Below are 144179 nucleotides of genomic sequence, written 5' to 3'. Positions count from 1 at the left end.
ATTTGGGATGCTAGACGTTTTGCTCCCGTCACATGGAGAATCCATTTACACTGTCTGAGGTTTCCAGAATCGGTGATGATGAGTCCCTGATGAGGTTGGGAACCTGCCAGAAATAGAAATGTATAGAAATGTACTGTATACGGCAGGGGCGGACTGACAACTCATGGGGCCCCCGGGCAATAAGGGATCATGGGGCCCCTGTGTCCTTGCCCAAACTCAAAAAAGCCTATGAAAAAGGTACCAGGGGTATCTCATGGGGCCCCCTACTGACCCCGGGCCCTGAGTTTCCAAACGGTCAGTCCACCCCTGGTAGACGGTAATGTCGCTATTCCTGCCTAATACTAAGTAGCCTTAAAAATGTTCTGGCCAACCTATGTAACAAATGTACATACTGTACTTACGTATTTTCAGCCCATTCCAGTCATGTGATCTGACTCCCCTGTGTCAGCTAGCAGCAGCTGCGGGGGAGAGGAGGAAGTGCTCTACAGCGGCTGGTAAGGCCTGAAGCGGTGACATCACCCATAGGATCCTATAGTCCATCTGTTGCCGGTGCTCCCTCTTCTCCCCAAATCTGACACATTCCACGCAAAACCAGAAAAAAATAGACTGGACAAAATTATTGGCACTCTCAATGTAATATTTCGTAGCACACCCCTTGGAGGAATACCTGAAATCAATGGTTTCCTGTCTCCATCAATGAGTTTCTTCCACCTCCCTACTGGAATTTTGGAGCGCTCTTCATCCTCCAACTGCTCCGAGTCTCTCAGATTGGAAGGTTCTTTTTCCCAACTGCTGGTCTGAGATCTCTCCACAGGAGCTCTATGGGATGGAGATTTGGACTCATTGCTGACCAGTTCAGTCCTCTCCTTTTCTGAAACCATTTCTGGGGTCTTTGTGACGTGTGCTTTGGGTCATTATCCTGCTGGAAGACCCATGACCTCTAACGGAGACTCAACTTTCTGACACCGGGTAGTCTTCAGATTTCATAATGCCATGCACACGGTCAAGACATCCAGTGCCTGAAACAGCAAAGCAACCCCGAAACATCAGTACCCCCCCACCATGTGTGACTGGGGGGACCGGGTTCTTTTCTTTAAAGGCCTCATTGCTTTTTCTGAAATCAGGAGAATGATGGGCTTTACCAAAAAGCTGCCATTTTGTTCCGTCTGTCCCCAGCACATTCTCCCAAAAGGATTTTGGCTTCCTCAGGTAAGTTTTGGCACTCCAATCTGGCTTCCAATATGTTCCTGTGTCAGAAGTGGGGTCCTCCTGGGTCTCCTACCATATTTCTGTGTCAGCAGTGGGGTCCTCCTGGGTCTCCTACCATATTTCTGTGTCAGCAGTGGGGTCCTCCTGGGTCTCCTACCATATTTCTGTGTCAGCGGTGGGGTTCTCCTGGGTCTCCTACCTTATTTCTGTTTCAGTGGTGGGCTCCTCCTGGGTCTCCTCCCATATTTCTGTGTCAGCAGTGGGGTCCTCCTGGGTCTCCTCCCATATTTCTGTGTCAGCAGTAGGGTCCTCCTGGGTCTCCCACCATATTTCTGTGTCAGCAATGGGGTCCTCCTGGGTCTCCTCCCATATTTCTGTGTCAGCAGTGGGGTCGTCTTGGGTCTCCTACCATGTTTCTGTGTCAGCAGTGGGGTCCTCCTGGGTCTCCTCCCATATTTCTGTGTCAGCAGTGGGGTCCTCCTGGGTCTGTCACCATATTTCTGTGTCAGCAGTGGGGTCCTCCTGGGTCTCCTCCCATATTTCTGTGTCAGCAGTGGGGTCCTCCTGGGTCTCCTACCATATTTCTGTGTCAGCGGTGGGGTCCTCCTTGGTCTCCTCCCATATTTCTGTGTCAGCAGTGGGGTCCTCCTTGGTCTCCTCCCATATTTCTGTGTCAGCAGTGGGTCCTCCTGGGTCTCCTCCCATATTTCTGTGTCAGCAGTGGGTCCTCCTGGGTCTCCTTTCATATTTCTGTGTCAGCAGTGGGTCCTCCTGGGTCTCCTCCCATATTTCTGTGTCAGCAGTAGGGTCCTCCTGGGTCTCCTCCCATATTTCTGTGTCAGCAGTGGGGTCCTCCTGGGTCTCCCACCATATTTCTGTGTCAGCAATGGGGTCCTCCTGGGTCTCCTCCCATATTTCTGTGTCTGCAGGGGGGTGCTCCTGGGTCTCCTACTATAGCGTCCATTTTCATTCAGATGGCAATGTATATAGCGGACACAGCTGTACCCTGTGCCTGACCGTCCACTTGAATTTGTCTGGAAGCTGATCGTTGTTCTTTATCCACCATTCGAACAATCCTTTGTTGCAATATTTGATCAATTTTTCTCTTTCGTCCTCGTCCAGGGAGATTAGCTACAGTGCCATGGGCTGGAAATATCTTGACAATGTTGCGCACAGTGGACACAGGAACATTGAGATCTCTGGAGATGGACTTGTAACCTTGAGATTGTCTATGCTTTTCCACCATTTTTGTTCTCCAATCCGCAGACAGTTCTTTGCTGCTCTTTCTCTCCTCCATGCTCTATGTGGCACACAGAGACACCCAACACAAAGGTGGAGGCCATTTGTCACCATTGTCCCTGGTTGTCGGTGTGATATCTATATTGTCAGCGCCTGGTCATGGATATGGAGGAGTTTAATGACAAATTACAGGAGCGTCACAAACCTGGAATGAAATTATCACTTACCATTTTGAGAAGGTGCCAATAATTGTCTGTAGTGTATTTTTGGGGTTTTGGGTGGAATGGGTCAGATTTGGCTTTTTCTTCCTCTGCTTTTTTGTGTCATCAATACAAACAAAAGAGATACACATGAGAACGCTGAAACATTTGTCATTGCAACAATGTTCTGGGTGAAGTGGTGCGTTATCGGGCAGAAAAGCAGGGGGACAATGTTTTTGGACATGACTGTATATATAAAAGGACACCAAAAATAAGACATACTGTTCCAAAGACTACCACATAAAAGGCAAACAAATAAAAATGTATTATAATCAAAAATCTAATGGGTTATCAACAAAAATACACACTCACCAGCCACTTTATTAGGTCCACCTGTTCAATTGCTCTGGAACACAAATTGCTAATCAGCCAATCACATGGCAGCAACTCAATACATTTAGGCATCTAGACTTGGTGAAGATGACTTGGTGAAGTTCAAACCGAGCATCAGAATAGGGAAGAAAGAGGATTTACTGTAAGTGACTTTGAACATGGCATGGTTGTTGGTGCCGGACGGGCTGGTCTGAGTATTTCAAAAACTGCTGATCTCCTGGGATTTTCCCGCACAACCATCTCTAGGGTTTACAGAGAATGGTCCGAAAAAGAGAAAATATCCAGTGAGTGGCAGTTGTGTGGAGGAAAGAATCAGAGGAGAATGGGCAGACTCAACCACTCGTTACAACCAAGGTATGCAGAATACCAGCTCTAAACGCGCAATACATCCAACCTTGAAGCAAATAGGCTACAGCAGCAGAAGACCACACCGGGTGCCACTCCTGTTAGCTAAGAACAGGAAACGGAGGTGACAATTCACACAGGCTCCCCAAAATTGGACAATAGAAGATTGGAAAAACGTTGCCTGGTCTCATGAGTTTGGATTTCAGCTGGTAGGGTCAGAATTTGGCATAAACTGAATGAAAGTATGGATCCATTCTCCCTTGAATTAATGGTTCAGGCTGGTGGTGGTGGTGGTGTCATGGTGTGATGGATCCATCCTGCCTAGTATCAACGGTTCAGGCTGGTGGTGGTGGTGTCATGGTGTGGGGGATCCATCCTGCCTTGTATCAATGGTTCTGGCTGGTGGTGTCATGGTGTGGTGGATCCATCCTGCCTTGTATCAACAGTTCAGGCTGGTGGTGGTGGTGTCATGGTGTGATGGATCCATTCTGCCTTGTATCAATGGTTCAGGCTGGTGGTGGTGGTGTCATGGTGTGGGGGATCCAGCCTGCCTTGTATCAGCGGTTCAGGCTGGTGGTGGCGGTGTCATGGTGTGATGAATCCATCCTGCCTTGTATCAACAGTTCAGGCTGGTGGTGGTGGTGTCATGGTGTGGGGGATCCATCCTGCCTTGTATCAATGGTTCAGGCTGGTGGTGGTGGTGTCATGGTGTGGTGGATCCATCCTGCCTTGTATCAATGGTTCCGGCTGGTGGTATTGGTGTCATGGTGTGGTGGATCCATCCTGCCTCGTATCAATGGTTCAGGCTGGTGGTGGTGTCATGGTGTGGGGGGAAATTTTCTTGGCACTAGCAAGGTGGACCTAATAAAGTGGCCGGTGAGTGTACATCCCAAGGATCCTGTGTCTGGCAGCAGAGGAGGCTTATTATACAGTCAGTGATGAGCCCGCCCTCTACACAATAGGAAGGCACACAGGATGTGGACTGCTAGGATTGTGGGAGGTGTAGTTTGGACAGACTGAGCAGGCTTGGTGAGCTGGAAGGAAGAAAATGCAGATCCCAAAATGCACTGGGGCAAAGAGGAGAGGGGGTTCCCTGCTGTTTTCCAGGGCTGAGGAGGAATGTGGAGTCTCCTTGACATTAAGGATAAGAGGATGTTATTAGAACAGGGAGGTTCCACAACTTTCACACCTCCCATCCTGTTCTTGGACAATCAACAACTGCAAATTTCATGGTGATTGGACTATGTCTCTGCTATCTGTGTGGATAGAAATGTTGGGGTATCTTCCTAACAATTCTTTAGAACTGACATAGTGACTTGGAGAAGCTACAAAATATCTTCAAAAGAACAAATCTAGTTGAACGTGGCAAATTATTACCATGACTTGGATAAATGAGAACCTTAACAGACATATGGAAAATGTACACGGCATGGCCTTTACTGGCACCTGGTGAGCGTCCATCAACCCTACTAACCTCAACACCCTTTATATCTTCCCTACGTCTGTCACGTTCTGCTGGTGCCTCATTGTCTATTTCTGTACATCTGCAAAAAATAAAACAACGATGTTCCAGTGCAGAGCTTTACCCTGAGCTGCAGCAGATGATGCAACAGATGGTCCAGCAGCTTCCAGAATCGCTTTCGACACTCCTACAAAATATAAAACGCAATAGGCTGAATTCACAAAGCTTCAAAACAAGGTCAAGTATCCTTATTTACCCATGTGACTCTAATTTTCAAATCTTATTGAACTCAACTGAAAATAACTTTTTTTTATTAAAATAAGTATCCTTTATCCTGGTGTGTTAGGTCTGTGAATTGGGCCCCATGTCAAATCAACGGAGAGCTGAGCTCGCCAAAATTCATATTCCTTCATCTACAAGGCTTTCCATCTATAACTCACATAAAGCCTTTTACCGTTTGGTATCTCTATACATTTCCTCACCAGTTTCCAGATACAACCACACATGACCTCCCCTTCTTCCTCCAGTCACGGCCTCAGACTTCTCCACCCAGAACTCCTTGGACTCCCCTCCCCACCTCTACAGCCTTCAAGTGCGCTCTTCATACGCCTCTCCTCAGACAAGGTCGGAGTTTTTTTTAATGTTATACTCATCATTGGATCATTGTATGCATTGTATCATCTGTACAACCGAACCGGTGTTGTGTCTAGGACTCAGGACAAAGTTTGTAACCCTTCAGAATTGTTTCTGGATTTCTGTAATCTTCACCGGTCAGCCATAACTTTATTACCACTAACAGGCAAAGTGAATAGCACTGATTACTTGTTACAATGGCATCTGAAAGTTGGATATATTGGGCAGCAAGTGAACATGCTGTCCCGGAAGTTGAAGTGTTGAAAGCAGAAAAAAAGGGCGGGCATAAGGATTTAAGCAACTTTGACAAGGCCACATAGTAATGGCCAGACCCACGGTTGACCCGTGTTCACAGCCATAAACGTCACCAATGGACACATCTGAACTGGACCACGGAGCAATGGAAAGGTGGTCTGGTCTGATGAATCACGTTTTCTTTGTCACCATTTGGATGACCGGGTGTGTGTGTCTCTTACCTGGCGAAGAGATGGCACCAGGAGGCACTATGGGAAGTGCGATCCATGAAGGTCCCACCTCACAGCTTACAGGACTTAAAGGATCTGCTACTGATGTCTTGATACCAGATACCACAGCATACTGAGGTCTAGTGGAGTCCATGGTCAGATGGGTCAGGGCTGTTTTGGCGGCAAAAGCGGAACCTACTCCGTATTAGTTGAGTGGTCATGAAGTTATGGCTGACTGTTGTATAATCTGATATTTGGATTTTGGGTGTGAATGATTTCTGATCTATAATCTGATATTAGGATCTCGGGGGATGGGATGAATCACCTGCGCACAGAGTGCAGTCTTCATTGGAAGAATTTACAATGACTTCGGTCTCCTCTTTGGTGATATCACCGGTCTTCACCTGATAAGTGACAGATCCGATCTTCATTTCATAAATCCAGAGTGATGGGTTTGTCACCATCCCAAAGAATGCTGCAAGACAAAAAGGAAAGGGATTCTAAAGCAGAGTAGGTGATAATAGAAAGCCGTATTCCCTCCACCGATCAACTGCAAATAGTAAGTGAGAAAGAGTAATAATATTTTGGTCTGTAAACTGCAGAAAGTTCGGCCTCCAGAATCAAAGACACACCAAGATAACTGATCATCCTGCATAATATTCTCTTCCATCCATTCCCACTGTCCCCATCTCTGTCAACATCTATCTTCTCCTCTTTCAACCTATTCTTCTCCTCTCTGCTATCATCGGAACTCCTCTTCTTCAATTCATCCCCACTCGGAAGTGTAACTAGAATTTTCAGGGCACCCTGTGCAAGAAACCATGAAGGGCCCCCTGACCCCCAGCTGGGACCCTTACAACTAATCCCGGGGCACTTTACTCCCATTGCAGGACCCTTTCATGTGTTCTGCAGCAGGCCCCATTCCTGCCATCTTGGGGCCCCCTCCACAGTGGCAGAACACCAGGACTGGGTCACAAGTGCAACCTTTTCGACCCTAGTAGTTCCACCACTGACCCCACTGTCCTCCCATCTGTCTTAATCCTCCTCCTATTCTATCCTTTATCCCAACTTTTCTCTCCGTTGTCATCATTCTCTTCCATGCATCCCCATTTTCATTTTCCACTATCATCCTTCTGAGCAATCCGCGCTTTCCTGCCCTCTGTCATCAACCTCCTTTTCCTTTTCCATTCCAACAGACTAGATTTCTTAACTTAAAATTACACACCAACAAAATGCACAACAGAAAATGCAAACACTCAAAAATATCGACACACACTAGAATTCTCTATATGGCAAGACATATGTAGATCCCCTTCCCAGTGATGGAGTTCAGGTGTCTCCAGTGAAGGGTCCTCCATCATACAAAGACATTGTAGACCTTGTGGTAACAGTTTGGTCAAGACCCTTTTTCTATTCCACCATGACTGTCACCTGTTTACAAATCCAGCTCCATAAAGACATGGTTTGACCAGTTTGGTGTGGAGGAACACGAGTGCCCTGACCTTCACCCTACTGATCACCTTTGGGATGAATAGGTACACCATTGATAAGGCAAGCCTTTCCATCCAACATCAGTACCTGACAAATTGGCACAAATTCCCGCAGACACCCTTCAAAATCTCATGGAAAGCCCTCTCAGAGGAATGGAGACTGCAAGGGGAAGGGGGGTGGGCATTCCATTTTAATGGCCATGATTTTGGAATGGAATGTTCAATGAAATCACATAGGTGTGATGGTCAGGGGTTTTGCAGAATTTTGGTCATACTGTATATATTCAATTCGAATCTGATATGAAGCATTCTTTGTATATTATGAAATATGTGGAATAGTTCCACTCCCTATAGCAGACACAGGTTCATATTATATGAACATACTTGGTCCCGATTCAGCTGATTGTCTGTCGGTGACCCCACTAGTGGCAGCATCAGTGAGATTTTTCAGTTGACTTGTGAATGCCTGTAAATGCATAAGAGAAGAAAATGCCCGTTATACAGCAAGAAAAACATATCTGAGATACAACATATGAATTTGAAATTGAGGTGAGGGTTTAATGGGATGAGGGCGAGGCTTTCTATATTCCTGTGCACTACAGGGACACCATCTATAAAAAGTCTCTAGTAACCCATGTGTTTGTTTGTAGCCATCTTGCATATTGTCCTGTCTGTGTATCCTGTCCAAGCCTGAACTATCATCTCCCTCATTACTTGCCTGACACTGCTGCAGGATGCAAGTCTGCAATTCTTAACCTCTTTATTGTTATTCAGATGGAACTCTTCCCAACAGGTCCTACACAGCTCCAGAACCATCTCCATGCACCTAATGATGGCTCTGTGCCAGCTAAGGACAAGGAACTGGGAATCTCAGAACCCCGATGGCCATGTAGTCATATTCAACCTCTAGACTAAGAGTATCACAATAAACATGAGATCTCAGTTACCTTGATGGTGTCCTTGTCACCGGGATGAAGGACCAAGTGGACTTCTTGAAGACTCTGTACTTTGTTTTTGCATCTAAATTGGAAGATCTCTTCAAACATCACAAGTGCCACCAAATCCTTTGGAAAACCAAGATTGCCGGTTCCAATAGCTGGGAAAGATATTGTTGTTCGCTGGTTCTGCTCTGCCAGCGCCAAACAGTCTTTAATAATTGTGCGAAGAATCTGAAATAGAGAGTCCAAGATTGAAGTGACATAAACATAAAGAATGACATATATTTGATATGTAATTTGATCGTGTTTGTCTCCCTGGGGACTAAAAAGGGCTTAGAAGATGAGGCAGACATCTTGGGTACACTCAGGTGAGCCAACTGACCTACCAGCATGTCTTTGGAGTGAGGAATAAATCCGGAGTACCTAAAAGAAACCCACAGAAGTACAGGGAGACACTCCATGCAAATAGTGTCCTGGTTGGGATTCGAACTGAGGACCCCAGTGCTGCAAGACATCTTAACACAAAATGGCCCAAATTTGTGTCTATTGTAAGTATTGAAAATGTACTTCTTAAAACACAAAGAGGAACTCCAGCCATTCTTTTTCTGAATATAGCAGGAAAGGGCTAGAACAGCAATGGGCAAACTACGGCCCGCGGGCCGTATACGGCCAGGCGGACCTTTTAATCCGGCTCGCGGAGCGTGGCAAACATTGGCTGTCAGGATGTAGGCGGGGCAGCGTGACGAACTCCTCTCCTCTCACAGTCCGCCCTGAAGACCGGAACGGCGCGGGAACACGGCGAGAGGAACGCGCGGAGCAAAGGTAAGTGAATTGACACAATATGGGGAATGAATTACTATATGGGGGATGAATTACTATATGAGGGATGAATTACTATGGGGGATGAATTACTATATGGGGGAATGAATTACTATATGGGGGATGAATTACTATGGGGGATGAATTACTATGGGGGATGAATTACTATATGGGGGATGAATTACTATATGGGGGAATGAATTACTATGGGGGATGAATTACTATATGGGGGATGAATTACTATATGGGGGAATGAATTAGTATATGGGGGATGAATTACTATGGGGGATGAATTACTATATAAGGGATGAATTACTATATGGGGGATGAATTACTATAGGGGGGATGAATTACTATATGGGGGATGAATTACTATGGGGGATGAATTACTATATGGGGGATGAATTACTATGTGGGGGATGAATTACTATGGGGGATGAATTACTATATGGGGGATGAATTACTATGGGGGATGAATTACTATATGGGGGATGAATTACTATGGGGGATGAATTACTATATAAGGGATGAATTACTATAGGGGGGATGAATTACTATATGGGGGATGAATTACTATAGGGGGGATGAATTACTATATGGGGGATGAATTACTATGGGGGATGAATTACTATATGGGGGATGAATTACTATGGGGGATGAATTACTGTATGGGGGATGAATTACTATATGGGGGATGAATTACTATGGGGGATGAATTACTATGGGGGATGAATTACTATATAAGGGATGAATTACTATATGGGGGATGAATTACTATATGGGGGATGAATTACTATGGGGGATGAATTACTATATGGGGGATGAATTACTATGGGGGATGAATTACTATAGGGGATGAATTACTGTATGGGGGATGAATTACTATGGGGGATGAATTACTATATGGGGGATGAATTACTATGGGGGATGAATTACTATATGGGGGGATGAATTACTATATGGGGGATGAATTACTATATGGGGGATGAATTACTATATGGAGGATGAATTACTATGGGGGATGAATTACTATATGGGGGATGAATTACTATGGGGGATTAATTACTATATGGGGGATGAATTACTATATGGGGATGAATTACTATATGGGGGATGAATTACTATATGGGGGATGAATTACTATGGGGGATGAATTACTATATGGGGGATGAATTACTATGGGGGATGAATTACTATATGGGGGATGAATTACTATATGGGGGATGAAATACTATATGGGGGATTAATTACTATGGGGGATGAATTACTATATGGGGGATGAATTACTATATGGGGGATGAATTACTATATGGGGGATTAATTACTATGGGGGATTAATTACTATATGGGGGATGAATTACTATATGGGGATGAATTACTATATGGGGGATGAATTACTATATGGGGGATGAATTACTATATGGGGGATTAATTACTATATGGGGGATGAATTACTATGGGGGATGAATTAATAAATGGGGGATTAATTACTATATGGGGGATGAATTACTATATGGGGGATTAATTACTATATGGGGGATGAATTACTATATGGGGGATGAATTACTATGGGGGATGAATTACTATATGGGGGATGAATTACTATGGGGGATGAATTACTATATGGGGGATGAATTACTATGGGGGATGAATTACTATATGGGGGATGAATTACTATAGGGGGGATTAATTACTATGGCGGATGAATTATTATGGGGAATGAATTACTATATGGGGGATGAATTACTATATGGGGGATTAATTACTATATGGGGGATGAATTACTATATGGGGGATGAATTACTATGGGGGATGAATTACTATATGGGGGATGAATTACTATATGGGGGGATGAATTACTATATGGGGGATGAATTACTATATGGGGGATTAATTACTATATGGAGGATGAATTACTATGGGGGATGAATTACTATATGGGGGATGAATTACTATGGGGGATTAATTACTATATGGGGGATGAATTACTATATGGGGATGAATTACTATATGGGGGATGAATTACTATATGGGGGATGAATTACTATGGGGGATGAATTACTATGGGGGATGAATTACTATATGGGGGATGAATTACTATGGGGGATGAATTACTATATGGGGGATGAATTACTATATGGGGGATGAAATACTATATGGGGGATTAATTACTATGGGGGATGAATTACTATATGGGGGATGAATTACTATATGGGGGATGAATTACTATATGGGGGATTAATTACTATGGGGGATTAATTACTATATGGGGGATGAATTACTATATGGGGATGAATTACTATATGGGGGATGAATTACTATATGGGGGATGAATTACTATATGGGGGATTAATTACTATATGGGGGATGAATTACTATGGGGGATGAATTAATAAATGGGGGATTAATTACTATATGGGGGATGAATTACTATATGGGGGATTAATTACTATATGGGGGATGAATTACTATATGGGGGATGAATTACTATGGGGGATGAATTACTATATGGGGGATGAATTACTATGGGGGATGAATTACTATATGGGGGATGAATTACTATGGGGGATGAATTACTATATGGGGGATGAATTACTATAGGGGGGATTAATTACTATGGCGGATGAATTATTATGGGGAATGAATTACTATATGGGGGATGAATTACTATATGGGGGATGAATTACTATATGGGGGATTAATTACTATATGGGGGATGAATTACTATATGGGGGATGAATTACTATGGGGGATGAATTACTATATGGGGGATGAATTACTATGGGGGATGAATTACTATATGGGGGATGAATTACTATGGGGGATGAATTACTATATGGGGGATGAATTACTATGGGGGATGAATTACTATATGGGGGATGAATTACTATAGGGGGGATGAATTACTATATGGGGGATGAATTACTATGGGGGATGAATTACTATATGGGGGATGAATTACTATATGGGGGATAAATTACTATATGGGGGATGAATTACTATGGGGGATGAATTACTATATGGGGGATGAATTACTATAGGGGGGATGAATTACTATATGGAGGATGAATTACTATATGGGGGATGAATTACTATGGGGGATGAATTACTATATGGAGGATGAATTACTATATGGGGGATGAATTACTATATGGGGGATGAATAACTATGGGGGATGAATTACTATGGGGGATGAATTACTATATGGGGGATGAATTACTATGGGGGATGAATTACTATATGGGGGATGAATTACTATATGGGGGATGAATTACTATATGGGGGATGAATAACTATGGGGGATGAATTACTATGGGGGATGAATTACTATGGGGGATGAATTACTATATGGGGGATGAATTACTATGGGGGATGAATTACTATATGGGGGATTAATTACTATAGGGGGGATGAATTACTATATGGAGGATGAATTACTATATGGGGGATGAATTACTATGGGGGATGAATTACTATATGGAGGATGAATTACTATATGGGGGATGAATTACTATATGGGGGATGAATAACTATGGGGGATGAATTACTATGGGGGATGAATTACTATGGGGGATGAATTACTATATGGGGGATGAATTACTATGGGGGATGAATTACTATATGGGGGATGAATTACTATATGGGGGATGAATTACTATATGGGGGATGAATAACTATGGGGGATGAATTACTATGGGGGATGAATTACTATGGGGGATGAATTACTATATGTGGGATGAATTACTATGGGGGATGAATTACTATATGGGGGATTAATTACTATGGGGGATGAATTACTATATGGGGGATTAATTACTATATGGGGGATGAATTACTATGGGGGATGAATTACTATGGGGGATGAATTACTATATGTGGGATGAATTACTATGGGGGATGAATTACTATATGGGGGATTAATTACTATAGGGGGGATGAATTACTATATGGGGGATTAATTACTATGCTTACTATGAGGGAATATTACTATACTTACTATGGATGGCATGGTAGTGGCTGGGCCGGCCAGCATCTAGTCCGGCCCCCGGGTCCAATATATGAACCCATTGCGGCCCTCAAGTCAAAAAGTTTGCCCACCCCTGGGCTAGAACCTCTGAGGTTTGACTTGACTTCCTCATAAAGATCCACATGAAACAAATATTCCTTCATTTCAATGAATTTTCACTTTCCAAGGACATTTTCACTTAGCTTCATGAATGAGGTGAAATTGTGTTGACTTTAATCATCCAATCATGTGCAAGCTCAAAATCCAGTTTTTTTTGATGATCTTTCATGTGGTTGGGCAGTCTTTGCTAAGTAAAATTTCACCGCATTCACTAAGCTAAGTGAAAATTCCCTTCTCAACGTGAACAGGCTTTATTCCTAGAGTAAATCAGCCCCAGTGAATTTCCAACCACACGCCTGAAGGTACCGTTTCCGATATTCCTTGTCCACTGGCCCAGTGAGGGGCCACAACATGAAAAACCTCTTGACAGGTGAGATTGCAGCTGCCGGTGCTGAACACGAATCCTCGCTGAGTGCGACTTGCATCGTTCAGGAGTTGCTGCATATTGGATCCTGCCCGACTCAGCAAGGCTTTGGATATGGCACCAATATTCATGTCCAGAGTAGCTGCAACACTGTTCACAATGACATCCGTCTGCCATGGAAAGAGACAACAAGCATTACCAAGTGATATTCGTTAAAAAATGAATTTCCTAAGAGTTAAATGGTTTGCAATTTAAGAATCTAAATGACAATCTTTGTAATTCTAATTTGTTCCAGGTTCAGACAGAGAGAAGCAAAATGTGAGAAACTATAGGAACTATTTATTATAACGAATATGTAATTATGAATGGCATCCTTCTACTGTTATATTTCCTAATTAGGGCATGAATGTACACCAGATCAGTCCTTCTCAGCCTTTTTACCGTGGAGGAACCCTTGAAATAAGTGTGAGGTCTCAGGGAACCCCAGCTAATAACTACATATGAACCTTACATTGGTGATCGGTGGGAGGAATGCTCCTTACATTGGGAAGAATGCTCCTAAAAAGGTCATTGGTGTTCGGGGTTACTTATCTAAGAGGCAGAAATTGCTCATCAGCCAAAGAACTCCTAGTGACCTCCAGTAGAACCCTGGGGATCCGCTTTAATCCTGGGTGAGAAAGGCTGATATGGAGCTTTTAACCACAGAAGTGTATTTTATATTGCCTTAATGTATGGAAATAGTAACATTTCTGTCAGGTTTCATAAGTTGTCTGGGTCCAGCTATGGAGATCCCCGTGAAGTTCAGGTTGGAGAAAAAAATCTCCAAAAGAAGAATGTAAACAGATGTGGAAAGAGTGAGAACCTCTGTTATATTTTTTTGCTGCCTTTATTCCTGTTGGGCAGATTCCTTTCACTTCCTACCATCAAAATCAGACAGGAAGTAAGAATCAACAGAGGTTCTAACCCTTCCTACCTTTATCTGAATCATTAAACTCTTTGGTGGAGTCCCACTTTAGCAGGAAATGCTGGTGAATCTACATACCGAACAGTCCTCTATGTTCTTCTGAAGCAGCTTGATCTTCAGTCCTTCCTTGGTCACCACAGTGTTGTCATTACCTCTATTCACTGGCTCTGGTGGGTTCTGTGCCGCTCTTGTGGCCGGCTGGGGTGCCATTGCTGTAGATGGCACAGCGCTCGTTTGGTTATCAAATTTGGCCTTTGTAACCTCAGAGAACATCTTGACGGTTTCATCATTCGTGTCTACAAGATGGATTCTCTGTAAAGTGCTCTGTTGTCCCGGCATCTCTACGTAGTCCCGTATAGCTTCCACTATGTTTTCAACACATATTTTTAGAGGAAATCCAAAAATACCAGAACTGACGGCAGGAATCGCTATTGAACTGTGACTCTTCTCGGAGGCCAGCTGTAAACTGGTGGTAATTGCCCTCCGTAGGAGCCGTTCACATGTGGAGCGTGAATTTGCATCCCATCGGGGACTGACTGTATGTATTATTTGTTTGCACGGCAATTTCCCTGCGTCAGTAATTACTGAATCTCCAGTGGACAATTTTCCATCTTTCCTGATAATCTGATTGCAGTCATCTTGGAGTTTACGTCCTGCTGCATCCAGAATAGCTTTTGCCAAACCCCCAATATGTTTCAGATCTTCATTGGCTGCATTAACAATGACATCTACGTTGTGACGGCACAGGTCATCTTTATATACAGAGAGGGTCAAACCATTCGGAAGAGTTATTTCGAATTGGGATTTACAAAACAGATTACTTTCTACACCAGTCTCCTCTAAACGTATCACACAATGGAAGTTTGTCCTTGCGGTTGTAGCATGCACTTCTTCATTGACCTTACAAAACTTTTTGGCTCCCGGTTTCTCAATACGCAGAGTATCACTGTGAAGTGAGTGCAGAATGTTCTTAATTACATTTTCTGTCTCTTGAACCTTCACCTGCGGACCCGACAGAGATATGCTGTTCTGGTTCTTTCTTACATTTACATTTTTCTTTATCTTTTTCAAAATCTCCTTCTTCTCCTCCAAAATGAACGTCATCTTTGCTGAAGGTTGAACTCCAATTTCTGTCTCCATAGTAGTGTTCTTCTCCAGAAAGTCGCTGACTTGTTGGTAACACTTTAGAACATTTGACGTCAGGCCGGCGATGACCACGTTGTCCTCTGTTCCAGAAGAAGACTCCTCTATCAGGACTGTGATTTTCTCTACATTAAATGACTGAAGCAGATGTGACTGGAGACTTCTCCACTCAGGAGATTTCAACAGACTTTTGTCTTCAACTAAAAGTTGTCTGTGAAGCAGTTTTTCCGTAATTTGCTTCTCAGCTGCAGTCAAGTCTTCCTTTGAATGAGCCATCAGTTTAACAATGTCATCCTCAATTTCCAGCAGTGCGTTTATGTTGTGACGTGCAAAGAGCAGAGAGGACAGCTCCTCGTTATCGGTGGATTTCAGGAACCTGATGAGGTGTGGATTCATCTGGATGGGTTCACTTTTCATTTGTTCTTTGATGTTGAGTATCTTATATTTGGCGGTGAGCACTTCTTCTCTCAGTCCCGATAGACGGGCCTTCTTTGTTGGCACATCATAGTCAATACTCAGCTCTGGAACCTGGTCCTGTATTTTCTTCTTCAGGCCGCTGTTACACATGATCTGATAGAAGGCTGGAGATATGGGTAAGGTCTCAGTCATGGTTTGTTTCTTTCTTTGTACCTGTTCAGTGGTTTCCTCTACCAGTTGTCTGAATATCGGGTCAATTTTTGTAACATCCTTGGACATTCCAGCCAAGAAAACTTTCTTTAAACCAAAGTCAGGTTTGATGAGGACTTCATCATAGGTGGAGCTGCTGACATGTTCTCTAATAGCTTCCCAGACCGACTGATCCATTTTATATTCTATCACTTCAAACTTTGATATGAGAAGTGAAAATTCATTATAAACATCTTCCTTCCATTTCGGTACAATCTTTGCCACAGACCTGAGATAGGTGGACAAGGTAGGAGGGAAGATGAGTTCAAGGACAGGATTCTGGCAGTCTTGATCTGGCCATTTTATCTCACAGTGTTTATTCTTCATCTTCACATCTATGTTGTTCTTTTGTCCTTCATTATTACAGATATGTTGCAGTATGTATGGACTGATATTAAACTCTACAGGCTTTGGTATTTCTATACAAGGTCCATCCTTCCCATACAGTGCAATATCCAACAATGGGTAGTAAGGGTAGAGGGATATCTTTTTCCTGGAAAGCACACGATCCTTCTTCAAAACTCTTTTGACATCTGGAAGAGAAGGAAACCAGTAGAAGGTTCACAGAGATGTTTCACCTACTACTCACATTTAGTTTGTTGAAGTTGTTGACCAAAAATCATTCATTTCTGAATGGTGACACAAATAAATAATGTGGTGGCTTAGTGGCTTTAATTGAGGCTTTGGAGTGGAGAGGTGTGGGGGGCTCATTCTCTACAGGGCTCATTCTGAATAATGTATGTCCTCTCTGTGTTTGCATGGCTTTCAAAACCCAGTTCAATAGCATGTTACCTCAGCAGTTACTAACTGACTATTTCAGTGACCTATGTACTCCAGAATGTGCTGCTGAATACATTGGCCATCAATAAATACATTTCAGCAGTAGTAAGTTTCTTAAGCGAACAAAACAAAAAAGGTTTTTGTAATCTGTTGGTCAACAATGAATATTACATAGTAGATCATTTGACTGATAAAAAAAGCTGATACTGATGTCAAATGAAGGCAGTTCATAGCCAATCCCGTGGCCCAAACCACTCATGATCAAACTGGAGCACTGTTTGAACACTCTGATGTTGTCCACAGATGGTTCTATCCCTCCTTGATCTGCGCTTGGAACAATGCCAAACCATTCAGAGCTGTTCCTAAGTGGCACCAACCAACAAGCACTTCCAACATATGAAGTTCTGCTCTGTGCCCTCTGTGAACTCACCTGCCGTGTCCTGAAATGTGATCAGTGCTGCTCTTTCCTCAGATATCATCAAAATATCCTTTACTCTTCCTCTTCCCTGTTTTGGGTTCTCAAAGAAATCTGCCAGATGCGTCTCAGATATGTTCTCCGGTATATTCTCCACCCTGACACTTCGGGATTCTTCCAGAGACCTTGCCGTCAGCTTGAAGCGAACCACTCTGAGGTTACTGGAGAATGTTGTGATGAATCTCGGAATATCTGGAGAAAAACAACAACAGGACATTTTCCTCCAGGTTAATGGCATACAGTAAGTACAGTTGTGTAATCACGTTACTGAAAATGGGAGCCTCCCTGCTGAATGGCTTATGAGTGAACTTGGTGAACATGAAGCCAGAGTGATTCCAGCATGTAAGCAGGTGCAGTCTGTTTTCTCCACTGTAGGTGGCACTTGACCGGAGCGACACTGCAGCCGGACAGGAAGTCTGGAGAAACCTGGTTTCTCTATGGTTTTCTGGTCCCCAGAGGCAATGTTTAGGTTGGCTATGCTGCATGTGACCTCTGGCAAGCATCTTGGGCAAGTAGAGCCTTTAAAGGTCCTTGCCCGCAGACTTTGGCCACATCCGCAAAGTGGCTAGTGTAGGGAAGGAGCATCCGTCTGTTAGGGAAAGTGATCAGTGGCAAAGAAAGGCTCCGGGCAAGTAAGAACAGGCTGGGGAGCAGACTCCATCACAGGCTTCTAAGCTATGACTGAACTAGCCAGGCTGCATTCCACCCTCAGACAGATGCACTCAGTCCATTCTTACCTGCTGCATTTCCGTACTGCACAGAACATTTTCTTGGTGTGGCATTCTCCCACTGGACTGTCTGTAAGTTGAGCATTCTCTTCAATACACGTTTAGGGATTTCTACAACTGGACTGCATGCTGCACCTAACCACAGACACTGCCCTTTTGCTGTACCCCATTTTTGGACAAACAACGTTCTTACACGGGTCATTGGCTGGAGCTTGTAGACCAATAATAAAAGCTGTGAGCCTCACTCCAAGCTCAGTATCTTAATGAAGGGCAAATCACAAACTGGACCCACCAATATCACATGTGAAGGTGACAACAGCAGATTGGATCTCCGGAATTATCTCCACATAGAAGTCTGTTTCTTCATCCTTCTCACTGATATTCTCCACCAGGAGGTTTAACATCTCAGGAGTGTGGCTGTTCTTGACGTTCTCGATGAGAACCAGAGAGGACGGGGAGGCTTCATCATCTGGTGCGGCTGTAACACAACAAAACATATTCCCAGGAAAGTCTTTTAGAGTGATAATTTTGATATACATCATGATGAACTAAATTACTTAAAGAACATTCTGAGGGTAATCAGCAGAGATTGTGTTACTTTAAGTTGCTGAGTTCATTCACCAGGACAGGATGAAAGTTGGTAACCTCAGCATAGAGCCATGGCTCCTTCTAAATGTAGAGGGCCAAACAGAAAAGAAAGGAGGAATATATACATAGAGACCTTCTGGGAGGATCCAGCCACAGCTGCCCAGGCACATCCAGTTGTGGGAAGATTCTGAGAGACATCTAAATTTTACTGGACACAATGGAGGGAATGTATCTCCATCCCGGGACTGACCCTGAACACACTGGATGGAATATATCTCCATCCCGGGATTGACCCTGAACACACTGGAGGGAATGTATCTCCATCCCGGGACTGACCCTGAACACACCGGAGGGAATATATCTCCATCCCGGGATTGACCCTGAACACACTGGAGGGAATGTATCTCCATCCTGGGACTGACCCTGATCACACTGGAGATAATATATCTCCATCCCGGGACTGACCCTGATCACACTGGAGATAATATATCTCCATCCCGGGACTGATCCTGAACACACTGGAGGGAATATATCTCCATCCCGGGACTGACCCTGAACACACTGGAGGGAATATATCTCCATCCCGGGACTGACCCTGAGCACACTGGAGGGAATATATCTCCATCCCGGGACTGACCCTGAACACAATGGAGGGAATATATCTCCATTTTAGAGCAAATGCTGAACTCATTGGAGGAATTATGTCTCCCTAATGGCATGAAAACTAGGAATTAGGGACAGGGTGGATAAGGGGAAATCTTTCTAATGGAACCCTAGATTGCAGTTAAAATCAAACAGGTTCAAATCCTTTCCCAACGTCCAAAATTAGAAAAACGTTTTTTGACTTGGCACTTGAACTAATGTTGCTTTGCAGGAATTCTCTGTAAATGTGAAATCTGTAATCCCGAATGGAAGCACCTTGGCAGTTAATGGCAGAGCGATCTCAGACATCTTATCCTCTCCCCCTCCCCAATTCCCACCAATATCACCTAAAGAACAAATGTTACTGGGAAGTCCAATAAATGATCTCTTACGTTTGTCCTCGGCACGGCTGGACTGTGAACCCTGAAAATAGAAGATAAACCGCTAAGATTAATTTCAGGAAATTCTGTTCGGTTCATTATAACAATTCGATATTTCCAGCAGAGACAAACAATGAGAATGAGAATAAAAAATTTGTTACTGCAAATAACACATGTATCATAGATTAGTGAATTGGGTCTATTATTTAAAGAGGACCTTCCATGGAAAATGGAAGATCCACTTCCCTCCCCAACAGAGACAGATTTAAAAAGCAATCTGTAAACAAACCTGTAGGCAGGCGCAGTCTGTTTTCTCCACTGTAGGTGGCACTCAACATGAGTGGTACCCAGGGGCGGACTGACAACTCATGGGGCCCCCGGGCAATAGGAGATCATGGGGCCCCTGTGTCCTTGACCAAATTCAAAAAAGCCTATGAAAAAGGTACTAGGGGCAACTCATGGGGCCCCCTACTGGCCCTGGGCCCTCGGGTAGTGCCCGAGTTTCCAAATGGTCAGTCCGCCCCTGGTGGTACCGCAGACTGAGGAAGTCCAAGGGAGACATAGTTTCTCTATGGTTTCCTGGGTCAGTTGAGCAAGGTTCCTGTAGCCTATGCTGCGGCCATATGACCCTTAGCTGCCATCTTGGGTCAGCAAGGTCTATTTAAGTAGCTAGCGGTAGGGAAAGGTTCCTGATGAGGAGGGAAAGGGTAGGGTCTCACTAACCTGGAAAGAAGCTTTCCCTCTTGGAACTACACCAGCCAAAGGTCTTCACCCTTTGAGACAGACACTGTCAGCATCCCTTCTCAGCCACATTTGTGAATACATTGAACTGTGAGTTGTTTTCCTAAGAGGCGCTCTCCTCTAGGATGTTTGTAATATTGCCATTCTGCTCAATACAAGTTCCAAGTTTCATTACATCCGGACTCTGTGTGTTTACTGCCCACACCACGCTACACCTCCCCACAAACTATTCACTTACCTTGGCCTGGTCTCTGATGCTTCCTGGGGACAGTGGTGACTTCACTGTGCCTCCCGCCATAGCTGTAAGCTCAAAGTCCCGTGAGAATGCACTCCAGCCTATTGCAAGAGCCCATTCTTGCTGGATTTAGAGCTCCCAGCTGTACCATATTGCATGGTGACATCACACATCCTTCTAGGAAGCATCAGTGGGAGGGGCCAAGGTTTTTTTTTTTTGGGGGGGGGGGGGCGGTATGTTTACAAGTGGCTCTCCAAAGCTACGGTATTTGTATTGGTGGGCAGGGGTTAGCAAAATATCTAATATTTCCCTTTGTGAGACCACTGTAGAGCCCTGTTCCCAACTTTTAGCCCCTCAGACCCCAGCAGTGGGAGTATTGATTTGTAATCTAAATGATCTGTAGCTGTCTATGTACAATTTCCACAGAGTCTGACCTTCTCCTGTAGTCCTGTGAAGCAATAATATATTAAATACTATGTGTAGCGGCCCCCTTAGAGATGTCAGCGGCCCCCTATAGTTAGGAGACCACCACTGAATGCAATGTGTAGCATGCTCTGTACAGCCAGGCAACATGCATTTCCAGCTCTCTCATCCACAGTCAATAAACAGTCCTTCAGCTTGGTTTTGTTGTTTTTATTAGGAGTTAACAACTTGGATGGGGTCTAGGGGTACATGGGATGCCCAAGGAACTGTAAAACTTGAGGACAAACTCTAGCAACTATGTACAAAAATGTGGGTGGCACAGTGGCTAAGTAATTAGCACATCTTCCTGGCAGTACTCGGGTCGCTGGTTCAAATCCCAACCACGGCACCACCTGCCTGGAGTTTGCATGTTCTCCCTGTGCCTGTGTGGGGGTACTCCGGTTTCCTCCCACACTCCAAAGACATGCTGGTAGGTGAATTGGCTCCTGTCTAAATTGGCCCTAGTATGTGTATGTATGAATGTGAGTTAGGGACCTTAGATTGTACGCTCCTCGGGGGCGGGGCCTGATGTGAATGTACAATATATATGTAAAGCGCTGTGTAAATTAATGGCACTATATAAGTACCTGAAATAATAAATGTGAATTAGCAACAGCTTCTTTTCTAAGGAGCACTAAGCACCTTCAGTGCACCTCCTCAGACCCTGGATGATTCCTCCTCTTTACCCAGCTGCACTGAGGTGTCAACTAAGCAATCCCAGATGAGAAGCTAGTTGGGTCTTGCACCTAACTGCCCTCTCCCCATATCTGGCCTAGGGGGTGTAGGAGTACTTACACTGTCCTCTCCTGTTTGCTTAGTGGGTTGGCAGCTGTCTTCAGGCCTTACGTTTGGCTGGCTGCTTCTCTGCTGCATAAACTTCCCTCCCCAGAAGATGTTGAGATCCTCCTCTCCAGCATTCTGCCTGTAGGTAGGCTTCCCTCCCTGGGGCCCCCTCCCAGACTCCACACTCCAGCCTTCCCCACTCTATCTTCCAGCCAACAATGACTCTTGCTCCCCAGGCTCCGTCATATTTAAGGGTTGCCTTGGTCACCATGCCCAGCCTCATGCTGGAGGATTGGCCAAGGTTCCCCAAACATGCAGATCTGGGCCTCCTCCCCTCCTATTTCTGTTCCAGAAAGTTCTCGAGTTTCTGGAAAGTTGGGAGTTCTCCTGAAGCCTTGACCTGTAGCACCTCCCAGCCTGTATTGAGGTGAACTTCTGCCTCACTCCCAGGCTGACTCATCCCAGGATGCTACCCAGCCCGTATCTAAAAAAAACCAAAATAACAAACCTATCCAGCTAAACCTGGAGGGCGTTACAAATGTGCTTCAAAACCCAACAACGATCTTCTCTTCTCTCCTCCCTTTTGGTCTGTTCAATATCCCATTGGAAGTGTCTTGTTATATCTGTTCAGTAATTACAAAAAAATCCCTGTTGATCCTGCCAGAAATCGTGTGAGCCAAAATCAGCAGATATTTTGATGAACAGTCTTCTTTTCCCCAAAACGAAGCAGCAGAAGTGTAGATTATACATTGCATTTATGGCCGACTCTATACCCAGTTTATATTTATTCCTTCATGGCAAAGAGAAGGAAGGATGCTTCCAGTGCCGCTGATCACAGGGGATCAATACTGATTGAACAGGTTATCTTTATGATCAATCATTCCCCCAAGAGCAGGCGGTCTGCTGACACACATGGGATTACTGGTAGAAAATGTTGGAATCAGGTGACTGTGGCCCCCATGTCCAGGGGTCCCTAAAGATGACTGCAGAGAATTCATGGAAAATGTGTTTTATGATAATTTGACACACAATTCTGTACCCCCAATGTAGAGTTCGTCTCCGGTGGATTTACTTACAGTGGCCGATCCCGGTGTATTCCCTGCTGTGTCCTGACTCCCAGTATTCGGCAGTGAGACAGTCAGATGTAGTTCTTCCCCATTGGACAGTTTCAGCAGATGGCGCTCTTTCCAGAGGACTCGATCCCGCGCTGGAAGACAAGGATAACCATGATAAGGATTGTCTATGGGAATGTCAATGGTCAAATGACCACCTATATCCAAAAGGCTCCACAACATGTGGGCAATACCCAAATTAGGATAATAGTCCCACCATAGGACCAAACATCCTAAAGGTGTCGTGGCTCCACCCACTTCATTAAATATTGAAAATGCATCCTGTATGACATCAATGATAACATGTATGTAAAGCTCAAAATTTTCTTTGTAGTGTTGGATGGAGAATAATACAGAGAGAAACTATCACTACCGGCCCTGATCACCATTGTCACCGAGACAGGAAGTGATGAGAAATCAAAATGTTACATTTATCTCGGGAACAGGAAGTGATGAGAGATCAAAATGTTACATTTATCACCACAACAGGAAATCATAAGAAATCAAAATGCTACATTTATCACCAGAACAGGAAATCATAAGAAATCAAAATGTTACATTTATCATCGAGACAGGAAATGATGAGAAATCAAAATGTTACAATTGTCACTGAGACAGGAAGTGATGAGAGATCAAAATGTTACATTTATCACAGAGACAGGAAGTGATTGAAAATCAAAATGTTACATTTATCATTGGAACAGGAAGTGATGAGAAATCAAAATGTTACATTTATCACCAGAACAGGAAGTGATGAGAAATCAAAATGTTACAATTGTCACTGAGACAGGAAGTGATGAGAGATCAAAATGTTACATTTATCACAGAGACAGGAAGTGATTGAAAATCAAAATGTTACATTTATCATTGGAACAGGAAGTGATGAGAAATCAAAATGTTACATTTATCACCAGAACAGGAAGTGATGAGAAATCAAAATGTTACATTTACCACCGAGACAGGAAATCATAAGAAATCAAAATGTTACATTTATCACCAGAACAGGAAATCATAAGAAATCAAAATGTTACATTTATCACCAAAACAGGAAGTGATGAGAAATCAAAATGTCACATTTAACACCGCAACAGGAAGTGATGAGAAATCAAAATGTTACATTTATCACCGGAACAGGAAGTGGTGAGAAATCAAAATGTTACGTTTATCACAGTGACAGGAAGTGATCAGAAATCAAAATGTTACATTTATCACCAGGACAGGAAATTATAAGAAATCAAAATGTTGCATTTATCACCGAGACAGGAAGTGATGAGAAATCAAAATTTCACATTTCTCTTGGGAACAGGAAGTGATGAGAAATCAAAATGTTACATTTACCACCAAGACAGGAAGTGATTGAAAATTAAAAAGTTACATTTATCACCGAGACAGGAAATTATGAAAAATCAAAATGTGACAATTGCCACCGAGACAGGAAGTGATGAGAGATCAAAATGTTACATTTATCACAGAGACACGAAGTGATTGAAAATCAAAATGTTACATTTATTACCTGATCAGGAAGTGATAAGAAATAAAAATGTTACATTTATTACCTGATCAGGAAGTGATAAGAAATAAAAATGTTACATTTATAACCGAGACAGGAAGTGATGAGAAATCAAAATGTTACATTTATCACCGCGACAGGAATTGATGAGAAATCAAAATGTTACATTTATCACCGGATCAGGAAGTGATGAGAAATCAAAATGTTACATTTATCACAGAGACAGGAAATGATGAGAAATCAAAATGTTACATTTATCACCAGAACCGGACTTGATGAGATATCAAAATGTTACATTTATCACCGGAACCGGAAGTGATGAGAAATCAAAATGTTACATTTATCACCGAGACAGGAAGTGATGAGAAATCAAAATGTCACATTTGCAAATATATGTTGCGCTCCTAAATACTTCTCAATAAATAAAAATTTAATTATTAACATTAAATTAATTCAAATTATGATATAAATAACTAATAACAGTGTATACATACCAACGAATATTTAAATAGATAATTTTAGCTAATCAATCTCCTCCAAATAATCACAACCCCCTGATGAAGCCACGTGATTGGAGGCGTAACGCGTAGGGGAGGGGCTACGTCATCACTCGGAGAGGAGCCGCACAACACGATAGACGGCAGGTGTATGACTCAGAGGCCAGCAGAGGATTTCCAATGGGATATTGCGTTACTTAAACCTGTCTAATGTGAGTTTAATACTTGGATGGTGGGAATAAAAAGTTTTAAAAGGTAAAGCACTATGTCCTCTATTTCTTCCTGCATGCGGAGTAACAAAGGAGAGGATATTTAGGAGGTCTGAGATAACAAAAGGAGTGTGTAATCCCTGAGGGGATAATCAGCCACCAGAGGATACATCCATTACTCCTAAAGGAAGGATCTCCCAATTTTACCAGCAAAAGTATATGTCCAGCAGGTTCCAGGGAAAGTGAACGGAAAGCTTGTATAGCCTAATTGCAGTCATCGGGGGAGGTGAGCGCACATCTTCACTATTTGAAGGATTCACAAAAGTCACAAATTGAAGAACAACAACAAGCACCAAGTCACTATATATAAACAATTGTTTATTCAATGGGACTATTATTTTGATGATATTTGGATTCATACTAATCACTATTAATTGTTTATGAGCATTTGGTTATGTTTATATATGGAGGATCATTTAAATGCGTTTTAGTTGAGGGTTACTAGTTGGTTCACTATTTTTATTATATTAAATGAGGGTATTATGAATATAAATGAAATTGAGGGTATTAGTAAGTACATCATGTCACTAATAGATGATTTATGAGCACTTGGCAAAATATTTTTTTAGAGGTGTATTTTATGTGGAATTATTTTGATATTTATTTGGAGGAGATTGATTAGCTAAAATTATCTATTTAAATATTCTTTGGTATGTATACACTTTTATTAGTTATTTATATCATAATTTGAATTAATTTAATGTTAATAATTTAATTTTTATTTATTGAGAAGTATTTAGGAGCGCAACATATATTTGCAGATATTTCCAACACATGTGTGTTTCATGTTTGCGATCCTCTAGTAATTATCACACCTGTGGCTCGCAAGTCACTCTGATTCACCTATACCTGTTTACAAAATGTCACATTTATCACCGGATCAGGAAGTGATAAGAAATCAAAATGTTACATTTATCATTAGAACAGGAAGTGATGAGAAATCAAAATGTTACATTTATCATTGGAACAGGAAGTGATGAGAAATCAAAATGTTACATTTATCACAGAGACAGGAAGTGATTAAAAATCAAAATGTTACATTTATCACCGGATCAGGAAGTGATAAGAAATCAAAATGTTACATTTAACATTGGAAAAGGAAGTGATGAGAAATCAAAATGTTACATTTATCACTGGAACAGGAAGTGATAAGAAATCAAAATGTTACATTTATCACCAAGACAGGAAGTGATGAGAAATCAAAACGTCACATTTATCACTGGATCAGGAAGTGATAAGAAATCAAAATGTTAAATTTATCATTGGAATAGGAAGTGATGAGACATCAAAATGTCACATTTATCACCAGATCAGGAAGTGATAAGAAATCAAAATGTTACATTTATCATTGGAACAGGAAGTGATGAGAAATCAAAATGTTACATTTATCATTGGAACAGGAAGTGATGAGAAATCAAAATGTTACATTTATCATTGGTACAGGAAGTGATAAAAAATCAAAATGTTACATTTATCACCGAGACAGGAAGTGATGAGAAATCAAAATGTCACATTTATCACCGGATCAGGAAGTGATAAGAAATCAAAATGTTACATTTATCATTAGAACAGGAAGTGATGAGAAATCAAAATGTTACATTTATCATTGGAACAGGAAGTGATGAGAAATCAAAATGTTACATTTATCACAGAGACAGGAAGTGATTAAAAATCAAAATGTTACATTTATCACCGGATCAGGAAGTGATAAAAAATCAAAATGTTACATTTAACATTGGAAAAGGAAGTGATGAGAAATCAAAATGTTACATTTATCACTGGAACAGGAAGTGATAAGAAATCAAAATATTACATTTATCACCAAGACAGGAAGTGATGAGAAATCAAAACGTCACATTTATCACTGGATCAGGAAGTGATAAGAAATCAAAATGTTACATTTATCATTGGAATAGGAAGTGATGAGACATCAAAATGTCACATTTATCACCAGATCAGGAAGTGATAAGAAATCAAAATGTTACATTTATCATTGGAACAGGAAGTGATGAGAAATCAAAATGTTACATTTATCATTGGAACAGGAAGTGATGAGAAATCAAAATGTTACATTTATCATTGGTACAGGAAGTGATAAAAAATCAAAATGTTACATTTATCACCGAGACAGGAAGTGATGAGAAATCAAAATGTCACATTTATCACCGGATCAGGAAGTGATAAGAAATCAAAATGTTACATTTATCATTGGAACAGGTAGTGATGAGAATTCAAAATGTTACATTTATCATTGGAACAGGAAGTGATGAGAAATCAAAATGTTACATTTATCACAGAGACAGGAAGTGATTAAAAATCAAAATGTTACATTTATCACCGGATCAGGAAGTGATAAAAAATCAAAATGTTACATTTAACATTGGAAAAGGAAGTGATGAGAAATCAAAATGTTACATTTATCACTGAGACAGGAAGTGATAAAAAATCAAAATGTTACATTTATCACCAGAACAGGAAGTGATAAGAAATCAAAATGTTACATTTATCACCGAGATAGGAAGTGATGAGAAATCAAAACGTCACATTTATCACTGGATCAGGAAGTGATAAGAAATCAAAATGTTACATTTATCATTGGAATAGGAAGTGATGAGAAATCAAAATGTCACATTTATCACGAGATCAGGAAGTGATCAGAAATCAAAATGTTAAATTTATCATTGGAACAGGAAGTGATGAGAAATCAAAATGTTACATTTATCATTGGAACAGGAAGTGATAAGAAATCAAAATGTTTCATTTATCACAGAGACAGGAAGTGATGAGAAATCAAAATGTCACATTAATCACTGGATCAGGAAGTGATTGAAAATCAAAATGCTACATTTATCACCAGAACAGGAAATGATAAGAAAATCAAAATGCTACATTTATCACCAGAACAGGAAATGATAAGAAATCAAAATGTTACATTTATCACAGAGACAAGATGTGATGAGAAATCAAAATGTTACATTTACCGTGGGAATAGGAAGTGATGAGAAATCAAAATGCTACATTTATCACAGAGACAGGAAGTGATTGAAAATCAAAATGTTATATTTATCATTGAGACAGGAAGTGATGAGAAATGAAAATTTACATTTATCACCGAGACAGGAAGTGATAAGAAATCAAAATGTCACATTTATCTTGGGAACAGGAAGTGATAAGAAATCAAAATGTTACATTTATCACCGAGACAGGAAGTGATGAGAATTCAAAATGTTACATTTATCACTGGAATAGGAAGTGACGAGAAATCAAAGCTCAGTAAGCTCTGACATGGCTGTAACGGAACCGGAACCCAGACCGCACTGAGTTTTTCCGTTATAGCACAACTTCCCCTGTCCGAACACCATCCACGGACCACACCCTTGGAATACCTCAGGAAAATAGACAGACAATACCCAGCTCTTACTAAAACAGGAAGCCAACTACCTTTATTTTACACAAAACATGTTTTATACAGAGGGCGGGGAAACACAATCAGGAACAGGAAATACATCATCAGCCCACCCTCTCAGTGGGAAGGGCTACAGTATAGGCAGGAAACACCTCATCACCCCTCCCCATCCAACCAGACACAGAACAATGGGATGCAACCATGTGGCAAAGGACATTGACCAACCCCCACACCAATACACAAACAGTACATCCCATAATAGTTGGCAGGACAGGAAAACCCAGCACCATGGGGGGGGAGCACATGGCAGGGACAAAGGGACACACACTATACACAATACTGGGACATTCACATTCACACCCTGTACCCCTTAACAGGCACAGGGAGGGTTAAACATAATGAGGGGGACATGAGCTGACCAAGCGGTCCCCCCACCCCCAAAAGTCACTCCCGTCACATAGACTCCATATTACTAGCAGCGCACACAGTGAATGAGAAAAGTGAGGCTTCCCACCTGTTAGGTGTCTCATCACACAGTGGAAGCAATATAATGTTACATCACTTCCACTTTCACTGCCAAACATGGCATCACTTTTACACCTGTAAATCATGGCGTATTTCCATATTTTTGTCCAACCCCCTGTATACGCGACATCCACCTGGTATGTGCCTTGTTTGCGTGACGTCACATTTTTGTATGTTATATTACACGTGACATCACAGTTCTGACAACACAGACCTTGTACTGGGGAAGTACGGTGGCTGCCATTGCTGATCTCTCCTTCTGAAAATGCCGGTTCCCTGGCTGTCAAGCTTACCCAATCATTTAATTTCAGACTTTTCTGATTGGAAGGCATGTTCTATGATGAGAGTCTCAGAAAGTATTGATTCCTCAGACATCTGGGCGTTTGGCATGAGCTTTTGAGTCTTTCTTGTTGGGAGGTGTAACGGAACCGGACCCTGACTGCACTAGGGTATTTCCGTTAGACTCCCGCTTTCCCGTCCGAACACAGATCCACGGACACCACCGCTGACCACACAAGACTACAAGACACCAGTCTGTATAAATATGGAACTCTTTATTTGAAACTCGAACTGACTGTTTATACACTCAGGGGACAAATACCCCCTCCCTGCATAATGACACAACAAGCGACACACACCATCAGACAGTTCCATCAGGAGGGCTGCTGGAAACACCCCCCACCAAGCCAATACACAAACACATCGATCCCATAATAGTTTGCTCCCAAGCAAGACACACAATAGAACAATGGGACTATGTTGCAGTAAACAATGAACAACCCCAACACCAGTATTAGAACATTTCACCCTGTACCCCTAACAGGCACAGGGTGACTTACACATAATAGGGATATGGGGAGCTTCATGGGCCCCCCACCCAAAGTGACTCCCATCACAGGAGGTTCAGCAAATAGCTGAACTAAATGAGTGTTCGGCCAAGTTGACTGTCTGGTGAGACATTTAGCAACTATTTTATAGGTTAAGTTGATTCAGAGAATATCCAATTGCCTCTTGGGAGATCAGGAAGGAAGTTTTTTCCCACGCTGGAGGGGATTGGATCACGCTTGATTGGGGGGTTTCTTTGCCTTCCTCTGGATCAATTGTGGGAAACAGATTGTGAACATAGGATTGTATAATTATTTTTCCCTTCTATTGGTTGAACTGGATGGACTTGTGTCTTTTTTCAACCATGTAACCATGTAACTATGTAACAATATGACCTCCGCTGCTTAATGTGAGTTGTTAGAAAGCTGGCCGCCTCCGGCATCCCGCCACCATGACTCACCCCCTCCTGGGACATTCAGCTGTCAGCCGGTCTCCTCCTCCTGAATAATATCAGGCAATGTGCTCCCAGCATGGAGGGGTACAGGATGATTACTTCTGTTCATGGGGGACAGCCACACAAAAATAAATGGGGTGGGGTTCCCCTAAAAGTACCCTTAATCTTGATGAGGGTCTCGAAATGATGTCAAGGAAAAAGAAAATGGTATAAGATTCCCTCCAAATTCATAGGTTGAAGAGAACAAGGGGCTCTTCTTCATGACCCTTGCCTGATAGTTGTGGGGGTCCTGCTGCTAAAATTTAAACAAAGAAGGGGAGGTCTTCAAGGTGACATCATGGGCCATAATATGGACAACGATGTCCCCCAGGAGACCCAACCCCCTTTGTTTACATGTGAGCAGCAGGGAACAGAACTGTCAGTCCTCAGGAGTGAACCGATTGGATCAGATGTGTCGGAGATCAGCAGTTTTCTTTCTTTTGTTGGGTCATCGAACGTCATGATTGAGGTGGATCTGCATTGCTCGATGACCTGATTGTCAATGAATGTACATCACGGGACTTTTCTTCTGGGTTTTTTTTATTAAAGGACCTGCCAAGAACTGCATCTGTTTTTATTCACTACTTATTTTTTTGTGAATGGGTAGGGGTACTATAGGGGGTCTGGTATCTGAACCCACCTTAATATTAAAGCATGATTCCGTATTGTGATAAGCCCCTACCCGCAGACCCTCACAAACACCAGGCCATGGCTGGGGGGAAGAAGCACTTGCTCTCCTGAATGTGGGGACAAGGTACTGATCAGGTAGGACCCCCCCACATGTGTGGCCTGGTATGGCTCAGGAGAAGGGGGAGTGTAACGGAACCGGACCCCAGACCGCACTTGGGTATATTCCATTATACTGCAGCTACCCTGCCCGAACACAAATCCATGGACCACACCCTTGAAATCCCTTAGGAAATAGACAGCACCCGACTCTTCTTAAAACAGGAAGTCAACTCCTTTATTTTACACAAACAACAAGTTATATACACAGGGTGGGGAAACACAACCAGGACCAGGAAACACATCATCAGCCCGCCCCATCAGTGGGAAGGGCTACAGGAAACACATCATCAGCCCGCCCCATCAGTGGGAAGGGCTACAGCACATGGCAAAGGACAATGGACAGCCACATGGCCGAGAACAAAGGACAACACACCAATACACAATAATAGGACATTCACATTCACACCCCGTACCCCCTAACAGGCACAGGGTAATTTAAACATAATGAGGGGAACATGAGCTGACACAGAGGTCCCCCCACCCCCAAAAGTCACTCCCGGCGCAGGGGGGTAAATGCTGATCGCCTCCCTTTCCTGGCTTGCCGGGCTGCATGCTCATATTAAGGCTCCGGTATTGCTTTACTCGTTTATTTCTTGTTTTATTGCATGTGGTTCCCCCTTAAAATCCATATCAGACCCGAAGAGTCTAGTTATGGAATTTGGAGGAACCCCATGCTGTTTTTTATTCTTTTTTTGTGTGGAATCCCTCCTTGACATCCATGCTAGACCCTCACTGTGGTTACGGGTCTGGCAGTTATTTTTAGAGGGAACCCCACATCATTTGTTTTTATTTTGTGGGGTCAGCTGTTTCCATCTATGTTTCATGAGACCCTCATCTAGGATAAGGTTGGGGTATAGATAGGGGGTTCCCCGGCTCTTTGAAGTGGCGGGGAACTGTCATTGTAAATGTCAGTGTTGCTGTAGTCAGTTGTATACCTCATACAGATGTGACACTTCACTGGCCGGGTCATGACAACCCTCAGACATGGTGATTAGAGGAAATTCGTATTTTTACGTTTCACTGTCAGCATACTTAAAATGGGCGATTACCTACAAAGGAAATGAAAATGTTTCTGCTTCAGTACATGTTCCTCTAGGACAGTGCCAAGCCCCTCCCCCCCCATATTAGTCTAGGAAATGTCCTGAAATGATTTTTAACACTTGGCTCCCATTGACTTTAATAGGTTTTCATTCAGCACCAGAACTTCTCTAACAGAACCCGGGTCTGTGCACCTCATCCCTAGCAGGCAACCGCCATTCCCAGAGGGAGCTCAGCTATGGACTCTTCACATTCCTCTCATCCAGGGGCGGACTGATAACTCGCGGGGCCCCCCGGGCAATAGGGGATCATGGGGCCCCTGTGTCCTTGCCCAAACTCAAAAAAGCCTATCAAAAAGGTACCAGGGGTATCTCATGGGGCCCCCTACTGACCCCGGGCCCTCGGGCAGTGCCCGAGTTTCCAAATGGTCAGTCCACCCCTGCTTTCATCTAAGTATCAGCCGGGGATTTACCGGAACGAGAATGCGTCACAGGAGGTAAGTTCATAACTTTCTATTATTCCTGCAGAAGACAACAAGTGACACCCACAGCCTCACCTGACACCTCCGACAGAACAGCCACATGGAGTGTCCTATACACAGGAATACGCCAAACCAGAAATATCAGATACCACTTACCGGCCTCCTCCTTGTAGTGTATGGGGATCCCTCTCCAGTCCTCAGTACTTACCTGCCTCCTCCTTGTAGTGTATGAGGATCCCCTCCAGTCCTCAGTACTTACCTGCCTCCTCCATGTAGTGTATGAGGATCCCCCTCCAGTCCTCAGTACTTACCTGCCCCCTCCTTGTAGTGTATGAGAATCCCTCTCCAGTCCTCAGTACTTACCTGCCCCCTCCTTGTAGTGTATGAGGAGCTCCTCCAGTCCTCAGTACTTACCTGCCCCCTCCTTGTAGTGTATGAGGATCCCCTCCAGTCCTCAGTACTTGCCTGCCTCCTCCTTGTAGTGTATGTGGATCCCCTCCAGTCCTCAGTACTTACCTGCCCCCTCCTTGTAGTGTATGAGGATCCCTCTCCAGTCCTCAGTACTTACCTGCCCCCTCCTTGTAGTGTATGAGGATCCCCTCCAGTCCTCAGTACTTACCTGCCTCCTCCTTGTAGTGTATGAGGATCCCCTCCAGTCCTCAGTACTTACCTGCCCCCTCCTTGTAGTGTATGAGGATCCCCTCCAGTCCTCAGTACTTACCTGCCCCCTCCTTGTAGTGTATGAGGATCCCCTCCAGTCCTCAGTACTTACCTGCCTCCTCCTTGTAGTGTATGAGGATCCCCTCCAGTCCTCAGTACTTACCTGCCCCCTCCTTGTAGTGTATGAGGATCCCCTCCAGTCCTCAGTACTTACCTGCCCCCTCCTTGTAGTGTATGAGGACCCCCTCCAGTCCTCAGTACTTACCTGCCTTCTCCTTGTAGTGTATGAGGATCCCCTCCAGTCCTCAGTACTTGCCTGCCTCCTCCTTGTAGTGTATGTGGATCCCCTCCAGTCCTCAGTACTTACCTGCCCCCTCCTTGTAGTGTATGAGGATCCCTCTCCAGTCCTCAGTACTTACCTGCCTTCTCCTTGTAGTGTATGAGGATCCCTCTCCAGTCCTCAGTACTTACCTGCCCCCTCCTTGTAGTGTATGAGGATCCCCTCCAGTCCTCAGTACTTACCTGCCTCTTCCTTGTAGTGTATGAGGATCCCCCTCCAGTCCTCAGTACCAGGGGCGGACTGACCATTTGGAAACTCGGACACTGCCCGAGGGCCCGGGGTCAGTAGGGGGCCCCATGAGATGCCCCTGGTACCTTTTTCATAGGCTTTTTTAAGTTTGGGCAATGACACAGGGGCCCCATGATCCCCTATTGCCCAGGGGCCCCATGAGTTGTCAGTCCTCCCCTGCTCACTACTTACCTGTCCCCTCCTTGTAGTGTATGAGGATCCCCTCCAGTCCTCAGTACTTACCTGCCTCTTACTTGTAGTGTATGAGGATCCCCCTCCAGTCCTCGATACTTACCTGCCTCCTCCTTGTAGTGTATGAGGATTCCCTCCATTCCTCGGTACTTACCTGCCTCCTCCTTGTAGTGTATGAGGATCTCCTCCAGTCCTCAGTACTTACCTGCCTCCTCCTTGTAGTGATCACCATCCAGTCCTCTTACTTACAGTAGATAGGAACCCCCTATGCCCCCCCCAGTACCTACCTTCCTCCTCCTTGAAGTATATGGTGACGTATCCCCGGCTGCAGTCGGTGTCTCGGATCTCACATTCTCCTCCATTAGATTCGCTCCTCTTCTGGAAATACAGCAGAAGTTTATTTTTCAGTTTCTTCAGCCTCTGGGGGCCGCCATCCCACTGGAGGGAAAGGGGGTGCGGGTACTGGGGGTCCCCCATTCCTCTGGTAGTGTCGGCTCAGATAACCAGAAGAAGGATTGTATAGTGAGACGTACGCTGTGTGTTCTGGGTGTGGAGAGAACGGCTCGGAGAGCTTTACTTTCTGTTTCATTTTTCACTCTCACTGACATTTGTCCTCCTATTTTGGAAAAGTCCCTCCGCACACACAGCTCTCCGCACACACAGCTCTCTGCGCACACAGCTCTCCGCACACACAGCTCTCCGCACACACAGCTCTCCGCGCACACAGCTCTCTGCGCACACAGCTCTCCGCACACACAGCTCTCCGCACACACAGCTCTCCGCACACACAGCTCTCCGCACACACAGCTCTCCGCACACACAGCTCTCCGCACACACACAGCTCTCCGCACACACAGCTCTCCGCACACACAGCTCTCCGCACACACAGCTCTCCGCACACACAGCTCTCCGCACACACACAGCTCTCCGCACACACAGCTCTCCGCACACACACAGCTCTCCGCACACACACAGCTCTCCGCACACACAGCTCTCCGCACACACAGCTCCGCACACACACAGCTCTCCGCACACACAGCTCTCCGCACACACAGCTCTCCGCACACACAGCTCTCCGCACACACAGCTCTCCGCACACACAGCTCTCCGCACACACACAGCTCTCCGCACACACAGCTCTCCGCACACACAGCTCTCCGCACACACAGCTCTCCGCACACACAGCTCTCCGCACACACACAGCTCTCCGCACACACAGCTCTCCGCACACAGCTCTCCGCACACACACAGCTCTCCGCACACACAGCTCTCCACACACACAGCTCTCCGCACACACACAGCTCTCCGCACACACACAGCTCTCCGCACACACACAGCTCTCCGCACACACAGCTCTCCGCACACACAGCTCTCCGCACACACAGCTCTCCGCACACACACAGCTCTCCGCACACACAGCTCTCCGCACACACAGCTCTCCGCACACACAGCTCTCCGCACACACAGCTCTCCGCACACACAGCTCTCCGCACACACACAGCTCTCCGCACACACAGCTCTCCGCACACACAGCTCTCCGCACACACAGCTCTCCGCACACACAGCTCTCCGCACACACACAGCTCTCCGCACACACAGCTCTCCGCACACACACAGCTCTCCGCACACACAGCTCTCCGCACACACAGCTCTCCGCACACACAGCTCCTCACACACACAGCTCTCCGCACACACAGCTCTCCGCACACACAGCTCTCCGCACACACAGCTCTCCGCACACACACAGCTCTCCGCACACACAGCTCTCCGCACACACACAGCTCTCCGCACACACAGCTCTCCGCACACACAGCTCTCCGCACACACAGCTCTCCGCACACACAGCTCCTCACACACACAGCTCTCCACACACACAGCTCTCCGCACACGCACAGCTCTCCGCACACACACAGCTCTCCGCACACGCACAGCTCTCCGCACACGCACAGCTCTCCGCACACGCACAGCTCTTCGCACACACAGCTCTCCGCACACACACAGCTCTCCGCACACACAGCTCTCCGCACACACACAGCTCTCCGCACACACACAGCTCTCCGCACACACACAGCTCTCCGCACACACACAACTCTCCGCACACACACAGCTCTACGCACACACACAGCTCTCCGCACACACAGCTCTCCGCACACACAGCTCTCCGCATAGTCTAGTCTTGTATGGTCAGCGGTGGTGTCAGTGGTCGGTGTTCGGACAGACTGGTGTCGTCTAGTCTTGTATGGTCGGCTGTGGTGTCTGTTGTCGGTGTTTGGACAGGGAAGCGGTATTCTAACAGAAGTACTCAAGTGCAGTCTGAGTTGGTTCCATTACACAGCTCTGGCCTCTTTTGCCTTTAGACACAGTGTCCTCCTCTACAGCCCACCTCTAGCCTATGGATTGGGTTTCTCCTGACACCCTGATAGGAGCCGACCTGACTCCTGGAACTGAGACCTCTGTGTCTTGGCTTCCGGCTGGGCCCTCTGACTCCTCAATGAGACCTTCTGTCTCCTCCACTGGGAGCAATCTCCAAACTAGGAACCCTGAGCTATCCTCAGATCTGAGTACCCTATATTGCCCAAAGTATTGGGCCGCCTACCTTTCCATGCACATGACCTTTAATGGCCACCCAGTCTTAGCCTATAGGGTTCAATATTGAGTTGGCCCCGCCCTTTGCAGCTATAACAGCTTCAACTCTTCTGGGAAGGCCATCCACAAGGTTTAGGAGGGTGTCTATGGGAAGGTTGGACCATTCTTCCAGAAGCACATTTGTCAGGTCAGGCACTGATGTCGGGGGAGGAGGCCTGGCTCGCAGTCTCCGCTCTAATTCATCCCAAAGGTGTTCTATGGGGTTGAGGTCAGGACTCTGTGCAGGACAGTCAAGTTCCTCCACCCCACACTGGCTCCTCCATGTCTTTATGGACCTTGCTTTGTGCACTGGTGATGGAGGGCTTGGATGCAGCTGCTCGGCCATGGAAACCCATTCCATGAAGCTCTCTACGCACTGTTGTTGGGCTCATCTGAAGGCCACACCAAGTTTGGAGGTCTTTAGCTGTTGACTCTGCAGACAGTTGGCGACTTCTGCGCACTGTGCGCTTCAGCATGCGCTGACCCCGCCCTGTCATGTGACGTGGCCTAGCACTTGGTGGCTGAGTGGCTGTTGTTCCCAGTTGCTTCCACTTTGTTATAATCCCACTAACAGTTGAGCGTGGAATATTTAGTAGCCAGGAAATGTCACGGATGGACTTATTGCCCAGGTGGCCACCTATCACGGGACCACGCTTGGAGTCACTGAGCTCCTGAGAGCGACCCATTCTTTCACCAATGTTTGTAGAAGCAGTCTGCATGCCTAGGGGCTTGATTGTATACACCTGTGTCCATGGAGGGGATTGGAACACCTGAATCACATGATATGGAGGGGATTGGGACACCTGAATCACATGATATGGAGGGGAATGGAACACCTGAATCACATGATTGGGAGGGGAATGGAACACCTGAATCACATGATTGGGAGGGGATTGGAGCACCTGAATCACATGATTGGGAGGGGACTGGAGCACCTGAATCACATGATTGGGAGGGGATTGGAACACCTGAATCACATGATTGGGAGGGGATTGGAACACCTGAATCACATGATTGGGAGGGGATTGGAACACCTGAATCACATGATTTGGAGGGCAGGCCCAATACTTGGGGTAATATAGTGTATATAATGACACCTCACATCTGTGTACTCCAGAATGCAGATGTCTAGCAAAACCTGTATACAGGATTGAATGTTCTGATCCAGAACTACAGGATCCAGCGAAATCTAAATCCACAGCTTTCTAGTCTGGAACGTTGCATCCACCCTAAATGTGAATCCTGCGTCACGTTTTCCTATCTTCTCACAGTGACGGGTCTCGTTCTGTCACAATACTTAAGCTGGAACAAATGGGCAGTTTCCTGCATGCATCTAAGTGAGGTGGATGCAGAACCCCCCATGCTGGGACATTGTATTCTGACAGAAGGGACTCTCTGATGGCAGAATACACTGATCAGTGCCATAGCCGATTGGCTGCAAGATTTTCCAGCAGTCCCATTTGACAGAAGCCGATCTAATGATTGGGTTCTGTCTAACAGAATCAGAATTTGGTCCCTGCTAAACTGATCTGTGTGTAACCGGCTTTCCCTTATTCCTCATAGCTTCAGCAGGCTTCCTCCAGCGCTGTGACTGGTTCCCCACAGCTTCTGTGTATGTTGAGGCTTTGAGGTGAAGCTGAGGTTTTAGGTGGAGGAAGAGATCAGTGCAGCTGGCTGGAGCATGGAAACCGGTGCCCGGTCACACCGGTGCGATTTCAGGTACGATCTGGGAATTGAAATGGCATCTAATGAATGTGAATGTCGGTGTCCTAACACGTGCGATTTGCTGCGGCGCCATTTCTAAAGTAGTTCTTGTATGACATTTTCTGCAGTTTTGTTGCAACTTCACACACATAGAATCTAATGGAAATCGCAGTGCAAATAGCAAGAAATAATTAGAAATCTTCACAATTCGCAATAAAGACTTAAATAATCGCACATAAAAATCACGCTGAAGGTGGACTTTTTTTTTTCCTTTCCTGGAGTTGGGCTGTATTGTGGCATTACGACAATTGCTGTAAATGCTCAAATGCTTGAATGTGTTAGGAATTACTATGACTTCTGAGGTTCTACATCAATGTATTCCACAAACACACTTTATCTTTGTAGCACCCTTCTAGGTAGCTAGGGGGAGCTAAGTCACTTCTTTTTTGGGGGGAAATAAAGGAGTCAGATTTGGATCAGGGCTGAGAGGCTCTGCGGATCTGTTCCCTGATACGTCCTCCGATCTAGAGACGTCGAGAAGTCAGTGGACAGCTGGTCTGCACTCTCAAGGAATCCTGGCCAATCTCCAAGTAGGAGGCTTGGCATGGGGTCAGGACTGCCCTTAAGAGTGGATGAGCCTGCTCAGCAGCAGGAAAGTTTGGGTGGAAGGTGGACTGAGCAGAATCCCCCCAATGATTCCAACAATGGGGCACCATTCCTCCCAATGATACCAACAATGGGGCACCATTCCTCTTTCTGATACCAACAATGGGGCACCATTCCTCCCTCTGATACCAACAATGGGGCACCATTCCTCCCTCTGATACCAGCAACGATGCACCATTCCTCTCAATGATACCAACAATGGGGCACCATTCCTCCCACTGATACCAGCAACGATGCACCATTCCTCCCACTGATACGAACAATGGAGCACCATTCCTCTCACTGATACCAACAATGGGGCACCATTCCTCCCTCTGATACCAGCAACGATGCACCATTCCTCTCAATGATACCAACAATGGGGCACCATTCCTCCCACTGATACCAGCAACGATGCACCATTCCTCCCACTGATACGAACAATGGAGCACCATTCCTCTCACTGATACCAACAATGGGGCACCATTCCTCCCACTGATACCAACAATGGGGCACCATTTTTCTCACTGATACCAATGATGGGGCACCATTCCTCCCTCTGATACCAACAACGGGGCACCATTCCTCCCACTGATACGAACAATGGGGCACCATTCCTCCCACTGATACCAACAATGGGGCACCATTCCTCCCACTGATACCAACAATGGGGCACCATTTTTCTCACTGATACCAATGATGGGGCACCATTCCTCCCTCTGATACCAAGAACGGGGCACCATTCCTCCCTCTAATACCAACAACGGGGCACCATTCCTCCCTCTGATATCAACAACGGGGCACCATTCCTCCCTCTGATATCAACAACGGGACACCATTCCTCCCACTGATACCAACAACAGGACACCATTCCTCCCACTGACACCAATGATGGGGCACTATTACTCCCACTGACACCAATGATGGGGCACTATTCCTCCCACTGACACCAATGATGGGGCACTATTCCTCCCACTGACACCAATGATGGGGCACTATTCCTCCCACTGACACCAATGATGGGGCACTATTCCTCCCACTGACACCAATGATGGGGCACTATACCTCCTACTGATACCAATGATGGGGCACTATTCCTCCCACTGATACCAATGATGGGGCACTATTCCTCCCACTGACACCAATGATGGGGCACTATTCCTCCCACTGATACCAATGATGGGGAACTATTCCTCCCACTGACACCAATGATGGGGAACTATTCCTCCCACTAATACCAACAACGGGGCACCATTCCTCCCTCTGATACCAACAACGGGGCACCATTCCTCCCTCTGATACCGACAACGGGGCACCATTCCTCCCTCTGATACCAACAATGGGGCACCATTCCTACCACTGATACCCACAGATGGGGCACCATTCTCTCCTTAATACCAAATGTGGTGATGTTTAATCTCACTGATGCCAGGAAAATTTCCACTCCCTCTGGCCATAGGCCAGCCCCCCACAAAGTCTGTAGGACAATAAACTGGCCATTGCTTTAAAAAGTTTGGAGACCCCTGTAATAGAGGATGGCTACGTTCATGCTGCATTGTCCCACTGTAACTATTGTGAAATTTGGGGGTCCACATCACTAGCCAGCCATATAAAACAAGCAGTCTTTTTTATTTTTAAACAGGCAAACAGGCAAAAAAAGCTTCTTTTCAGCATGAAACAAACAAAATAGTCCATCACTCTGATACACAAAACAAAACTTCAGCTCACCGCCAGTCAGGGTGGATAAAAATCAATGATATTTTTTTAAAAAATCAAAAAAATCGGATTTTTTTTTATTTAAATCGGATTTTTTTGTATAAAATGCTTTTTGAGGAAAATATATTACCATCCAAAGGTTATTCCATCATGAAGTAAAGATGAGTTTTGTAATTATGTAGAATAAGGCTGTATATGTTTGGTAAATAAATCCCATGAATCCATTCACACTGTCAGCCCCTCCCTCCTCGCACTGTCAGCCCCTCCCTCCTCACACTGTCAGCCCCTCCCTCCTCCCTGTTTGGTACATAAATCCCATGACTCCATTCACAATGTCACGCTCTCCAGAGGTTTCTGTAGGATTATTGGGCAGTTTCTCTGCCTACAAGATATGATCACGGATGATTGGTTTACTTTGCAGTTATAAAACTGACTGTGACTCAGCGGAGATCACATGACTCTTCACAGCAACAATGTTATAACATGAAGAGAGATAAGAAAAAGACTTCATCCTAACTTCTACAGACCTATGAATACAGAATCAGCCCCTTCAGTGCCAAGGTGCAAGAAGTTCAGTGAATAGAATAGAAACAATATTTGTCTGATTGTTTGGAGTGGAATAGATCTGCACAAGAAGAAAGTGAAACTAAGTGTGAGGAGGAAGGGGCCGACAGTGCGAGGAGGGAGGGGCCGACAGTGCGAGGAGGGAGGGGCCGACAGTGCGAGGAGGATGGGGCCGACAGTGCGAGGGGGAAGGGGCCGACAGTGCGAGGAGGGAGGGGCCGACAGTGCGAGGAGGGTGGGGCCGACAGTGCGAGGGGGAAGGGGCCGACAGTGCGAGGAGGGAGGGGCCGACAGTGCGAGGAGGGTGGGGCCGACAGTGCGAGGGGGAAGGGGCCGACAGTGCGAGGAGGGAGGGGCCGATAGTGCGAGGAGGGTGGGGCCGACAGTGCGAGGGGGAAGGGGCCGACAGTGCGAGGGGGAAGGGGCCGACAGTGCGAGGAGGGAGGGGCCGACAGTGCGAGGAGGGTGGGGCCGACAGTGCGAGGGGGAAGGGGCCGACAGTGCGAGGAGGGAGGGGCCGACAGTGCGAGGAGGGAGGGGCCGACAGTGCGAGGAGGGTGGGGCCGACAGTGCGAGGGGGAAGGGGCCGACAGTGCGAGGAGGGAGGGGCCGACAGTGCGAGGAGGGTGGGGCCGACAGTGCGAGGGGGAAGGGGCCGACAGTGCGAGGAGGGAGGGGCCGACAGTGCGAGGAGGGAGGGGCCGACAGTGCGAGGGGGAAGGGGCCGACAGTGCGAGGAGGGAGGGGCCGACAGTGCGAGGAGGGTGGGGCCGACAGTGCGAGGAGGAAGGGGCCGACAGTGCGAGGAGGAAGAGGCCGATAGTGTGAGGACAGGGCCGACAGTGTGAGGAGGAAGGGGCCGACAGTGCGAGGAGGAAGGGGCCGACAGTGCGAGGAGGAAGGGGCCGACAGTGCGAGGAGGAAGGGGCCGACAGTGCGAGGAGGAAGAGGCCGATAGTGTGAGGACAGGGCCGACAGTGTGAGGAGGAAGGGGCCGACAGTGCGAGGAGGAAGGGGCCGACAGTGCGAGGAGGAAGGGGCCGACAGTGCGAGGAGGAAGGGGCCGACAGTGCGAGGGGGAAGAGGCCGATAGTGCGAGGGGGAAGGGGCCGACAGTGCGAGGAGGGAGGGGCCGACAGTGCGAGGAGGGAGGGGCCGACAGTGCGAGGAGGGAGGGGCCGACAGTCTAAGTTTCTTAAAATATATATATTTTATTTAGCCAAGTTAGTTACCAAACACGGATGTTTAAGCAAATACCATCTGCTGGAATGTTATTGTTTCAGATGAATAAATCTATTTACATTGTTATTATTAAGGTAATGATTATTTTTCTCCTTCCGAAGTAACAGAAAAGTTGTCCAAATATGAATGATTAACCTACAGTTGTGGCCAAAATTATTCAACCCCCACTGAAATTGAGTGTTTTGGCCAGTTTGACATTGCTTTTGATCATTCAGTCATCTTGCTTACATTTACATTAAAGAGGCACTTGTAGGTCAGACAAATATAACATAACAGTTATAATGAAATAACCACAAATGTCTTTTCTGTGCTCACAGCATTATCAGTTTTATTCAACCCCCAAGTGACATTCAATCTTAGTACTTAGTACAGCATCCTTTTACAGTTATAACAGCTTTTAAACGTGAAGCATAGCTTGACACAAGTGTCTTGCAGCGATCTACGGGTATCTTCGCCCATTCTTCATGGGCAAAGGCCTCCAGTTCAGTCACATTCTTAGGCTTGCGCACTGCAACTGCTTTCTTTAAGTCCCACCAGAGGTTCTCAATCGGATTTAAGTCTGGTGACTGCGATGGCCACTCCAAAATGTTCCAGCCTTTCCTCTGCAACCATGCTCTAGTGGACTTGGAGGTATGCTTGGGATCATTGTCCTGTTGAAAGGTCCAACGTCTCCCAAGCCTCAGGTGTGTGACGGACTGCATCACGTTTCCATCCAATATCTCCTGGTACTGAAGAGAATTCATGGTACCTTGCACACGCTGAAGCTTCCCTGTACCTGCAGAAGCAAAACAGCCCCAAAGCATGATTGACCCTCCACCATGCTTCACAGTAGGCAAGGTGTTCTTTTCATCATAGGCCTTGTTCTTCCTCCTCCAAACATAGCGTTGATCCATGGGCCCAAACAGTTCTAATTTTGTTTCATCAGTCCACAGAACACTATCCCACAACTTTTGTGGTTTGTCCACATGGCTTTTGGCATACTGCAGTCGACTCTTCTTATTCTTTGGAGACAGCAAGGGGGTACGCCTGGGAGTTCTGGCACGGAGGCCTTCATTACGCAGTGTGCGTCTTATTGTCTGGGCTGAAACTTCTGTACCCACATCTGACAAATCTTTTCTCAGTTCCTCAGCAGTCACACGGGGACTTCTCTCCACTCTACGCTTCAGGTAGCGCACAGCAGTCAAAGTCAGCATCTTCTTTCTGCCACGACCAGGTAGCGTTTCAACAGTGCCCTTTGCCTTGAATTTGCGAATGATGCTTCCTAAGGTGTCTCTTGGTATGTTTAACATCTTTGCAATCTTCTTATAGCCATTGCCCTTCCTGTGAAGAGAAATCACCTCTTCTCTTGTCTTCCTGGACCATTCTCTTGCCTTCACCATGTTTGTAACCACACCAGTAAATGTCTAGAAGGAGCTGAGTATCACAGTCATTTTAAAGCTGCCTAATTGGTGCTTATTATGCTTGATTGCTGCTCGGTGACATCCACAGGTGTTTTCAATACCTGATGGAAAGCACCTGTATGAACCTCTGTTCTTCAGAGTGGTAGTCTTTAAGGGGTTGAATAATTGTGGCAATGAAGAAACCACATAAGAACCATTTACTACTGTATTACATAAACAATTGATGTCATTTTAGTTGCATTTGGGTAGTTACAACGTCCTTGTAGGATTTGATTCTGAATACAATTCCAAATGTACACTATAGTCCCTAAACCCCTTTACAGCATTGGGGGTTGAATAATTTTGGCCACAACTGTATTAAACTGGGGAGAAAAAAACTAATATGAAAAGTTGTTATTCTAAAAATCTTCATCTACTTGTATATTAAAGTTATACCAGAAGAATTAGTCTTTATGTAGAAAACGAGGATTTACATCCAGCCTGACTGACTAGTGATTTACATCCAGCCTTACTGACTAGTGATTTACATCCAGCCTGACTGACTAGTGATTTAAATCAAATACACCCTGCTGCCAGTATACAGTTGTCCCACAAAAGGGTTTAAAGTCCCCGCCTGCTTTAGAGGTCCAGAAAAGTCACAAGAGCCCAGCAGCATCTCAGTAGCCAGACAGCTCATAGCCTCTCACAACTGTGTCCTTCTCTACTCAACACCTGATGGACAATAAAGCCGGCCATAGACGGTTCAAACCTCGGACGGTTCTAGATAAGAGCCATGTATGGGCAGACTGAATGTACCAATGATGATCGATTGATCGATCAACTTGGGCACAACCAACCTGTCTGACTTTACCTGCAATTATTGCTAGTGGCTATTATAGTCATTAGCAGCAATCACTGTGATCTCCTGATGGGGACGGCTCCCCCTCACCACCCCCTCCAAGGAAGGGATTCCCCCATCAACACTGATGGTGATGACAGGGAATCGAGTGAATTTCTTTCCTGCAACCCGTGGCTGCAGGAAAGAAAATCTCTCAGTCTATGGTCGTCCCTTAGGATTAATTTGACTCCAAGTTTCTCATACCTTGTGCTGTGTTGTAATAGAAGAATGACCACATCATTTGCATCTCTTATACTTGAAGTATTTGTAACATTTACTCCACTACTATTTCTTTGTATCAATTTTTATTGATGTCTCTTCCTGTCCCACTGCAGTCCTCATTGGTCTTCAGCTGTCAGGAGCGGCTGCTTCTACTTCCTTCACTCCGGCAGCTTGAAAAGGATACGAGAAGCTTCCCTCAGTAGGCTGATGAAAGGGAGAACATCCCCAAAACGCGTCCATACACAGCACTAGACTGGTGTGACATCACTCTGGAGGGCGGAGCCTTGTCTGAAACAGCCGGTGTTGGCTTTCCTCGAGGCATCCGAGTCTCCCTTCGGCTCTGAGGATCTCCCCGCTCTCTCTGGTCAGTCAGTAACAGTGCAATAGAATAAATGGGCGCACAAAAGGGAACCCAAAATAGAAAGACCGGACTTTATAGGCTCAATATGGGAGAATATATATATTTATATATATAAAACAAAGTACACTTTATTATATATGTATCACCCTCCTAGTTTAGCTAGGGGCAGCTAGATCCTAATGGTTAGACAGGGGTTGAGTAGCAGCTCAGGTGTAATAGCCAGAGGGGTCAAATTGTGGTGAGGGCCAGCCCCTCTGGAATTTCTCTTTGCTTTTTTAGAGGAAGGCCCTGGAGGCAATGGGTGGATCTGAGGAGTGGCTGGCTGCTCTCATGAGGGGTCCTAGACAATCCCCAATGGTTGGCAAGGGGCTGGACACCCTTAAAAAGTGCTGGATCCTGCTCAGTGGCAAGAGTGTGCAGTTGGATGGAAAAAAAGATGTAAGGCTGCAGGAGGAAGGCCTAGTGGGATGGGACCTTCCTGCAAGCCTGGAGCTGGATGGGGGGAAAGCTTGGAACTCATTGGCCCCCTGAACAATGACCACTTGTATGGTCGGGAAGACGCATCCCACCTGATAGGCCTGGTAGCAGCAGCCAACCCACCAGCGGTACGGGAGCGAATCTGAGTGAGTAGACTTGCACCCCCTAGGTAGATAAGGGAAGGAGCACTCTGGGGGGAAATCAGATTATCCCTCTGCTAGTGACTGTTCACCTCTCTAAAGGAACAGGAGCCAGATCCCCTTCTCAAGGATACCTCCAGAATGCTGGGTGAAGAGGAGACTTTCATCTGGGGTCTGGGGTGGTACATTGTGGAGACGCTGGTTAGTTCTTCTACTGAGACTGTGCTGCAAAACAGAGGCTTGTAAATAGCTCCAGGGAGGTTGTCCTCACTTGTCGGTACCCTTGGGCATCCAGTACTCCCCCCACCCTATCCCAGTTCAAATCCCATCAATAAACAACAAAACAAAAACTCGAGGACGGATTTTCTGACTCTGGATGCAAGCTTGTGTGGAGAATGCTGATTGCCTGGCCGTGCTGGACTGTAGGGGGTAGTGCTACATGTACATTCAAATGCAGGATGAAATACAAAGATGCCAGCAGGTTTGCTGGACACCTGAACAGTACCCGAGCCAAACTGACCGGAACTCGAATATATGAACTCCATATACATACAACTATTGCAGAGTCTGTAGGCTTCTGGACAAGGACAACGCGTTTCACCAGTTCTAGCTCCTTTAGGACCCAGTGTGTTGGTAGGGCATCACTATATATACAGTGAAGGAAATGCGTATTTGCCCCTCGGCTGATGCTGAATGTTCGCCCCTCACACAGAAATGATCGGTCTAACAATGGAATGTTCGCCCCTCACACAGAAATGATCGGTCTAACAATGGAATGTTCGCCCCTCACACAGAAATGATCGGTCTAACAATGGAATGTTCGCCCCTCACACAGAAATGATCGGTCTAACAATGGAATGTTCGCCCCTAACACAGAAATGATCGGTCTAACAATGGAATGTTCGCCCCTCACACAGAAATGATCGGTCTAACAATGGAATGTTTGGTGTAACACTGAGAGACAGAATACAACAACAAATTCAGCAGAAATGCGTCTAACAAATGATGACGGATCTGCATGTTCATGAGGGAAAGAAGGATTTGATCCCCTATCATTCAGCAGGATTTCTGGCTCCCAGGTGTCTCTCATACAGGTAACAAGCTGAGATTAGAAGCAGTCTCTTAAAGGGAGTGCTGCTAATCTCATTGTGTTACCTGTATAAAAGACACCTGTCCACAGGAGCCATCAAACCATCAGATTCCAAACTCTCCACCATAGCAAAGACCAAAGAGCTGTCCAAGGGTGTCAGGGACAAGATGGTAGACCTACACAAGGCTGGACTGGGCTACCAAACTATGGCCAAGCAGCTTGGTGAGAAGGTGACAACAGTTGGTGCAATCATTCACAAATGGAAGAAACACAAAACAAGTGTCAGTCTCCCTAGGTCTGGTGCACCATGCAAGATCTCACCTCGTGGAGTGTCAATGATCATGAGAACAGTGAGGAATCATCCCAGAACTACACGTGAGGATCTTGTCAATGATCTCCAGGCAGCTGGGACCACAGTCACCAAGAAAACAATTGGTAACACACTACGCCGACAAGGACTGAAATCCTGCAGTGCTGCAAGGTCCCTCTGCTCAAGAAAGCCCATGTCCAGGCCCGTCTGAAGTCTGCCACTGAACATCTGAATGATGCCGAGGAGGACTGGTGGGAAGTGTTGTGGTCAGAGGAGACCAAAATCCAGCTCTTTGGCATCAACTCAACTCACCGTGTTTGGAGGAGGAGGAATGCTGCCTATGACCCCAAGAACACCATCCCAACTGTGATACATGGTGGTGGAAACATTCTGCTTTGGGGGTGTTTTTCTACTAAGGGGACAGGAAAACTGCACCGCATCAAAGGGACGATGGACGGGGCAATGTACCCTTAAATCTTGGGTGAGAACCTTCTTCCCTCAGCCAGGGAATTGAAAATGGGTGGTGGATGGGTGTTCCAGCATGACAATGACCCAAAACACACGGCCAAGGCAACAAAGGAGCGGCTCAAGAAGAAGCACATTAAGGTCCTGGAGTGGCCTAGCCAGTCTCCAGGCCTTCATCTGATTGAAAATCTGTGGAGGAGCTGAAAGTTCGAGTTGCCAAACGTCAGCCACCGAACCTTAATGACTTGGAGAGGATCTGCCGAAAGGAGTGGGCCGTAATCCCTCCTGAGATGTGTGCGAACCTGGGAGCCAACTCCAGGAAACATCTGACCTCTGTGATTGCCAACAAGGGATTGGCCACCAAGTACTAAGTCATGTTTTGTGAAGGGGATCAAATCCTTCTTTCCCTCATGAACATGCAGATCCGTCATCATTTGTTAGACGCATTTCTGCTGAATTTGTTGTTGTATTCTGTCTCTCAGTGTTACACCGAACATTCCATTGTTAGACCGATCGTTTCTGTGTGAGGGGTGAACATTCCATTGTTAGACCGATCATTTCTGTGTGAGGGGCGAACATTCCATTGTTAGACCGATCATTTCTGTGTGAGGGGCAAACATTCCATTGTTAGACCGATCATTTCTGTGTGAGGGGCGAACATTCCATTGTTAGACCGATCATTTCTGTGTGAGGGGCGAACATTCCATTGTTAGAGCGATCATTTCTGTGTGAGGGGCGAACATTCAGCATCAGCCGGGGGAGCAAATACACATTTCCTTCACTGTGTAAACATCGTATATTATTATAAATGACATGCACAATAGCTGCTCATACATCGAATACTTCTTATACATACAAAAGACGTGTTCATGTTGGTGTGATAGAACATAGGACGCCCCACTAAAGGCCTGGGGGTGGACACGGGGGCATCAGGATCAATCCGTACAGAAGAGAGCTGAAAAGGACAGCGTAGGGACACAAGGATCTAGAATGTCAGGACAAGACCACAAAATAGAAGGATACAATTTGCACTCACATAATGTAAATGTGGTACCACTGCAAATAAAAATATCATCTAGTATAGAAATCCCAATGTTGGCTGGTGTGCGTGATGACGTTACATGTCCTTGGCTCTTCCCTACATGTTTCGTCATCAATGACATCAACAGGGACCCTTCTGGTTGTAGCATTTGGATTGGTTGATTTATTCATATTTGAGCATTGCCCGACTTCTCCTGAATGTGAGAACACTTTGGTAAGCTTTGGGATTTCTGCACGGAAGACCTATTCCCCCCCCCCCCCTTTTTTTTATGTATCGCCCCTCCCCCCACAAATCCTAAATAAAGGACAAATTCATAAAAATAAAAAAAGCTGAAAATATTTTATCATAGGAACAGTTCATGTGTGAGCACAGAGGTTCCCCGACAGTTGTGTTTGGGGTGGGATTCCCGCACAGTTGCCCCCCCACACTTACCCCTCCCCCGGTGTTATCCTTCAATATATAGTTGTTCCCTCTGGAGCTCCACGTGAATTCTTCTCGGATTTGGAATTTCCTATAATTTATCATTTGGCATTTTTACTTTGTGAGAAATCACCCTGAGGAAGATCTGCCCCCCCCCTCCCCTCCCCTCCCCCACACCGATCATTAATAATGAATTCATTATATTATATTAAAGATGATGTCATGCGTCCAAATACAGAACAGGATGTGATCGGAAGACGCGATCAGCGCAGCCACACCCGACTCCGCCCACCAATCTCCGATCTTCATTCATCAGGGAGGAGACACACCCGACTCCGGATATTCACTCGATTCCCTTCGCTCTGAGCTCCTCCCGCACACGGCGCAGATAATCCGGATCCGGGTAACCGAACCTACAGGAGGAAAGGAATCAACTGTTCAGTACTGGCCAATCACCTCCTCTGTATATAACACACATACCCCCCACCCTCTGTATATAACACACATACCCCCCCACCCTCTGTATATAACACACATACCCCCCCACCCTCTGTATATAACACACATACCCCCCCACCCCCTGTATATAACACACATGCCCCCCCCACCCCCTGTATATAACACACATATACAGAGGGTGGGGGGGGGGTATGTGTGTTATATACAGGGGGGGTATGTGTGTTATATACAGGGGGTGGGGGGGGTATGTGTGTTATATACAGAGGGTGGGATATGTGTGTTATATACAGAGGGTGGGGGGGGTATAACACGCATACCCCCCCACCCTCTGTATATAACACGCATACCCCCCCACCCTCTGTATATAACACACATACCCCCCCACCCTCTGTATATAACACACATATCCCCCCCTGTATATAACACACATATCCCCCCCTTCTGTATATAACACTCATACCCCCCCCTATATATAACACACATATCCCCCCCCTTCTGTATATAACACACATACCCGCTCCCTCTGTATATAACGTACATATCTTCCCCCCCGTATATAACACACATACCCCCCCTTTTGTATATAACACACATATCCCCCCCCCTTCTGTGTATAACACACATACCCCCCACCCTCTGTATATAACACAAGTATACAGTACATACACCGCCCCCCACATATAACATATACATACCCCCACCCTGTATATAACACACGTATACATACACCCCCCCACACACACATATAACACATACACTATATTGCCCCCAATCTCCCGATCATGTGATTCAGGTGTTCCAATCCCCTCCCAATCATGTGATTCAGGTGTTCCAATCCCCTCCATATCATGTGATTCAGGTGTTCCAATCCCCTCCCAATCATGTGATTCAGGTGTTCCAATCCCCTCCATATCATGTGATTCAGGTGCCCCAATCCCCTCCCAATCATGTGATTCAGGTGTTCCAATCCCCTCCATATCATGTGATTCAGGTGTTCCAATCCCCTCCATGGACACAGGTGTATACAATCATCCCCTAGGCATGCAGACGGCTTCTACAAACATTGGTGAAAGAATGGGTCACTCTCAGGAGCTCAGTGACTCCAAGCGTGGTCCCGTGATAGGTGGCCACCTGGGCAATAAGTCCATCCGTGACATTTCCTGGCTACTAAATATTCCACGCTCAACTGTTAGTGGGATTATAACAAAGTGGAAGCCACTGGGAACAACAGCCACTCAGCCACCAAGTGGTAGGCCACATCACATGACAGGGCGGGGTCAGCGCATGCTGAAGCGCACAGTGCGCAGAAGTCGCCAACTGTCTGCAGAGTCAATAGCTAAAGACCTCCAAACTTGGTGTGGCCCTCAGATGAGCCCAACAACAGAGCGTAGAGAGCTTCATGGAATGGGTTTCCATGGCCGAGCAGCTGCATCCAAGCCTTCCATCACCAAGTGCAATGCAAAGCATCGGATTCCGTGGTGTAAAGCACGCCGCCACTGGACTCTAGAGCATGGAGGCATGTTTACTGGAGTGACCAATCACGCTTCTCTGTCTGGCCATTCGATGGACATGCCTGGGTTTGGCGGTGGCCAGGAGAACGGTACTTGCCTGACTGCATTGTGCCAAGTGTAAAGTTTGGTGGAGGGGGGATCATGATGTGGGGTTGATTTTCAGGGGGTGGGCTTGGCCCCCTAGTTCCAGTGAAGGGAACTCTTAAGGCGACATTTTGGACAATTTAATGCGCCCAACTTTGTTGGAGGAGTTTGGGGATGGCCCCTTCCTGTTCCAACATGACTGCCCCCCAGTGCACAAAGCAAGGTCCATAAAGACATGGAGGAGCCAGTTTGGGGTGGAGGAACCTGACTGTCCTGCACAGAGTCCTGACCTCAACCCCATAGAACACCTTTGGGATGAATTAGAGCGGAGACTGCGAGCCAGGCCTCCTCCCCCGACATCAGTGCCTGACCTGACAAATGTGCTTCTGGAAGAATGGTCCAACCTTCCCATAGACACCCTCCTAAACCTTGTGGACGGCCTTCCCAGAAGAGGCAAAGGGCGGGGCCAACTCAATATTGAACCCTACGGACTAAGACTGGGGGGTCATTAAAGGTCATGTGTGTGGAAAGGGCGGGGCCAACTCAATATTGGACCCTAAGGACTAAGACTGGGAGGCCATTGTGACGGGAGTGACTTTTGGGGGTGGGGGGACCTCTGTATCATCTTCCCAAATTCCCATTATGTTTAAGGCACCCTGTGCCTGTTAAGGGGTACAGGGTGTGTATGTGAATGTCTGAGTCCTGTGTATAGTGTGTGTTCCTTTGTTCTCGGTCACATGGTTGTCCATTGTCTGTTTGCCATGTGCTCCCCCCCATTGTGCTGTGTCTTCCTGTCCAGCCAACTATTATGGGATGTACTGTTTGTGTATTGGTGTGGGGGTTGGTCAATATCCTTTGCCATGTGTTTCATCCCATTGTTCTGTGTCTTGGGTTGGTTGGGGTGGTTCCCTGTAGCCCTTCCCACTGATAGGGCGGGCTGATGATGTATTTCCTGTCCCTGGTTGTGTTTCCCCGCCCTCTGTATATATTCTGTGTTTTGTGTTAAAATAAAGAGTTGTTGGCTTTCTGTTTTAAGAGCTGGGTGCTGTCTATTTTCCTGAGGGATTTCAAGGGTGTGGTCCGTGGATGGTGTTCGGACAGGGGAAGTTGTGCTATAACGGAAAAACTCAGTGCGGTCTGGGTTCCGGTTCCGTTACATTGGTGGCAAGCAGTGGGATTGTGCTTCCAACCTGTAAACACATCCAAACCATCACCGGGATCCAAGAGCAGGAGAGGAGAGACAGATACCACCCGCAGATATGGAAACAGAGGTCTTGTGGCGGATGCAGCAAGTGCTGGCTTATTTAGATGACCCGGTTTCTACATGGGAAGAGCGTGGATGGAGAAATACGTCTGTCCAACAGCTGGATGAGGGTGTGGAAGATGGAGCAGTCGGCGCATCCCTCCAATTACAGATCCCAGGATGTATGGATCTAATGGATTTTTCGCTGGAGGATGTTATGGGTGATGAATCACCTGCAGTCTGGGACATCCAAACCACCACCAGGATCCAAGGTTCAGATAGCAGGAGAGGAGAGATACCACCTGCAGCTATGGAAACAGAGGTCTTATGGCAGATGCAGCAAGTGCTGGCGTATTTAGACGATCCTGTTTCTACATGGGATGAGCTTGGATGGAGGGACACGTCTGTCCAACAACTGGATGAGGGTATGGAAGATGGAGAAGTTGGCTCATCCCTCCAAGTACAGATCCCAGAATGCATGGATCTAATTGATTTTTCAATGGAGGACGTTGTGGGTGATGAGTCACCTGCCAAAGTGCTGGCACTGGACTCAAGGGCCTCCAGCCCGTGCCCTGGACATTTAGCCATTCCAGAGACTGGGGATTGTACTGATTTTTTTTCTGAGGAGGAACCAGCCGGGGAGCTGCCAGCTGAAGCGCTGACAACCGGACAGAGGGTCCAGGACCTCTGCCCCACACCTGTGGTAGTTTCAGAGGCCCAGGGTGAGAAGGGAGAGGAGGTTGTTGTCCTCCCTCCCCCACAGTCAGCCAAAGTGGAGGAAACTCTTTTCCCTCCCAAGCGAGGATCTGTGCATCAGGGGGACAGTGACAGAGGAATGCCATCCCAGCAGCAGATCCACAGTCTGGGAGTGGAGGAAGGCAGCCTCCCTCCCCCACGGTTAGCCGGAGCAGATGTGGGGTCCCCAGCAGAAGCGCTGGCACCAGGGCAGAGTGCCGCTGGCCTCTGCCTAGCAACTACAGTCACCACTTGGATACCCCAGGGATGCTGGGCAGTCGGCCCAGATCCCCCACAGAAGGATGAAGGCGGCCCAGCCACCCTGTCTTCTCCCCAGCGGCTGAGAGGATTTCCGAAAGAAGGACCAGTCCGTACTTCTCCCCAGCGGCGGGTATGTTCTACGGGAGAGGCAGAGGTTGGCTGGGTGAGTAATGCTTGGTGTGGGACAATTTGCATGGGGTACTGTGCGGGTGCCGGCATTGAGAGACTGGAGGTGCAGAGTAACTTCAGAGTACATCCGTTTGGGATCTACTCCTGCGTTACTCTCCTGCCGAAAGGGGAGATATGTGACGGGAGTGACTTTTGGGGGTGGGGGGACCTCTGTATCATCTTCCCAAATTCCCATTATGTTTAACCCACCCTGTGCCTGTTAAGGGGTACAGGGTGTGTATGTGAATGTCTGAGTCCTGTGTATAGTGTGTGTTCCTTTGTTCTCGGTCACATGGTTGTCCATTGTCTGTTTGCCATGTGCTCCCCCCCATTGTGCTGTGTCTTCCTGTCCAGCCAACTATTATGGGATGTACTGTTTGTGTATTGGTGTGGGGGTTGGTCAATATCCTTTGCCATGTGTTTCATCCCATTGTTCTGTGTCTTGGGTTGGTTGGGGTAGTTCCCTGTAGCCCTTCCCACTGATAGGGCGGGCTGATGATGTATTTCCTGTCCCTGGTTGTGTTTCCCCGCCCTCTGTATATATTCTGTGTTTTGTGTTAAAATAAAGAGTTGTTGGCTTTCTGTTTTAAGAGCTGGGTGCTGTCTATTTTCCTGAGGGATTTCAAGGGTGTGGTCCGTGGATGGTGTTCGGACAGGGGAAGTTGTGCTATAACGGAAAAACTCAGTGCGGTCTGGGTTCCGGTTCCGTTACAGCCATTAAAGGTCATGTGCGTGGAAAGGGCGGGGCCAACTCAATATTGAACCCTACGGACTAAGACTGGAGGGCCATTAAAGGTCATGTGTGTGGGAAGGCTGGCTGACCAATATTTGGGGGAATATAGTGTATATACCCCCACCCTGTATATAACACACATATATACATACCCCCCCCCACACATATACCATATATACCCCCTCCCTGTATATAGCACACATATACATACCCCCCCCACATATAACATATATACCCCTACACCCTGTATATAACACATACACACCCCCTCTGTAAAGAACACATATACCCCCTGTAGACAGCTGCAGTCAGCTACCTTGCCACTAGGTGTCTCTGTACCAGAATAGTATCTGGTTACAGCAGACGGTGTCATCAGGTGCTGGGCCCATTTTTGGGTAGAGCCCTTCTGCAGTGATGTCAGGGGGGAGTCACCATGCACACATAAGTCAGGTAGGGAGGAGCACAGACACATTTTGGGGCACCTATGTGGATGTACCCAGCACACATTGACCCTGGACAGGGCAGGAGGCCAGGAGGAGTAGACCTGAACCCAGGAGCAGCCAGCTAGACAGGTGTACTTATGGAGGAGGTGACTATAGAGAGCCCAGTCCTGTGAGTACTAATGACCCCGGGTGTAGGAGAGACTGTAAGGGTGATGGCTGCTGAGGTGCCACACATGCTTTTACTTGTGACTACTGCGAACTGTCCACTAAATGCGATTGGCTGTGTATGTCAGGTGACTCTGGAATGTATGTCCTTGTGATGTGACTGTAATGCCGTAGATTGAGTACCATCAGTAAAGTGCAGCAATTCTCCTATGTGTGGCCACTCCTTCCTCAGGGATATAAAGGTCTATGGCCAGGAATGTTGTGTGGAGGCCTCTGGCATGGAGTGGGGCACAATACGGTGGAGGGTTTAGCCACACCAAGGGGGGACAGTGTTCTAGCAGGACATGAACGGGGGTAGGGACTTGTGCTCCTGGTGCCAAATACAGCCAATCATGAAGCCCCTCTTACAGCCCCCCTTCCTATATATAACACACATACACCCCCTGTATATAATGCACATAACCCCCCCCCCCCACCCCACAATATATATTACATATACACCCCTTCTCTGTATATGATATGTATCTATCTTACCCTTGAGGTCCCCCGGTCACACTGGTTTTATGGTGGACATCATTCCAGGTGACGGTGTCGGTGGTGCCGGTTGTACGAGACTCTCCCACGGTGAAGATCAGTTTCTGATCAAAGGCTTTTCTCAGCAGGCGCAGGATGGCTCTCCCCTCCTTGTTATCCGGTAAATAAGCCGTACGTCTTGTACCCGAGAAATGTCTTCCAGGTCGAGGATGATTCTCCTGGATAATGAGATAATGGGAGTCATGAGAAGGGAGGTGGGAGTCCTGCACACCTCCTGTATTCAGACATCAGCCTGTGTATAGCAGTGACCGACAGCCCCCACAGGGTGTGCTATGGAAGGACCACCATAATACTAAATATACACTATATTGCCAAGAGTATTGGACCCGTCCTCCAAATCATGTGATTCGGGTGTTCCAATCCCCTCCATATCATGTGATTCAGGTGTTACAATCCCCTCCATATCATGTGATTCAGGTGTTACAATCCCCTCCATGGACACAGGTGTATACAATCAAGCCCCTAGGCATGCAGACGGCTTCTACAAACATTGGTGAAAGAATGGGTCGCTCTCAGGAGCTCAGTGACTCCAAGCGTGGTCCCGTGATAGGTGGCCACCTGGGCAATAAGTCCATCCGTGACATTTCCTGGCTACTAAATATTCCACGCTCAACTGTTAGTGGGATTATAACAAAGTGGAAGCCACTGGGAACAACAGCCACTCAGCCACCAAGTGGTAGTCAACGTCACATGACAGGGCGGGGTCAGCGCATGTTGAAGCACACAGTGCGCAGAAGTCACCAACTGTCTGCAGAGTCAATAGCTAAAGACCTCCAAACTTGGTGTGGCCTTCAGATGAGCCCAACAACAGTGCGTAGAGAGCTTCATGGAATGGGTTTCCATGGCCGAGCAGCTGCATCCAAGCCTTCCATCACCAAGTGCAATGCAAAGCGTCGGATGCCGTGGTGTAAAGCACACCGCCACTGGACTCTAGAGAAGTGGAGGCGTGTTCTCTGGAGTGACCAATCACGCTTCTCTGTCTAGCAATCCGATGGACGTGTCTGTTTGGCGGTGGCCAGGAGAACGGTACTTACCTGACTGTACTGTGCCAAGTGTAAAGTTTGGTGGAGGCAGGATTATTCTGTGGGGTTGTTTTTCAGGGGTTGGACTTGGCCCCCTAATTCCAGTGAAGGGAACTCTTAAGGTGACATTTTGGACAATTTTACGCTCCCAACTTTGTGGGAAGAGTTTGGGGATGACCCCTTCCTGTTCCAACATGACTGCATTCCAGTACACAAAGCAAGGTCCATACAGACATGGAGGAGCCAGTTTGGGGTGGAGGAACCCCATAGAACACCTTTGGGATGAATTAGAGCGGAGACTGTGAGCCAGGCCTCCTCCCCCGACATCAGTGCCTGACCTGACAAATGTGCTTCTGGAAGAATGGTCCAACCTTCCCATAGACACCCTCCTAAACCTTGTGGACGGCCTTCCCAGAAGAGTTGAAGCTGTTATAGCTGCAAAGGGCGGGGCCAACTCAATATTGAACCCTACGGACTAAGACTGGGATGCCATTGCAGTTCATGTGCGTGGAAAGGCAAGCGTCTCAAAACTTTTGCCAACATAGTGTATAATCTAAACAATAATGTCCCAGGAAGGGACCAGAACTGGAGATATTCAGGATGTTGGTGGTATAAAAGGCCGCACAGCCAGACAGGAGGATTCTGAATAATGACATCTGATGATAATGATTACAATGTAACAAATAAGTATAAAATATTCTGAGATATCCTGCAGGACGTTCATTATTGCTATACACAGGCTTTACTTTGTAATTATTGGAAAAGAGTGTAAAGTGCCCAGATGGCTCTGAGTGCTGGATGTCTGGGGTATGTCAGAGCTGCTTCTGCCATGTATTCAGCATGGGGCAATAACATAATAAGCTGGTTCTTCATGTCCAGGACCCTGACAGCCATGGAAGATCCAACTCTGTTAGTGCTGAGGACATCTCAAGAGAATATAACCCTGTCACTGCTGAGGACACCTCAAGAGTATCCAATGCTGTCAGTGCTGATTTCATCTCAAGAGAATCCAGCCTTGTCAGTGCTGAGGACATCTCAGGGGAATCCAACCCTGTCAGTGCTGAGGACATCTCAGGGGAATCCAACCCTGTTAGTGCTGAGGACATCAGTGCTGAGAACACCTCAGGAGAATCCAACCCTGTCACTGCTGAGAACACCTCAGGAGAATCCAAACCTGTCACTTCTTAGGGCATCTCAAGAGAATCCATCCCTGTTACTGCTGAGGTCATCTCAGAAAGATCCAACCCTCTCACTGCTGAGGACATCTTAGGAAAATCCAACCCTGTCACTGCTGAGGAAATCTCAGAAGAATCCAAACCTGTCCATGCTCAGGACATCTCGGGAGAATCCAATGCTGTTAATGTGGAGGGCATCTCAAGAGAATTCAACCCTGTCACTGCTGAGGACATCTCAAGAGAATCCAACCCTGTCACTGCTGAGGACATCTCAAGAGAATCCAAACCTGTCACTGCTGAGGACATCTCAAGAGAATCCAAACCTGTCACTGCTGAGGACATGTCAGGAGAATCCAACCCTGTCACTGATGAGGACATCTCAAGAGAATCCAACCCTGTCACTGCTGGGGACATCTCAAGAGAATCCAAACCTGTCACTGCTGAGGACATCTCAAGAGAATCCAAACCTGTCACTGCTGAGGACATCTCAATAGAATCCAAACCTGTCACTGATGAGGACATGTCAGGAGAATCCAACCCTGTCAGTGCTGAGGACAGCTCAAGAGAATCCAACCCTGTCAGTGCTGAGGACAGCTCAAGAGAATCCAACCCTGTCAGTGCTGAGGACAGCTTAGGAGAAGTCTTTCTGTCATTATTCTGAGGTCTGCACTCACCTTCTGGATGCCCCCTGGGATGTTATAGTAAATCTCTATGGTTCCACATCCAGGATATCCCGGTAAGGAGTTTCTGTGTCTTGTCTCACTCATACTTCCATCAGGCTGGCTTCCTCTGACTGTCCCATATGAGACTCCACATATCGCACACACTGGCTTACGGGCCATGAGTTCCCGAAGACAGGCCTTGCAGTACGCATGCTTACACTTCTCTAATATCTCCTTATCTTCTATCTCACACAGGCAGATAGGACACATGTCTGGTTCTTCTTCTTTCTGTGCAGCAGCTGAGGAACTGCTGGTGCCCAATGGATCTCCAGAGATAGCTCTTGTTTGACCTCTTCCTGGATTATGGCTGCCTTTGAGTTTCTCAACAGCAAAAGCAACATGGACTGGATGGCCGATGAGGATCACAGTGCCTCTGGAACATTCCATCACAATGTCTATTCCTGCCATCATCAGCTGTTGTTGCAGTATAGCGATATCTTTCTGGAATTCCGGCCTCAAGCTGATTTCTTTTTTTTCAATATTAAAGAAAGTTTTCTGCAGAAGAGTGATGAAGCTGTGAGAAGCGTGGGGTGAAAGGTCAGGAGGGGCATTCATAGTTCTGAATGTGACAAGTGAGCTGCCATTTTTCCTACGTTCTTCCATTTCCACATTGTACTTCTTCTTGATCTCAGAGATCTCCCTGTGCTTTAATTTCCTCAGGATATCCATGTGTCTGGTGTCTACTGGGATCTCCGTCCTCATGTCCATTCGGGAAATTCTGACAGCCCGGTGCTGCATCTTCAGTCTTTCTTCATTCCTGGACAATTGGCGGATCCTGGCAAGATCTTTTCTTTCAATATCCTGAACTGTCACAGACATGGTGTATTCTATAATATGATTTCCTTTTCCCAGAACTCTTCTCTGATCTGTGTGAAGGAAAGAAAATTGGTGAAGTAGGCAACCAGCTAAGAGTGCACCAATGACAGGAGGTGATCAGGCTGTTCTACCATCCCGTTACTGATCACTTCTCCACTGACCCCCCCTGTATCATCATAATTCTCCAATGACCCCCAGTGTATCATCATAGTTCCCCACTGACCCCCCCTGTATCATCATAATTCTCCAATGACCCCCAATGTATCATCATAGTTCTCCACTGACCCCCAGTGTATCATCATTGTTCCCCACTGACCCCCAATGTATCATCATAGTTCACCACTGACCCCCAATGTATCATCATAGTTCTCCACTGACCCCCAATGTATCATCATAGTTCTCCACTGACCCCCCAATGTATCATCATAATTCTCCACTGACCCCCAATGTATCATCATAGTTCTCCACTGACCCCCCAATGTATCATCATAGTTCTCCACTGACCCCAATGTATCATCATAGTTCTCCACTGACCCCCAATGTATCATCATAGTTCCCCACTGACCCCAATGTATCATCATAGTTCTCCACTGACCCTCAATGTATCATCATAGTTCTCCACTGACCCCCAATGTATCATCATAGTTCCCCACTGACCCCAATGTATCATCATAGTTCCAGACTGACCCCCAGTGTATCATCATAGTTCTCTACTGACCCCAATGTATCATCATAGTTCCAGACTGACCCCAATGTATCATCATAGTTCTCCGCTGACCCCCAATGTATCATCATAGTTCCAGACTGACCCCCAGTGTATCATCATAGTTCTCTACTGACCCCAATGTATCATCATAGTTCCAGACTGACCCCCAGTGTATCATCATAGTTCTCTACTGACCCCAATGTATCATCATAGTTCCAGACTGACCCCCAGTGTATCATCATAGTTCTCTACTGACCCCAATGTATCATCATAGTTCCAGACTGACCCCCAGTGTATCATCATAGTTCCCCACTGACCCCCAATGTATCATCATAGTTCCCCACTGACCCCCAGTGTATCATCATAGTTCCAGACTGACCCCCAGTGTATCATCATAGTTCTCTACTGACCCCAATGTATCATCATAGTTCCAGACTGACCCCCAGTGTATCATCATAGTTCCCCACTGACCCCCAATGTATCATCATAGTTCTCCACTGACCCCCAATGTATCATCATAATTCTCCACTAACCCCCAATGTATCATCATTGTTCCCCACTGACCCCCAATGTATCATCATTGTTCCCCAATGTATCATCATTGTTCCCCGCTGACCCCCAATGTATCATCATAGTTCTCCACTGACCCCCAGTGTATCATCAAAGTTCTCCACTGACCCCCAGTGTATCATCATAGTTCCCCACTGACCCCCAATGTATCATCATAGTTCTCCACTGACCCCAATGTATCATCATATTTCTCCACTGACCCCCAATGTATCATCATAGTTCTCCAAGGACCCCCAATGTATCATCATTGTTTCCCACTGACCCCCAATGTATCATCATAGTTCTCCACTGACCCCTAACGTTTCATCATAGTTCTCCACTGACTCCCAGTGTATCATCATAGTTCTCCACTGACCCCAAATGTATCATTATAGTTCTCCACTGACCCCAAATGTATCATCATTGTTCCCCACTGACCCCCAATGTATCATCATAGTTCTCCAAGGACCCCCAATGTATCATCATAGTTCTCCACTGACCCCCAATGTATCATCATAGTTCTCCACTGACCCCCAATGTATCATCATAGTTCTCCACTGACCCCCAATGTATCATCATAGTTCTCCAAGGACCCCCAATGTATCATCATAGTTCTCCAAGGACCCCCAATGTATCATCATAGTTCTCCAAGGACCCCCAATGTATCATCATAGTTCTCCAAGGACCCCCAATGTATCATCATAGTTCTCCACTGACCCCCAATGTATCATCATAGTTCTCCAAGGACCCCCAATGTATCATCATAGTTCTCCACTGACCCCAAATGTATCATAATAGTTCTCCACTGACCCCAAATGTATCATCATAGTTCCCCAATGTATCATCATAGTTCTCCAAGGACCCCCAATGTATCATCATAGTTTTCCACTGACCCCAAATGTATCATTGTAGTTCCCCACTGACCCCCAATGTATCATCATAGTTCTCCACTGACCCCCAATGTATCATCATAGTTCCCCACTGACCCCCAATGTATCATCATAGTTCTCCACTGACCCCCAATGTATCATCATAGTTCCCCACTGACCCCAATGTATCATCATAGTTCTCCACTGACCCCAAATGTATCATCATAGTTCTCCACTGACCCCCAATGTATCATCATAGTTCTCCACTGACCCCCAATGTATCGTCATAGTTCTCCACTGACCCCCAATGTATCGTCATAGTTCTCCACTGACCCCCAATGTATCATCATAGTTCTCCACTGACCCCCAATGTATCATCATAGTTCCCCACTGACCCCCAATGTATCATCATAGTTCTCCACTGACCCCAAATGTATCATCATAGTTCTCCACTGACCCCAAATGCATCATCATTGTTCCCCACTGACCCCCCATGTATCATCATAGTTCTCCAAGGACCCCCAATGTATCATCATAGTTCTCCAAGGACCCCCAATGTATCATCATATTTCTCCACTGACCGGTGGTTGGTGATCGGTGTGTACAGGAGAGGAGTGTGGAGGTATGACAATGATCGGTATGTACAGGAGAGGAGTGTGGAGGTGTGACAGTGATCGGTATGTACAGGAGAGGAGTGTGGAGGTATGACAGTGATCGGTATGTACAGGAGAGGAGTGTGGGGAGGTGTGACAGTGATCGGTATGTACAGGAGAGGAGTGTGGGGAGGTGTGACAGTGATCGGTATGTACAGGAGAGGAGTGTGGGGGGGTGTGACAGTGATCGGTATGTACAGGAGAGGTGTGTGGGGGGGTGTGACAGTGATTGGTATGTACAGGAGAGGAGTGTGGAGGTATGATAGTGATGGGTATGTACAGGAGAGGAGTGTGGAGGTGTGACAGTGATCGGTATGTACAGGAGAGGAGTGTGGAGGTGTGACAGTGATCGGTATGTACAGGAGAGGAGTGTGGAGGTATGACAGTGATCGGTATGTACAGGAGAGGAGTGTGGGGAGGTGTGACAGTGATCGGTATGTACAGGAGAGGAGTGTGGGGAGGTGTGACAGTGATCGGTATGTACAGGAGAGGAGTGTGGGGAGGTGTGACAGTGATCGGTATGTACAGGAGAGGAGTGTGGAGGTATGACAGTGATCGGTATGTACAGGAGAGGAGTGTGGAGGGTATGACAGTGATCGGTATGTACAGGAGAGGAGTGTGGGGAGGTGTGACAGTGATTGGTATGTACAGGAGAGGAGTGTGGAGGTATGACAGTGATCCGTATGTACAGGAGAGGAGTGTGGAGGGTATGACAGTGATCCGTATGTACAGGAGAGGAGTGTGGAGGGTATGACAGTGATCGGTATGTACAGGAGAGGAGTGCGGGGGGTATGACAGTGATCGGTATGCACAGGAGAGGAGTGTGGGGGGTATGACAGTGATCGGTATGCACAGGAGAGGAGTGCGGGGGGTATGACAGTGATCGGTATGTACAGGAGAGGAGTGCGGGGGGTATGACAGTGATCGGTATGTACAGGAGTGGAGTGTGGGAGCTATGACAGTGATCGGTATGTACAGGAGAGGAGTGTGGAGGTGTGACAGTGATCGGTATGTACAGGAGAGGAGTGCGGGGGGTGTGACAGTGATCGGTATGTACAGGAGAGGAGTGTGGGGGTGTGACAGTGATCGGTATGTACAGGAGAGGAGTGTGGAGGTATGACAGTGATCGGTATGTACAGGAGAGGAGTGTGGGGGGGTGTGACAGTGATCGGTATGTACAGGAGAGGAGTGTGGGGGGTGTGACAGTGATCGGTATGTACAGGAGAGGAGTGTGGAGGGTATGACAGTGATCGGTATGTACAGGAGAGGAGTGTGGAGGTATGACAGTGATCGGTATGTACAGGAGAGGAGTGTGGAGGTATGACAGTGATCGGTATGTACAGGAGAGGAGTCTGGGGGGTATGACAGTGATCAGTATGTACAGGAGAGGAGTGTGGAGGTATGACAGTGAGCACTATGTACAGGAGAGGAGTGTGGAGGGTATGACAGTGATCAGTATGTACAGGAGAGGAGTGTGGAGGTATGACAGTGATCGGTATGTACAGGAGAGGAGTGTGGAGGTATGACAGTGATCGGTATGTACAGGAGAGGAGTGTGGGGGGTATGACAGTGACCGGTATGTACAGGAGAGGAGTGTGGGGGGTATGACAGTGATCGGTATGTACAGGAGAGGAGTGTGGGGAGGTGTGACAAGTATCACTGGCAGCCTGGAACCTGCTAAGGACACTTTCAATTACTGAAATAAGCCCCTAGCTGTACTGAGCCTCACGCCCTCAGAGGCCGCTGAGCTGCTTATGTCTTCCATAGCTGATATGTCAATGAATTAACATAGATAATAAGTAAAATATGTACTTGAAACAAGGCAGCCAAATGCAGCGCTCACAGACTACAACGGAAACAAAGAGGTATAAATAAAAATATAAATATATAAATAAATATAAACAGCGCAAAATATATTATAGTCCAAAAATAGATCCACATCAGAGTGGCTCAGTGGGATCACTACGGAGTGAAACACAAACAATTCCAGCCGTACCTCGCCCAGGATATGGGGAATCCCCAATGTATCATCATAGTTCTCTACTGACCCCAAATGCATCATCATTGTTCCCCACTGACCCCCCATGTATCATCATAGTTCTCCAAGGACCCCCAATGTATCATCATATTTCTCCACTGACCGGTGGTTGGTGATCGGTGTGTACAGGAGAGGAGTGTGGAGGTATGACAGTGATCGGTATGTACAGGAGAGGAGTGTGGAGGTATGACAGTGATCGGTATGTACAGGAGAGGAATGTGGGGGTATGACAGTGATCGGTATGTACAGGAGAGGCGTGTGGGGGGGTGTGACAGTGATCGGTATGTACAGGAGAGGAGTGTGGGGGGGTGTGACAGTGATCGGTATGTACAGGAGAGGCGTGTGGGGGGGTGTGACAGTGATTGGTATGTACAGGAGAGGAGTGTGGGGAGGTGTGACAGTGATTGGTATGTACAGGAGAGGAGTGTGGAGGTATGACAGTGATCGGTATGTACAGGAGAGGAGTGTGGAGGTATGACAGTGATCGGTATGTACAGGAGAGGAGTGTGGGGGGTATGACAGTGATCGGTATGTACAGGAGAGGAGTGTGGGGGGGTGTGACAGTGATTGGTATGTACAGGAGAGGAGTGTGGAGGTATGACAGTGAGCACTATGTACAGGAGAGGAGTGTGGAGGGTATGACAGTGATCAGTATGTACAGGAGAGGAGTGTGGAGGTATGACAGTGATCGGTATGTACAGGAGAGGAGTGTGGAGGTATGACAGTGATCGGTATGTACAGGAGAGGAGTGTGGGGGGTATGACAGTGATCGGTATGTACAGGAGAGGAGTGTGGGGAGTATGACAAGTATCACTGGCAGCCTGGAACCTGCTAAGGACACTTTCAATTACTGAAATAAGCCCCTAGCTGTACTGAGCCTCACGCCCTCAGAGGCCGCTGAGCTGCTTATGTCTTCCATAGCTGATATGTCAATGAATTAACATAGATAATAAGTAAAATATGTACTTGAAACAAGGCAGCCAAATGCAGCGCTCACAGACTACAACGGAAACAAAGAGGTATAAATAAAAATATAAATATATAAATAAATATAAACAGCGCAAAATATATTATAGTCCAAAAATAGATCCACATCAGAGTGGCTCAGTGGGATCACTACGGAGTGAAACACAAACAATTCCAGCCGTACCTCGCCCAGGATATGGGGAATCCCCAATGTATCATCATAGTTCTCTACTGACCCCAAATGTATCATCATAGTTCTCCACTGACCCCAAATGCATCATCATTGTTCCCCACTGACCCCCCATGTATCATCATAGTTCTCCAAGGACCCCCAATGTATCATCATATTTCTCCACTGACCGGTGGTTGGTGATCGGTGTGTACAGGAGAGGAGTGTGGAGGTATGACAGTGATCGGTATGTACAGGAGAGGAGTGTGGAGGTATGACAGTGATCGGTATGTACAGGAGAGGAATGTGGGGGTATGACAGTGATCGGTATGTACAGGAGAGGCGTGTGGGGGGTGTGACAGTGATCGGTATGTACAGGAGAGGAGTGTGGAGGTATGACAGTGATCGGTATGTACAGGAGAGGAGTGTGGGGGGGTGTGACAGTGATCGGTATGTACAGGAGAGGCGTGTGGGGGGGTGTGACAGTGATTGGTATGTACAGGAGAGGAGTGTGGGGAGGTGTGACAGTGATTGGTATGTACAGGAGAGGAGTGTGGAGGTATGACAGTGATCGGTATGTACAGGAGAGGAGTGTGGGGGGGTGTGACAGTGATTGGTATGTACAGGAGAGGAGTGTGGAGGTATGACAGTGATCGGTATGTACAGGAGAGGAGTGTGGAGGTATGACAGTGATGGGTATGTACAGGAGAGGAGTGTGGAGGTGTGACAGTGATCGGTATGTACAGGAAAGGAGTGTGGAGGTGTGACAGTGATCGGTATGTACAGGAGAGGAGTGTGGAGGTGTGACAGTGATTGGTATGTACAGGAGAGGAGTGTGGAGGTATGACAGTGATCGGTATGTACAGGAGAGGAGTGTGGGGAGGTGTGACAGTGATTGGTATGTACAGGAGAGGAGTGTGGGGAGGTGTGACAGTGATCGGTATGTACAGGAGAGGAGTGTGGGGAGGTGTGACAGTGATTGGTATGTACAGGAGAGGAGTGTGGGGGGGTATGACAGTGATCGGTATGTACAGGAGAGGAGTGTGGAGGGTATGACAGTGATCGGTATGTACAGGAGAGGAGTGTGGAGGGTATGACAGTGATCGGTATGTACAGGAGAGGAGTGTGGAGGGTATGACAGTGATCGGTATGTACAGGAGAGGAGTGCGGGGGGTATGACAGTGATCGGTATGCACAGGAGAGGAGTGTGGGGGGTATGACAGTGATCGGTATGTACAGGAGAGGAGTGCGGGGGGTATGACAGTGATCGGTATGTACAGGAGAGGAGTGCGGGGGGTATGACAGTGATCGGTATGTACAGGAGAGGAGTGCGGGGGGTGTGACAGTGATCGGTATGTACAGGAGAGGAGTGTGGGGGTGTGACAGTGATCGGTATGTACAGGAGAGGAGTGTGGAGGTATGACAGTGATCGGTATGTACAGGAGAGGAGTGTGGGGGTGTGTGACAGTGATCGGTATGTACAAAAGAGGAGTGTGGGGGGGTGTGACAGTGATCGGTATGTACAGGAGAGGAGTGTGGGGGGGTATGACAGTGATTGGTATGTACAGGAGAGGAGTGTGGAGGTACGACAGTGATCGGTGTGTACAGGAGAGGAGTGGGGGGGTATGACAGTGATCGGTATGTACAGGAGAGGAGTGTGGAGGTATGACAGTGATCGGTATGTACAGGAGAGGAGTGTGGAGGTATGACAGTGATCGGTATGTACAGGAGAGGAGTGTGGAGGTATGACAGTGATCGGTATGTACAGGAGAGGAGTGTGGAGGTGTGACAGTGATCGGTATGTACAGGAGAGGAGTGTGGGAGATATGACAGTGATCGGTATGTACAGGAGAGGAGTGTGGGGGGTATGACAGTGATCGGTATGTACAGGAGAGGAGTGTGGGGGGTATGACAGTGATCGGTATGTACAGGAGAGGAGTGTGGGGAGTATGACAAGTATCACTGGCAGCCTGGAACCTGCTAAGGACACTTTCAATTACTGAAATAAGCCCCTAGCTGTACTGAGCCTCACGCCCTCAGAGGCCGCTGAGCTGCTTATGTCTTCCATAGCTGATATGTCAATGAATTAACATAGATAATAAGTAAAATATGTACTTGAAACAATAACAAGGCAGCCAAATGCAGCGCTCACAGACTACAACGGAAACAAAGAGGTATAAATAAAAATATAAATATATAAATAAATATAAACAGCGCAAAATATATTATAGTCCAAAAATAGATCCACATCAGAGTGGCTCAGTGGGATCACTACGGAGTGAAACACAAACAATTCAGCCGTAGCTCGCCCAGGATATGGGGAATCCCTCCATGGACATGCAAACGAAAAGAGCATGGCGCCAGATGATGGTGTGATAAAAACAATGCTTTAATGTAGCACACTTAGGCTCCACCCACACAGGGGGGTGTTTTAATAACTCTGGTAACGTTAGCTGTGTAAAGTCACCTTAAAAATGTGAGTTTTTCAGCATTTGTTATTGGTTTTGTATTATCGTTTTGTGGAGTTTTGCCGTTTTTTTGTGTTTTTTTCCGTTCGCGTTTTTTTGTAAAAAAAAAGTCCAAAAACGTTGGTTTGCTGCGTTTTACCACATTTTTTAACGTTAGAGCATTTGTATAGCTAAAACACTCCTCTAGAATCCCGCTAGTTCTGGGGGGTTTTTCCAGCCAAAAAACGTTGATTCCAGTCTCTGTGTGTATGGATACTGAGGAGAACATGCTGGGGGGGTTACTGGCTGTAGAAAAAAACATCAAAAGCCAAAAACAGCCGCTGTAAAAATGTCCCGCGTTCGTGAGGACTTAAGATTTCCAAATAGAAGAAACTCCCATCTGATGGTCAGGAAAGGAGTAGAGAGAAAAGGCAACTTATAGTGTAGAAATAAATATATACTTTTCAAATTTATTTATGTTCCACGTCAGGATATAAGATAACCAGCATTATAACACAAGAACTTCAAACCAACAAGATGGCCGCCGTCCCTCCAGAATATGGTGACTTCACACAGGGCGAGGCTCCCTCCAACGTGCTTCATCATCAAAAAGATGAATAAAAAGACACAGAAAGATAAGTATATGAAAAAACACATATAAACACGTATGTGGTTCTTCATGAGAACCTCTCATACTACCAGTGGGGAGATGTAAAAAGGCATATAACAAAAAAAAAAAATACACGCCTGGCACTTTTTAAAAAACACACTAATAGGTATAATAAGGTGCATTGTATGATAAATAAAAATACAATTATATATTATATGAGGAATTGTACATACAGTATCTCCCAGAAGTGAGTCCCCCCTCCCCCAGACTGTATACAATGGATATATATATACAGTATCTCCCAGAAGTGAGTCCCCCCTCCCCCAGACTGTATACATTGTATATATATATATATATATATCCCCCAGAAGTGAGTCCCCCCTCCCCCAGACTGTATACAATGGATATATATATACAGTATCCCCCGGAAGTGAGCCCCCCCTCCCCCGGACTGTATAGAATGGATATATACAGTGGGGATGGAAAGTTTGGGCACCCCAGCTAAAAATGTGTATTAATGTGCATAAAGAAGCCAAGGAAAGATGGAAAAATCTCCAAAAGGCATCAAATTACAGATTAGACATTCTTATAATATGTCAACAAAAGTTAGATTTTATTTCCATTATTTACACTTTCAAAATAACAGAAAACAAAAAAATGGCGTCTGCAAAAGTTTGGGCACCCTGCAGAATTTATAGCATGCACTGCCCCCTTTTCCAAGCTGAGACCTGCTAGTGTCATGGATTGTTCTCAATCATCGTCTGGGAAGACCAGGTGATGTCAATCTCAAAGGTTTTAAATGCCCCGACTCATCTGACCTTGCCCCAACAATCAGCACCATGGGTTCTTCTAAGCAGTTGTCTAGAAAACTGAAACTGAAAATAGTTGACGCTCACAAAGCTGGAGAAGGCTATAAGAAGATAGCAAAGCGTTTTCAGATGTCAATATCCTCTGTTCGGAATGTCATTAAGAAATGGCAGTCATCAGGAACAGTGGAAGTTAAAGCAAGATCTGGAAGACCAAGAAAAATATCAGACAGAACAGCTCGCAGGATTGTGAGAAAAACAATTGAAAACCCACGTTTGACGGCACGATCCCTCCAGAAAGATCTGGCAGACACTGGAGTTGTGGTCACTATTCCACTATAAAGAGATACTTGTACAAATATGGTCTTCATGGAAGAGTCATCAGAAGAAAACCTCTTCTACGTCCTCACCACAAAAATCATCGTTTGAACTTTGCAAATGAACATATAGACAAGCCTGATGCATTTTGGAAACAAGTTCTGTGGACCGAAGAGGTTAAAATTGAACTTTTTGGCCGGAATGAGCAAAGGTACGTTTGGAGAAGAAGGGGCACAGAATTGAATGAAAAGAACCTCTGTCCAACTGTGAAGCATGGGGTTGGATCAATCATGCTTTGGGGTTGTGTTGCAGCCAGTGGCACAGGGAACATCTCACGAGTAGAAGGAAAAATGGATTCAATAAAATTTCAGCAAATTTGGATGGCAACAGATGCCATCTGTGAAAAAGCTGAAGTTAAAGAGAGGATGGCTTCTACAAATGGATAATGATCCTAAACACACCTGGAAATCCACGGGGGATTACATCAAGAGGCGTAAACTGAAGGTTTTGCCATGGCCTTCACAATCTCCTGACCTCAACATCATTGAAAATCTATGGATAGACCTTAGAAGAGCCGTGCTGACAGACAGCCCAGAAATCTCAAAGAACTGGAAGACTTTTGTAAGGAAGAATGGGCAAAGATACCTGTAACGGAACCGGTACCCGACCGCACTTGGGTATATTCCGTTATCCTGCAGCTTCCCCTGTCCGAACACCATCCACGGACCACACCCTTGGAATCCCTCAGGAAAATAGACAGACAACCAGCTCTTACTAAAACAGGAAGTCAACTCTTTATTTTAACACAAAACACAGAATATATACAGAGGGCGGGGAAAGACAACCAGGGACAAGAAACACCTCATCAGCCCGCCCTATCAGTGGGAAGGGCTACAGTATAGGCAGGAAACACCTCATCACCCCTCCCCATCCAACCAAGACACAGAACAATGGGATGAAGCACATGGCAAAGGACATTGACCAACCCCCACACCAATACACAAACAGTACATCCCATAATAGTTGGCTGGACAGGAAGACACAGCACAGTGGGGGGTAGCACATGGCAAACAGACAATGGACAGCCATGTGGCCGAGAACAAAGGAACACACATTGTACACAAGACTTAGACATTCACATACACACCCTGTACCCCTTAAACAGGCACAGGGTGGGTTAAACATAATGATTTGGGGAGATGATACAGAGGTCCCCCCACCCCCAAAAGTCACTCCCGTCACAATACCTCAAACAAGAATTGAAAGACTCTTGGCTGGCTACAAAAAGTGTTTACAAGCTGTGATACTTGCCAAAGGGGGCAGTACAAGATATTAACTCTGCAGGGGGCCCAAACTTTTGCAGACGCCATTTTTTTGTTTTCTGTTATTTTGAAAGTGTAAATGATGGAAATAAAATCTAACTTTTGTTGACATATTATAAGAAAGTCTAATCTGTAATTTGATGCCTTTTGGAGATTTTTCCATCTTTCCTTGGCTTCTTTATGCACATTAATACACATTTGTAGCTGGGGGGCCCAAACTTTCCATCCCCACTGTATATACAGTATCTCCCAGAAGTGAGTCTCCCCTCCCCCGGACTGTATACAATGTATATATATATACAGGTAAAACTCGAAAAATTTGAAAATGAGAATCTGGTGCATTCATTCATTCAGTCATTGATTTATTTCAGTGCAGCGACTTAAAAGGTGACACTAATATATGAGACTCATTCCATGCAAAGCAAGATAGTTCAAGCCGTGATTTGTCATCATTGTGATGATTATGGCTTACAACTCATGAAAACCCCAAATCCACAATCTCAGAAAATGAGAATATTCCATGCAATCAATAAAACACGGATTGTACATAGAACAATATCGCACCTCTGAAAAGTAGAAGCTGCATATGTACTCAGGACTTGGTTGGGGCCCCTTTTGCAGCAATTACTGCCTCAATGCGGCGTGGCATGGAAGCTATCAGCCTGTGGCACTGCTGAGGTGTTATGGAAGACCAGGATGCTTCAATAGCGGCCTTCAGCTCTTCTGCATTGTTCGGTCTCATGTCTCTCATCTTTCTCTTGGCAATGCCCCATAGATTCTCTATGGGGTTCAGGTCAGGCGAGTTTGCTGGCCAATCAAGCACAGTAATCCCACGGTCATTGAACCAGGTTTTGGTGCTTTTGGCAGTGTGGGCGGAGCCAAGTCCTGCTGGAAAATGAAGTCATCATCCCCATAAAGCTGGTCTGCGGAAGGAAGCATGAAGTGCTCCAAAATCTCCTGGTAGACGGCTGCGGTGACCCTGGACTTAATGAAGCACAGTGCGCCAACACCAGCAGATGACATGGCTCCCCAAATCAACACAGACTGTGGAAACTTCACACTGGACTTCAAGCATCTTGCAGTGTGGGCCTCTCCATTCTTCCTCCATACTCGGGGTCCTTGGGCCTCTCCATTCTTCCTCCATACTCGGGGTCCTTGGGCCTCTCCATTCTTCCTCCATACTCGGGGTCCTTGTGCCTCTCCATTCTTCCTCCATACTCGGGGGTCCTTGGGCCTCTCCATTCTTCCTCCATACTCGGGGTCCTTGGGCCCCTCCATTCTTCCTCCATACTCGGGGTCCTTGTGCCTCTCCATTCTTCCTCCATACTCGGGGTCCTTGGGCCTCTCCATTCTTCCTCCATACTCAGGGTCCTTGTGCCTCTCCATTCTTCCTCCATACTCGGGGGTCCTTGGGCCTCTCCATTCTTCCTCCATACTCGGGGTCCTTGGGCCCCTCCATTCTTCCTCCATACTCGGGGTCCTTGTGCCTCTCCATTCTTCCTCCATACTCGGGGGCCTTGGGCCTCTCCATTCTTCCTCCATACTCGGGGTCCTTTTGCCTCTCCATTCTTCCTCCATACTCGGGGTCCTTGGGCCTCTCCATTCTTCCTCCATACTCGGGGTCCTTGGGCCTCTCCATTCTTCCTCCATACTCGGGGTCCTTGGGCATCTCCATTCTTCCTCCATACTCGGGGTCCTTTGGCCTCTCCATTCTTCCTCCATACTCGGGGTCCTTGGTTTCCAAATGAGATGTAAAAGTTGCTCTCATCAGAAAAGAGGACTTTGGACCACTGAGGACAGACCAAGTCTGTTTTTCTTTAGTCCAGGTAAGACGCTTCTGACGTTGTTTGTTGTTCAGGAGCGGCTTGACAAGAGGAATACGACATTTGAAGCCCATGTCCAGGATCCGTCTGTGTGTGGTGGCTCTTGATGCACTGACTCCAGCCTCAGTCCACTCCTTGTGAATGTCCCCAACACTTTTGAATGGCCTTTTCCTGACAATCCTCTCCAGGCTGCGGTCATCCCTGCTGCTTGGGCACCTTTTTTCTTCCACACTTTTCCCTTCCACATAACTTTCTATTAATGTGCTTTGATACAGCACTTTGGGAACATCCAACTTCTTCTGCAATTCCCTTTTGAGGCTTTCCCTCCTTATGGAGGGTGTCAGTGATGGTGTCAGGTCAGCAGTCTTTCCCATGATTGGGATTCCTACTGAACCAGACTGAGAGACCATTTAAAGGCTCAGGAACCCTTTGCAGGTGTTATGGCTGAATGAGCTGATTAGAGTGGGACACTTTGAGCCGAGATTATTCCACCTTTTCACAATATTCTCATTTTCTGAGATTGTGGATTTGGGGTTTTCATGAGCTGTGAGCCATAATCATCACAATGATGACAAATCACGGCTTGAACTATCTTGCTTTGCATGGAATGAGTCTCATATATTAGTTTCACCTTTTAAGTTGCTGCACTGAAATCAATGAACTTTTGCACAATATTCTAATTTTTTGAGTTTCACCTGTATATATATATATACAGGTGAAACTAACTGAGGAAAGGAAAGATGAGGCTCTGCCAGTGCAATGGAGGCACCATAAGTGAAGAAGCTTCTCATTCAACTTTATCAGGGACAGCTGGGACAGTTCCTCTGAGCCCTTCACCTAGACGCTGGCATGGATGGGTGGATCAATAGGTGGAAAAAGTGTCAGTGCGTTTTAGATACCTGCTATCCTCTGCTAAGAACCAGAAGGCCAATTCTGATAACAATAGATGACCCTTAATTATTGAAAGGGTCCATACTACTGTGGAAAGAGTTCCTTTGCTCCCTCAGGGGATGAAAGCCATTGAAAGACAGAGACTGTGACAGACCTTGATACAGACCTATAATGTGATCATTAACTTGGCCCTCTGGTTGACCTTCACTTGGCTTGTTTTGGTCACATTCCTGCCTTTTGACCTTCAACCTCATCAATCTGCTGTACTCCATGGCCTGTCTGAACTTACAGTCAAGGCTCAGGGACCTTCTGGCTTCAGCCTACCAACCAATCTGCAGACCTGGCTGCCTATAGTCACCATGCTGTGGCACAACCTCCAAGATCTGCTGGAGTGACCCAACTGCTATCTAAGTAGGACAAACTTTCGAAAGGACTGAATAAAACTCCAAGGAAGTGCTGTTGTCCAAACACTTTACATAATCCCAATGTCCTGAGGGCACCATGTTCTTCCTACTTGGCATGGCTGCTGCACTCTGTTTCAACAAGGACTCGACTGGCTGTCGGTATTCAATAAAGTATAGACATTGTCCTCTGTGTACGAGTGTCCAACATTCTGCCGGACCAGTGACACCACAATGTGGAATAGACTCCCTCAAGAGTTGGTTCTTCCCAGCTCAGTGGATTGTTTTAAAAAAAGTCCTGAATTCTTTCTTGGATACACAGAATATAACTGGATATAACATTTATAGGGAACGTTGATCCAGGGAATATCTGATTGCCTCTCGGGGGGTCAGGAAGGATATTTTTCCCCTGCAGGAGGAGATTGAATTGTGCTTTGCTGGGTTTTTTGCCTTCCTCTGGATCAACTGTGGATGTAGAATTATAATATTCATTTATTTATTTCGGTTGAACTGGATGGACTTTTTTCTTTTTTTTCAGCCAGACTATGTAATTATGTAACCACTGCTTTACCTGGATTACAGAACAACCAGTCATATTGAAGCTTTCAATCCTTTTCTCCAGTTGATATGCCATGTCGGGAAGTTTACACTGGTGAGAGATTGTTACACTATAGTGTTGGTGTCATCCAGGGGGCAGATAATGGGACTCACCATCCTGATTCTGGAAGATGGCGTAGTATGTCTGTCCATCCACCCTGGTCACATCGCATTCTCCTCCGCCAGACTTCGATCTGCTTCCAAAATATTTCATCAGCTTTGCCGATAAATCTCTATCTGAAGGTGAAGTTCTCACCAGGATGGGGTGTCCCCTGTCTATCAATAAAACTGTCTGTCCTTCCCTCTGCCTTACCACTGTCTGTTTAACCCTCTGACCACCCACTGACTGTCCAACCTTCTGACCCACCACTGTCTGTCCAACAATCTGACCACCCACTGACTGTCCAACCCTCTGACCCACCACTGTCTGTCCAACAATCTGACCACCCATTGTCTGTCCAACCCTCTGACCCTCCACTGTCTGTCCAACCCTCTGACCACCCACTGACTGTCCAACCCTCTGACCCCCCACTGTCTGTCCAACCCTCTGACCACCCACTGTCTGTTTAATCCTCTGACCCCCCACTGTCTGTCCAACCCTCTGACTACCCACTGTCTGTCCAACCCTCTGACCACCCACTGTCTGTCCAACCCTCTGATTCCCAACTGACTGTCCAACCCTCTGACCCTCCACTGTCTGTCCAACCCTCTGACCACCCACTGTCTGTCCAACCCTCTGATTCCCAACTAACTGTCCAACCCTCTGACCTTCCACTGTCTGTCTAACCCTCTGACCACCCACTGTCTGTCCAACCCTCTGATTCCCAACTGACTGTCCAACCCTCTGACCCTCCACTGTCTGTCCAACCCTCTGACTCCCAACTGTCTGTCCAACCCTCTGACTCCCAACTGTCCGTCCAACCCTATGACCTCCCATTGTCTGTCCAACCCTCTGACTACCCACTGTCTGTCCAACCCTCTGACCACCCACTGTCTGTCCATCCCTCTGCCTCCCCACTGTCTGTCCATCCCTCTGCCTCCCCACTGTCTGTCCATCCCTCTGCCTCCCCACTGTCTGTCCATCCCTCTGACTCCCAACTGTCTGTCCATCCCTCTGACTCCCAACTGTCTGTCCATCCCTCTGACTCCCAACTGTCTGTCCAACCCTATGACCTCCCATTGTCTGTCCAACCCTATGACCTCCCATTGTTAGTCCATCCCTCTGCCACCCCACTGTCTGTCCATCCCTCTGCCTCCCCACTGTCTGTCCAACCCTATGACCTCCCATTGTCTGTCCAACCCTCTGCCTCCCCACTGTCTGTCCATCCCTCTGCCTCCCCACTGTCTGTCCATCCCTCTGCCTCCCCACTGTCTGTCCATCCCTCTGCCTCCCCACTGTCTGTCCATCCCTCTGCCTCCCCACTGTTTGTCCAATACTATGACCCGCCACTGTCTGTCTAACTCTCTCCACAAACGGAGGTGTAAGCATGACCCCAATCTGGGCTGGTCTCAGACCTCTCTTCTAGACATTATATCTGATTAAAAGTACCCCCCCACACACACACACACAAACACAAACACACACAAACACACACACTACTTCTAGAACTGTCTCTTCTGCTACACAAAACACAAAGTATATATCTCCACCTCTGCCAGGCTGCCCTCCTCACTATCCTCTCTGTGCCAGGCTGCCCTCTTCTCTGTGCCAGGCTGTCCTCCTCTCTGTCCTCTCTGTGCCAGGCTGCCCTCCTCTCTGTCCCCTCTGTACCAGGCTGCCCTCCTCTCTATCCTCTCTGTGCCAGGCTGCCCTCCTCTCTGTCCCCTCTGTACCAGGCTGTCCTCCTCTCTGTCCTCTCTGTGCCAGGCTGCCCTCCTCTCTGTCCCCTCTGTACCAGGCTGCCCTCCTCTCTATCCTCTCTGTGCCAGGCTGCCCTCCTCTCTATCCTCTCTGTGCCAGGCTGCCCTCCTCTCTGTCCCCTCTGTACCAGGCTGCCCTACTCTCTATCCTCTCTGTGTCAGGCTTCCCTCCTTCCTCTCCTCTCTGTACCAGGCTGCCCTCCTTCCTCTCCTCTCTGTACCAGGCTGCCCTCCTCTCTATCCTCTCTGTGCCAGGCTGCCCTCCTCTCTATCCTCTCTGTGCCAGGCTGCCCTCCTCTCTATCCTCTCTGTGCCAGGCTGCCCTCCTCTCTATCCTCTCTGTGTCAGGCTGCCCTCCTTCCTCTCCTCTCTGTACCAGGCTGCCCTCCTCTATGTCCTCTCTGTGCCAGGTCGCCCTCCTCTCTGTAACAGGCTGCCCTCCTCTCTATCCTCTCTGTACCAGGCTGCCCTCCTCTCTGTCCTCTCTGTGCCAGACTGCCCCCCTGTCTGTGCCAGGCTGCCCCTCTCTGTGCCAGGCTGCCCCCCTGTCTGTACCAGGCTGCCCCTCTCTGTACCAGGCTTCCCCCCTCTCTGTGCCAGGCTGCCCCTCTCTGTACCAGGCTTCCCCCCTCTTTGTGCCAGGCTGCCCCCCTCTCTGTACCAGGCTTCCCCCCTCTCTGTGCAAGGCTGCCCCCCTCTCTGTACCAGGCTGCCCCCCTCTCTGTGCCAGGCTGCCCCTCTCTGTGCCAGGCTGCCCCCCCTCTCTGTGCCAGGCTGCCCCCCTCTCTGTACCAGGCTGCCCCCCTCTCTGTACCAGGCTGCCCCCCTCTCTGTACCAGGCTGCCCCCCTCTCTGTACCAGGCTGCCCTCCTCTCTGTACCAGGCTGCCCCCCTCTCTGTACCAGGCTGCCCCCCTCTCTGTACCAGGCTGCCCCCCTCTCTGTACCAGGCTGCCCTCCTCTCTGTACCAGGCTGCCCCTCTCTGTACCAGGCTGCCCCCCTCCTCTGTCGGTGTCGCTTTACTTTCTGTTTCCAGTAAAGGGTGGAGCTGGAGGTGGAGAACAGAAACAGAAAGTAAATTCCTCCTTCAAGTCCCGAGTCACCCGAACTTCCTCCACACCCGGATCACCCGCACTGAGCACGGTGAGTGACCCATTTCCCCCCTAATATCCCCGGAGCCCCCCTGATTATTACCCCCCCAGGGTGTACAGACCCCCCAGCTCTCCTCTCCTGCCTGCTGGTCTCTGGGGGTCCCTCTGATACATTGTATCACTTTGTATACAATACAGGGAATGTTGATATTTTGTTTCTAAAAGTTTAATAATATTTCCTGGATTTCCTGTATTATATAAACTCCGCAGAGTACAACTTCTACTATTGTTGTTATGGGGGGGGGGGGAGGGGAGGGGGGGTCTCTGTATTAGGTCTGTATACATTAAAGCTGAAGGCAAAACTTTTCTTTTTCTTTTTTTTTGCCTTTCGTTTTTTGTGCGGGAATGCACAGAGCGCATGTGTTTCCTGCACCGTACGCATGTGTTTCCTGCACCGTACGCAAATGCGCTGCGCTCTGCATTCATTCTTATTGGCATCCCCACACATCTGGTAAACGTGGGTGCGTTGGCGGCCCCCAGAACGCATGGAACTGCGCAGTACCGTGCACTTTGTTCCAGCGCAATTGTAATAATCGTGTTGCCGGGAACACGTAAACCATTCCAGCTCCAACGCACCCCGAAATTCCCACTATCTGAGCCCCATTGGGGACGTCTTTCACTTTCTGCCCCATAGCCAGAGCAGGGAATGAGAGGAAACCCCTCCAAAGGGAGGGAATCACCAGAACTAGTGTCCCCATTGGAAGATTCTGCTCTATTCCTGTCCTGGTGACAACCAATTCTGTTTCACTTTCAGTGATTACAGTAAAGAGGACAAGTAGGGGAATTTCCTCCATGGGGGTGCAGACAGTAATAAAATGTATGGACTCTGCACAGTACCGCTTCTCTTGTCCTTGTACTGGGGGGGAGGGGGTCCAACAATCAGGGAAGATGACAACATTCAGGCATGTTTTCTATCCTCTAATCTACCCGATCGATTGTGCCTCTTAGAGACCTTCACCCAATCCAACCAGAAATGTCCCCGTGCAGCAGTCCTCCTGGCTGCGGGCATCCCAAGGAAGGACACAGAGTGACTAACCTATGTCTGGTATCTAACCCTTGGTGTCCAAGTTACAGCACAAGGGCCACATGTGGATTGGGTACCTCTACTGTGTGAGCCTCAGACCCCAGCAGCCAGCATTGGGAGCCTTGATTGGAAAAGTATGTCTCCAGTTTCCAACCAGTGCAGAGTCTCTGACCATCTCTTGGGAGATGTCTGTAGTCCCTAACCATCTCTTGGGGGGTGTCTGTAGTCTCTGACCAACTCTTCAGGGATGTCTGTAGTCCCTAACCATCTCTTGGGGGGGTGTCTGTAGTCTCTGACCAACTCTTCAGGGATGTCTGTAGTCCCTAACCATCTTTTGGGGGGTTGTCTGTAGTCTCTGACCAACTCTTCAGGGATGTCTGTAGTCTCTGACCATCTCTTGGGGGGTGTATGTAGTCCCTAACCATCTCTTGGGGAGTGTATGTAGTCCCTAACCATCTCTTGGGGGGGTGTATGTAGTCTCTGAATATCTCTTGGGGGGTGTCTGTAGTCTCTGACCAACTCTTCAGGGATGTCTGTAGTCCCTAACCATCTCTTGGGGGGGTGTCTGTAGTCTCTGACCAACTCTTCAGGGATGTCTGTAGTCTCTGACCATCTCTTGGGGGGTGTATGTAGTCCCTAACCATCTCTTGGGGAGTGTATGTAGTCCCTAACCATCTCTTGGGGGGGTGTATGTAGTCTTTGAATATCTCTTGGGGGGTGTCTGTAGTCTCTGACCATCTCTTGGTGGATGTCTGTAGTCCCTAACCATCTCTCGGGGGGGGGGGGTGTCTGTAGTCTCTGACCAACTCTTCAGGGATGTCTGTAGTCTCCGACCATCTCTTGGTGGATGTCTGTAGTCCCTGATCATCTCTCCTGGGGATGTCTGTAGTCCGTGGTCATCTCCTGGGGGGTGTCTGTTGTCTCTGACCATCTTTTCAGGTATGTCTGTAGTCTCTGATATCTCTTGGGGGATTTCTGTAGTCCTTGATCATCTCTTGAGAGATGTCTGTACATTTCTTGGGAGATGTCTGTATTCCCTGATCATCTCTTGGGAGATGTCTGTAGTCCCTGATCATCTCTTGGGAGATGTCTGTAGTCCCTGATCATCTCTTGGGAGATGTCTGTAGTCTCTGTCCATTTCTTGGGGGGATGTCTGTAGTCTCTGACCATCTCTTGGTGGATGTCTCTAGTCCCTGTCATTTCTTGGGGGATGTCTGTTGTCTCTGACCATCTATTGGGGGATGTTTTTCATCCCTGACCATCTCTTGGGGAATGTCTGTAGTCTCTGACCATCTCTTGGGGGATTTCTCTGGTCTCTGCCATTTCTTGGGGGATGTCTCTGCCATATCTTGGGGGATGTCTCTAGTCCCTGCCATTTTTTGGGGGATGTCTGTAGTCTCTGAACATCTCTTGGATGGAAGAATAGAAGAATGGATGGGAGAGAATGGAAGGATGGGATGGAATGGAAGGATGGGATAGAATGGAAGGATGGGATAGACCGGAAGGATGGGATAGACCGGAAGGATGGGATAGACCGGAAGGATGGGATGGAATGGAAGGATGGGATGGAATGGAAGGATGGGATGGAATGGAAGGATGGGATGGAATGGAAGGATGGGATGGAATGGAAGGATGGGATAGAATGGAAGGATGGGATAGAATGGAAGGATGGAATGGAAGGATGGGATAGAATGGAAGGTTGGGATGGAATGGAAGGATGGGATGGAATGGAAGGATGGGATAGAATGGAAGGATGGGATGGAACGGAAGGATGGGATGGAACGGAAGGATGGGATAGAATGGAAGGATGGGATAGAATGGAAGGATGGGAAGGATGGGATAGAATGGAAGGATGGGATAGAATGGAAGGTTGGGATAGAATGGAAGGATGGGAAGGATGGGATAGAATGGAAGGATGGGATAGAATGGAAGGTTGGGATGGAATGGAAGGTTGGGATGGAATGGAAGGATGGGATGGAATGGAAGGATGGGATAGAATGGAAGGTTGGGATGGAATGGAAGGATGGGATAGAATGGAAGGATGGGATAGAATGGAAGGATGGGAAGGATGGGATAGAATGGAAGGATGGGATAGAATGGAAGGTTGGGATGGAATGGAAGGTTGGGATGGAATGGAAGGATGGGATGGAATGGAAGGATGGGATAGAATGGAAGGTTGGGATGGAACGGAAGGATGGGATAGAATGGATGGAGAGGTAGATGGATAAGATGGAGGTTAAAAGTAGTGATGCCCTCACAGTCCAGGCCAGGATCTTACCTTAGAGTTCAGCCCTTCTTACTAGTTCAGGTGGGTCCCAGGTATGGCATCCCTTCCCATCATCCTCCACTCCTGCTCTTAGTGACAGAGGGATGGTCAGTGGGTCTTGGTCACCAGTGGTGGTGGCTCCTGAACGTGGCTTCCCTGTGGTATCCTAGTAACACATTTCTGAGTACCCGCATGTCGTGTTAAGCATTTATGACACCACTAATGTTCTAGCTACTTATTAACCCTTTATCTTCAGCCTCACCCTGACCGGGGCCCCAGATGAGACTATTTGCTGATAAGCACTCCATTCCCATAGCAATATCTGCAGTGTCAATACTCCCCAAAACTGCCAGACGATCAAAGCTTTGGCAGAAAGGTACAATGCACCAAATTATCGTCTCCAACCACACAGCGGGTGTCTGGAGGGTGGTGTTCAGACTCCTACACACACAGATACCCAACCTGAACCTCTGATTGCATTCCTTCCTGAAGAGCTCTCAGGCATTTGGTGGTGGGATGGAGGCTATCCATGGACACCCATTGGCAGCATCGAGTGTGGCGATTGCACAGACCTGGCCTCAGTCATCACTGGGGCATATATGGGAATTCTGTGACATATTTACATCCCTGGGGGCTCCTGGAACTCTGAGCCTGAGTTCCTGTGAAGATGGGGCCACCATTGTTGGGTATTGTGCCAAATAAGATGTTTTCTGAAAATAATCAAGCTGTTAGGGAGTGGTTTGGTAGTGATCGGCCATTTCAAGGCGGCGAAGTTGTCATTTGGTCTCCTATATGGAATTTTGACCTGGTTCTTTGCTCACATAGACAGCACCAGAGTCTGAACTGGGCCAGTACACGGTCAACGAATGGTGGCAACACATTAGGAATTCTGAAAACAAGTTGACATCAAAGACCATTGGTGGCAGCACATGGCAGTGTGATGGGTGGTGCCGGGGGGGGGGGGGCAATTATTGGAACCAATCCCATGTATGGCTCTCTATGCAGCAGCTGAAAGCCAACGGGAGGGAGAGGAGAAGAAGCCAGATTTCAGCTGCTACAGAGGGAGCCATATGGGGGATCAGTTCCAGTGATTGCTTCCCTGCCATGATGATCCCTGCCCATATCTGATTCACCCAACTGCCTGGGCCCCCCTGCTGCCCTGGGCCCTAGAAGGACATGCAGACAGCAGCAGAATGCTGAACTGGACCAGTTTATGGCCAACAAATAGAGGCAACACACCGGGAACTCTGACCATAAATGGGCATCAAAGAGCAATGGTGGCAACACGTGGGCAATACAATAATAGGGTGCAGTCATTGCCCAGTCGGCTTCCCTCCACCTTTCCTCCTGCCGAGGCCCCCAGTCTCCTTTCCTTCACCTTTCCTCCTGCCATGGTACCCAGTCTGCTTTCCTCCACCTTTCCTCCTGCCATGGTCCCCAGTCAGCTTCCCTCCACCTTTCCTCCTGCCATGGCCCCAGTCTGCTTTCCTCCACCTTTCCTCCTGCCATGGTCCCCAGACGGCTTCCCTCCCACCTTTCCTCCTGCCATGGTCCCCAGTCGACTTCCCTCCACCTTTCCTCCTGCAACGGCCTCCAGTCTGCTTTTCCCCACCTTTTCTCCTGCCATGGTCCCCAGTCAGCTTCCCTCCCACCTTTCCTCCTGCCATGGTCCCCAGTCGGCTTCCCTCCACCTTTCCTCCTGCCATGGTCCCCAGTCGGCTTCCCTCCACCTTTGCTCCTGCCATGGTCCCCAGTCGGCTTCCCTCCAGCTTTCCTCCTGCCATGGTCCCCAGTCGGCTTCCCTCCACCTTTCCTCCTGCCATGGTCCCCAGTTGGATTCCCTCCACCTTTCCTCCTGCATGGTCCTCAGTTGGCTTCCCACCACCTTTGCTCCTGCCATGGTCCCCAATCGGCTTCCTTCCACCTTTCCTCCTGCATGGTCCCCAGTTGGATTCCCTCCACCTTTCCTCCTGCATGGTCCCCAGTTGGATTCCCTCCACCTTTCCTCCTGCATGGTCCCCAGTTGGATTCCCTCCACCTTTCCTCCTGCTGTGGCCAGTAGATTTCACCTTCCTCTGACCTCATCCACACACAGGCCCCTCCCCCACCTTTCCCAGCTCTCCTCCCCCCACAAAGTCACTTCTTTTGTTCTGACACACGGGTGATTTCATGACAAAAAGCCCATTACCTGGTTATGTATATATATATCACCTGGAGGTCTCTCCCGTATATTGCCGACTCCGGATGTCTGTTACCTGGAGAGTAACTACAACAAACCTGAACCGTTCCCTTCTACTCCAACCTCAGCATTCCTTCTACCTCGGACGGCCCCGTATACGGATCTCAGACGGCCCCGTATACGGATCTCAGACGGCCCCGTATACGGATCTCAGACGGCCCCGTATACAGATGTCAGACATCCCCGTATACCGATCTCAGACAGCCCCGTATACGGATCTCAGACGGCCCCGTATACAGATCTCAGATGGCCCCGTATACAGATCTCAGACATCCCCGTATACAGATCTCAGACATCCCCGTATACAGATCTCAGACATCCCCGTATACGGATCTCAGACATCCCCGTATACGGATCTCAGACATCCCCGTATACGGATCTCAGACATCCCCGTATACGGATCTCAGACGGCCCCGTATACGGATCTCAGACATCCCCGTATACGGATCTCAGACATCCCCGTATACGGATCTCAGACATCCCCGTATACAGATCTCAGACGGCCCCGTATACAGATCTCAGACATCCCCGTATACAGATCTCAGACCGCCCCGTATAAAGATCTCAGACATCCCCGTATACAGATCTCAGACAGCCCCGTATACGGATCTCAGACGTCCCCGTATACGGATCTCAGACGTCCCCGTATACGGATCTCAGACGGCCCCGTATACGGATCTCAGACGGCCCCGTATACAGATGTCAGACGGCCCCGTATACAGATGTCAGACGGCCCCGTATACAGATGTCAGACGGCCCCGTATACAGATGTCAGACGGCCCCGTATACGGATGTCAGACGGCCCCGTATACGGATCTCAGACGGCCCCGTATACGGATCTCAGACGGCCCCGTGTACAGATCTCAGACGGCCCCGTATACAGATGTCAGACATCCCCGTATACAGATCTCAGACATCCCCGTATACAGATCTCAGACGGCCCCGTATACAGATCTCAGACGGCCCCGTATACAGATCTCAGACATCCCCGTATACAGATCTCAGACATCCCCGTATACAGATCTCAGACATCCCCGTATACAGATCTCAGACGGCCCCGTATACAGATCTCAGACGGCCCCGTATACAGATCTCAGACGGCCCCGTATACAGATCTCAGACGGCCCCGTATACAGATGTCAGACGGCCCCGTATACAGATCTCAGACATCCCCGTACACAGATGTCAGACGGCCCCGTATACAGATCTCAGACATCCCCGTACACAGATCTCAGACGGCCCCGTATACGGATCTCAGACGGCCCCGTATACAGATGTCAGACGGCCCCGTATACAGATCTCAGACGGCCCCGTATACAGATGTCAGACGACCCCGTATACAGATCTCAGACATCCCCGTATACAGATCTCAGACGGCCCCGTATACAGATCTCAGACGGCCCCGTATACAGATCTCAGACGGCCCCGTATACAGATGTCAGACGGCCCCGTATACAGATCTCAGACGGCCCCGTATACAGATCTCAGACGGCCCCGTATACAGATGTCAGACGGCCCCGTATACAGATCTCAGACATCCCCGTACACAGATGTCAGACGGCCCCGTATACAGATGTCAGACGACCCCGTATACAGATCTCAGACGGCTCCGTATACAGATCTCAGACGGCCCCGTATACAGATCTCAGACATCCCCGTATACAGATCTCAGACATCCCCGTATACAGATCTCAGACATCCCCGTATACAGATCTCAGACGTCCCCGTATACAGATGTCAGACGGCCCCGTATACAGATCTCAGACGTCCCCGTATACAGATCTCAGACGTCCCCGTATACAGATCTCAGACATCCCCGTACACAGATCCCAGACGGCCCCGTATACAGATCTCAGACATCCCCGTATACAGATCTCAGACGGCCCCGTATACAGATCTCAGACATCCCTGTATACAGATCTCAGACATCCCCGTATACAGATCTCAGACATCCCCGTATACAGATCTCAGACATCCCCGTATACAGATCTCAGACGGCCCCGTATACAGATCTCAGACGGCCCCGTATACAGATCTCAGACGGCCCCGTATACAGATCTCAGACGGCCCTGTATACAGATCTCAGACATCCCCGTACACAGATCTCACACGGCCCCGTATACAGATCTCAGGCGGCCCCGTATACAGATCTCAGGCGGCCCCGTATACAGATCTCAGACATCCCCGTATACAGATCTCAGACATCCCCGTATACAGATCTCAGACATCCCCGTATACGGATCTCAGACATCCCCGTACACAGATCTCAGACGGCCCCGTATACAGATGTCAGACGGCCCCGTATACAGATGTCAGACGGCCCCGTATACAGATGTCAGACGGCCCCGTATACAGATCTCAGACATCCCCGTATATGGATCTCAGACGGCCCCGTATACAGATCTCAGACGGCCCCGTATACAGATGTCAGACATCCCCGTATACAGATCTCAGACATCCCCGTATACAGATCTCAGACGGCCCCGTATACAGATGTCAGACATCCCCGTATACAGATCTCAGACATCCCCGTATACAGATCTCAGACATCCCCGTATACAGATCTCAGACATCCCCGTATACAGATCTCAGACATCCCCGTATACAGATCTCAGACGGCCCCGTATACAGATCTCAGACGACCCCGTATACAGATCTCAGACATCCCCGTATACAGATCTCAGACATCCCCGTATACAGATCTCACATGGCCCCGTATACAGATCTCAGACGGCCCCGTATATGGATCTCAGACGGCCCCGTATACAGATCTCAGACATTCCTGTATACAGATCTCAGACGGCCCCGTATACAGATCTCAGACGGCCCCGTATACAGATGTCAGACGGCCCCGTATACGGATGTCAGACATCCCCGTATACAGATCTCAGACGGCCCCGTATACAGATGTCAGACATCCCCGTATACAGATCTCAGACGGCCCCGTATACAGATCTCAGACGGCCCCGTATATGGATCTCAGACGGCCCCGTATACAGATCTCAGACAGCCCCGTATACAGATCTCAGACGGCCCCGTATACAGATCTCAGACATCCCCGTATACAGATCTCAGACATCCCCGTATACAGATCTCAGACATCCCCGTATACAGATCTCAGACATCCCCGTATACAGATCTCAGACATCCCCGTATACAGATCTCAGACATCCCCGTATACGGATCTCAGACATTCCTGTATACAGATCTTGCATGGCCCCGTATACAGATCTCAGCACACACTTCTTCCTGCGTGCTTGGGTTAAGGGCAGATGGAGTCCAGGAAGTAAATGCTAAATGAACTGTCTGCCCTTACTTAAGATGGCCACAGCTAGAAATGCTTGGGGGGTTCAAAGGGATTTCTAAATAAAGCATGGAGACATGGATGGATGGATGGAGAGATGGATGAATGGAGGGATGGATGAATGGAGGGGTGGTTGGATGGAGAGATGGGTGAAGACATGGATGGAGAGATGTATGGTTGGATAGACAGATGGTTTGATGGATGGTTGGAGGGATGGATGAATGAGTGGAGAGTTGGATGGAGAGATGGATGACTGGATGGAGAGATAGATGGTTGGATGGAGAGATGGATGGATGGGTGGAGAGATGGATGGATAGTTGGATGGAGAGATAGATGGTTGGATGGAGAGATGGATGGATGGTTGGATGGAGAGATGGATGGATGGTTGGATGGAGAGATGGGTGAAGACATGGATGGATGGATGGATGGATGGATGGATGGAGAGATGGATGGTTGGATGGCGAGATGGATGGGGGGATGGATTGGTGAAGACATGGATGGATGGATAGAGAGATGGATGGTTGGATGGAGAGATGGATGGGGGGATGGATTGGTGAAGACATGGATGGATGGAGAGATGGATGGATGGGTGGAGAGATGGATGGATAGTTGGATGGAGAGATGGATGGATGGGTGGAGAGATGGATGGATAGTTGGATGGAGAGATAGATGGTTGGATGGAGAGATGGATGGATGGTTGGATGGAGAGATGGATGGTTGGATGGAGAGATGGTTGGAAGGAGGGATAAATGAGTGGAGAGATGGATAGTTGGATGAAAAGATGGATGGATGGATGGATGGAGAGATGGATGGTTGGATGGATAGTTGGATAGAGAAATGGATGGGTGAAGACATGGATGGATGGAGACATGGATGGATAGAGAGATGGATGGTTGGAAGGAGGGATGGAAGGAGAAATGGATGGATGGAGGGAGGGATGGATGGGTGAAGACATGGATGGATGGAGAGATGGATGGGTGAAGATATGGATGGATGATTGGTTGGGTGAAGACATGGATGGTTGGGTGCAGACGTGGATGGATGGATGGTTGGGTGCAGACGTGGATGGATGGATGGGGGCATTTGCTATGAATATTAAAACAGAATAAAATAGGTTTTTCGGTTTCTCTCAGATGGCGTGAACTTCCCCTTTAGCCCACCTGCAGGGAGGGGCCCTAAAGGACAGGAGGAGCTCCGGAGAGCAGGTGTGGGGTGGGAGGAGGAGACACACCTGCAGGTGGGAGCGGCTGTGGAATTTGTTGAGCTCTATTAAGGATTGTCTGTAGGGATGTCCCCCCCTCCCCCCCAGGTCTCAGACTGTATATTCGGCTGGCAGGTACAAGCTGGGTCGGTGAGACGCGTTTTCTTTGTCTTGTATTTTGTGCTGAAGAAAATCTGCGTTTGTTTGGAGTGACTTTTTGCTGCTTTTTGAAGAAGAAAGACTTTTTGTTGGTTTAGGACGTCTTTGCGTGTGACCATGGTTGCCAACACCCCCACATGTTCCAGCGTGAGCTCGGGTGCAGATTGCATGGCACAAAAGCCGTTTTAAGGGCCGGTTTACAATACAGAAACGCAGTTCAGATGTGTTCCAGTGCATCTTTTTACCTGCGCCTTTTATTCAATTTAAAAAAACATGCGTTTGGTGCGTTTTTGATGCATTTTACTGTGATCCAGTGCAGTTCTGTGCAGAGAAAATGCCGCCTGTTCTACTTTTTTGTTTCCTGCACCAGAACTGCAAGCACTGATGTGACCTATGACCTTGACAACCGTATCACCGACTTTCTGTGCGTTTTGGTTGCAGAAAAAAAGCAACTGAGATGCATGGAGTGTGAACGGCCCCAAAGGGGGAAACTGGCAGTTGAAGTGTACCTGCTGCATGTCCTGGATGAGGTCCGCACAGGAGCTGGAATCCTGGGAAGCCGGAGCTGGAAGCAGCTAGCCCCAGGGAGTGTACAACCCCAGACTCGCCAGGAGGAGGTGCTGACTGAGCAGCAACAAGTAGGGTCGCCCTTCATCCCTTTAACCCCTCCCCATCCGGAGGATTTACCCCCCCCCCCCTTCCTGACCATTTTTTGCGATACGCGTTGCATTATTTTAACTGACAATTGCACGGTCATGCAACGCCGCACCCAAATTAAATTTACGTCTTTTTCCCCACAAATAGAGATTTCAGTGGTATTTGATCGCCTGCGCACTTTTTATTTTTTGCGCTATAAACTAAAAAAATTGATATTTTTGACTTTTTAAAACATATCCAGTAAAACAATTTAAAAAATCAAATTTTGGCCAAGATGTCTCCCGCTCCGTGTCTTTGCTAAAAAAAATCCCGATACGTGTAAATTGGTGTACGTGAAAGTTATAGCGTTTACAAATGGCGGGATGGATACTGGGATTTAAAAAAAACAATTTTTTTTACTAGTAATGTAGTGGGACTGCGGCGGGCATTCTGACACTGGGGGGGGGGACTGACCTGGTGTCAATGACATCCCCAGTGATCCCAATACAGTGATCAGTGCTAATAAAAAGCCCTGACACTGTACTAATGGCACTGGGCAGGAAGGGGTTAGCGTGAGCGGCGATCAAAGGGTTAACTGTGTGCTGTGTTACTAGGGAGACATGCTGTACGGAGATACAAAGCAGCATGTCCTCGCTGGCAGGAGACAGACCTGTGTTGTCTACATACAGACCTCTCCCCTGTCAGTGATACTCGGCGATCGCTGGGTGGCAGCAAGGATTCCCCTCCATGATCGACAGCTGTAGCCACCAATGGCGGCGCAGGTAGGGTGACACACGCACACCCCTTACCCACAGATACAAAATCACGATCGGTGCCTAGTAGTGCTCCCCATCTGTGCTCAGCAGTGCCCCCCACCTCTGCCTATTAGTGCCTAGTAGTGCCCCCCACATGTGCACAGCAGTGCCCCCCATCAATGTCACCCAGCAGTGCCACCAGTCGGTGCCCATCAGTGTCACCCACCTGTGCCCATTAGTGCCTAGTAGTGCCCCCCACATGCTCAGCAGTGCCCCCCATCAATGCCACCCAGCAGTGCCGCCAGTCGGTGCCCATCAGTGTCACCCACCTGTGCCCATTAGTGCCTAGTAGTGCCCCCCACCTGTGCTCAGCAGTGCCCCCTATCAGTGCCGCCCAGCAGTGCCACCAGTCGGTGCCCATCATTGTTGCCTATCACTGCAGCCTCTTCAACGCACATCAGTGAAGGAGAAAAATTTACCTGTTTCCAAAATTTTATAATAGAAACAAGAAAAATTTACCTGTTTCCAAAATTTTATAATAGAAACAAAGAAAAACTTTTTTTTTCAAATTTTTTTTGCTAGTTTTTTTGTTTATAGCGCAGAAAATAAAACCCCCAATGGGGAGTAAATACCACCAAAAGAAAGCTCAGTTTGTGTGAAAAAAATGATAAAAATTTAATATGGGTACAGCGTCGCATGACTGCGCAATTGTCATTCAAATTGCAACAGCGCTGAAAGCTGAACATTGGCCTGGGCAGGGAGGGGGTAGAAGTGCCCGGTAGGCAGGAAGGGGGTAGAAGTGCCCGGTAGGCAGGAAGGGGGTGACAATGCCCGGTAGACAGGAAGGGGGTAGAAGTGTCCTGTAGGCAGGAAGGGGGTGACAATGTCTGGTGGGCAGAAAGGGGGTGACAGTGCCCGGTAGGCAGGAAGGGGGTGACAGTGCCCGGTAGGCAGGAAGGGGGTGACAGTGCCCGGTAGGCAGGAAGGGGGTAGAAGTTCCCTGTAGGCAGGAAGGGGGTAGAAGTGCCCAGTAGGCAGGAAGGGGGTAGAAGTGCCCTGTAGGCAGGAAGGGGGTAGAAGTGCCCTGTAGGCAGGAAGGGGGTAGAAGTGCCCTGTAGGCAGGAAGGGGGTAGAAGTGCCCTGTAGGCAGGAAGGGGGTAGAAGTGCCCAGTAGGCAGGAAGGGGGTAGAAGTGCCCTGTAGGCAGGAAGGGGGTAGAAGTGCCCGGTAGACAGGAAGGGGGTAGAAGTGTCCTGTAGGCAGGAAGGGGGTGACAATGCCCGGTAGACAGGAAGGGGTGACAATGCCCGGTAGGCAGGAAGGGGGTAGAAGTGCCCGGTAGGCAGGAAGGGGGTAGAAGTGCCCGGTAGGCAGGAAGGGGGTAGAAGTGCCCGGTGGGCAGGAAGGGGGTAGAAGTGCCCGGTAGGCAGGCAGGGGGTAGAAGTGCCCGGTAGGCAGGCAGGGGGTAGAAGTGCCCGGTGGGCAGGCAGGGGGTAGAAGTGCCCTGTGGGCAGGAAGGGGGTAGAAGTGCCCTGTAGGCAGGAAGGGGGTAGAAGTGTCCGGTAGAGTCCTGCCTGACCCGAGAACAAGCACCCTCTTCTTCAGCTCCAAAGACGTCGTTCTCTGCAGGGGGTAGAAGTGCCCTGTGGGCAGGAAGAGGGTAGAAGTGTCCGGTAGGCAGGAAGGGGGTAGAAGTGCCCTGTGGGCAGGAAGGGGGTAGAAGTGCCCTGTGGGCAGGAAGGGGGTAGAAGTGTCCAGTAGGCAGGAAGGGGGTAGAAGTGCCCTGTAGGCAGGAAGGGGGTAGACGTGCCCGGTAGGCAGGAAGGGGGTAGAAGTGCCTGGTAGGCAGGAAGGGGGTAGAAGTGTCCTGTAGGCAGGCAGGGGGGTAGAAGTGTCCTGTAGGCAGGCAGGGGGTAGAAGTGCCCTGTAGGCAGGCAGGGGGTAGAAGTGCCCGGTAGGCAGGCAGGGGGTAGAAGTGCCCTGTAGGCAGGCAGGGGGTAGAAGTGCCCTGTAGGCAGGCAGGGGGTAGAAGTGCCCGGTAGGCAGGAAGGGGGTAGAAGTGCCCGGTAGGCAGGAAGGGGGTAGAAGTGCCTGGTAGGTGAGGGGTTAATGACCACCTTCATCAGCCTCAGAACCTGCGTCATCAATGTGTTCGGGGTTGAAGAGATGAGGCGACAACCCCAGCGACAGGCCCTGGCACAGGTAGTCACAGGACGGCAGGAAAATACCAGTTTTCTGGTCCCCCAACCTGCAGCCCGGCCAGAAAGCCCTCAAGTGGCCGCCTTGCAGGAGGCTGTACAGTAAAGATGCGCACAATGAGAACAATTTGTTTAGTTTCGGATTAATTTGTTGAGTTAATTTCGCTTCGTCACATTCGCTATGTTGGAATGATTCGTTTTTGGAATTCGTTTCAGTTTTCGGATCCGTCTCATATATTCGCTGCTCCCAAATCGATTTGTATTATCAGTTCGCAATCGTTTGTTCTGTTATTTCGGACGCTTCAAACATTAAGGCTCGGTTCACGCTGAGAAGACGCCAAAGCCGAGCGGCTCCCAGCACAACTTTGGGACTTTCTTGCGACTTTCATACCGCCTTGATGTTTTGCGACTTTGGTTTTGGCCGCTCCTACGAATACAGAGCGCGACGCGTGTCATCGAACTTACAAAACCCTCTGAAGTCCTAGACAAAGTGGCGAAGATAAAGCAAGGAAACCACTTCCTTGCGGCATTTGTGCCCAAATGATCGCATCCTGTCGTCGAATATGAATGAATTTGTTGCTTTCTTTATTTTAGATTTTGTTGAAATTCATTTCTATTGTGGTTCGGAAATTCGGATACATCCGAAATAACGAAGATTTAATCTGAACTTCACTTCGTAACAAAATGAATGTCCAATGTGAAGTGTCTCGGGGACGGGAGCAATTGGTTGTTGCCACCTAGCCACCAAGGAGCTATAGGGGTCAGTCCCTTCCTGCAGAAACTGACTCCCACTGATGACCTGGAAGCATTCCTGACCACCTTTTAGAGAACTGCAGAGAGAGGGGGGTGGTCCCAACACCAGTGGGCTGTCCTCATTACCCTTTTCCTCACTGGGGATCCACAAATAGACTATTTTGACCCACCATTTGTTGGCAGCAAGCGTTAGTTTGAGCAGCTGAAGGTGGAGATCCAAGCTCACCACTGTACGGGCCCAAAGGGTAACCCGCAGAAGGCCCTGACCAGACTGGATGCCAAGGTCCCAGATGCATGATCTAGTCAAGAAATGGCTCAATCGAAAGGTGTTGTCTGGTCCTCCAGATGGTGGAACGGGTTGTATTGGACCAGTGCCTGAGGTCCTTTTCAAGAACAAAACAGCAGACAGACTTGTAGAAAAGCTTGAGAAATACACCATGGTGGAGGAACTATTTGGGCCTTCCTGATGCCAGTAACCCACAAAAAGGGCAGCAAGACCACCTACAGCTCCTAGAAAGAGAGTCCTGCCTGACCCGGGAACAAGCATCCTCTTCTTCAGCTCCAAAGACGTCTTTCTCTGCAAAGAGAATGGGAGATGTGCAGTGCTGGTGTTGATCCTGGGGCCATAACCTAGCACTTTAGGAGGAGCCCATGGAGTGCAGGGTCATCAGGAGAGCATCTTTTTATGTGCAAGGGGTGTGCTCCACACCCCTTGATCTTGTTGAAGGGCGATTCATGTGTGCAGCTTAGGTGACCCATCACCCCGCCAAGGTCTTGCTAGACTTCAGCAGCATGGTCATGCTTGTACACTCCAGGGGGATCAAGTGAGTCAGCCCGGGAGGGAAGACTGTCCAGGAAGTGTGTATCAATGGGGACACAAGGGTTCCAGTGTTAATTTCCACTGGCTATGCCTCTGTTACACAAGAAGTTTGTATGGTGAACAAATTAGTACCTGGTGTCATAATGGGACAGGACTGTCTATTATTTTTTTGAACTATGGAAACATATACAGAGCGAACTACTTGGACAGCCCAGAGATTTGTGAACAGTTGGCCTTTCTGTTCCCTCTTTTGAGGGGAACCAATCAGAGCTGCCAACACATAGAGCCACTAATGATGACATTTATAATGATGATCTGGTGAATGACCATAGCCATGTTGTTTGAAATCCATGTTGCAGGTCTCAAGACCAAGCTGACCTTCAAGGGGGAAATCCTCTCCATTGCAGGTCATGGTTGGGGAGAACGAGGAGGAGCTTCCCCATTACGGTCAAGGCCAGGGAGGATGAAAGGGAAAAACTTCCTCTAATCTGAGGCATCCTTACTTGGATGAGTCCAGGGGAGCGTTGGGAACCACCCAAATGTGGGATCTTACACTGGTCAATGCTAGAGAACAGATTACTGGGGTTTCAAAAATACCTGATGTGGAAAAGAAGTTTCCTCATTTTGCGTTTAATGGTGATTTGCTTTATCGAGTGGCTGAAGTCCAAGAGGTGACTGTAGAGCAGTTGTTGGTTCTCCAGCCTTATAGACGGATAGTGCTCGAGTTGCTTCACTAAGACACACTGGAAGAACACCTAGGGGCTGAGAAAACAGAGGCACGATGACAGACCGGTTTGACTGGTCAGGGCTGCATGCAAAGGTTAAGACGTCTTATTTTTTGTCCCACTTTCTAGCTAACTGCCCCGGTGTTGAACTACAGATATTTTTTTGGTGCCTTTGCCAATAATTGAGGTGCCATTTAAGTGTATTTCTATGGATCTGGTGGGTCCCTTGGTGAAGTCAGTATGGGGACACCACTATATCTTGGTGGTTTTCCATTACGCAACTAGGTATCCAGAGGCAGTCCCTTTTAAGAAAAACGTCTTCAAAGGCAATCCCACAGGAGTTGTTCCATACATTCTTGAGAACTGAATTTCCCAAAACTGATTGACCAAGGAAGTTTTTCTATGTCAAAGGAGATGGCAGACTTGTGCAGCCTGTTTAGATCAAGCAATTTTGGGCTTCTATCATCCACAGACAGATGGCCTCATTGTGAGGTTTAATAAAACCCTGGAGAGACTGTGAACTGTTATTCACTGTGGTCAATGTTAATTTATCTCCCTTGGCATCGGAGATACTGCTCTCTCTTGGTTCTCATCCTACCTATCCCGACGCTCCTTCAGTGTCACCTACAATGGTGCCACCTCCCCCTCCCTCCCCCTCTCTGTTGGGGTCCCCCAAGGCTCTGTCCTTGGACCCCTTCTCTTCTCCATCTACACCTCCTCCCTGGGCAAACTCATACAATCTCACGGCTTCAACTATCACCTCTATGCTGACGACACCCAAATCTACCTCTCCACCCCTCACCTCACCCCCACTATCTCCGCCCGCATCACTCACCTCCTAAATGACATCTCAGACTGGATGTCGCTACACTTCCTCAAGCTCAACCTCTCCAAAACCGAGCTTCTCGTCTTTCCCCCTGCCAACACCCCCCCCCCCATCCTATCGATCATCACCAACAACTCCACTATCACTTCCGCCCCGCAAGCCAAAGTCCTTGGCGTCATTCTTGACGCGAACCTCTCCCTCCAACCGCATGTCAAATCACTCACAAACACATGCAGGCTCCATCTTCGCAACATTGCCAAGATACGCTCCTTCCTCACCCCAGACACCACCAAACTTCTAGTACACTCCCTCATCATCTCACGCCTTGACTACTGCAACTCCCTCCTCACTGGCCTACCCAAGTGCAGGCTCTCCCCGCTCCAGACCATCCTGAACTCAGCTGCCAGACTCATCCACCTCACCACCCGCTCCACCTCTGCCACCCCCCTCTGCCTCTCCCTCCACTGGCTCCCGATTGCCCAACGCATCAAATTTAAACTCCTAACCCTGACCTACAAAGCCGTTCACAACACTGCCCCTGACTACCTCACCAACCTGATCACCAAGTACCACCCTACCCGTACCCTTCGCTCCTCACAGGACCTCCTTCTATCCTGCTCCCTGGTCTCCTCCTCCCATGCACGACTGCAGGACTTCTCCAGGTCCTCCCCCATCCTCTGGAACTCACTGCCCCAATCCATCAGACTGTCGCCTTCCCTCCTCACATTCAGACGCTCCCTCAAAACCCATCTCTTCAGGGAAGCCTACCCCACCCTCGCCTAACGGCCATCCTCCCTCATTCCTCCCACCACTTCATCCCCCTCAGCCACTTCCTACTATACCTTTACCCCCTCCCTCCTAGATTGTAAGCTCGTAAGAGTAGGGCCCTCTTACCCCTCGTATATTGTTTGTTGTTGTTGTACTGTGCCATGTATTGTCCCCCCTATTGTACAGCGCTGAGCAAACCCTTTGGCGCTATATAAACTCGTAGTAATAATAATAATAATAATTTAGGGTCCCCGAGGTTGTTGACTTGGTGTAGGTCGATGCCACTCTATCCAGACCACAAACTTGGCAAACAGAACTAATGCAGAGAAATAAAATGTTTTCAGACTACCTGGTCCCACAAATGTTATTGAACATGACAATGTAACAGAGCTCAGTGTAAAGGTCTGAGGAAAACCATATTGCATCCCAGAAGGCCATCTCTGAGGAGAAGTTTGGAGAATGCTTGAGTTCGATGTCATTGAGGAATCACAGAGTGAATGGTCAAGCCTGATTGTGTTGGCACTGATGCCCAATGGTACTCTATAGTTTTGCAATGACGTTAAGAAACACAAGTTTGACTCCTATTTGATGCCCTGGGTAGAGGAGTTAACGGAGTGGTTGGGACCAGCCCAGTGTATTACCAGCTTGGACCTCACCAAGGGGTACTGGCAGATACCCCTAACCATAGGAGCCAAGGAGAAAACGGCTTTTTCCACACCTGAGGGTCATTGTCAGTGTAAGAGGAGGCTATTTGGGTTACACTTTGCCCTGGGTAATTTCTAAAGGGCAATGGATAAAATGCTCCGCCCTCATGAGAAATGCACCTCAGTCTACCTGGTTGACTAATTATAAGCACAGATTGGAAGTGTCATCTTCCCCAGGTTCGAGCGGCATTAGACTCCTTGAGGAAAAAGGGTTTATGATGAATCCCAAGATGTGTGCAATTTGGATGGAGGAAGCCAAGTATCTGGGATACATTGTGGGGTGGGGTCTGGTTAAGCCTCAAATGAACAAAGTAGAAGTTATGAGATTGGCCCCACCTCCTAACAAAGAAACAGGTCTGAGCCTTTCTAAACATGGTTGGGTACTACTGGCAGCTTGTCCGTAACATTGCTGCACTCCTGGGGAGGGGGGCTGGGGGGGGCAGGAAGTCAGTAGAGATTCAAAGGAACACTGACGCTAAAGAAGCTTTTCTAAAGCGGTGTCGTGCCACCATCCAGTGCTGGTTGCTTCTGATTTTTCCAGGGAGTTTGTGGCTCGGACAGATGCCTCGAGTGAGGGCCTGTCTCAGGAGACCAATGGGGAAGAACACAATGTGGTTTTCTCAGCTGGAAACTGACAGCCGTTGAGAAGAGCTACACTATGGTGGAGCAAGAGTTCCGGGTCATAGTGTGTGCTCTGGACTCCCTGAGGTACCTTCTGCTAGACAGGAGATTCTGCCTGGTGTCAGAACCATGGCCCATTGACTTGGAGGAGACAGAATAAGCAGGCAAATGCCAGAATGAGCAGGTATTTTCTGTCCCTCCAAGATTTCAATTCGTTGTAGAGCACAGACCTAGCAGACTGCTTCAAAATGCTGATGTCCTCTCTTGGGTACATTGTAGGATGTCCAAGGTTACCTCCAACACCCCCGCATTGAGACAGGGGTAGAAATATGTACAGGGCAAGGTTGGGTCCTGGATGGGTGCTATGGTTCACCACTATTTGGGTTGTATTCCCTTTAAGGAGTAACAGGCAGTTGACCTACCTGCAGGAAGAGGTCCTTAAAAGACAGGAGCTGCAGAGAGCAGGTAAGGGGTAGCAGGAGGATTGAGAGGCACAAGCAACTGTGAGAGCCACTGTGTGAGAGGAAATGCCTGCCATAGTCTGGGACTGTTTTAGGGCCAATTCACATTGACTTGCACTAAAATGCATGTAAATTTCCACCCATTTTGGTCACATTTTAACGCGCACTGACGTCCGCTGACATACGTTTTGCATTTTAGCGTAACGCAATGCAACGTTACGGTGTGAATAGGACACATTGGAAGTTATTTTTCTGATGTCCTTCCATTGCGCTAAAATGCACTGGTGTGAATGGGCCCCTACACTGCCTTCAGGTTCAAGCTGGAGTCAGATGGACACATTTTCTTTGTGTTCTATTTTGTGCTGAGGAAAAACCATGTTTGTTTGAAGTGATGTTTGCTGCCTTTTTGGGGAATAAAGACTTTCTGTTGGTTTAAGGTGGCTTGTGTGTGATCAAGGTACTCTTGCCATAGTTGCTATCACCCCCAAATGTTACAACAGCTACAATCACCTCAAGCATGTCACCTGTATAGGGGTGGCCTTTGGTAGAAGTCCCAGCTCCAGGTTGATGTATCTAGTCACATGATCTCATAATTCCAAATTTTGTCCAAAGGGTACAAGTGCATATCATTAGTAGAAAAACTACTAATTTAGAAACCAAAAGAAGAGAGAAGAAAGGGTTTTTTCAAAGAGTGGAGTGGAGGCAAAGGAAAAGTAGGGTTAGCGGGTTGAGGTAGAGGGGCTATAGATGGAAAGAGAAGGCTTTGAAGTCTCCTGAAGATTCCCTTCAAAATTAATATGTGACTAACATTTATAGGTAAAGCTGAATATCCGATTGCCTCTCGGGGGATCAGGAAGGAATTTTTTCCCCTGTAGGAGCTAATTGGTTCGTGCTTTGCTAACGTTTTTTTTTTCCTTCCTCTGGAACAACCGTGGGTATAGGATTGTATATGTACATGGCTCAAAAAAATGAAAGGAAGACTTTGAAAACCCATCAGATCTCAATGGGGAGAAATCTTCTGCTGGATCTCTATACTGACATGGACGGGGGATGGGTGAGGAACGTAAGGACGCCCCATCATTTGATGGAAACGATGGACCTACAGAGGACTGAATTAGCAGACACCCCAAAAATCAAAGTGAGGAAATGATGCAGCAGGCGAGTCCATGTTGGTGAAATGTCATTGCAGCAACTCAGAATGGTCCTCAGTAGTCTGTGTGGCCCCCACGTGCTTGTATGCATGCCTGACAACGTCGGGGGAGGGTCCTAATGAGACCACTGATGGTGTCCTGGGGGATTTCCTCCCAGATCTGGACCATCACTGAGCTCCTGGACAGTCTGAGGTGCAACCTGGTGGTGTCAGATGGACCAAAACATGACATCCCAGGGGGGTTCTATTGGATATGTCAGGAGAGCGTGGGGGCCATTCAGTGGTATCAATTCCTTCATCCTCCATGAACTGCCTGCATACTCTGGCTACATGATGCCGGGCATTGTCTAGCACCAGGAGGAACCCAGGACCCCCTGCGCCGGGAGGAACCCAGGACCCCCTGCGCCGGGAGGAACCCAGGACCCCCTGCGCCGGGAGGAACCCAGGACCCCCTGCGCCGGGAGGAACCCAGGACCCCCTGCACCAGTGTACGGTCTGACAATGGGTCCAAGGATTTCATCCCCATACCTAATGGCAGTCAGGGGGCCATTGTCTAGCCTGTAGAGGTCTGTGCGCCCCTCCATGGATATGCCTCCCCAGACCATCACTGACCCACCACCAAAACAGTCATGCTGAACCATGTTACAGGCAGCAGAACGTTCTCCACGGCTTCTCCAGACCCTTTCACGTCTGTCACATGTGCTCAGGGGGAACCTGCTCTCATCTGTGAAAAGCACAGGGGGCCAGTGGTGGACCTGCCAATTCTGGTGTTCAATGGCAAATGCCAATCAAGCCCTATGATGCCAGGCAGTGAGCACAGGGCCCACTAGAGGACGTCGGGCCCTCAGGCCACCCTCATGAAGTCTGTTTCTGATTGTTTGGTTAGAGACATTCACACCAATGGCCTGCTGGAGGTCAGTTTGTAGGACTCTGGCAGGGATCATGGAGGAATCTTCTCCATGCTCTTAAGACTGTGCTGGGAGACACAGCAAACCTTCTGGCAGTGGCACGTATTGATGTGCCATCCTGGAGGAGTTGGACTGCCTGTACAACCTCTATAGGGTTCAGGTATGGCCTCATGCTACCAGTGGTGACACTGACCCGAGCCAAATGCAAAACCAGTAAAAAACAGAAAAGATGAGAAGGGAAAAAAATGTCAGTTGCCTCCTCCTGTAAAACCATTCCTGTTTTGGGGGTTATCTCATTGTTTCCCACCTAGTGCCCCTGTTATTAATTTCATGAACACCAAAGCAGCTGAAACTGATGAACAACCGCCTCTGCGACTTACCTGACCAGATCCTCTGCGACTTACCTGACCAGATCCATATCCCAGGAGAGAGAATCAACTTCATGTGACTTGGATTACAAAGTCTTCCTTTCATTTTTTTTGAGCAGTGTATACAATTGTATATAATTGTTTTTCCCTTTTTTTTTATTGGTTGAATTGGACGGATTTGTCTTTTTTTTTTTTTTTTTTTTTTTTTTTTTTACCTAATTATGTAACTATTTAGACTTGCACAATACATTGTAATGAGCTTTCATTTGCTAATGACTTGATTACTAAGTAATGTGTTTAGTACATTGTTCAAAAGTTGATAAAGGCAGAATCCCATTTTAATTAAGATCAGTGACTTCATACCAGGCCCAGTGTCCGGATTTGTAGGACAATCGTTCTTTTGAACCGTTTTACATTTTCACCTGTAACTCTTCCATTACTGTCAGATGGCAAAGACCATAAATGCATACATTATATACACCTACATTATATACACCTACAGTATATACACCTACATTATATACACCTACAGTATATACACCTACAGTATATACACCTACAGTATATACACATACATTATATACACCTACAGTATATACACCTACATTATATACACCTACAGTATATACACCTACATTATATACACCTACATTATATACACCTACATTATATACACCTACATTATATACACCTACAGTATATACACCTACATTATATACACATACATTATATACACCTACAGTATATACACCTACAGTATATACACCTACAGTATATACACCTACATTATATACACCTACAGTATATACACATACATTATATACACCTACAGTATATACACCTACAGTATATACACCTACAGTATATACACCTACAGTATTTACAGTACACACAGTATATACATTATATACACATCAGCCCTTTTATGATCCTGATCACACTAACGTTCCATCATCAGTCCTATCAGGGCCACCATCAGTGGGATACAGGCAGACCTCCTGTCCGGGGGCCCAGGCCCTATCAGGTCACAAGGGGAGGCCCAGTAGGGGCTGCCTGTGGGCATCTCATAGTCCACCCACTTTCTAACCCTGGGGGTCCCCACTTTCACTGCTGCTCATCCCTGACTACAACACCCAGAATACCCCGCACCCAGCAGGGAAGGGCATGATCAGGCAAAGCTCGCTGCATGGAGGATCTTCTGTGATCTATGCAGAGGTGTGATAACAATTCAGAAGGGGCCCCCATGGCCAGTGAGCACACCCTTTCTAGATGAAGCTTCACTCTATAAATGGTAGAGAGCACTGTTTTCAAGGGATGCAAGGGGTGCAGAGTGAGGCATATTGGAGGATGCAGGGGGTGCAGGGCAATGAGTTATGCGTGGATCCAGAGTGAGGAATGCTGAGGGTTTAGGGAGGAGGGTAATGGGGGATGCAATGTGAGGGATGCAGAGGGTTCAGGGAGGAGGGTAATGGGGGATGCAGAGGGTTCAGGGAGGAGGGTAATGGGGGATGCAGAGGGTTCAGGGAGGAGGGTAATGGGGGATGCAGAGGGTTCAGGGAGGAGGGTAATTGGGGATGCCGAGTGAGGGATGCAGAGGGTTCAGGGAGTAGGGTAATGGGGGATGCAGAGGGTTCAGGGAGTAGGGTAATGGAGCTGCAAAGGGTTCAGGGAGTAGGGTAATGGGGGATGCAGAGGGTTCAGGGAGTAGGGTAATGGGGGATGCAGAGCAAGGGATGCAGAGGGTTCAGGGAGGAGGGTAATGGGGGATGCAGAGGGTTCAGGGAGTAGGGTAATGGGGGATGCAGAGCAAGGGATGCAGAGGGTTCAGGGAGGAGGGTAATGGGGAATGCAGAGGGTTCAGGGAGTAGGGTAATGGGGAATGCAGAGGGTTCAGGGAGTAGGGTAATGGGGAATGCAGAAGGTTCAGGGAGTAGGGTAATGGGGGATGCAGAGCAAGGGATGCAGAGGGTTCAGGGAGTAGGGTAATGGGGGATGCAGAAGGTTCAGGGAGTAGGGTAATGGGGGATGCAGAAGGTTCAGGGAGTAGGGTAATGGGGGATGCAGAGGGTTCAGGGAGGAGGGTAAAGGGGGATGCAGAGCAAGGGATGCAGAGGGTTCAGGGAGGAGGGTAATGGGGGATGCAGAGCAAGGGATGCAGAGGGTTCAGGGAGGAGGGTAATGGGGGATGCAGAGGGTTCAGGGAGGAGGGTAATGGGGGATGCAGAGGGTTCAGGGAGGAGGGTAATGGGGGATGCATTGTGAGGGATGCAGAGGGTTCAAGGAGTAGGGTAATGAGGGCTGCAAAGGGTTCAGGGATTAGGGGAATGGGGGATGCAGAGCAAGGGATGCAGAGGGTTCAGGGAGGAGGGTAATGGGGGATGCAGAGGGTTCAGGGAGTAGGGTAATGGGGGATGCAGAAGGTTCAGGGAGTAGGGTAATGGGGGATGCAATGTGAGGGATGCAGAGGGTTCAGGGAGTAGGGTAATGGGGGATACAGAAGGTTCAGGGAGTAGGGTAATGGGGGATGCAATGTGAGGGATGCAGAGGGTTCAGGGAGTAGGGTAATGGGGGATACAGAAGGTTCAGGGAGTAGGGTAATGAGGGCTGCAAAGGGTTCAGGGAGGAGGGTAATGGGGGATACAGAGTGAGGGATGCAGAGGGTTCAAGGAGTAGGGCAATGGGGGATACAGAAGGTTCAGGGAGGAGGGTAATGGGGGATACAGAGTGAAGTGTAATGGGGGACACGGGGGTGTGGTGTGCAGGGTAATGGGAATGTGGGGTAGTGGTGGGATGGGAGGGGTGTAATGTGGGTACAGAGTGTATTGGGATATGCAGGTGATGCACAATGCTGGGCAATGCAGGGGGTGTGGAGTAAGGTGTAAGGGGGGGTGCAGAGTGAGGCATTTTGGAGGGTGCAGGGCAATGGGGGATACAGTAGGTTCAGAGTGAGGATTAATGGGGGATGCAGAGTGCTGGGTAATGGGGGATGTAAAGGGTGCAAAGTGAGGCATATTGGAGGATGCAGGAGGTGCAAAGTGAGGCATATCAGAGTGCAGGGTAAGGGGGGATGCAGGGGGTGCAGAGTAGGATGTATTAGGGGGATGTGGGAGTTGCAAAGTGTAGGGTAATAAGGGATGCAGAGTGCGGGATAGTGGGGGTGGGAGGGCTAATGTGGGCACAGTTGGGATATGAAGTTGAATGCTGGGTAATGGGGAACACGGGGTACAAAGTGGGAGGTAATGGGGGAGCAAAGGTACAGTGTGTGGTAGTGGGAAGGGCCACCAATAGAGAGTGCTGGGGGGTGGGGCCCTGTCAGGTAGGCTGTACTGGGCCCCTTGATTTCAAATGACGGCCTTGAATGCTATATATACAGTTGTGTTGAAAATACTAGCCGTCAGACATCACTAACCGGATCAATCACTGTTTTTGGTGGAAATGATATTTCTAAATGGCAAATAATTTCCAAGCAGGTGTAGTAGAGTCATAGAAATCCAACAGACCCGACAGTCATGACATGCATGCTGCTGATTCTGTGTCATTGAATCACTCATTGAAAGGGGCGTGTTCACAATAATAGCCGTGTGGAGTTCTATTAGTGACGTCATTCATTCTTTGATAAACAGGTGGCAATTATTGCCCTTATTTAAGGAAGGAAGGCAGCAAATGTTGTACATGCTGGTTACAGTGCATTTCTCTCTGAAATTCTGAGGAAAATGGGCCGTTCCAGACATTGTTCAGAAGAACAGCGTACCTTGATTAAAAAGTTGATTGGAGGGGAAAACATATAAAGAAGTGCAGAAAATGATCGACTGCTCAGCTAAAATGATGGCAAATGCTTTAAAATGGCAACCAAAACCTGAAAGATGTGGAAGAAAGCGAAAAACTACCATTGGAATGGATAGAAGAATAGCCGACATGGGGCGGACTCAGCCAACAATCAGCTCCAGGAAGATGAAAGAAGGTGTGACGTTCCCTGTGAGGACTCGGCCAACAATCAGCTCCAGGAAGATGAAAGAAGGTGTGACGTTCCCTGTGAGGACTGTTACAATTAGAAGACGCCGATGTGAAGCCAAGCTATCTGCAAGAAGCCCCCGCAAAGTCCCACTGTTGGGAAAAAGACGTGTGCTGAAGAGGTTACAATCTGCCAAAGAGCACATTGACTGGTCTAAAGAGAAATGGTGCAACATTTTGTGGACTAATGGAAGTAAGATTGTTCTTTTTGGGTCTAGTGGGCGGAGACAGTTTGTCAGACGACCCCCAAACACTGAATTCAAGCCACAGTACACTGTGAAGACCGTGAAGCATGGTGGTGCAAGCATCATGATATGGGGATGTTTCTCATACTACGGTGTTGGGCCTATTTATCGCATACCAGGGATCATGGATCAGTTTGAATACATCAGAATACTTGAAGAGGTCATGCTGCCTTATGCTGCAGAGGAAATGCCCTTGAAATGGGTGTTCCAACAAGACAACGACCCCAAACACACCAGTAAACGTGCAACATCTTGGTTCCAGACCAACAAGATGGACGTTATGGAGTGGCCAGCCCAATCCCCGGATCTTCATCCAATAGAAAACTTGTGGGGTGACATCAAAAATGCAGTTTCTGAGGCCAAACCAAGAAATAGAGAAGAACTGTGGAATGTGGTCCAATCATCCTGGGCTGGAATACCTGATCACAGGGGCCAGAAGTTGGGGGACTCCATGCAACACAGATGTACAGCAGTTCTCAGAAACAGTGCGACTACAACCAAATATTCATGAAGTCATTCAAAGGAAAGCAAAATCTTCAAACATTTCTCAGTTTATATAGTGAATGTTTGACTTTGTAAAGAAGAATACAAACACGCCCATTTTTTTGAACCTTCTAATATTCACTTTTCTTTCATTTTTTTAGAGGAACAACACAAATTTGATGTATTTTTCTTCAAGTTTTGATTTGGAATAGAATGTGTCGTGTTCCCAATGCATTTGTGTGGATGGAAATAAAAGGATTAGAAGGATTTGCAGCTTTAGTCACTTCTCTCAGCACACTGATATTATTTTGAACACAACTGTATATATAGTCTTAAAGGAAATGAACTCAAACGGTTAATATTGACAAACAAAAATCCGGCGTGAGAACGTTGCATCGGCCTCCTCCCTATGATACATATACTGAGCAGCAATAAATGTCCCCCTCAGACACGTGGTTTCTATACATTGCATCATGAAAGAAGAAGAAAAAGGTTCTGCTGCATTTGTCACTTTCCAGTTTGTAAAAATGTAATTGTTTCGAAATGTTGTTCTAGTTTGTTTAGGAGGCTGAGAGTCTACACCAGGGGTGGGCAAACTTTTTAACTTGAGGGCCGCAATGGGTTCATATATTGGACCCGGACCAAGAGTAGATGAATGATGTGTATGTGTCATCCATAGTAAGTATAGTAATATTCCCCCATAGTAAGCATAGTAATTCATCCCCCATATAGTAATTCATCCCCCAAATAGTAATTCATCCCCCATAGAGTAATTCATCCCCCATATAGTAATTCATCCCCCATAGTAATTCATCCCCCCTATAGTAATTCATCCCCCCTATAGTAATTCATCCCCCCTATAGTAATTCATCCCCCATATAGTAATTCATCCCCCATATAGTAATTCATCCTCCATAGTAATTCATCCCCCATATAGTAATTCATCCCCCATATAGTAATTCATCCCCCTATAGTAATTCATCCCCCATATAGTAATTCATCCCCCTTAGTAAGCATAGTAATTCATCCCCCATATAGTAATTCATCCCCCATATAGTAATTCATCCCCCATAGTAATTCATCCCCCATATAGTAATTCATCCCCCATATAGTAATTCATCCCCCATATAGTAATTCATTCCCCATATTAAGTCCCCAAGTCCCCCCTGTGTCAATTCACTTACCTTTGCTCCACGTGTTCCTCTCGCCGTGTTCCCGCGCCGTTCCAGTCTTCAGGGCGGACTGTGAGAGGAGCCTAGCTCCCCTCACCTCACGTTCGTCACGCTGCCCCGCCTACACACATCCTGACAACCATCCTGACAGTATCACGCTCCTCGGGCCGGATTAAAAGGTCCGCTGGGCCGTAGTTTGCACATTGCTGGTCTACACTATGCAATGAATGTAAAGGATTAAGGATAGAACATCATTTCTTGTCCAACTGATATATAAATGCTGTGTGTGGACCATTCTCGGGGGTTCAGTTACAGAGGTGGTAGACTTTAATGGCGTTCTCTGGTTTTTCTTTCAGAAATATGGAGCGTACCCATCGGATCGTTCTTCCAGAATCTGATTACTTCCATCTTCTCGGGTGTGAGAATGAGCTCACCGACCTCTTCCTCAGGAAGTTCAGTTGTGAAGTGCAGTTAAGAGGCCCTAAACCCACCAAATCTCAAGCTGCGTCAATCAAGGCTGAAAAAGTTTATGAGAAGAAAATCTTGTTGGGCCCCGTGGTCGGTGTATGGAAGGGCGACCTCACTAGGCAGGACGCCGATGTTGTGGTGAATGCCGCTAATGAGGACCTGGATCATGCCGGGGGGTTGGCCCGTGCTTTGGTGGAAGCTGGAGGATCAGACATTGAAAAGGACAGCAAAGAATATGTTAAGACCAATGGAAGGTTAAAAACCGGACAGTGCGCAGTGACACGTCCCGGCAATCTCCCCTGTAAGTGTCTCCTTCATGCCGTGGGTCCGGTGTGGTTCATAGAAGCTGCCAATAGATGTGACGATGAGCTTTCCGAATGCATCAGGAACGTGTTGAAATATGTGAATCAGCACACAGACATCAAATCTGTGGCCATCCCAGCCGTGAGCTCCGGGATCTTTGGGTTTCCTCTCCAACGGTGCGCAGATATTATGGTGAAGACCATTCACTTATTCTTTTTAACTGTGACACAGACCCATCTAAAGGAGATCCGACTGGTGAATAACAATGACCCGGCTGTCCAAGCCATGAAGGCGGCCTGTGAAAACATCTTTGGTCCAAGTGATGACCTCAGTGGAGCCACATCTGCTTCCTCTTCTCAAACAAGGCCAGTGACACGCAGCATGACCGCTACATCACAACCCTCACCAACAACGTCCAGCTATAGGAGCGCCCTTATGCAGCCCTCAGCACACGGGTCCCCTATGGAGATGTCACAGCCCATCACCATCAATGGATTGACCCTTCACCTGAAACGTGGGCTGATAGAGGAACAGAAGGTAAGTCCATCACATGTCTCTTCCCGTCCGTCACCACGGATAATGAGTACAGCCATATATACGATTACACAGGAGAGCTTTCCTGGTGTCTCAGCTTTGCTTTACCCTGAAAAAAAAAATTTGAATCTGCCATTCTCCCTGGAGTGCCCTGGGTGGGCTTAGACATGTGCAGCACAAAACATTTGTTTCGATTTGATTCAATTCGTTATTTAACTAATTTTGTTTCATTAAATTGGTTAACTTTGTTTAATTTGTTTTCGGAATTCATTTAATTTATTCCAATTCGATTTGAATTTTCTGACTTCATCAGAATTGAATGAAATTCAACTGAATTTGGGAATATCGAATGGAATTTGAATATGAATCAAATTCGAATTGGAGATATAGAATTGTTCCGAATTCATTGTGAAGAATAGCTGGCCTGGTTCTATTCTATTCAAATGTCCAAAGAAGGTTATATTCTATTCTGTTCTACTCTCTCCTCTTCTAATCGAATTTCGGAAAACTGTTGTATTCTTTCTTTTTTATTCAAATTTCAGGAAAACTTTTTTTTTTATTCTATTCTATTGTTTTTTTTTCTGTTCTATTTTAATCTATTCTATTCAAATTTATTCTATTTGAAATGCGAATATCTGAAGATTATATTCTTTTTATTTTTTTTATTCTATTTTTTTTTTCTATTAAATTCAGTTTTTTTCTATTTTAATCTATTCTATTCCAATGTATTAAACTGGAATTTCAGAAGAAGGTTATAGTCAGTCATTCTGTTTTATTCTATTCTTTTATGTTCTATTCTTTTCTTTCTTTTTCTTTTTTTTTTTTTTTTTTAATTTGCTTCAAATTCGAAATTTCATTTTTGTTGTTTCAGATTCATTATATACAACCGAATTAAAAAAAAAAAGTATGCGTTTCGATTCAGAACAAAGCGAACCTCACATTTCTAGTTGCGGTTTGTGACATTCAGTAAAGCCCACCTGACCTTAGGTTTGAATTGTCTAAATACATTGCAGGATCATAGAAACCAAGATGTGTAAAGACTTACAGTTGGTTTTCTTTAGAAAGCAGCCACAGCCGGAGTAGAAAAGCCAGCCTGCTACAGAGGAGGGCTCTTGCTCTCAGTGTGGAAGCAGTGGTCTCTCTGCAGAGGTCCGGTGCACTTCCTGCTGAGCCAGACCTCTCCAGCTCTGCCATCATCAAAGCTCAGGCCTTCTGTTGATTGGGGCGCTCTAACTCTGATTCAGCAGGGGGTGCATCTGACCTCTGCAGAGAGACCACTGCTTCCACACAGACCGCAAGGGTCCTTCTCTTTCTGAAGGGCACCCAATGCACATTGCTGATACTTACAGTGCAAGTGCAACACCTAGAAACGCCCTAACATACATTGCAGTGCGCTGCATGGCCGGATATGGTGCTTGCAATATTTGTGGTGCGTTTTTGGTTTGTTAGGCTGCTTATTCGAATGAATGAGCTGCCATAATCCAATGTACATTATGTGCTGCATATAGCATGTCAGTGCACTTGCACTGATGTACCACAGTGCTACGAATGGGCCCTCCAGACTTTGCTCCTCTTCTCGTAGCACTAGCCCCCCCCCCCCTTAAGAGTTGCAATAGTTTTGGGTCCCCCTATAGTCCTGCACAGCCAGGCAACACACATTTTCCCACTGACTTGCATTCAGGGGACAGTGACCAGTCATTGAACTTGTTTTCATGTTTTATTAGGGGATTTGGAACTTGGATGGGGTAAGGGGTGTGCGGGATGTCCAATGGAACTGAGAAACCGAGGACAACTTCCTGACCTGTTTACAAGTCTGTACAAAGAATCCTCTTCTTGGAGAGCTAGCCAGCATCTCCTGATTTACCTCACCCCAAATGCTCCTCTGTCTGGCTGTCCAAAGGAATCCCTGAGCAGGGGATCCAGTGTCTGCCAAAAAGACAGTCCCAGGTAGTCGCTAATCTGGTTTCCCACCACAGTGCTCCTTCCCTTATCTGGCCCAGGGGGTGCAGGTCTACTCACTTGGTCCCTGTCCTGTGTTGCTGTTGAGTTGGTGGCTGCTACCAGGCCTTCTAGCTGGGCCGTTCTTCCTCTGCCACACAGGGGGTCCTCTCTCAGGGGACGGTGAAGGTCCAAGCTTTCGCCTTCCAAGGTCCTTGCCTAGAGGTGAGCCCCTCTCCCATCTGGGCCCCTCCCAGGCTCCTCTCTCTAGCCTTCACATCCTCTTCTACCCGTACTCTCCTGCTGTTGAGTAGGCTCAATCATCTTTAAGGGATGTCCTGGCCCCTTGCCATGCCTGCTGTTGGAGATTGGTCAGGATCCCTGAAAAGTTCAGATCAGCCACTCCTCACATCCGCCCACTGCTTCTAGAAGTTTCTCCAAAGTTCTAGAGCAGGGGGAAGTCTCAGAGAGCTGATCTGCAGAGCCTCTCAGCTCTGCCCTGAATTTGACCCTTGCTAGCTATCACACCCAGGCTCTACTCAGCCCTCCCATCTAACAATTCGCTAACCTACTAGCTCCCCCTAGCTGACTAGGAGGGTGTTACATTTTGTTTTGATGCAACGGGAATGGATTTAGCGGATTTAAACTGTAAGTTCACTTTGGCCTTGGGTAATGTGTCTTCCCCTGGAGCTTTTCTCCCCAGTTCTGCTTTAAACTACAAGTGATTCTGGGTACAATTTTGGGGAGATAAACTTTCAAAGTGGAGCTGAGGCATCGGGCAGACAGATGGTTCTAAGCAGCGAGGTTACAGCTGGCAATTAGACACCACCAAGGCTGACAGGGTGGTACATGGTCTACCATAGTTGGAGTAGTCGTCAGGACAGAAGAGATCTATTTGCATGCAGAACAGACATACATGACCAAAGGAGTTAGGAACCTGGTGCACATCCATCAGACCCAATCACCTCTCCCCATTTGTTGGGAGAGAGAGCTCACAGATCACACCTATGTTGGGCATGGCATTTGGGCAGCTCACCTGAGAATGCAATGCATGTTAGTACATGGCTGTGCAATGCCTTAGCGTGTTGGGAAGCCTTCCAAAGCCAATGGCATCACAACACTTTAACACGTAGATGGTGCTGCACCATGTATTGCAGTAGTGCACACATGACCAACACAAAGACGGGGTTCTGACCTCATTGTTCTTGTTGTCTCCACTCTGGACAGTAGTAGGTGAGATGCTGACACCGGAAGTATGAAAACACGGCCTCTGGATACACGGTGCATCATATGTACACAGCTGAACACATGACTTCCATTACAGTCCAAGTAAGAGAATTCCCTTTCAATCTTTTGCAGACACAGATTATTGTGAACTCAATCTCCTCTAATCTGGGCCTAAATGGTGGAGCGATCTCTGAAGCCATTGCCTCCAAGGCCGGGTATAAATTGCAGGAGGAAATCAGAAAACAAAATAGTTACCTTCGTAGCGCGAACCCCACCGCCAATATCACCATGATCCGCACCAAGGGCTTCAACCTGTCCTGTGAGTCCATCTACCATGTCATTTTACCATTTCGTTCATCAGGCTATCAATATGCTCTGCAGGTAAGTGCATCTATCAATTTTCTCCTTTTGTCTCTGTTGACGGAGTAAACAAACAGCAAATTCTATGTAGAAGGCATCTCTATGGGGCGGCAACGAGAACTCAGCCAAACTGTTCCCACCTCTTTCCAATGGGGCTCATTTATAACGGAGAGGATCCTGGACTCCTCTCTGCTTTATACTCTACAGCCTTACTCAGTACCACAGTCTGTGTTTCTATACCAATCAATTTATTGTGGGGTGCAGGATTGAACCTGCGGTTAACATAGCAGAGGGCTCAATATTTGGAGGACAGGTCACCTGACCAAGCTCATCCATTTTGATTGACCACTATCCACTTCAGAGTCCCAGAATACACATTTCTAAAATGCACCTCCTGTGCAGGAATACCAAACATTCGGGGGTGTAGTGTAGGCGGAGCCAAAGGGTCGGTTGCCCTGGGTGCAAAATTAAAAAAATATTGCACTGATTGGTTGGGGGGGAGTCAATACTTGGCTTGCCCCAGGTGCTGGCAACCCACACTATACCACTGTAGGGTGTTGGGAAGCTATCAAAACCAACTGCCAATCATAGGCATTCCCTGCCCTGCAGCATGTGATTCGCTGTCAGCTTTCCAGTGGGATAAAAGGGATAAGAAAACTCAGCGAGCGCTAAAATATAAAGGGATAAAAGCGGCTGTGTACTGTAAAGGAAACCATAAACCTTTCCAAAGACATCTAAAATAAGATAGGTGCAGCGCTTAAAATGTAGTCCTGATATTGTGTTGTATAGACATGTATAGGTGGGGGGTGGGGGATGTCCATTGTTCTCTGCCATGTGGTGCATCCCATTGTTCTATTGTGTCTTGCAAACTATTATGGGATGTGTGTGTTTGTGTATTGGTTTGGTGGGGGGTGTTTCCGGCAGCCCTTCCCCCTGATGGGACTGTCTGATGTGTTTCTTGTGGCTAGATTTGGTTTGCCCCACCCTGTGTCCTTATGCAGGGAGGGGGGAATTGATCCCTTGAATGTTTATATCTTGTGTCTGTGTTAAAATAAAGCAGTCTATTTCCTAGTTTAATACAAGTCTGGTGCTGTCTCCTCTTGTATGGTCAGCGGTGGTGTCCTTGGATCTGTGTTCGGACAGGGAAGCTGGAGTCTAACGGAAATACCCTAGTGCAGTCGGGGTCTGGTTCCGTTACACCCAAGGTTACGGTCTGGCTTTCCAAAAAGGAAAGTTCCCTACACATTGCAGACCCCACTTTGAGCACATTTCTGGGTTCAGATTCCTATTGGATGACATCTAGGTGTTGCAGTACCTTCACCTCCAGGAAGTAGTGGTAGTCCTTCCTGTGACGAGGGAAGTGGCTTGGATGATGAGTATTAGCCTTGTTTCCTTGTTTGTACGGTCTCTCCTAAGGATAGTGCGTAATCAATGGTCTCTGCACCAAGAGGTTTGCCATCTAGATGCCCATCAGATCCTTTCTGGGGGGTGGTGATCATTGCATGGAGTGGTTTATGTCCCTGGATTGTTAGCAGGTGAAACACACTAGCTTCCTACTCCAGGTGCCCTCTGCTTGAAATGGAGTATGTCTGAAGGACATTGTGGGACCTGTTCACCTGGTCTTCTTTGTTTGGTTCCCCAGAGGCCTTTGCTTGTAATGTTCTGAACTGAGTGAATGTTTTTAGTGTTTTTTCTAAGATATCTGTTTCTCATTCCACATCTGTTAAAGTTTTACTGGACCTGGAGGTGACCAGGAACTTCTCAGACCCGTGCCTTGAGGTCAGGGTTAGGTAAGGTCAGTACAATCCTGCCAGGCTTCATGGACCCCTCTGGCTGTTTTAGATGTATTGCTTTAGTTTCATCCTCGGTTCCTTCTTATCTCACCAGTATGGGTATCACGTACCTGGTGCTGGAGGCCAATGGAGAGAGGGCTTCCCTTGCGGCTAAGTTCCAGACTCCCCTGGAGATGGGACAGAAGGAATCGGGCCCAAATTAGCAAGGGTCACTGTGACATAAAATGTACAGATTTGAGTAGATAAATGTGACCTGTAGCAAAATGTAATCCTAAATGTAGTTTCAGTCCTTGTCATTGGGGAAATGAGGTGTTCAGAGACAGATGGTCATCAATTAGCATCTGAAAAGCCTAGCTTCCCCTGGAAGTGGCACCTGGGTGCTAATAAGATTTTGTCACCTTCTGGGGAAACCGGGAAGGAAACGGCTGGAGACAGGTTGGCTTCATGACACCAGGGGGGCTCCGATCTGTCTCCCTGACATTGGGAGCTCTAAAAGAATATACATACATCAAAGGAAATGTTTCATCGCTCATAAAAGCTGAAAAATTAGTTGCAGAGAGATGAAAATTCTTCCCTCTGATAGGGTACTCTGTGGGTCACATCGACATATAAAAACTGTATTTGTGGATTAGGTAGCATGCCAGGAAAATGTAGGGAATGGTTAGCTGGTGCTGGATTGAGACAGCCGAACAGTGATTGGTACTGTCGCAATCGGACTGATGCGCTGGTGTCGGAAATCCAATCCCCAACTTGGTAATTCAAGCTGGTCTTGGTCCGATTGACCTTGGGCAGTTTGGCACCCAGAACATCCTGTGGGCGGGTGCAGGAACACCCCCCAGGGTCAATTGGCCAAGGACTAATGTCCCGCCTACGTCCATATCCCTGTAAATTGAGTACCCGGACATTGGGACATCGTAATTTGTATGGAGCCGGTTCTATTTGACTGACGGATTGCTGACACTCTGGCTTGCTCCAGTCGCAGGATAAATCTCGGTAAAAGTTTTATTCTGTTTTATTCCCTTTTTATTTTATAGTAATTAGTCATTTGTGTGTCTTCTTGTATTTGTTGTATTTCTGTAACTCTTTATATTTTGTACATATTTTATGCCCCGCCCACTTTTGGGATATTAAATCTTAACATTAATAAGTGACTTCTGTGTATTGAAGCTCGGGCTCATATCTCCAGAGAGATTAGATTGGATTGTATTTTAGTGCCTTTATGCGCTTGGTCAAGCTCATTGCCAATCTGTATGCAATTGCTCTGTATGTGGGCAGATTGCGTGCAGGTTGTAAAAGGTAACAGATCGGCCAGACGTGTGTGTGGTGGCCCAGCAGACCGTTCTGCGAATAAACTGTTGGTTGGTGGCAGGCTACCTTTTGTGGTGTGTCTGGTGCAGGGGGGTGAGGACAGTGGAAGGGTGATAACACCGGGGTTCAAGCTGTAGGATAGCTGGAGGGACTCTAGAAGGGTGTGATTGCTAAGCTGCTCCTCAGCTCTAATCAGTGCACCAGATTGTATGTAAGATTTGTATTTGCCAGTGTGTGGTCAGCCAGCTGGATTGGAGTGGAGTCTCCCTCCGGTGGTGGACAGAGGTAGTGCAGGCTGTGGAAGTATATCAAAGTTGAGTCCCCTTTATTCCCTCTTACCCCAAGTCACAGCCGCACGTGCGTGCCTCGGTTAGCTAGTCGCTGTAGGCGTGGCGTGCGGGTGACCCTTGACAGGTTGGTGGCAGCGGTGGGATGAACTTGTGACAGTCGCCTGCAGGAGTTCTTGTAGAGATGATCTGACTGAGGATGCTTGTCAGAGGTACACCCAGGAGCACAGCTGATTCACTAGAATGGTGTCTGCAGACGGGTGGTTCCCGTGAGAGATAGCAGGCCTTCAAAGTAGCAGAGGACAGCAGAGTAGTCTGGTCAGAGCCAGGGTCGGATGCCGGGTGGGGATTAGAGCCGATGGATAGCTGAGATCATACACAGGAGAGCAAGTGAAAATATCCGTTAGCCAAGCCGAGGTCATATCGGGAAACAGGCAGGGAAGACGGTTCCAGGAACAAGCCGAGTCAGTAGCCGCAGATTCCAACAAGCCAAATGGCACTTCGTTAACCGGGCAGTAAAAATCCATAAATGTCTGAGCTAAAATCATGTTGCCGTCCAACAACCTGTTTTGGTGGGTTCTGATTGGTTAGCTTCTTCAGGTTCGATATTCCCCTCCATGTGGAGTCCTTTTTCCTCTGGCAGTGACCTCCTGTACGCTGAGCACCGTCTTCCCCATCTTGAGCATCAGGTTGATTCTCTGTGCCTTCCCATTGACCACTTGGCCTGTTTCTGGACACCTCAACTGTATCTGAGTCATGTCCCTCAATGGATGAGAAAGAAAATAGGATTTTTGGAGTCCTCCGGGAGACACAAGTCTCAGAGCCATGCTGGATAGTTGAGGGGTAATAGGGGAGATGGCTTACAATTTAATTTTTTTTTTGCCAATATCCAATCCTCCTGTAGGTGGCAGTCTAACCCGATGGTCTCGGATTCCTGTGTCCCTCAGTGGACTCAGTAGAGGAGTTTCCTGCAGTCAGATGGTGGTGAAGTTTGGGAAGTAGATTCCACCTTTCATGAGTCGGTGATGGTGGGGTTGCAGGTCATTTGTTATGGATTGCTCTGGTTCCAGCACATCTCTGCTGTCTATATATTGGCTCTTTGGACATCTCTTGTGTTGTCTCCATTCTTCATCATTGACGGCTTTCTGTTGTATTTGGATGTCGGCTCCATATCTCTTCTATCATAACCCGTCTTGTTGCAGGTTTTACACCATGTGACCAAGGAATGCCTGCAAAACGCACACGCATATAACAAACGCACCATCTCTTTTCCTGCGCTGGGGACGGGAAATATTGGCCTCTTCAAACCCGATGTGGCTAAAGTCATGACGGAGGCTGTGCTACGCTTCGCCAGAGAGAACCCGGGCCAGATGGACGTGTATTTCGTCATTCACCCCTCTGACAGGGACACCTACCAGGTAGGTTAGACAACGGCTTCCATTAAAGGGGAACTCCACCCAGGATGAAAATCTGCTGACAGATGATCTCTAGTTAGAATTTACATCTGTTTCTGAGCTGCAAAAGTGTAAAAGCGGCTCGATCCCAATCCTTGTCTGGGCCTATAGAGAGTGGAGGTACATCAAACTGCATTGTGTGTAACAGCTAGAGAGGATCATAACCACACAGGTGACAGAGATGCTTGGTGTCCTCTGAAAAGCAATCTGCTGTGGATTGCTGTTCAGAATGTGATCTGGCAGGAGCTCTCAGGCGTTCAGAAAGTGCTATTACTAACTTCTGGTGCCTGTGTGTGGTTTTTTTTTTTTGGCTGAACAGCATTCCAGGGGTGGACTGACAACTTATGGGGTCCCCGGGCAATAGGGGATCATGGGGCCCCTGTGTTCTTGCCCAAACTCAAAAATGCCTATGAAAAAGGTACCAGGGGCATCTCATGGGGCCCCCTACTGACCCCTGGCCCCCTGGAAGTGCCCGAGTTTCCAAATGGTCAGTCCGCCCCTGCAGCATTATTACTTTGCCGGGCCACATGCAACTGCGAGTCAAGCATTTCACTCATTGTGGTGAAGCCCTATTGATCGCCTCCCCGGACCCCGCATTCACTGTATCCGCTCTCCCCGGACCCCGCATTCCCTATATCCGCTCTCCCCGGACCCCGCATTCCCTATATCCTCTCCCCGGACCCCGCATTCACTGTATCCGCTCTCCCCGGACCCCGCATTCCCTATATCCGCTCTCCCCGGACCCCGCATTCACTGTATCCGCTCTCCCCGGACCCTGCATTCACTGTATCCGCTCTCCCCGGACCCTGCATTCACCGTATCCGCTCTCCCCGGACCCCGCATTCACCGTATCCGCTCTCCCCGGACCCCGCATTCACCGTATCCGCTCTCCCCGGACCCCGCATTCACCGTATCCGCTCTCCCTGGACCCCGCATTCACCGTATCCGCTCTCCCCGGACCCCGCATTCACCGTATCCGCTCTCCCTGGACCCCGCATTCACCGTATCCGCTCTCCCCGGACCCCACATTCACCGTATCTGCTCTCCCCGGACCCCGCATTCACCGTATCCGCTCTCCCCGGACCCCGCATTCACCGTATCCGCTCTCCCCGGACCCCGCATTCACCGTATCCGCTCTCCCCGGACCCCGCATTCACCGTATCCGCTCTCCCCGGACCCCGCATTCACTATATCCGCTCTCCCCGGACCCCGCATTCACTATATCCGCTCTCCCCGGACCCCGCATTCACTATATCCGCTCTCCCCGGACCCCGCATTCACTATATCCGCTCTCCCCGGACCCCGCATTCACAGTATCCGCTCTCCCCGGACCCCGCATTCACTGTATCCGCTCTCCCCGGACCCCGCATTCACTGTATCCGCTCTCCCCGGACCCTGCATTCACTGTATCCGCTCTCCCCGGACCCTGCATTCACTGTATCCGCTCTCCCCGGACCCTGCATTCACTGTATCCGCTCTCCCCGGACCCCGCATTCACAGTATCCGCTCTCCCCGGACCCCGCATTCACTGTATCCGCTCTCCCCGGACCCCGCATTCACTGTATCCGCTCTCCCCGGACCCCGCATTCACTGTATCCGCTCTCCCCGGACCCCGCATTCACTATATCTGCTCTCCCCGGACCCTGCATTCACCGTATCCGTGAAATTTGGGAGTTTTTTGGCAACCTTTTGGTTTTTCTGACTTCTGGGGTCGGACATTTTTTTTTTTTTTTTTTTTTTTTTTTTTTATTGAAAGTAAAGTAAGCAGCCCCAGAAATGTCATTGGTGGGTTCAGAAAATGAAGAATCCAGGTTCAGGGGTGCAGTGGGGGGAAATATGGGGGGAAGTGTTTGCAGATCGTTGATATTTTGAATATAGAAAATACTGTATTTACATAGTAAAGGAAGTGGAAATAATAGAATATTTTGCCCATTACCTGTCAGTAGGAGGACGTTATTGGTGCATTGAAAATGCATTCACAGACAGAACCCGCAGGACTGAGGAAAGTGGCAGGGTCTGCATACCTTTTTTAAATGGGATTTCCTTTTGAGAGTATCTCAGCAGAAATTACATTTTTGTTGCAGGGGATGCCCAAAATCTGATTTGTAACTTAGTGGAGACTTCTGGGAAAATCAGTGAGCCAATCGTATAACCAGGAGATGACATTTCCGGTGCGGTGTTCTGTGTACAGAGCTCCTCTAGGCGGCCATGTTGTATCTTACAGACAATGACAGCGGCTGCAGATTGAAAGGGAAAAGTCGTTTTTTTAACATTCAATTACAATATGACTTGTGCCGCAATTGTATACGTTAGATTATTTTTTTTTTTTTTTTGCGAAAAGTGGAGTTACCCATTTAATGATTTCATAACTTTATATTAATTTTGTGATGTTTAAATAAATGTTACAAAGTTTTTTATTTTGTGACTTTTGAAGGCTTTTCAGACTCTGTTGAGCGTTTATCGCACCCCCATGAATCCTGACCGCCCTGTGGAGGGGAGAGGTGAGAGCTGGGACTTTTTTTGTTTTTTGCTCTGACTGTGAACTTTACTTGGTGCTCCTGTTATTGGCTGCAACACAAAGCCATTATCATTGTTATTAAAGGGGGACGTCTCTCAATCATCGTGAATTATTTTGTACCCGTATGATGCAAGAATAGAGTGCAAAGTACAGTGCAGGAAATGTGTATTTGCCCCCCTGCTGATCCTGAACGTTCGCCCCTCACACAGAAATGATCGGTCTAACAATGGAATGTTCGCCCCTCACACAGAAATGATCGGTCTAACAATGGAATGTTCGCCCCTCACACAGAAATGATCGGTCTAACAATGGAATGTTCGCCCCTCACACAGAAACGATCGGTCTAACAATGGAATGTTCGCCCCTCACACAGAAACGATCGGTCTAACAATGGAATGTTCGCCCCTCACACAGAAACGATCGGTCTAACAATGGAATGTTCGCCCCTCACACAGAAATGATCGGTCTAACAATGGAATGTTCGGTGTAACACTGAGAGACAGAATACAACAACAAATTCAGCAGAAATGCGTCTAACAAATGATGACGGATCTGCATGTTCATGAGGGAAAGAAGGATTTGATCCCCTATCATTCAGCAGGATTTCTGGCTCCCAGGTGTCTCTCATACAGGTAACAAGCTGAGATTAGAGGCAGTCTCCTAGCGATCCCAGAAACCTGGATCCAGCCCACTGACTCTGCCTCCCCTGCTGCACTCTCCTACGGAGGTCTCACCTGGACCCACTCACCCAGGCCTAACGGTCGCAAAGGTGGTGGGGTTGGTCTGCTCCTGTCACCGCAGAGCACCTTCCGAGTCCTCCCAAACTCCCCTCCCTATCCTTCTCCTCCTTCGAGGCCCACTGCGTCCGACTATTCTCCCCAACCCCCCTGAAGATTGCTGTGATATACCGGCCTCCTGGATCCATACCCCGCTTCCTGGATGACTTCACCTCCTGGCTACCCTTCTTCCTCTCCTCTGAGCTACCCACCATCATCCTTGGGGATTTCAACATCCCTGTCAACCTCAGCAACCCGGCCTCATCCCACCTTTAACCACACGCAACATCAGACCCCGACCGCTCCAGCCCTGGCAGACTGATCACACCAAAACCCTCAAACGACGCAGTCGTGCCCTGGAGCGACTATGGCGCCAAACCAAATCCCAACAAGCCTTCACCCGATACAAATCTGCCTTCCACACCTACACCTCCTCCCTCCATGCTGCCAAACAAGCCTACTTCCTGACCCTCATCAAGGCCCTCTCCTCCAATCCTCACTGACTCTTCTCCACCTTCAACTCTCTACTCTCACCACCCCCACCTCCACCCAGCACCTCACTCACTGCCCTTGAGATTGCCAATCACTTCAAAAACAAGATTGACACAATTCGCAGGGACGTTGCCGCAACTCACACGCCCTCTCAACCCGTCCCCTCTCACACAGCTACCCCCTCATCCCCCCTCCCCCTCGACATAACCCACAGGGACTTCGTCGCTGCTCAAACTCCCTCCAACCCCCTTCCCTCTCCCTCAGCTACCCCATCATCACCCCTCTCCCACGGCCCCACCACTGCTCTGACCTCCACTTCCACCCCACCCTACATTCCTCATACTGAAGCCCCCCCAACACTCCGCACCTTTGACCTTACTACCATCGAGGAAGTCTCCAAGATCCTCTCTGATGCCCGCCTCACCACCTGCCCCCTCGACCCTGTCCCCTCACAACTTTTACAACCTCCTTCCCCCTCCATCCTACGCTCCCTCACCCACATCTTTAATCTCTCCCTCTCCTCCGGCACTTTCCGCTCCCCTTTGAAACATGCACACATCATCCCCATACTTAAAAAGCCCTCCCTGGACCCCAATGACCCGAACAACCTCAGACCCATCTCCCTGCTCCCATTCATATCCAAACTCCTCGAGCGCCTCGTCTACACCCGCCTAAGCTCTCACCTCAACGACAACAACCTCCTCAATCCCCTAAAGTCCGGCTTCCGTCCCCTACACTCCACCGAAACTGCCTTACTCAAACTCTCCAACGACCTGCTAACTGCCAAAGCTAATGGCCACTACTCAGTGCTCCTACACCTTGACCTCTCTGCGGCCTTCGACACAGTCCACCACCCCCTCCTCCTTACTAAACTACACTCCCTCGGCCTCAGAGATTCCGCCCTCTCCTGGCTCTCATCCTACCTGTCACAACGCTCCTTCAGCGTTACCTATAATGCTACCACCTCCCCCTCACTCCCCCTCTCTGTTGGGGTCCCTCAAGGCTCCGTCCTCGGGCCCCTTCTCTTCTCCATCTACACCTCCTCCCTTGGCCAACTCATACACTCTCACGGCTTCAACTACCACCTCTATGCCGACGACACACAAATCTATCTCTCAACCCCCCACCTCACCCCCTCAGTCTCCGCCCGAATCAAATACCTACTGAGCGACATATCAGACTGGATGTCGCTCCACTTCCTTAAACTGAACCTCTCCAAAACCGAGTTTCTTGTCTTCCCCCCCAGCCCGGACCCCACCCCCCATTGACTTCTGAATCATGTCCAACAACGCCACCATCAAACCCGCCCTGCAGGCCAGAGTACTTGGTGTCATTCTGGACTCCAACCTATCCTTCCAGCCCCAAGTCCAATCTTTAACAAACTCGTGCGACTCCACCTCCGCAACATGCAGACTCCACCTCCGCAACATGCAGACTCCACCTCCGCAACATGTAGACTCCACCTCCACAACATCGCCAAAATCCGCACGTTCCTAACCCCAGAAACCACTAAACAGCTCATCCACTCCCTCATCATATCACGACTCGACTACTGCAACTCCCTCCTCACTGGCCTGCCTCACCGCTGACTAGCCCCACTTCAGTCCATCCTGAATACGGCTGCCAGACTCATCCACCTTTCCAACCGCTCCATCTCCGCCACCCCCCTCTGCCAATCCCTCCACTCAGTGTCCTCCACCCCCCTCTGCCAATCCCTCCACTGGCCTCCAGTCAGTGTCCTCCACCCCCCTCTGCCAATCCCTCCACTGGCCTCCACTCAGTGTCCTCCACCCCCCTCTGCCAATCCCTCCACTGGCTTCCGATTGCGCAATGGATCAAATTCAAAATCCTAACACTGACGTACAAAGCCGTCCACCATACTGCCCTGAACTACATCACTGACCTAATATCCAAGTACCGCCCAACACGCACACTCCGCTCCTCACAAGACCTCCTTCTCTCTAGTTCCCTGGTCTCCTCCTATGCCCGCCTCCAGGACTTCTCCAGGGTGTCACCCATCCTCTGGAACTCCCTGCCCCATCAGATTATCACCTACTCTCCTCTCCTTTAGGCGCACCCTGAAAACCCATCTCTTCAGGGAAGCCTACCCCACCCCCCGCTAACTTACCGACCTCTTCCACTCTTCCTACCACTCCATCCCCCACAGCTATCTCCTCCTGTACCACCATCCCCTCCCTCCTAGATTGTAAGCTCGAAAGAGCAGGGCCCTCGATCCCCTCATGTATCACATTGTATTGGTATTGTTCTGTCACATGTTCTGTCCCCCTTTGTAATGTACAGCGCTGAGCGAACTACTGGCGCTTTATAAATACTGTATAATAATAATCTCATTGTGTTACCTGTATAAAAGACACCTGTCCACAGGAGCAATCAAACCATCAGATTCCAAACTCTCCACCATGGCAAAGACCAAAGAGCTGTCCAAGGAGGTCAGGGACAAGATGGTAGACCTACACAAGGCTGGACTGGGCTACCAAACTATGGCCAAGCAGCTTGGTGAGAAGGTGACAACAGTTGGTGCAATCATTCACAAATGGAAGAAACACAAAACAAGTGTCAGTCTCCCTAGGTCTGGTGCACCATGCAAGATCTCACCTCGTGGAGTGTCAATGATCATGAGAACAGTGAGGAATCATCCCAGAACTACACGTGAGGATCTTGTCAATGATCTCCAGGCAGCTGGGACCACAGTCACCAAGAAAACAATTGGTAACACACTACGCAGACAAGGACTGAAATCCTGCAGTGCCGCAAGGTCCCTCTGCTCAAGAAAGCACATGTCCAGGCCCGTCTGAAGTCTGCCACTGAACATCTGAATGATACAGAGGAGGACTGGTGGGAAGTGTTGTGGTCAGAGGAGACCAAAATCCAGCTCTTTGGCATCAACTCAACTCACCGTGTTTGGAGGAGGAGGAATGCTGCCTATGACCCCAAGAACACCATCCCAACTGTGAAACATGGTGGTGGAAACATTCTGCTTTGGGGGTGTTTTTCTGCTAAGAGGACAGGACAACTGCACCGCATCAAAGGGACGATGGACGGGGCAATGTGCCATCAAATCTTGGGTGAGAACCTTCTTCCCTCAGCCAGGGCATTGAAAATGGGTGGTGGATGGGTGTTCCAGCATGACAATGACCCAAAACACACGGCCAAGGCAACAAAGGAGCGGCTCAAGAAGAAGCACATTAAGGTCCTGGAGTGGCCTAGCCAGTCTCCACACCTTCATCTGATGGAAATTCTGTGGAGGGAGCTGAAAGTTTGAGTTGCCAAATGTCAGCCACCAAACCTTAATGACTTGGAGAGGATCTGCCAAGAGGAGTGGGCCAAAATCCCTCCTGAGATGTGTGCGAACCTGGGGGCCAACTCCAGGAAACGTCTGTCCTCTGTGATGGCCAACAAGGGATTGGCCACCAAGTACTAAGTCATGTTTTGTGAAGGGGATCAAATCCTTCTTTCCCTCATGAACATGCAGATCAGTCATCATTTGTTAGACGCATTTCTGCTGAATTTGTTGTTGTATTCTGTCTCTCAGTGTTACACCGAACATTCCATTGTTAGACCGATCATTTCTGTGTGAGGGGCGAACATTCCATTGTTAGACCGATCGTTTCTGTGTGAGGGGCGAACATTCCATTGTTAGACCGATCGTTTCTGTGTGAGGGGCGAACATTCCATTGTTAGACCGATCGTTTCTGTGTGAGGGGCGAACATTCCATTGTTAGACCGATCGTTTCTGTGTGAGGGGCGAACATTCCATTGTTAGACCGATCGTTTCTGTGTGAGGGGCGAACATTCCATTGTTAGACTGATCGTTTCTGTGTGAGGGGCGAACATTCCATTGTTAGACCGATCGTTTCTGTGTGAGGGGCGAACATTCAGCATGAGCCGGGGAGCAAATACACATTTCCTTCACTGTATATCATATTCATGTGTTTTAAACAATTTTTGTTACATTTCTTCAGTTACTTCCTGGTTTCTTGCCTAGGCAAATAATGTCCTACATCCCAGGAGTCTTCTGGAGGGGAGGAGGCTAAGCACACCCTCCTGCTGCATGCAGGGCTGCTGTAAGAAACCACAGGGCCCCGTACAGCCAACCTGACAGCCTCCCCCCTTCCCCCCGAAGAAAACAGAGTTTAGAATGCTTCAGTCATGAATGAACACAGTAGTTGGTGTCTCTGCCCCTCCCACAATGGGAAGATTTCCCATGTAGTTGGGGTCTCTGCCCCTCCCACAATGGGGAGATTTCCCAAGTAGTTGGTGTCTCTGCCCCTCCCACAATGGGGAGAGTTCCCCTCCAGTAGTTTGTGTCTCTGCCCCTTCCGCTGGTCCGTGTCTGGTGTGGATTTTGAGGGGAATCCCACAGCAAAATTCCCCCCACAAATCCATACTACACCCTTATCTGAGCATGCAGCCCAGTACGCCAGGAAAGGGGGGGGGGACAAGCCAGCTGCCCCCACACCGTAACCATACCAGGCCACATGCCCTCAACATGGGGTGGGGGTGCTTTGTTTTAGCAAGAGGGCCCCCAGATCCTGAACCACCCTCGCCCCATTTGAATGAGTAGGAGGTACCCCTACTCCTTCACCAAAAAAAGTATGAAAAGTAAATAAAAACAACAGACGTTTTTGACAAATCCTTTAATTAAAAAACAAAAACAATGAAGTAAATGAAGCCCTCTGAAGTAAATCCAGCATCAGTCCTGATGAATGCTGACCGCTGGCCGAAAAAGGTACGCATGCAACGCTTGCCTCCCAGCGGCAGTTCCCGGTTCCCATCGATGGTAAATAAACAAAGGGTGGAGTAACCAGTGAAAGTGACCCCTCCCCGGAGCTGTCAGTCAGTGGGTGGCCAGTGATGATCAATAAAGGGGTGGGGTCACCTGCTCTCCATTGGTGGGACCTGGAGCTGTCACTGGGAGGGACGCAAACGTCACGTGTGGACCTTCTTTTTGGTTTTTCAGGTACACAGCCAGCATTCATCATGACTGACTCTGGATTTACTTCGGGGAACATTGTCTTGGTTTTTTGGGTGTTTATTAAAAAAAAAAAAAAAAAAAAGGACCAAAGTTTGATCATTTCAACCCCCCCCCCCCCCTTCCTTCCTTGCCTGTCAGGCTGCATGCTCGGATAAGGGTCTGGATTGGATTATGGGGGCGACCCCACAGTTTGTTTTTGTTTGTTTTTTTTCATTGTGGTGTAAGCTTCCCCTCAAAAAACATACCAGACCCAAAGGGCCTGGTAAGGACCGGAGGGGGAACCCCATGCTGTGCTCTTTGCTTACATTCTGCTGTCAGCAGAGATTCCCGAGTCTTCGTTGTTAACAACCAGCTATTCACAATCCATCTGTTGTGGAGGAAATCACGAGGGTTTATGTAAGTGTATTGGCAGAAACTTAAGCATCCAATCAGAAACCTTGTTTCATTCCCAGTGCTAGTCTGCAGTGATTACAGTTGGAATCTGATTGGTTGCTGTAGCAATATAAAGTTCCCTATGATCCCTCTCTGTAGCCGTTACATTGTTGTTTCCTCCTACAGATCCCACACCTGATATCAGTGGCACATCCTCTAATTCCCGTGGGTCAGAAGTCCCATGTGTGATCATTAATGCAACAAGTGATGAAGATGCTGAGGAAGCCGAGGCCTGGCTGAACAATGTTCTCTACTCTCAAGCCGTCTCCATACAAAACAACCTCGTCTTTCAATTTGGACAAGAGGAACACGATATCCTCTCATCTCCTGATTTCCCAGATGTCCTCATTGAGGAGAAGCTGAGTAATGGGATGTCATTTCTAGAGATCGATGGTCTCCCGCGGGACAAGGTCAAAGCAGTCATACAGGCAGAGCGACTCCTCTTGGATGTACAGAAGAAGTACTCTGTGACTCTGGAGGAGGAGCTGATGGAGGAGGCTGTGGTTTGGCTCTATGAAAATGATATTGGAGTTTGGAGATATCCAGCCAAAGCCAACCGAGAGCTGGAGAAGGCCTTTGTGACCCAAAGTGACATCAAGCTGAAGTCCGAGCCGTGTCATTCAATCCTTATTAAGAACCTCATGGCGGAGGGGAAGGGTGGAGCATTTCGGCTGCAGAGGCGGAGTAAGTACAGCAATACATTTTACTAGACCACTGTGTTGGGGACAAGAGCTAGAGTGAGGATCGTAGTGTTGTCTCCTAATCCTTCATCTAGATATGTTCTCCAGGCTGAGGGTGTCCATGGATAGGCAGAGGACTCACCTAGAATGATGGGCAGTGAGGCTTTCTAAATATTTCCAGACCTGCTGTGTTCCCAACAGACACATCAGAACTGCTAAATAAGGTGCGCACTCCGCTGAGCAATCATTCTTGATGGCGGAGTCATCATTCTCTCCTCCTAGGAAGCCTTGAACCTCCAACTCCAAGCTGAATCCACATAGTGCAGCAGATTGGAGCGGTCTGATGGTTGGGACACGTGACGGTTCCGAGGAGGAGAGCAGTGATGGCCTCCAAGCATCAGATGATCAGGATAATTCGGAGAACTTTTCGGGTAGAAAGAATTAAAGTGCATGTCTGGGCATAAGAAGAAACCAATCTATTCTGTAAGTCCTGCGATATCGGACATTTCCCCATGTCTCCGAAGAATACTGTACGGCTCCATGCACACTAGTTCAAAGCGGAAGTAAAGCCGATTTTGTATCTTTACCTACAGGTAAGTTTTTAATTGGTCACCATTAAACATACACTGTTTAGGAGATATCTCCTGTAGAAGCGCCGGTGATGTCACCAGCGTATGCACACTGCGCTCTCAATGGACGGCGTGCCCTGTGTGTCCATGCACACTATCCTAGGCTAGAAGCAGTTTGAAGCTTCAGCGTCTAGAACAGGGGTGGGCAAACTTTTTGACTTGAGGGCCGCAATGGGTTCATATATTGGACCCGGGGGCCGGACCAAGAGGAGATGAATGATGTGTATGTGTCATCCACAGTAAGTATAGTAATATTCCCCCATAGTAAGCATAGTAATTAATCCCCCATACAGTAATTCATCCCCCATATAGTAATTCATCCCCCATAGTAATTCATCCCCTCTATAGTAATTCATCCCCCATAGTAATTCATCCCCCATATAGTAATACATCCCCCATATAGTAATTCATCCCCCATAGTAATTCATCCCCCATAGTAATTCATCCCCCATATAGTAATTCATCCCCCATATAGTAATTCATCCCCCATATTAATTCATCCCCCCTATAGTAATTCATCCCCCCTATAGTAATTCATCCCCCATATAGTAATTCACGCCCCATATAGTAATTCACCCCCCATATAGTAATTCATCCCCCATAGTAATTCATCCCCCATAGTAATTCATCCCCCATATAGTAATTCATCCCCCATATTAAGTTCCCAAGTCCCCCCTGTGTCAATTCACTTACCTTTGCTCCGCGCGTTCCTCTCGCCGTGTTCCCGCGCCGTTCCGGTGTAGCATGAAAATCTGTCTCCTATGAGGATCTGTCCCCCTCGACGTATCTGCGCATGTGCCAGTTTCAGGCATTAGCAGCCGATCGGCGATCTCCAGCACATGCGCAGATACGTCGAGGGGGACAGATCCTCATAGGAGACAGATTTTCATGCTACACCGGTCTTCAGGGCGGACTGTGAGAGGAGCCTAGCTCCCCTCGCGTTCGTCACGCTGCCCCGCCTACACACATCCTGACAGCCATCCTGACAGTATCGAGCTCCACGGGCCGGATTAAAAGGTCCGCCGGGCCGTAGTTTGCCCATTGCTGGTCTAGAAGCAGCAAAAAAAAACCTTTTTTGTGTGTTTTTGTGTTTTTAGGAGTTATTTGCCAGCAGAAAAAAAAACAATGAACATTTCTAAACACCAGTTCCAGCATTTTTTTTTCTTCCTTTTTCTTTGTGAATAGCTGGTTGCTAAGGAGCAGGCTGGCTGCCACATCCCCAACATTCGATGACTCGACAACTGACAGCGAAACAAAAGCAGTGCCGGCAAGTCCAATTTGAGAAAAATAGCATGGCCCCCCCACCCCATCCATAGCAGGCCCTTTGGGTCTGGTTTGGACCTTAAGGGGAACCCCATGCCAAAATTAACACCCCCCCCCCCTCAAAATAAGGTGTAAAAAAAAATCCAGACCAGACTGTAACGGAACCGACCCCTTGAGTACTTCCGTTAGACTACCACTTCCCCGTCTAAACACCGACAACAGACACCACAGCTGACCATACAAGACTAGACAACACCAATCTTGAAGTAATCCAGAAGGTAGACTAGTTTGAACACAGATACAAGATATATACACTCAGGGGACAATCCCCCCTCCCTGCATAATGACACAGGGCGGGGCAATCTACATATAGTAACAAGAGACACACCAGCAGACAGTCTCATCAGAAGGGAGGGCTGCTGGAGACACCCCCCACTAAGTTAATACACTTAAACACATACATCCCATAATAGTTTGCTCCCAAGCCAAACACACAATAGAACAATGGGATGCAATCACATAAAACCAAACAATCCACAACCCCCCACCCCACCTATCTCCTAGACATGTCTACACAATATCAGGACATTCCACCCTGTACCCCTAACAGGCACAGGGTGACTTACACATAAGAGGGATATGGGGAGCTGAGACAGGGGTCTCCCCACCTCTCCAAAGTGAGCTGGGTTCCATGGGCCCCCCACCCAAAGTCACTCCTGTCACACAGACCGTTATCTGAGCATGCAGCCTGGCAGGCCACATACCCTTAACAAGGGGGGGGGGGGTGTTGATGGGGACAATGGCCTCTTCCCTCACACCCCTGGCTGGTGGCTGTGGGGGTCTACGGGTGGGGGGTTTATTGGAATCTGGAAGCCCCCTTTTGACAGCCCCCCATGTGAATGAGTATGGTGTACATTGTTCCCCCTATTCATTCACCAGAAAAAGGATAACAAATACATAAAAACAGAAACAGTCCTTTTTATTTAAAAAATAATAATAATAATGCCCTAAGTAAACCCAGCGTCAATCCTTGGGAGGCGGCAGAACCGTCAGACAGCAGGAGCCAGTGTTGGGTGTGGACTTTTTTTTTTTTCCCCAGGTCAGTGGCATTCCTCATGAGTGAGGCTGGGTTTCTCTTAAATGTTAAATGCCAGCTAATCTTTTGTTTACATTCAGCTGTTGGTGGGGAACTTCACTGACAGCTGATGAATGATGGGTTGTTAAGGATGTGAGCGGCCGGCTCGTCAGCCTGCTCCTTAACAACCAGCTAAGTGCCGGCACAAAAATGGAAAAATGCTGGAAAGTTCCAAGATTAATGTTTTTTTTTTTTAATTCAGTGTTTTGCTTCAGCTCCTAGTGTGCATGGAGCCTAAGAGCTGCTTTCTTCCTGGCTGACAACACTGCCCCTGCTGCACTAAAATCCCAAGCGGGGTTGTCAGCTGGACTACAGAACCCTTCCTTGTTTATATCTTCAGCACCTCCCCCTCTCCTCTCAATAATCCCACTGCCTGTAGGAGAAGGGCTCTCGGAAGATGTAGTTCTGGGGAAGGGAGTGCGTACGTCAATGGGAACTGACCTCGGGCATCCTTCTGATTCCAGCAGCGGCCCTTGGAAGAATTGTATAACCCGGGGATGTCACAGGAAATAATAAAAGTGGTTTCTGACTACATGAACGGGGTGCAAAAAATGTACCGCGCCTGCTGGAGGAGGTGCCTATATCTCAGGGGGTGTCCTGGAAGATGAGATGGGAGAAAGTATTCTGGGAGGCGATCTAGAGGTGCATGGGGAGGTTGGGGTTATTCCTAAAGAGACGTGACTTTCATGTGTGTGGGAGAGGGGAGAGTCCAAGGTCTCACTGAGAGTGCTGGACACAGTGACCTCTATCTATGATTGGCATATACCTGGACTTTGGCTTCTCTTTCCGTAGCTTTATGTAACGGCTCCAAGAATGTCCAGCAGAAGAGCCATCCTGACCACTGGCTCGCGCAGGTTACTCCAATGGATACCGGCCGTCAGGAGTTCCAGGACCTGGTTAATAAATTTAACAAAGACAAACTTACGCTGGTCAAGGTAATACAATGAATAGATTGTAATTTATTTGGCAGCCATTCAATTCACTAAGCTGTTGGAGGTATTATAAATCTTAATTTTACCCCCCCCCCCAAAAAAAAAAGTGTGTGTGCACTCCAGTGGCAACCTGTGAAGCTCTGGTGACCACCATGCCCAAGAGGGTTAAGGCAGTGCTGGAAAATAATGGCGGCCACACAAAATATTGACATTGGACCCAATTTGGACCTTGTCACTTAGGGGTGGAGTCACTTCTGTTGCCGGCGGTTTAGACATTAATGGCGGTGTGTTGAGTTATTTTGAGGGGACAGCAAATTTACATGTTATACAAACTGTACACTGACTACGTCACATTGTAGCAAAGTGTCATTTCTTCAGTGTTGTCACATCAAATATTGAAACAAATGTGAGGGGGGGCTCACTTCTGGGAGATACTGTATGTATGTGTGTGTGTGTGTATATATATATATATGTACAGTTGTGTTCAAAATAATATCAGTGTGTTTAAAAAAGTGACTAAAGCTGCAAATCCTTCTAATCCTTTTATTTCCATCCACACAAATGCATTGGGAACACGACACATTCTATTCCAAATCACAACATGAAGAAAAATACATCAAATTTGTGTTGTTCCTCTAAAAAAATGGAAGAAAAGTGAATATTAGACGGTTCAAAAAAAATGGCCGTGTTTGTATTCTTCTTTACAAACTCAAACATTCACTATATAAACTGAGAAATGTTTGAAGATTTTGCTTTCCTTTGAATGACTTCATGAATATTTGGTTGTAGTCGCACTGTTTCTGAGAACTGCTGTACATCTGTGTTGCATGGAGTCCCCCAACTTCTGGCCCCTGTGATCAGGTATTCCAGCCCAGGATGATTGGACCACATTCCACAGTTCTTCTCTATTTCTTGGTTTGGCCTCAGAAACGGCATTTTTGATGTCACCCCACAAGTTTTCTATTGGATGAAGATCCGGGGATTGGGCTGGCCACTCCATAACGTCCATCTTGTTGGTCTGGAACCAAGATGTTGCCCGTTTACTGGTGTGTTTGGGGTCGTTGTCTTGTTGGAACACCCATTTCAAGGGCATTTCCTCTTCAGCATAAGGCAGCATGACCTCTTCAAGTATTCTGAGGTATTCAAACTGATCCATGATCCCTGGTATGCGATAAATAGGCCCAACACCGTAGTATGAGAAACATCCCCATATCATGATGCTTGCACCACCATGCTTCACGGTCTTTACAGTGTACTGTGGCTTGAATTCAGTGTTTGGGGGCCGTCTGACAAACTGTCTCCACCCACTAGACCCAAAAAGAACAATTTTACTTCCATCAGTCCACAAAATGTTGCGCCATTTCTCTTTAGGCCGGTCAATGTGCTCTTTGGCAGATTGTAACCTCTTCAGCACACGTCTTTTTCCCAACAGTGGGACTTTGCGGGGACTTCTTGCAGATAGCTTGGCTTCACATCGGCGTCTTCTAATTGTAACAGTCCTCACAGGGAACGTCACACCTTCTTTCATCTTCCTGGAGCTGATTGTTGGCTGAGTCCTCACAGGGAACGTCACACCTTCTTTCATCTTCCTGGAGCTGATTGTTGGCTGAGTCCTCACAGGGAACGTCACACCTTCTTTCATCTTCCTGGAGCTGATTGTTGGCCGAGTCCGCCCCATTTTGGCTATTCTTCTATCCATTCCAATGGTAGTTTTTCGCTTTCTTCCGCGTCTTTCAGGTTTTGGTTGCCTATTTAAAGCATTTGCCATCATTTTAGCTGAGCAGCCGATCATTTTCTGCACTTCTTTATATATTTTCCCCTCTCCAATCAACTTTTTAATCAAGGTACGCTGTTCTTCTGAACAATGTCTGGAACGACCCATTTTCCTCAGAATTTCAGAGAGAAATGCACTGAAACCAGCATGTCCAACATTTGCTGCCTTCCTTCCTTAAATAAGGGCAATAATTGCCACCTGTTTATCAAAGAATGAATGACGTCACTAATAGAACTCCACACGGCTATTATTGTGAACACGCCCCTTTCAATGAGTGATTCAATGACACAGAATCAGCAGCATGCATGTCATGACTGTCGGGTCTGTTGGATTTCTATGACTCTACTACACCTGCTAGGAAATTATTTGCCATGTAGAAATATCATTTCCACCAAAAACAGCGATTGATCCGGTTAGTGATGTCTGACGGCTAGTATTTTCAACACAACTGTATATACATTGTATACAGTCTGGGGGGGGGGGCACTCACTTCTGTTATATGTGTATGTATGTCTATTTTTCCTCACCCATTTCAACTAGTTAAATGTGACATTTTGCATATTACCTTTTTATGTTCTTATATCCCACCAGCAGGGGGAGTTTTAATCTGATTTTCATATTTTCTTCTGTTTACTAAACAACTTTAAAATCCAGCTGTTAACAGAACTGAATATCTGAAGCTAAAATGTTGTTATATAGGTTGACAAATCAGAGCAGAGACTCCTCCTTCATCCTGGAGGTGTCAATCAGACAGAGAGAGTCTAGAAGGAAACAACTAGTTCTCCAGAGATAACCCATAGTGCTCGAGAAATTGTTTGTCATGTAAAAAATATTTATGTGTAAAACAGAGATATTGTGTGTATTATTATTATTATTATTATACAGGATTTATGGCGCCAACAGTTTGCTCAGCGCTGTACAATATAACGGGAGACAATACAGTTCAATACAAGAGGGATAGGAGGGCCTGATCCTGGGAGCTTACAATCTAATAGGGAGGGGCAAATGGTACAAAAGGTAAAAACTGTGAGGGATGGGCTGATGGGAAAAGATAGTCAGACAGATTGGGATAGAGAATTCCAGAGGATGAGAGAAGCTCTGGAGAAGTCCTACAGGTGAGCATAAGAGGAGACAAAGGAGTTAGAGATCAGGAGGACTAGAGAGGAGCAGTGAGGACGGTTTGTGTGATATAATGAGATAAAATTGGTGATGTAGTTTCAGGCAGAGTCGTTGATGGCTTTGTATGTTGTTAATATTTCGAATTTAAATCATTGGGCAATCAGAAGCCAGAGGAGGGATTGGCAGAGAGGGGTGGAGGACACTCCATTTAGTGTCCTCCACCCCTCTCTGCCAATCCCTCCACTGGCCTCCATTCAGTGTCCTCCACCCCTCTCTGCCAATCCTTACACTAGCCTCCATTCAGTGTCCTCCACCCCCTCTGCCAATCCCTCCACTGGCCTCCATTCAGTGTCCTCCACTAGCCCTTCGGGTCTGGTATGGATTTTGATGGGAACCAACACACCAAAATTAAACAAAAACATAGCGTGGGGGTCCCCCCAAAAATCCATACCAGACCCTTATCCAAGCATGCAGACCAGCAGTTCAGGAAAGAGAGGGGGGATGAGTGAGTGCCCCCCCCCCCACCTCCTGAACCATACCAGGCTACATGTCCTCAACATGGGGGGGGTCTGCTTTGGGGCCCCCCCAAAGCACCTTGTCCCCATTTTGATAGGGACAAGGACCTCTTCCCCACAACCCTTACCAGTGGTTGTGGGGGTCTGCGGGAGGAGGCTTATCGGAATCTGGAAGCCCCCAGATCCCCCCGCCATGTGAATGAGTATGGGGTACATGGTACTGCTACCCATTCACAAAAAAAAAGTGTAGTGTAAACATGACAGGAAGAGTCTGTGACAAGTCCTTTATTTCAAATAACATTTTTTTAAAATGTCCCCCAAGGTAGATCCAATGTCAATGGAGGGAGCATAGGATAGAGCAAAAGGGTGACTGTAGTAGTTGTGAGGGAACGAGTTCTAGTGGACAGGTGGTAGGACGGGCTTCTGAGAAGTTTTTGGTGACCTCTTTGGTAGTAGCAAGGTCAAAAGATGAAAGTGTTGAGGGAGGTTTTGTATAGGGTATGTTAAGTGAGATAGTGGGCCCCCACGGATTGCATCAGTCTTGTCTTTGAAGTGATTGGTAATCTTGTGAGCAGTGAGTGAGTTGCTGGGTGGAAGTGGTGATGGAGAAAGCAAGAGAGGTAAAAGGTGTGTCGTGTATGTACACTGCTCAAAAAAATGAAAGGAAGACTCTGAAAACCCATCAGATCTCAATGGGGACAAATCTCCTGCTGGATCTCTATACTGACATGGACGGGGGATGGGTGAGGAACGTAAGGACGCCCCATTGTTTGATGAAAATGATGGACCTACAGAGGACTGAATTCAAATACATCCCGAAAATCAAAGTGAAAAAATGATGAAGCAAGCGAGTCCATGTTGGTGAAATGTCATTGCAGCAACTCAGAATGGTCCTCAGTAGTCTGTGTGGCCCCCACGTGCTTGTATGCATGCCTGACAACATCGGGGGAGACTCCTAATGAGACCATGGATGGTGTCCTGGGGGGTTTCCTCCTAGATCTGGTCCAGGGCATCACTGAGTTCCTGGACAGTCTGAGGGGCAACCTGGTGGCATCGGATGGACTGAAACATGACATCCCAGAGGGGTTCTATTGGATTTAGGTCAGGTGAGTGTGGTGGCCATTCAATGGTATCAATTCCTTCATCCTCCAGGAACTGCCTGCATACTCTCACCACATGAGGCCGGGCATTGTCTGCACCAGGAGGAACCCAGGACCTACTGCACTAGTGTAAGGTCTGACAATGGGTCCAAGGATTTCATCCCTATTCCTAATGGCAGTCAGGGGGCCATTGTCTAGCCTGTAGAGGTCTGTGTGTCCCTCCATGGAGATGCCTCCACAGACCATTACTGACCCACCACCAAAACGGTCATGCTGAACCATGTTACAGGCAGCAGAATGTTCTCCACGGCTTCTCCAGACCCTTTCACGTCTGTCACATGTGCTCGGGGGGAACCTGCTCTCATCTGTGAAAAGCACAGGGTGCCAGTGGTGGACCTGCCAGTTCTGGTGTTCAACGGCAAATGCCAATCTCTGTGGTGCCGGGCAGTGAGCACAGGGCCCACTAGAGGACGTTGGGCCCTCAGGCCACCCTCATGAAGTCTGTTTCTGATTGTTTGGTCAGAGACATTCACACTAGTGGCCTGCTAGAGGTCATTTTGTAGGGCTCTGGCAGGGCTCATCCTGTTCCTCCTTGCACAAAGGAGAAGATACCGGTCCTGCTGATGGGTTAAGGACCTTCTACGGCCCTGTCCAGCCCTCCTAGAGGAACTGCCTGTCTCCTGGAACCTCCTCCATGCTCTTGTCTCCTGGAACCTCCTCCATGCTCTTGAGGCTGAGCTGGGAGACCCAGTAAACCTTCTGGCAATGGCAGGTATTGATGTGCCATCCTGGAGGAGTTGGACTGCCTGTGCAACCGCTGTAGGGTCCAGGTATGGCCTCATCCTACCAGTAGTGACACTGACCCCGGCCAAATGCAAAATGAGTGAAAAATAGTCAGAAAAGATGAGGAGGGAATAATGTCAGTGGCCTCCACCTGTAAAACCATTCCTGTTTTGGGGGTTGTCTCATTGTTGCCCATCTACTGCCCCTGTTGTTCATTTCATGAACACCAAAGCAGCTCAAACTGATGACCAACCCCCTCTGCAACTTACCTGACCAGATCCATATCCCAGGGGTTTCATCGACTTGATGCTAGACTCGGATTACAAAGTCGTCATTTCATTTTTTTTTTTTTTTTTGAGTCGTGTATCATTATTATAATTTGCATTGTTTTCCAGGCGGAGAAGATCCACAACGGATATCTGTCAGAAATCTTCCGGTACAAGAAGAAGGCAAAAACATTCAATAAGAACACCAGCCAGTTATATCAGGTGGTCCCCAGACAGTTCACAAGGCTGGTCTGTGATGTCGGATTTCAGAGGATTTTCAGCAATCCTAAAGGTGAGTGTCGGGATCATTAGAGGCATGTGGAGGGTGATCTGCTGTATAGAAAGTCGTCCTCAGAACTTTCCTCCCCCCGGCAGAATTTTTGTAATGTGACCGATTTGTTTTTCCTGCCCCGGAGCCACAAAGCAGCACAATTACAATATTCCAAATGGCACCCGGAGAAGCCTACAGATTCGTAGAGCAAACATCTCCGACCATAAAATGAGAAACGTTCCCTATGAATACATTGGCTGAATGCCGTACAGGTATGCATGTCGCTGTATTACAAACAAGCCACGCCCCCACCAACTGGCATTTTTTGGTCCTCTGAGGCTAACAAAATCAAATTTATGGAGGAGCTCACCACACCTGTCACTGAAGGCTGTGACCCCCCGACTGATGCTGAAAGGGGCAATGCATGGTATTCAGGACCAAAGGCGTGCACACCTTGTTATTATTTCCTTTGCCATAGCTTGTTTAACCCCTCCCCCTCCAGAAGATTCCCCCCACCTTTCCTGACCAGGCTATTTTTTGCATTACGGCGTTGCGTTACTTTAACTGACAATTGCGTGGTCATGCAACGCTGCACCCAAATGAAATTTACGTCCTTTTTTTCCCACGAATTGAGCTTTCTTTCAATTGCCTGATAATTGTGCTCTACAGAACCTTCTTCTTCTTTTCTCTTCAGATCCCAAGTACGGCCAGGGGATTTACTTCACAGACACTGCTAGGAGGGCTACGGACGTTTTCCAGACCTCGAAAGAGGACGGCGGCCTCATCTACATCTTCCTGGCTGAAGTTCTGACCGACAACTCCGCTATTGGTATTCAAGACACACCGGTTCTTGTTCCTAAAACAGGAATTAACCGATCCAAACCTGATGACATCCTGGATCTGTGTGATAGTTTGAAAAATACTAGAATGTCAGCGTCTGTCTATGTCATACCTGATAGTTTTCAAGCAAATCCGCTGTATCTGTTCACCTGCAGGAGGCAAGGATCAGGTTCTTCCCGCTTATAACACATCGTGAAAGCAGGAGAACCAGAAATCGGCCGCTGTACCCCAATATTGTCACTCTCGGGGGGCATCCCTTATAATGGGTTTGTCTACCAAGCACTAATGACAGGTCCACTTTACTACTTTATCATTTTATGTACAACAGACCAGTGGTGGGGACATGTTTCGGCGTTAGGGACAGCTGTACGGGGTCTGTTTTAGGGGTGTAGTTGAAATGGCTGCTGTAAAATTCTCTAAATCTTTCTTAATTTTAAAGAGGTTACACTGAACAGAAGTGGATGTGTGTTATATATTCTTTAACTTTTTTTTATTTTTTGCTTATGGAAAACTAATAAATTCCATTTAGGAAAAAAAAAAAAAACATTTAGGACTCCCCCCAAAAAAAATCCTTTCTTGAAGTCCATTGAGGGACCCAGGAATTCTTAGACTGTTGGGTTATAATGCCACCTACAGGAGAAATAGACATTGGCAAAAAAAAAAAAGCTGTTGTCCAGAACAATGTAACCACACCCACAACCACTTGCCTCAGTGTTTTTTTTTTTTAGCAAAGCTGTACCAAAAGAAAACAAAAAATAGGGGAAGGATCTGTTTCTCTCTTCCCCCCCCCCCCCCCCCCCCAATGGACTCCAGGAAAAAATAACTTTATGGTTAGAACAAAAATCCTATTTTTCCTTCTTGGCAAAATCAGAAATTCCTAAACTGTTGGGGTGTCCAAAAGCAGTCCCAACAGAGGGGTGGGATAACATTGCAACAAAGGCCAACAGGTCCAAGAAAAGACCACAAGAATCTGGAGACCATTTGAAAGACCTAATGGCCAAAGTTGGCCCCAGACAAGGCCTGGATATTGGCGCGTTAAAACTTAAAGGCAAAAAACAAAACAAAACCAGGTGCTGGCCTTGTAAACTGGGAAAAGTTGGATTCTGCCTAAAAGAGTAAGATTACTTGCAGGTCTCATAGAACAGGGAGGCCAGACGTGGTTCCAGTTATTAGGCACTGGGCTGAATGAAAAAAACTAAATCCGTTCCCCCATTAACACATTTTGAGGTGGATGAGGGAATCCTCCTCACAGCGAGGAGACTTTCCTGAGAATACACAGACCACTGATCGGGCAGCTTTTATCCCACAGGACGGTTGAACAGAAGTTGACCAGTAGAGCTGCTTCTCAGAATGACCAGTCCTTGCCAAATTTTGATCCATCTATGGTCACCTTAAGATCATATATTTGGTTGATGGTCTGCTCAAGATCACGTAGGGAAAGTGGCGCTTCCATCCAGAATTAAAAAAACAAACTGTATTCTGGAGGATGCAGTGGCTGAGAGACCGATCTTAGGGGGAGATTTATGAAATCTGGAGCACTCGAAATCTGGTGCAGCCCAGCTAATCGGCTTCTAACGTCGGCTTCTTCAATGAAGCTTTAACCGAAAAAACCTGGAAGCTGAGTGGTTCCTACGCAGAGCTGCACCAGATTTTGCACTACTCTCCAATTTTAGTAAATCCACCCAAACTACATCCAACAAATGGAGGGAAATTGCTTTTTGTTACATTGGAGTCGGACAGAAGGACAGGAGAGCAATGTTTTGATTGAGCTGAAAGACAAAATCTACACTAGACAAGAAGGTGGTCCTGGGCCTCAACATCACCTTGTCCAAGGGTGCCAAATTCAGATCCCATGAAGTTACTGGGGAACAAACATGAGAAGTTACAACAGGGAGTGAAACCAGCAAAGCCATGGTCTCTGAGCCCGGGTTCACACGTGTGGGGTACAGGACACCGCATGTGATTCGCATAGAGAATCGCACCACATTCCTGTGTTTGCACGTGTGATGTCTGTGCGGTGCGATTTGAGTCATTCCTTTTGTATGAATGCTGCTCAACCAAGACCTCTGTGACCAAGCTCTGGTGGGCGGAGCGAAACCCATCAGAGGGCATGGCCAGAACGGCGGCTGAGGCCGTTCCTCAACATTGGACTCCTGGGGTTTGTAGAGCAGCGCCCATCCCTTCACTTACATTGGCTGACACTGGGATCACTGGGACTTCCCTCTTCAGCTTTGCCGGTGGGGTGATATTTTTCCTTCCATCCATAGCTTGGAGCGGCGCCATCACATTCATTTTGTATGGCCTAAATCGCACCGCATCCACACCAAAATGGTGTCCCGCTATAAGTCGCTGATCGCCACCATCACTAGTAAAAAATATTATTTAAAACAATCCCAGTATCCATCCCGCCATTTGTAGACTCCATAACTTTCACGTAAACCAATTATTTTACACGTATTGGGTTTCTTTGAAAGGAGCAGAATACATTTTGGCCGAAATTTGATTTTTACATTTTTTTTTATTGGATGTTTTAGAGCAGAGTCAAAACATTTTTTCTCAAAATAGGTGGGTTTTTTTGCTTATAGCGTGATAAATAAAAAAAAAAAGCCCAGGCGGTCAAAAAGAAAGTTCTATTTGTGGGGAAAAAAATACTTAAATTTAATTTGGGTGAGGCGTTTCATGACCGCAGTTAAAATAACACAGCCCCATGTCACAAAAAATGGCCTGGTCAGGAAGGGGGGGGGGGAGGATCCTCTGGAGGGGGAGGGGTTAATAAAAAGAAAACGTGAACCTTGAGAAACACTTTAAAGTGAAGTTCGGTGGCGCCTGGAACACAAATGGAGTCGTCTGCGGAGGCCAGTATGGGAAACCTGCATTCAGATTTCCACATTGCCCAGTAGATCTAAGGATCTGATACAATGGACACCATGGAGTCCTCAGAGATGGGGTCAGATGAGCTGGTCCCGAGCGTCGGCAAGGAATCCCCAGAGCACACTGGTCTGACCTGAACAGCAGAGTCCTGTGCTAAATGGGATACTGGTGGGAGGTCATCGACTGCAGGACCATCATAGAGAGACCACCATAAAACCGGGAAAGCCTACGCTTGTCTGAATGGAGAGACTGGCAGGATTTCATAGATCCGCACACCTCTACCAGCAGCTGTTGATGGTAGAAACATTTCCAAGAAAAATGAAACCGATGGAGCTGAAGAAGACACGTCCACCCTCCTGAGGAGGCCAGCGAGACACCGGGATGATGGTTATGGGTGAGAGTGTCCTGGGCTGGCCAATGGCTGACAGTCTAAGAATCCTTGTGCCCTTCAATGGACAAGAAATAACAGATTTCCCCAGATTTCAGGGAGGTGAAAATTATTGGAAAAAAAAAAAAAATCCCAGAACCTCCACAAACAGTTGAAGGTTTCAGAGGTACGAAACTTGCTGGAAATATAGAGAAACCAACGGGAGCCAGTCGTGCCGCCGAAAGCCATACTGCTCCCAAAATCTCCATTCCAACCTTTAAAGTAGAACTCGAAATAAAACTTTTGTTTTCAGTCTTTAGACTCTGGAAGATGTAGAGCGGATTAGAGCCTCAGACGGTGGTTTATTTTTTTCAGTCTGTTAGGGAGATTTCTCTTCACTTCCCGTCCCGACTATTGTTACCGGGACAAAAACTGAGGAAAAATCCCAAATGTTTCAGTTGTCACTGAAAGATATTGAGGGGAAATCCCAATGGGGACAACTATCAAAAGGTGGGATTTCTTCTCACCTCCTGCTCAGGGGCGGACTGACCATTTGGAAACTCGGGCACTGCCCGAGGGCCCGGAGTCAGTAGGGGGCCCCATGAGATGCCCCTGGTACCTTTTTCATAGGCTTTTTTTAGTTTGGGCAAGGACACAGGGGCCCCATGATCCCCTATTGCCCGGGAGCCCCATGAGTTGTCAGTCCACCCCTGATCCTGCTGTGTATCTGCAGGACTGGAAGTGAAGGAAAATCTCACCTCTGGAGATTAGGCAGTGATAAAAAGCCAACAGAAGATCTAACCCAGCCTCTCTCAACCTTTTTAACATGGAGGAACCCTTGAGATGACTTTCCCGTAGTTGGGGAACCCCTGAGATGGCTTTCCCGTAGTTGGGGAACCCCTGAGATGACTTTCCCGTAGTTGGGTAACCCCTGAGATGACTTTTCCATAGTTGGGGAACCCCTGAGATGGCTTTCCCGTAGTTGGGGAACCCCTGAGATGACTTTCCCGTAGTTGGGGAACCCCTGAGATGACTTTCCCGTAGTTGAGGAACCCCTGAGATGACTTTCCCGTAGTTGGGGAACCCCTGAGATGACTTTCCCGTAGTTGAGGAACCCCTGAGATGACTTTCCCGTAGGTGAGGAACCCCTGAGATGACTTTCCCGTAGTTGGGGAACCCCTGAGATGACTTTCCCGTAGTTGAGGAACCCCTGAGATGACTTTCCCGTAGTTGGGGAACCCCTGAGATGACTTTCCCGTAGTTGGGGAACCCCTGCTAGTGTTGTATGTTCAGTTCATGGCACATGTGCCTCCTTAGTAAATTTCTCCCTTAGGACCGTTCCCACTGATCCGCTGTGGTTTCACCAGTGCGGGTGCAGCAGAGTGTACCCGCGTTTCTGGTGTGGGTCACCCATGCTTTACCATAGACTTCTGTTATATCGGGCGTTTCGAGAGTATTTTCTGAAAGTGCACCAAAAGTCGTGAATGCCGCAAAAATGTCTGATCTAATAGAAGTCAATGGGAAGGTGTGGGTACGCCGCACTGCGGTTAAGCTGCAGCAGGTCCCTTACATCGATGGTCCACAGAGACAGGCTCTCTTGGACTGCTAGTAGAGATCTTTTTGTATTGGGGGGTGTTGGGGGAATGACCCATGACTCTGGTGATCAGCGGAAAGGGTGGTCCCCGTACAGAGGGCTACAAGGCATACTGGTGTTGGCGGCCACTTATCCAGGAGTCAGAAATTACTCTTTGCTCAGGAACTCCCAGCAACCGGTGGAGGAACCCAGGCTGATAAAGGCCCATCTATGGCAGTAATAATAGTTGTGCCCCCCCCCCCCAGGCGCTGAGTGTCTGGTGGTGGCATGAGGTGGCCCGGCTGTTCCCTATATACATCCTATCGACACTGATAATGTCCCCCCTATCAGCTCTCTATAATGTGCCTGTCACCATGAGGATTCCGGATCTGGGTTTTCTGCACCCCAGGTAGGAGGTCTCTGTGCTTCTTTGTAGTATTTATAGGAAATCTGCAGCTGAAATGATAATTGATGAGTGTATTGATCCTATCAGATTCTGATTCATTCTGCGATCTTATATTGCATTGCTGTGTGGGAGGATTAGATCCACCTTCGTATGTAGCGGACTGACGGATTTGTTCTTTTACCTCCATTGCTCTGTAATGGGTTTGAATTTCTTGTTCTATATTTTTTTTCTGTTGTATGAAACACAAAGAGAACTTTGTTCTATTAATAAATTCCTTGGAAATTTCCTTTTTTGTAAGGATTGAAAATAAAGACGACTTTATTTACGGACATGCAATCCCCCCTCCCCCACCCCATGCGTTAATGTGTTTCCAAACCAGGTAGACATTTCGATTCCGTATTGCACCGTATTTATGTTACATAGTTTGGTGGAAAAAGTCCATCCGGTTCAACCATAATAAAAAAAAAAGTGATAATCCTCCACCCCCCCCTGGGCCCGTTAAGGGGAGAGGGCAGTCAGGTGGCCAACACAATTCCATAGTTAGTCTGGCTGAAAACAGACAAAAGTCCATCCAGTTCAACCATAGAAAAAACAAGTTCTAATCCTCCACCCACAGTGGATCCAGAGGAAGGCAAAAAAAACCCAGCAAAGAACGATCCAATCTCCTCCTGCAGGGAACATTCCTTCCTGACCCCCCGAGAGGCAATCGGATATTCCCGGGATCAACGTTCCCTATAAATGTTATATCCAGGGGCGAAATGACCATTTGGAAACTCTGGCACTGCCCGAGGGCCCGGGGTCAGTAGGGGGCCCCATGAGATGCCCCTGGTACCTTTTTCATAGGCTTTTTTGAGTTTGGGCAAGGACACAGGGGCCCCATGATCCCCTATTGCCCGGGGGCCCCATGAGTTGTCAGTCCGCCCCTGATTATATCCACTTATAACAAGTAAAACGGGGATCCCCTCTGATGATGTGCTTTGGCATGAAAGGCCTTAGGAGGAACCGACAGGACATGACGTCATTCCCCGCCCGGAGCCACGAGATAGCCCGGCGGCCATTTTAACTGAGGGCCAGTATCACCGCTGCGTACTCTGCTGTATATCAGTCAATACAGCTATATACTACCCTGTATTTATCACATTTTTTGGCTAATAAACTTGATAAAAATACTACACTATGGGCACCTGCCTTTTTGGCTCCTATGGGGAGCTAAATCAACTTGCAGGATTCCTGTAGTTTGACCCACCACCACCAGAGGGACGGAGCTTTGGATTCTGGCTGAGCACCATACCATCCTTAAGGGGATCTCCGGACTTCCTATATATTTTCCCAGGCTGATTGACCTACAGATTGAAGTTTAACCTCTTCATCTACTATAAAGATTCCAGTGGTTGTTAATTATATGCGCATTATCCATGCGCATCCGGTGAGTGCGCATTTTTTCCATCGTTTCCTGGTTTCATCAGCTATCTTTTGGGACTTGCTCATATGAATCAATATATTAATCACGGACAATTTTCTTTTGCACTTTATATATTTTAGCGCTGCACTCTGTTTTACTTGTCATTTTATGGGTACACTGTGATTACCTTTAGTGCTTTAGCTGCTTACCTAGGAGCGCTCACTTTATACCATTTTATCTATATCCAGTTATATTCTGTGTATCCAAGAAAGAATCCAGGACTTTCCTACAGCAATCCACTGAGCCGGCCACAACCAACTCTGGAGGGAGTCTATTCCACATTCTCACAGCTCTTACTGTGAAGAAACCTTTCCGTGTTTAGAGATGACATTTCTTTTCCTCCAGATGCAAGTATGTGACAACTGAATGAGGCCCCCGTCACACGTGAGGACCGTTTGTCCGTTTTTCATCCATCCAAAAACAGAAATCAAGAAAACCGGATAGTCATCTGTTAACATTGACATCCGTCAGATAAACAGAACGATTGAAAAACAGATGGAAACGGACAAGCGATTTGTTTTTGCACTGGTGGTGGATCCGTGTTTTCTTTGAAAAACTGTGAGTGAACTGATGAAACGAATGGACCGCATATGTGACAGGGACCATCATTTTCTTCGTTCAGTCCCCCTCCCCCTTTATTTCCACCTGGTGATCCTGCCAGTAACACACTTCCTGTCTCTGGGTAGCTACACTCCTCCATTGTACCTATAGAGGGAGCCGTGGTTTGCACCCTGCCCGGGTAACATCTTCCTCTCCATCTCTATGACATGGGGAATGGCAGCTGTTAGAAACCACGGGGCCCCATACAGCCAACCTAACAGCCCCCCCCCCCCCCCAAAGAAAAAAAACTGGTTACTATGCTTCATTTATGAATGAACACAGTGAGTGATTGGTACTGCTAACTCATCGTGTTCATTCAGAAAAAGATCATCCTGAAGGATCCTATTGTTTGCTTGCAGATGCCGGTGGGAAGGAGAGGAGAGAGGCTGGCAGCACTGTGGAGTGGGGGGCACACAAGGGGGCAATGTGTGGTGCACAGGGAGGGTGATGGGTGGGGGGAGGGGCAATTACTGGAACCAATCCCTGTATGGCTCTCTTTGCAGCAGCGGAAAGCCAGCAGGAGGGAGAGAAGTCGGATTTCAGCTGCTGTAGAGCCATACAGGGGATCGGTTCCAGTAATTGCCCCCCACCGCGCCGATCACCCTCCCTGCTCACATCTGAATCCTCCAGCTGCCTGGGCCCCCCCCGTACAGGAGGACTGGTGCTACCC

At 47.6% G+C, this 144179-nt stretch overlaps 3 protein-coding genes across 3 annotated transcripts in view; 1 reads left to right on the top strand and 2 right to left on the bottom strand.

Annotated features, from left to right (window-relative positions):
* The window catches only part of LOC149437904 (protein mono-ADP-ribosyltransferase PARP14-like), a 64895-nt gene extending 29772 nt beyond the window's left edge, over positions 1-35123 (bottom strand). The window contains exons 1-12 of the mRNA XM_089660493.1: positions 34922-35123; positions 23346-23476; positions 20061-20091; positions 18731-18916; positions 17666-17902; positions 14725-16988; positions 13625-13852; positions 8383-8604; positions 7820-7901; positions 6271-6420; positions 4973-5035; positions 1-103 (exon numbers count right to left, since the gene is read on the bottom strand). The exon at positions 1-103 is cut by the window's left edge and continues 71 nt beyond it. Of these exons, the coding sequence (XP_089516619.1) occupies positions 1-103; positions 4973-5035; positions 6271-6420; positions 7820-7901; positions 8383-8604; positions 13625-13852; positions 14725-16988; positions 17666-17902; positions 18731-18916; positions 20061-20091; positions 23346-23476; positions 34922-35111 (3887 nt within the window). The 5' untranslated portion in view covers positions 35112-35123. The remainder of the gene's footprint in view (positions 104-4972; positions 5036-6270; positions 6421-7819; positions 7902-8382; positions 8605-13624; positions 13853-14724; positions 16989-17665; positions 17903-18730; positions 18917-20060; positions 20092-23345; positions 23477-34921) is intronic.
* Positions 35124-50110: 14987 nt separating this feature from the next.
* LOC149437903 (uncharacterized) lies at positions 50111-77579 on the bottom strand. The gene is made up of 4 exons (XM_089660492.1): positions 75345-77579; positions 59202-60115; positions 56271-56488; positions 50111-50347 (listed from the first exon to the last, which is right to left on the bottom strand). The coding sequence occupies exons 1-4, from the start codon at positions 76717-76719 to the stop codon at positions 50278-50280; spliced, it is 2577 nt and encodes an 858-aa protein (XP_089516618.1). The 5' UTR covers positions 76720-77579; the 3' UTR covers positions 50111-50277.
* A 505-nt stretch (positions 77580-78084) lies between these two features.
* Positions 78085-136687, top strand: LOC149437902 (protein mono-ADP-ribosyltransferase PARP9-like). The gene is made up of 9 exons (XM_089660491.1): positions 78085-78233; positions 106394-107345; positions 110640-110888; positions 115458-115673; positions 118144-118210; positions 125050-125607; positions 129423-129565; positions 135249-135411; positions 136085-136687. The coding sequence occupies exons 2-9, from the start codon at positions 106398-106400 to the stop codon at positions 136414-136416; spliced, it is 2676 nt and encodes an 891-aa protein (XP_089516617.1). The 5' UTR covers positions 78085-78233; positions 106394-106397; the 3' UTR covers positions 136417-136687.
* The last annotated feature ends 7492 nt before the right edge of the window (positions 136688-144179 follow it).

The sequence above is a fragment of the Staurois parvus genome, unplaced genomic scaffold, assembly GCF_062004578.1.
Source record: "Staurois parvus isolate SC_StPar_1 unplaced genomic scaffold, SC_StPar_1.0 ptg001247l, whole genome shotgun sequence".
Taxonomy (NCBI): Eukaryota; Metazoa; Chordata; class Amphibia; order Anura; family Ranidae; genus Staurois; species Staurois parvus.
This window is presented reverse-complemented; position numbering and strand designations above follow the sequence as displayed.

Coding starts and splice junctions, on each gene's coding strand:
- LOC149437903 (XM_089660492.1), bottom strand. CDS start 76,719: ATGCTTACACCTCCGTTTGTGGAGAGAGTTAGACAGACAGTGGCGGGT. Junction 60,116..75,344: donor CATCTTCCAGAATCAGGATG/GTGAGTCCCATT, acceptor TCCTTCACACAG/ATCAGAGAAGAGTTCTGGGA. Junction 56,489..59,201: donor TCCCAGGGGGCATCCAGAAG/GTGAGTGCAGAC, acceptor CTCATTATCCAG/GAGAATCATCCTCGACCTGG.
- LOC149437902 (XM_089660491.1), top strand. CDS start 106,398: ATGGAGCGTACCCATCGGATCGTTCTTCCAGAATCTGATTACTTCCAT. Junction 115,674..118,143: donor CTGACAGGGACACCTACCAG/GTAGGTTAGACA, acceptor TGACTTTTGAAG/GCTTTTCAGACTCTGTTGAG. Junction 125,608..129,422: donor ATTTCGGCTGCAGAGGCGGA/GTAAGTACAGCA, acceptor CTCTTTCCGTAG/CTTTATGTAACGGCTCCAAG.